General features: G+C 37.9%; 4 protein-coding genes across 9 annotated transcripts; 3 read left to right on the top strand and 1 right to left on the bottom strand.

Moving 5' to 3' along the window:
• Positions 1-2,450: 2,450 nt before the first annotated feature.
• Positions 2,451-40,332, top strand: LOC118802613 (NACHT, LRR and PYD domains-containing protein 3-like). Of its 5 annotated transcripts, XM_036563086.1 has the most exons (25): positions 2,451-2,587; positions 3,918-4,028; positions 4,390-4,500; positions 4,970-5,080; positions 5,400-5,481; positions 7,648-7,840; positions 8,049-9,819; positions 12,675-12,848; positions 13,131-13,307; positions 16,660-16,833; positions 17,017-17,190; positions 17,353-17,529; positions 19,435-19,608; positions 20,250-20,423; positions 22,733-22,906; positions 23,063-23,230; positions 23,488-23,661; positions 28,102-28,167; positions 28,252-28,428; positions 30,908-31,078; positions 32,975-33,145; positions 33,617-33,787; positions 35,531-35,692; positions 37,476-37,572; positions 40,311-40,332. In XM_036563086.1, exons 2-24 carry the CDS (start codon positions 3,982-3,984, stop codon positions 37,567-37,569), a joined length of 5,067 nt encoding a protein of 1,688 aa, XP_036418979.1. In that variant the 5' UTR covers positions 2,451-2,587; positions 3,918-3,981; the 3' UTR covers positions 37,570-37,572; positions 40,311-40,332. The 5 variants fall into 5 exon arrangements, with proteins under 5 accessions (XP_036418979.1, XP_036418980.1, XP_036418978.1 ...); XM_036563087.1 differs by lacking the exon at positions 40,311-40,332 and having other exon boundaries at positions 28,282-28,428; positions 37,476-38,237; XM_036563085.1 differs by lacking the exon at positions 40,311-40,332 and having other exon boundaries at positions 37,476-38,237.
• Positions 40,333-41,367: 1,035 nt separating this feature from the next.
• LOC118802617 (proteinase-activated receptor 2-like) lies at positions 41,368-41,814 on the top strand (the record flags this gene model as incomplete). Its single annotated transcript, XM_036563095.1, has 1 exon — positions 41,368-41,814. A coding segment is annotated over one exon (447 nt), but the record flags the coding sequence as incomplete, so codon positions are not given.
• A 2,708-nt stretch (positions 41,815-44,522) lies between these two features.
• LOC118802614 (protein NLRC5-like) lies at positions 44,523-81,314 on the top strand. The gene is given in 31 exon segments (XM_036563090.1): positions 44,523-44,828; positions 47,459-47,594; positions 48,724-48,801; positions 55,243-55,344; positions 56,731-56,832; positions 57,770-57,871; positions 58,878-58,979; positions 59,840-59,941; positions 62,290-62,391; positions 63,240-63,330; positions 63,832-64,027; positions 65,531-65,739; positions 65,741-67,287; positions 69,228-69,401; positions 70,383-70,556; positions 70,870-71,046; positions 71,649-71,813; positions 71,997-72,170; positions 73,309-73,482; positions 73,831-74,004; positions 74,847-75,023; positions 75,185-75,358; positions 75,616-75,792; positions 76,465-76,638; positions 77,741-77,914; positions 78,379-78,549; positions 78,806-78,979; positions 79,189-79,365; positions 79,825-79,998; positions 80,130-80,291; positions 80,747-81,314. Coding segments are annotated over 30 exon segments (6,315 nt in total). The 5' UTR covers positions 44,523-44,828; positions 47,459-47,526.
• A 21,502-nt stretch (positions 81,315-102,816) lies between these two features.
• Positions 102,817-122,811, bottom strand: LOC118802619 (olfactomedin-like protein 2A). Of its 2 annotated transcripts, none has more exons than XM_036563098.1 (8): positions 122,510-122,811; positions 112,893-113,153; positions 112,554-112,661; positions 110,762-110,941; positions 110,148-110,391; positions 107,442-107,678; positions 105,145-105,330; positions 102,817-104,585 (listed from the first exon to the last, which is right to left on the bottom strand). In XM_036563098.1, the coding sequence occupies exons 1-8, from the start codon at positions 122,594-122,596 to the stop codon at positions 103,972-103,974; spliced, it is 1,917 nt and encodes a 638-aa protein (XP_036418991.1). In that variant the 5' UTR covers positions 122,597-122,811; the 3' UTR covers positions 102,817-103,971. The 2 variants fall into 2 exon arrangements, with proteins under 2 accessions (XP_036418991.1, XP_036418992.1); XM_036563099.1 differs by having other exon boundaries at positions 103,972-104,585; positions 110,768-110,941.
• Positions 122,812-123,132: the final 321 nt, after the last annotated feature.

Here is a 123,132-nt window from a genome sequence, read left to right as displayed (position 1 = left end):
AGAGAATCGGAAGTAGACAGAAAAATTACTGCTCTGTGATTATGAAGGGAAGGCAGACTCTCATGTTTCTCCTGGCTCTTGCTCTTAAGTGGAGCCAAACACCTTTATATGGCATGGCAAACCATATGTAGATCAACGGCCTTTTTGTGCCGTTTTTAAGTAGTTTTGCGGCAGTTACTTCTTTGTGGTTTTGTGTTCCATGCCCGCTTTTCTTTTGTGTTGTTCTCTTTTCTTTTTTCTTGTTAACTGACCTCACACTGGCTGCGTACCATACTGGGGTCACAACCCTAGAAAGAGATGTAACTAGAAGGGCGTGCTGTTGGCACAGCCTTAAGTAGAGGCGTCCACAGGTGTGTCAGGGTTGGCCTAATCAGCCCGAGGGCTTCTGGGATTTGGAGTTCCCTGAACTTATGGCACCTTGCAGGCTGGGCACCTTGCCGCCGTTGCACACTTTGCTGGTGGCCTTCGGCAGGTGGCCCTTACATTAAACTTATAACAGCTAGTGCAATGTGGCTGCTGGCAGTTTTACATTACGTTAATATGTACAAGCAAATATGTACCAGTAATTCACTTTACTACATATTTTGAGTACCATATGTTAAATGTACTACCAAGTGCTACCAAAAAGTTGTTAGCTTAAATTCAGGATGGCTGGAGTAGTTCACAGACTCTTAACATGTTCAATGATACATTTGTTTTCATTTCAGTTGATTTTGCAGTGCTAACTTTGACACTTCTAAACATTAGGCTGTAAATGCTGTTGGTGCACATTCATATACTGTCCCCTGAACACTTCCTGACAACATAACACTATAGATAAACACTACATGCACTGTAACTATAAAGTAATTTTATTGTTTTTCAAAAATATATATGCCCATTTTGAATTTCATATAAGTAACACATTCCAATAAAGTTGGGACGGGGGCAGTTTTACTACTGTGTTTCAACTCTTCGTTTAACAATGTGAAAATGAAATGTTTTCCCATTCTTGCCTAATACAGGTTTCAGCTGCTGCACTGTTCGGGGTCTCCTTGTCATATTTTCATTTCATAGTGGGCACATGTTTTTCAATGGGTGACAGGTCTGGACTGCAGGCAGGTCAGTTTAGCACCCAGACTATTTTAACACAGAACCGTACTGCTGTAATACATGCAGAATGTGGTTTTACATTGTCTTGCTGAAATAATCAAGGCCTTCCCTGAAAAAGACGTCGTCTGGATGGCAGCATATGTTGCCGAAACATGTATATATCATTCAGCATTAATGGTGCCTTCACAGATGTGCACGTCACCCATGCCATGTGCACTAACACTGATTTCAAATTTAATTCATTGGACCATGGGACACTTTTCCACTTTACTTCAGTTAATCTTAAACAAGCTCAGGCCCAGAGAAGGCAGCAGCATTTCTGGATCCTGTTTTTATTTGGTTTCTTCTTTGTGTTTTAGACTTGCATTTGTGGATGCAGTGATGAATTGTGTTCACAGACAGTGGTTTTAGAAGTGTTTCTGAGCCCATGCAGTGATTTCTTCTACATAATCATGTCTGTTTTTAATGCAGTGCTGCCTGAGGGCCCAGAGATCACGACCAGCAAATACTGTTTTTTGGCCTTGTCCCTTACACACAGAGATTTCTCCATATTCTCTGAATCTTTTAATGATATTATGTACTGTAGATGATGAAAAACAAAAGGTCTTCATACATTAAAAAACGTTGTTCTTGAATTGTTGCACTATTTGATCATGCAGTCTTTCACAGAGTGGTGAACCCCTCCTCATCTTTACTCCTGAGAGACTTAGACTCTCCGAGATGCTCTTTTAAACCCAATGTTACTGTTTACCAGTTAATCTAATTAGATGTGAGATGTTCCACCAGGTGTTTTTTTAGTTTTACACAACTTCACCAGTCTTCTGTTGCCCCCGTCCAAACTTTTTTGAAATGCGTTGCTGGCTTCAAATTCAATATGGGCATATATTTTTCCAAAAACAATAAAATGTCTTAGTTTCGACACTTGATATGTTGTCTTTGTAGTTTTAATTAAATATAGGGTTTACATGATTTGCACATCATTGCATGCTTTTATTCATAATTTTACACAGTGTCCAATATTTTTGGAAATAGGCTTGTACTTGTTGATTATACATATATTGTGTGTGTGTGTGTGTGTGTGTGTGTGTAAATGTACACCCTTACAACCATATTTTTTTTATATTGACATCAGTGATTTTATTATTAGTTTTGAGTTTAGAATTTTGTCCTTGTTCTGAATACTACTACTAGCCCACTAAACTGCAGAAACTAATATAATAACTGTTAGGTAATATAAAAACTATATTAGTTTAAAAGAGCTGATATTTAGAAATGCATAATGCTCAATTACACCACTGGACCGTCCTCATAATAATCTGGACCATTTCATGTTTTTCTGTTATTTTTCCACTAGATGGAGCTGAATGGCTGTATGTAGGCAGTGGAGTTTGTGCTGTTCACTGAGGTCCTGCATATGTTTACCTTTGTGAAATAATGGCGAGGGAATCATAACCTCTGAAATAAGTCTCCCAGAGGAGCGCTGTGAGATCAAAAGGTAATCATATACAACACCGAGGCCCTTATTCTGACTTATCTCCTCTTACTGACCCATTTTCATTCTGTGGATCTGTGGTTGGTATAACATATTACTCCAGTAGTCAGACACCATAAGGCTTAATTTTAGCATGGTCATCTTATTATCTGCAAGCATTGCATTGCATTGTGCCAGCTAGCATAATAACACACTAAAAACCTGTCAGGTTCAACAAGACTTCAAATAACGAACCTTTTATTATGGAAAAACCATATTACTGCCTGATGGAAAGAATTGAAGAGCTGCATGCAGTAAATGTGATGTTCAAAGGGAAGAGGCGAAACAGCTTAAAATGCCTGGATAATAATGCTACGTTTACACAGCAGGTAAAAGTGGCCCAAATCCAATCTTTTTCCTCATATGTGACACAGATGTGTCTGTGATCTGTGTGTCTGTGTAAGCAGCAAAAAACGCTTTGAGATGCTTCGTCATATTTTCGCGCTTCTGAGACTCATTAACATTTAGGCTGATGTTTCCGTACCAAAAAATAGAAGAAACTCATCGCAGCCGCTCTGTGTTCAAATAGGTTTCGAACTAAACGGGCGAACGCGGCTGGAGGAGACCGAGGATGCAGCGTTTAAAAGAATCTGAGGTCACGATCCAAAGAAGTGTCCGTGACCGAATAACGCGCCCTTTTTACCGCGAACTCGAGCACACTGTGGGTGATGAGTCCAGCTGTCAACCACTGGAACTTCATAATCGCTCCTGTGATGCTGGCGAAGACGAAACTGAAGCTCTGGGAGCGACAGGCGTTCACTGACCGTCATGATTGTTTACCTCTGGACGAGCCGCGTGAAGCTCTGTTGTTTTGCGCATGCGGGTCAGTTTAGGAGCTGATCTGTTCAGACTGATGTCGCATACAGATCACATTTAAAAGATAAGGTGAACAGCCAAACAAAAAAATCGGATTTGGTGAGAATGTCAGATTCGGGCCACTTTTACCTGCTGTGTAAAACTAAGTTTTAGTAATTTTTAAAGAATGTGATCTGTACCTTACTAAACTTCAGCCAGGTTAGTTAGTGCACTGGCCAGTATACTTGATATTTAAACAAAAGTGCCGTTTCAAGTTGCCTCTTGACTTCACACTTTACTGTTTATGCATACCAGGATAATCTTACTACATTTTTAATGTATGATGTGATTTGGAAATAGAAGAAACTGGCATGAAACGACATAACTGATTTGAAATATTTAAAATTCTATCAGGTTTAGAAAGTATGTGAATCATTACAATGTGAATCAGTGTATTTTATTAATTAAAATACTAACGAAGCTTCCTTTCTGATATTAGTGGAACTAAAAATAGGTCAAACTCCCCTGTGTCCAGCTGTGTGTCCTTGAAGAGTGACCAGTCAATGATAGATCCTCTGAACTTTAAAGGAGCATCAGTCTCTCTGGAAAGGTATTCCTTTATCTTTTTCTTACTCATTCTAACAACATGCATATTAGATTCTACATGCAGTAGAGAGTCTGTTACTGTACAAATACAATTCAACTGAAACTTAGTCTTTAAAAACAGCTGTTGACCAAGTTCATAATTAAAACAGCAAAACAAACACAAATATGTAACGAAGTCATTATTCTTTCCATTCTGTATGATTTTTATTTTAGCTTTAGTTGTTTTCTTTTTTTTTTATAATGAATTTGAGCTCTTGCTTTGAAGTCCAGTGTAATGGTTTCAAAAGATGTCTTAAGCATGCAAAATGCATCACTGCATTTTTATTAAATAGAATTTGCTAAAACATTTTCTTTCTGATTGTCAGTGGTACGGCAGAAAGATCAGACTCTCCTGTGTCCGGCTGTGCGTCTTTGAAGAGTGACCAGTCAATGATAGATCCTCTCAATTTCAAAGGAGGATCAGTTTCTCAGGAAAGGTGTTCTTTTATTTTCCTCTTGGTCATTCTGATCAGTAAATATATATCCTTTTTGATGTCTACAACAACAAACTAGAAAACTGTCAAGCAATAAAAAAATGCATAATATTGTTTCATAAACGATGCAGTTGGTCTGTAATGTCACAGTAATGTAAGTAAAGATGGTGAGCAGTAGCACTGCGGAAAACAAGGAATGAGTTTATCGAAGAAGATGAATATTGAAGATGAGGAGCAGCACTGTTGAGGAAGATAAAGAACAGGAGTGCTGTGTAAGAAGAGAAGCCGGAGTGCTGAGGAAGATGAGGCTGCGCTGCTGAGGAAGATTAAATCTATAAAGCAACTTAAAATTGGACCAATACGAGCAATAAATTAAATATGGAAATAACTGAATGGGTTCAAAGAAGTTGCATTGAAAATCAGCATGTTTTATGAAATAAATTTGCTAACACAGTTTTTTTTCTGATTTTAGTGGAACTAAAGAAAGATCAGACTTTCCTGTGTCCAGCTGTGTGTCTTTGAAGAGTGACCAGTCAATGATAGACCCTCTCAACTTCAAAGGAGCATCAGTCCTTCAGGAAAGGTATTCCTTTATCTGCTTCTTGTTCATTTTAATCAGTAAATACCTAAATATCTAACAAACTGGAAATAAAAACTGTTAAGCAAAAATAAGAAAAAAATTGCATAATATTGTTTTATAAATGAAGCAGTTAGTCTGTAGTACAAAGAAAAAAGCATTATAATATTGATTCGTACATGACGTAGTTAGTCTATAATGCCAAGAACAAAAGCATAGTAATATTGCTTCATAAATGATGCAGATTAATCTTTGATGTCAAATGTTTTTTTCTCTTTATATGTGTTTTTTAAATGTTTTAATTTCTTGTATATTTTGACTGCAGTGATGATACGGGGTCAGAGTCTGCTGTGACAACGGACAAGCTTCAAAAGAAGAGTAAAGAACATCTGAAGAACATCTTTAATGTAAGACTCAAAGTATATTTAGTAATTTCCTATGAATGGTTTTCATAAGTCATCCATCTTCATGAGCACTGCATGAAATCTAACCTAAGCACTTGTGAATGTTTGTTCTTGTTGGCTTCAAGTAACAGCTGAAAAAAGTTTCGTTTTCATTTTAACAGCTAGTGCATTGCTATATATTTGTTATTAAGTTTACAAGTACACAAACTTATAAATAAAAATAAAAGAATGAGATCGAAGCAAATGTTGTGGATCAAGAAAAAGGAAAGTAGCAAATAAAATAATAGGAGGAGAGAGTTGATTTTCACGGTCTGTGTACCTTAGTAAAACACACAAATATTTATTTCCAAGTTAAAGGTGGAAGAAACTAAGACTCTAAAGTCTAGGAATTTGCCCACCAACAACTTTTGATATTCAATTATCTGTAAAGGTTGATGAGTGGATAATTGGATGACCACACAGGGAAGGAAAAACATACATCTGGATTAGGGATTCAGGCTTACCTTTTTCAGAGCACTGGTGTTGCACACCACATTGCTTCACATAAATACACATGCACTTGGATGGTATTTGATGAACAATAAAAATGTAGTCAGTACTATTTAAATACATAATGTAACCCTTAAACATTAATAAAATATTAATTTGATAAGTTAAAAGCTAGAAGAAAACACATAAAAATGCATAAAAAGTACAAAATCCAAGAAATATTCTAGTCCCAGTCTTGCACAGTCCAAACCTTTTGCCATTTCAGTAACAGTAGTCATAAACTGAAGCATCCATGTAGCTCAGCTTGGTCCTTCAGTTTATGACTGCTGTCGCATTGCTTCATCCAAGTGGCTTAAAAGCGAGTATCTATTTGTTCAATTCATTTAGCATTTTTTAATTAAAATATCCAACAGAGGGTAAAGTCTAACAAAATGTGTTTGGTCAAACCTGATCTAAAGTATTTAATGTCCTGGATCTCAGTTGCATACTGCCTAGGCATTACCATCTCACATGTTTTTAGTTGAATATGCTCTCCTTCACCCAGCATCGGTAATTGTAGGCTGACAGGGACCCGAAGTAGATGGAACTACAAATTTATGTACTTGCAGAAATAGGTTCCATTCCCTAATTACCTCCTGGGTCAGTTTGCTCACTTGGCGACTTATGTTCTCCAGAATCTCCAGGTTCAATTCTGTTCTACAGTTAATCTCTAATGGATGATTAGATTCATTATGCTCTTTCACTGCAACACAAGATGTTTCAAACTTTGTATGCACATATTCTGTTTTCATCCTCCTTTAGCAGGGATTTAACTCATTGAACATTCTTGCTGGAGTTCAATAAGCTAAGTGTGTGAAATCCTACAAGATGGCCCACTTTAGCCCCCAGAGTAACTGTTACTTTAACTGGGCTTTGTCTAGCACAGCTCCCTCAATCGTGACAAGACTCACTTAGCATTGGCTAATTCCTTAACCTCTAATAATCTCTGTACTTATTCTTTCCAGTTAATGTCTTTAAACATACAGTAGGCAGCCATGGTGCACTAGGAAATATTGGTATCATCATGATTCAAATTTTAATTTTTCTTTGAACACTGAACACTGTTCCAACCCCCAACACTGCTTGCTCTGCCATAGTTCATAATAGGATATGGGCAGTGTGAGAGATATGGTCAGGATGGTTTATGTTTGAAAGAATAAAATGGATTTGATTATTTTCATCTAAAAGTGAAACAGTACCAAACAGCCAGACACAGGGGCTGGCTCAATCATTTCTCACAAAACTAAAAGAACCCACATGAAAAAAATATGAAAAGAATGTCACCCAAGAAATACACAGTCCCAGGTATACAGTTATATGGTGAGTGGCTTATTTTTCACAGGAAAAAAGGAAGTCATTGACTGTAAATATATAGAAGAAATGTCATAAAGAAAAAAAAAATATCTGAAGAGGACCCACTGTGTCTGACTCCACCAGAAAGCTGTCCCTGACTGGTTGAATCCCAGCTTGGTAAAAAGTGATCCTCTGTCTTGAGACAGCAAATCTAGTGTTACATGTTAGTGTTTTAAGCAAGTTGGCCAAACAGAAAATTGTGCTTTTAAAATAAAAATGCTTTTAAAACAATGTGAAATTATTTGAATGATGTGTATCATTTTGAGTATCTCTATATTTTGTCCTCAGGAGCTTGAGAAAAAAATCTTTAAGTTCATAAAGGATGAGCTGGAAATCTATAAAAAACATCTAACAAAAAAAGACATAAAATATTGTGGAGATGTGAAGGAAGACAAGTGGAATTTAAGACAAGGAGTTCTTAATATGACACAGTACTTCTTGAAGAAGATGGAACAGAAGGAACTCGCTGATGCACTGCAAAGTAAGAGCTGACAATATGTGGCATTACCTAAATTTATATGTAATTGTTGGAAAAAAATGTAAATGAAAGTGGTAGCTTTGATTTTTTTACTACACAATTGTTATTATTCACAAGCTACAGATACATTTATTTTACACATTCTTTATATCATCAGACAAAGTGGTTCATTCTCTAATTATCTCTGTTGTCTTTTTAACTATTTAATTAGATGAACTGATTGGAATTCAACAGTATGCACTCAAAGCTAAACTGCGCAAAAAGTGTCATCATGTACATGAAGGAATTGCAAAGCAAGGAGAGTCCACTGTTCTAAATAAGATCTACACTGAGTTGTACATCACTGAAGGTGGTGCTGGACAGGTCAACAAAGAACATGAAATGAGACTCATTGAAAAAAACAATGTAACAAGAGACACTAATCAAATGGAGCAAGAAGTGCAAATCAAATGCAAGGACATGTTTGAACCTTCAACTGAAGAAGACAAGCGCATCAGAACTGTTCTGACTCAGGGAGTTGCAGGTATTGGAAAATCAATCTGTGCGCAGAAGTTTATTTTGGACTGGGCTGAAGGTAAAGAATATCAGGACATCCAGTTCATCTTTCCACTTCCCTTCCGAGAACTGAACCTGAAGAAAGGAAGTCAGAGTTTGATGGACATCATCTATTTCTTCTTCCCTGAAACACAAGGATTGACATTATCGAATGAGCACAAAGTCATGTTCATCTTTGATGGACTGGATGAATGTCAACTTCCTTTGAGATTCCAGACAAATGAGACCCTGAACAACATCTCAGAAGAAGCCCCACTGGACTCTGTGATGACGAGCCTCATCAAGGGAAATCTGCTTCCCTCTGCTCTGATCTGGATAACCACTAGACCAGCAGCTGCTGCAAAGGTCCCTGCAGAGTTTATTCACCGAATGACAGAGTTACGTGGCTTCAATGACTCACAGAAGGAGCAGTACTTCAGAAAGAGAATCAGTGATCAGGACCTGGCAGAGAAAATAATTGATCATATTAAACAATCAAGAAGCTTGTTCATCATGTGCCACATCCCTGTCTTCTGTTGGATTTCTGCAAATGTACTTCAGGAAATTTTGCAAAAAAGAAAGAATAAAGAAACACCAAAGACACTGACAGAAATGTACACCTGCTTTCTGATCTTTCAGACCATACAGGGGAACCTGAAGTACACTGGAAATAATGATTCGGATGTACCCTGGGACAAAGAAGGCATTATGTCAATGGGAAAGTTGGCTTTTCATCACCTGGAAGAGAGCAATCTGATCTTCTATAGAGAGGATTTAGATACATGTGGCATTGACCCCAGTAAGATGTCAGTGTACTCAGGACTGTGTACTCAGGAGACAGTCAGATTTCTTGGCACAGTTTACAGCTTTGTACATCTCAGCATTCAAGAGTTCCTTGCTGCATTATTTGCATACATTTCTCACAGAAATGACAACAAGAATGTTTTAGACCATCAGTCCACACCACAGGAGAGCAAGAAAACACAAGTCATTGATTTTCTCAAGGCTGCAGTAGACCAGGCTTTGAAGAGTGACCATGGACACCTGGACCTTTTCCTTCGCTTTCTTCTGGGTCTCTCTCTGGAGTCTAATGAGCAGCTCATTCGAGGTCTGCTGACCCAGAAAGGAAGCAGGTCTGACTGCCAGAAGGACATAGTTGAGTACATAAAGTCAAAGTTTAAGGAAAATCCATCTCCAGAGAGATCAGTCAATCTCTTCTACTGTCTGAATGAGTTAAATGATGATTCTCTAGTGAAAGAGATCCAGAGTTACATGAGCTCAGGACGTCTCTCTGAAGCTGAACTCTCACCTGCACAGTGGTCAGCTCTGGTCTTTGTGCTGCTGACATCCAAAGAAAAGCTGGATGAGTTTGACTTAAATAAGTTCATCGGATCAGAGGAGTGTCTTATTAGACTGCTGCCGGTGGTCAAGGAAGCCACATCAGCTCTGTAAGTAGTTTCTCCACACAGCTTAATAAAACATTAAAACAAAACACATCTAGTAAAAAAATAAAAATCAAGGTGCCATCAAGTCACCTCCAGCTCTGGGCAACCAGATGCATAGTTTTCCTCCAGCAAATTTTGTCTTCTTTTTAGGATTTTAGACTTCTTAATGGCTGCTTTAGCTTTCCTCTGATTGTCTCTGTTCATCTCATTACTGGCCTTTTTTCATCTTTTCTTGTACCTCCAAATGATACAAGCATAATTGTCTTTTACAGTAAATTTGTTATTTGAATATTTCCATAACAAGAGCATTAGTTTGTTAATCTGGGTTTCAAATGAGAGGTAAGGCTTAATTTGGTCAGGGATCTATTTGTACTGAGGTACTGTCAAAAGTCTTTGCCAACATCAAAGTTCAAAAGTATCAGTATTTTTCCTGCAATAGTATCAATAGTTTTTCCTGTACTGATTTGGTATTGTCCAGCTTTCCCAACCATAAAGTATCACAGGAAAGACAATTTTAAGAGACACATCACTACATCTTTAAGAGACATATCATTATATCTGAAGATTTGTTCTGCCATATGCTAATATGTGTCATATTTGCTGACTGAATTGGCTAATTTGAATACTGGAGGTGCCAAAATACAGATCCACACAGAATGCTTTTACAACCAGACAGAGGAAAATTGAGAGAAAGAAGAAAATCTCTCTAAAGGAGCTGGAATTTCTGAAAGAGGAGGCAAATGTCAGCTCCTAAAAGATAAAAAGTTTGGGAAATCCCCAAAAAGAAAATAAATACAATTAAAACAACCAAAAGTCTGAGAATTAACAAAAAGCGTGACACCCAGCATGTCAACGATCATGAGAGAATCATGAGAGAGAACAAATATTGTTATTGTATGTAGCTTATATAGTCCTTTAACTCACATCCACTCACTTTCTTTAATAAAGTTCATCATTGAGTAAACATTATTTGTTGGAGGGTGATATAAGAAGAAATAAATATGTGAGCATCATTTCAATTCTGAGGGAGCCAGAGGTTTGTTGTAAAAATAAAAATAAATTAAAATAAAACTACAAAGTATTCAAATTAGCCAATTTTCCTGTCACCTCCTAAACAACAGGACGTAGTAAATTATGCGCAAACTACAACCAGCAGCACACACTTTACTTTAGCATGAGCAACAGGTTTTTTTTAGCTCCTTAGTAAAGCTGGCCTTTGGGTCTTATAACTATAATAACTATAATAACAAATTTATCAGTATTTAATGTGTACACTCTTTACTTTTGTGCACCTATTGATGCTTTAACTCTTCATCCATCCAATACTAAAACCAGAAAAATACAACATTGTCCTCCCAAAAAAACCTGTTCACAAAGAATTCATTCTTCAAACAGATTCCCACAAACACCTACCCAAACTCACCTTAGCTGCCTCACACATTTCTCCCTCATAAGCATGTAAAATGACTACAAGAGATATTTATGAGAAGATTAGATATAAGATAAACCACATGCATTGTGAAGAAGTGAGTCAAAGCAATATCAATTAAAAACCAGGAGTTTCCTTGAGATACAGAGAAAATGGAACTTCTAACAACCACCTTCAAGACCTGGTAGACAAAACAGCCCCATCAGACAAAACAGTACTTAAAGCTTTCATCTTTCAGAGAAAGGAGAAAGTAAATGTCCACTCTTGCTTCAGATATTAAAAATCCACAGGTGTTTCTGTCTATTCTGTGGTACGATGGGGCAGTAATCATTCAATTGGATCATAGTTGATGTCTTCTGCACTTTGAAGCATTCAGGGATGACAGTCTGACTCAGAGATGTTGAGGATGTCTGAGGATAACTGCCAATTGGCCTGTACATTCCCTGATTACACGTTCTGGTGTGTTTTCAGGTCAAGCAGTCTTGCATAGGTTGATTATAGACCCTGTCTAGGAAGGAGGTGCCACTAATACAAGCATGTGGTTGAGATTTGTAGGTGGTGATTGTGTGAATGCTTTTCCACGTGCACTGTATGTGCCTGGTATTTTGTAACATTACCAGATGCAAATTTCACTACCAGCTTTGTTATTATCAGTTTCATCTTTAGCATTTTGATTTATTCAGAGTTAGATCTGCTAGAAATGTTTAGAAGTTTGATTTTAACATCTTAGCAACTGGATTCTGAGCTGAACTCTTGAACTCTTGTTCTGTACATACTATGTGTTGGGGTATGACAATACATTGATTCTGATCAACTAATAGATTCTAAGGCTTTACTGTAATTGCGAGTCCAATGTAATTATGTTCTCACTGAGCAAAGCCAAAGCTACTGTGAAGGGTTGCTCAGTGCTGCCTGTTCCCAGCAGAGGGCAGCAGCAGAGGCGCTCATCTAGGGCACCCTACACCAGGGACTCCACCTCCCAGAATGCTGCAGGCTGACTGCCTTAACTCAGCTGAAGGAGTGCCTACATAAGCTCCAGAGTTACACACAGAAAACGCTCCACTTTGTACAGGGGTAGCCTGTAAACAGTACAAAACAAACAGAATAAGAAAAAAAAGATAAACCAAAAAAAAAGGAACAAAAAGAAAAGAGAAACTTTTTGCAAAGTAAAGATTAAAGGAGAGTTATGAGTGAAAAAATACAAACAGCTCTACAGCAAAGAGAAAAGGAGAAATGGAACTGTCAAAAGAAAAAAGAGTCTTTGTTCCTTCCAACCCTGTTTGTAGTCAGTGCACACCCTGCACTTGGGTCCTACACTGTACTAACACAGCTCCAAGTGATATAATATCAACTACAACTGATACTATGACTTGTATTTTGAGTTGTTCTATAAATGATCTTTCATAAAAACTCTCTATTCTACTTCTAGGCTGAGTAACTGTAACCTTACAGAGAAAAGTTGTTCAGCTCTGTGCAAAGTTCTCAGCTCAGAATCCTCTAACTTGATTAAACTGGACCTCAGTAGTAATAACCTACAGAACACAGGAGTGAAGCTGCTTTCTGCTGCACTAAAGAGTCCACACTGTAAACTGGAGGAACTGAGGTGAGTTCATCAAATTGTCTTGAAGGGGTGTCAACAGGTTTCCTTAATCTGTTTAAGCTTGTGTTTGAATTGGGTGGGACTATGTTGGAAGAAGCTGTGGTCACTGTAGTTTGATGTCTTTATCAAATCAAAGAGCATGGTTGTAAAAGTGAGTGGGCCCAATTATGTTTTGAGTGTGACACCAACAGAGGGTGAATGGTAGACATATGACACACAGATTTTACCTACGGAAGAAAATTGCTGTATTCTCTTGAGAATGAGAGACTTTTGTTCTTTCTTTAGACTTTCATACTGCAGTATAACAGAGGAAGGATATGCTGCTCTTGCTTCAGCTCTGAAATCAAACTCCTCATCAAACCTGATAGAGCTGGATCTCAGAGGGAATGATCCTGGAGATACAGGAGTGAAGCTGCTCACTGATCTGCTAGAGGATTCAAATTGTAAACTGAAAACACTGAGGTAGGTACAGTGCTGTGAAAAAGTATTTGCCCCTTCCCAATTACTTCTATTTTTTCATATTTGTCACACTTCAAAGTTTAACCCAAGTAAACACAAAATGCTGTTTTAAAGGAGCATTTAATTTACTGAAGGTAAAATGCTGTTCAGCTCTACCTGGCCCTATGTGAAAAAGCAGGTCAATGTACATAATAAGAAAGACAATGGGGCAAAAATAGCATCCATGGGAGAGCTGCATGACACAAACTACTGCTAACCAAAAAGAACACAAAGGCTCATCTTGCATTTGCCATCTTGATGACACTCAAGACTTTTGGGATAATTTTCTGTGGACTGATTAACCTTTTGGAAGATATTGGTCCCATTTCAACTGGCATAAAGCTAATACCAACAGTGAAACATGGCAGTGGTAGTGTGATGGGCTAGAGCTGCTTTGTTTCTCCAGGATCTGGACAACTTTTCATAATAGATGGAACCATGAATTTTGCTCTCAGAAAATTCTGAAAGTGAATGTCTGCCAGTCAGCTTGTTAGCTGAAGCTTAAGCACAGTTGGGTTATGCAGCAGGGCAATGATCCAAAGCACACAAGAAAGTCCACCCCTGAATGGCTCAAAAGAAACAAAATCAAGGTTTTGGAGTGGCGGAGTCAAAGTCCTGACTTGAATCCCTTTGAAAAGCTAGATCTTAAATGGACAGTTGATGCTTGAAAACCCTTGAATGTAGCCAAATTTAAAATTCTATAATGGGCCAAATACACATCAATGTAAGAGACTCGCCGTAAGTTTGATTGCTGTTGTTCCCGCCAAGGGTGTCACAACTGCTTATTAAGTTTAGAGGGGCAATTACTTTTTTACCTGGGTGATCATAGGTTTTGAATAAATCTTCAATAAATGGAATAATTATTTAAAAGTTGCATTTTGTCTTTACCCTTGTTGTCTTTATCTTATGTTAAAATTAGTTGGGTTGTCTAAATTGTTTAAATGTGACCATTTAGCAAAAATAGAAGAAATTAGGTGAGGGGCAAATACTTTTTCACTGCACTGTAATTAAGACTTCTGAGGATTGTGACCTTGTAAATGTCAAACTCACAATCACACTTTATTTAAAATATGTATTTATTTCTGTTTTTATGAACAGACATTTCTACCCACACTATTAGAGATTCTGATCCAGTGCTTAGAGACAGTTCAGATTTTATTGCATAAAAAGTAAATTACTGGTTTTGGAAAAGGGTGCCTAGGTCCAGTCCTGGTGATTTACTGCCATGGAATTTTTTGTTACAACACCTTGCTGTAATATTCTGATGCTCCTAAAAGCCTTGATTTACTGAATCAGGTGTGTTAGATTAGGACTGGAACTAATGCTCCTGGAAAGAAGATGACCAAGACCAGAGGTGGGCCCAGATAGTTAATCTTACCCATTACAAATTCATTGATTCTTTAATATTTTTTCCAATAGGAATGAATGGCAGAAGTTTATCCACCCCACTTATATTTCAATCATGCAAGTACACTAGAAACACCCTAGCAACCACCTGGGATACCACAGCAACCATGTAGCAACACCCTAGCAACCATGTGAATTACCATAGCAACAACCTAGCAACACCCTAGCAACCATCTGGGATGCCACTGCAATCACATAGCAACATCCGTATAGCTATGTGGAATACCATATCAACCACTAGCAACATCCTAGCAAGCTCCTGGGATACCACAGCATCCCCCCTGCAGCCCCCTAGCAAACACATGGAATACCATCTCAGCCACATATCAGCAAATTAACAATGATATGGAATACTGTAGCAACTACTTAGCAACACCTTTTCAACCATCTGGGCTACCATAGCAACTGCTTAGCAACTGATTAGCAAACCCAAGTAACTGCCTAAAAATCCTCAGTGCACAAATCCAAGTCTATGACAAAGCTTTTCCAGTAATTTAGAAATACCTTCCTTTAAAACAAAACTAATTACAACAGAACAGGAGGAGCTTACATTCTATAAATATACATATAAACAAACATATATTACACATTACACCTTCAGACATTCTTCGGTTTAAAAAATTAGGCCTTTTGGGTTTAACATAATCCATTTTGCCCAAATCTGGTTTTACATGTTGAGGGATGTGGAGAGCTTTTCCATTATGTAGATATTGTGTATTATATCCATCCATTTATTCACTGTACGTTACTCAAGATTTAACCATTTCCTGGTAATTGCCCTTTATTTCGCTACTAAAAGTATGAGAGTCAATTTCCTATCCTTGTTCTTTCACATTGTGAAAGGAATGTTACCCAGATATAAACAAACAACTTTAAATGGAATGTCCTTTTCAAAAATAGCTTCCAAATTTCTGTGTATCCTCTTTCAGAAGGGAGCAAGAGCCCCACATCCCCTAAAAAACATGAAAATGGTCAGCATCATTTTTTCCACAGTGTCTCCAGAATCCTGTACCAGTACCCAGATGTTTTTGCAAGGGTGTGATAGGAAAGCTCATAGTATTTTCCCAAGAACAATTTCTTCACATGCTTGAATGAGTTGATTCCCATTGTATTTGGTATACTGTATTTCATTCATCTCCTGTAATTAGCGTGGTACCCACCTTTTCCCATTTCTGTTGAACGTAAATCATACATTTCACATTTAACATTTCATCATTAACAAATAATTTTCTGCACACCTCCAATTTACACGTTGACAAAAATAGTCATAATTTCTACTTCAATTGTTTTTAAAGCTTTTTGATTAAAGTAGTGCCAGACTTGTAGATGTAAAAGTCATTTGATCCCAAACCATATTTTCTCTGCAAAGAATTAAAACTCATAAAGGTTTCATTGTCAAGTGTGTAATAATTTGAAAGCTGTTTTTTGACTCAGGCCTGAAATCTATCTTCAAATTTATTTGGGTTAAAATCTGTGTCATATGCACAACATTTTAATAGCAAAGATGAGTTTTGTAAACTACTTAACTCACAAATTCTCATGGCGGTGTTAATCCATGGATTATTCTTATCTATCGTTTGATTTTTTAGTTTGCTATCAATGATCATAGCTGCTGTTGGACACCCCTCTATTTCAGTCCATCTTGCTGAATATGTTGGGTTACACAAACCTTAACTGAGCTGCATAACAGTAGTCTTGTGGACAAGGAAGTTTCAGTCCTTCCTTTTCCTTTGTTACTGCAACATTTTATACTTAATCCTAGGCCTTTTCAACCACCATAGTGTCAAAAGCTTTTTTTCACATCTAAGCTTGTGAAAGCTGCTCTAATCAATGCTGGGTAATGTGTCTGATAATATGTAGTGTCTGCCATTTTTAAATGCTAATGAATGTGTTTTCCCCCTTTTTACAGACTGTTGAGCAGTTCTGCTGCAGAGGAAGCCTGTGATTCTCTGACTAAAGCTCTAGGAATAAACCCCTTACTGCGGAGCAAGCTGGATCTGAGTGGGAAAATACAAGGAGATTCAGAATTGAGGAAGATCTCTGATCTACTGGCAGATTTACACTGCAGACCTAATAATCTCAAGTGTGTAGTTTAATGTAATATATATATTTTACTGAAAAGTAAAGAACATTTTTGCCTTCTCATGTAAAGTTACTGTTTTGGAGAAACATGTTTTTCTTTGGACAGTTACAATGCGACTGTATATATACATATTTGTGTTTGTGTGTTTAATATAAAATTTGCATACATTTTCTCATTCTGCAGGCTGAATAAGTGCAGTATTACAGGGGAAGGCTGTGCTGCTCTATCATCAGCTCTTTGTTCAAATCCTTCACACCTGATAGAGCTGGATCTGAATGAGAATAAACTAGGAAACTCTGGAGTGAAGCAGATCTGTACTCTACTGAAAAATCAGTGCTGTAAACTGCAGAAACTGAAGTGAGTTCCAGTTCTTTCACAAAGACCACTAAATGCTTGAAGGCATTTGTATTGATGGAATTAAAATGCAATCAGAAGCATATTTTATAGGATATAGTCTATTTAAAAGCACAAATTTCCATCATGCTGTTTCAGTACAGTTAACATATGTTTTCTTTCCAGTCTTTCATTCTGCAGTATCACAGAGGAAGGATATGCAGTTCTGGTTTCAGCTCTGAAATCAAACCCCTCATCATACCTGATAGAGCTGGATTTCAGAGGGAACAATCCTGGAGCTACAGGAGTGAAGGAGCTCACTGATCTACTAGAGGATCCAAACTGTAAATTGAAGACACTGAGGTAGATAGTTTAGGGTATATATTTTAGTTTCTTTTTGAATATGAGGGAAAAAGCTTGTAAATGTAAAACTCTCAATGCTCAAAGTTTTCTACAGCTCATAGTGTGTTTATTTGATTATTAATGAGTTTACTTTTTCAGGAGATGTTTTTTCTATGTACCGCATTCTGTCCAAAATACATTTACAAACTTTTTGTTATTTGCTGATAAAATAAATGAATGATTTAGAGTTCTAAATGAATAAGCTGACTGATAATGGTTTTGCACTGTCAGTACTATTATTGATTATTAGTGATTAATGGGACTGATACCCAATATTTGAAGTTTAGTACTGTAAAAATGAAGAACTCTTACTCACAACTTGCATTAAATTAACATAATACTATAACATCACAAAACAGGGTTTGAGCTTTAGACAGTATAAATGTTAGAAAAATATTAGCCCAATAAATTTTAAATCGATATTGTTTTTATAATTTTACAATTTCATTTTTAAATTTTACCATAACAGCAACAAGAAATGTCATAACATGAATAACAATAACTTTATAAACAACTCCTCAATACTAATGTTGAGGAAAACTGAAACCTTTTTGTCTCATTTCCTCAGCAGTGTCTATTGAGTCATGTTCTCCAGTACAAACGGTCCTGTTCTTGCCATATGTTGCTGTGACTTCATTGAAAACATGTCCACTTGGTGCACAGGAGGGTGGACAACAGAGAATATCTGACTTGAAAAAAAAGCATATTTCATTGTCTTTTCCACTTTGCATTGGGTCACAGCAATTCTACCCTTTGACCCTGATCTCTTTGGCAGCAGCAAATTCTTTTTGACTGGTCTTTTGTGGAACAACTTCCTGTTATATGCCCTCTTTCAGTCATTCTTTGGTCTTGGTCAGTGTATGAATCTTGTAATGGGATCCCAGTTACATGCTGGCACTTTTTTCATTTCTTCATGCTTTTGGAGACATTTGATCAAGCTGCTCTCATGATCCATAATCCTCTTGAAGTGTCTTCAGAATGATAAATAACAAGGATGTCAGAAAAATTCACTTTGAGTGACACTTTCTCAGTTGGCAGGAGGAGCAAAATAGGCACAACTTCCCACTTATCACCAGTAGCATGTCCTCCATGTTTAGTTGAATAGATGCTAAAATCATGTTTCTGTTCCTACATTTGTTGCAATTTATCAAATACCAGGTTCAACCTTCCTGGGACGGCCTGAATTAAGTTGAGTTTGACCAGCAAAAGTCCACCTGAATGTTCATCCAGTGCCACTGGACAAGAACAGAATGACTTCCTTAGCATTATTATAATGTCTACAACTGCTCTTGGTCTTGAACAGACTATTGTTCAGCATCAGTTACTATGAATGTGCTGTCCAGTCTAGGTATGGTAATTCAGCAAAGACTCATTCCTTACACCACATTTACTCTACAGTCTCATCGCAGGAGAATCATCACATGGCCTTTGCTTATGCTCCTATCACCAAGCATGTCTAAGATGATAGATTTACCAGTGTGGGTCCACACGACATATCCAAGTATATCCTTTCTTGTGTATCCATTACCAATAAAGAGGCTCAGCAGTTCTACTGTTCTGTTCATCATGAAATCATGTAAAGTCTACTGTGTCATTGAAGTCATTAAGTTTGTCATAGACTTGCTTCTGACAATGACTATCAGTTTAGAAGTCATAAATGATATTTAACATTCATAATAATAATAATAATAATAATAATAACAGCCAGGCCTTATTAAGAAATTAGCATCTTTTAAACGCTTTCACAGTAGCTTATAAATTAGTTCTATATTTAAGCACATCACTGGAAATAAACAGGTAAAAGAGTGATTTTAAAGAACTGTGTCTGTAAAATTGTCATTAATGTGAGCTTTTATCTCTTGACAGGCTGTTAAAAAGTTCTACTGCAGAGGAAGTCTGTGATTCACTGACTAAAGTTCTAGGAAAGAACCCCTTATTGCTGAGAGAGCTGGATCTGAGTGGGAAAATCCAAGGAGATTCAGAACTGAAGAAGATCTCTGATCTACTGGAGGATTCACACTGCAGAACTCAGAAACTGAAGTATGTAGTTTAATGAATTTGGATTTTAAGTTGTCATTTTCTAAAATAAAAATACAGTATTGGTATTTGTCTGTTATGGGTTGCACAATACATTTTGCACTGTTGTAAGAACATTCAAAACACACACACACACACACACACACACACACACACACACACACCATCTAAACCGCTTATCCTTCTGGGTCGCGGTGGGGTGCTGGAGCCTATCCCAGCTGTCATTGGGTGGAAGGCAGGATACACCCTGGACAGGTCGCCAGTCCATCGCAGGGCAGACAGACACTCACACCTAGGGGCAATTTAGCAAGTCCAACTGGCCTGACTGCATGTTTTTGGACTGTGGGAGGAAACCGGAGTACCCGGAGGAAACCCACGTAGACACAGGGAGAACAGGCAAACTCCACACAGAAAGGACCCTGGTCGCCCAGCCGGGAATCGAACCCAGACCATTCTTGCTGTGAGGCGACAGCGATACCCACTGCACCACCGTGCCGCCCACATTCATAACAATTTTTTAATGTTCAAAAAAACATTTGCAGGGCATAAGTAAATATACAGAATGGCACAAACTTTAACATAAATTAAAATGTAGTGCTTTTGGATATTTCCTGAAATTAACTTTCTCCACTATCTCTTTTCAGGCTGAATAAGAGCAGTATTACAGAGGAAGGCTGTGCTGCTCTATCATCAGCTCTTTGTTCGAATCCCTCCCACCTGATAGAGCTGGATCTGAGTGAGAATAAACTAGGAGACTCTGGATTGAAGACAATCTGTGACGTGTTGAAGAATCCTGACTGTAAACTACAGAAACTGAAGTGAGATCATTTAAAATAACATAATTAAACATCAGAATAGGCTGGAGTTTATTTTGATGTACACCATTACACTAGATTACCTGATATATATTTTATGTTTGTAACATGACAGAACGAGTCAGATGTGTGCAGATACTAGTACTACGGAGGCTTTAGTAGTTGAATCACTTTCCAGAGTTGTCTTAAAAAAAAAGGTCAGATCAAATAGGTGCAAAATATACAACTACAGAAACATAACACAAAACAAACCAGGCAGACAAAATCTAAAAAGGGAAAAGACAAAAGGCAAAGTTACAAATAAAGACGAAAATTCACGACCAGAATAAACCCTTTTAGACCCGAATGTTCAAGTGATGGAAAAAATATAAGATTATCTGTCTGTAATGGACTTAAAATCAAGATATACACACACACACACACACACACACACCTTAACCGCTTATCCTTCTGGGTCACGGGGGGAGCTGGAGCCTATCCCAGCTGTCATTGGGTGGAAGGCAGGAAACACCCTGGACAGGTCAGCAGTCCATCGCAGGGCAGACAGACAGACATATACATTCACACACACTCACACCTAGGGGCAATTTAGCATCTCCAATTGGCCTGACTGTATGAGGAAACCCACGCAGACATGGGGAGAACATGCAAACTCCAGAAAGGACCCTGGTCACCTGGGAATCAAACCTGGGGCATAAACTAAAAGTTCTATACATAATGTCCAAGTTTTGTTAATGTGATTATTTTTCAAATAAATATACGTTTAACAGTTAACCAAGGAGAAAAACGTGCCCCTAACTGATCACTAACTTAGTGGTCGTATTTGAAAAAGCTTTTTGAAGAACTCTTGAAAAACATGCATTTTGAACAGTAGTTTCAGTGCTTTGCTTATTTTTACTCCTTAACTGTGTCCTGTAACTGGACACTACTGAGGAGTGCCAGTCCATATCTCAGAGTCACTGTCTGTGGGCTGCTCTGAAGCAGTTTTGTTGTGGAATGAAGCAGTAGTGGACCTTGCACTTGTCACAGTATACATGTGTTTTCCCAGTGCACTGTGGGAATGTACATCTGGTTGCTTCTTTACGATCATCGTAATTTGGCATATGGTCCATCAAGTCTCAACAACAATCTTGATGCCCTATCAGTGGTACCTCCTCATCACTGACATCTCCTGGAATCAACAACAAAAAATAGCTATATATCTATACATGTTTTTTATGGATGTTTTTAAGAACAATCTTTACTATACAGTGATAAACTTTCACTCACCTACTGTAGAGGGTCTTGCACTGTCTACAACTTCATTATCATCACCACTAGCCAAGCTTTTGATTTCTGAGATGCTTTCACTGTCAGTTAACTAACGCACCTGAAGTGTTGTGTCATCTGTAGAATATTTTGCATCTTAATATACACTTAATTTAATGCAGTATATGTCTGTATACACTGTGATTGCAAAGTAAAATTTTAGCAGCACTAAAAACTAGCCTGACCAATATACATCAAGACCCACTGCCCACTGTAATGGACAACAAGATTTAAAAAATCCTGTGTTTAACATTGTTATTTTATAATTGATATTTTACTTTTTATTCCACAATCTATCCCTAAACAGTGAAATAAACTCACAGCATGATGGAAAAAAGTTTTCTAAATCAGATAAAATTTGTACAATGAGCCCTTACTCTGCCTCCTTGGCTGGAGTGCTGCCATGCCTTACTTCAGTGTGCTGATGATTTTTTTCCCCAGTGCAGTGGGTGGGGCTAAGCTGCTGTTTGATTGGCTGATAAACATCTATTCTGGTGGACAGCAGGTCTCAATTGGTGTCATGTGCAAAAGACATAAAAAAAGAAGAAAACACATGATGTCCATTGCCATGGATGCAGGGTCTGAAAGGGTTAAACAACCAAAACACAGGAAAGAACGTTCAGGTGCTCTGAATCAAAGCAATACCTCGCAGTGGGCTAACCTAAAGCCCTGGCTTATATACTAAACTGAACTAATCACATGACATAAAAACAGGTGAAACTAATCAATAATCAGGCAAGGCAGATGTCTGATACGTGGATTGTTGTGAGGTCACAGTCACGTCTTCACCCAGAAGGTTCCAGGAAATGGACTCTACCATAGAGTTAGGGCTGGATGGCTGGATGGTTGTGTAACAATGATGTTTATTGTTTTACCTATTTGAACTGTTTTTTATCTTTTTGAGGGAGACTTTTGTATGAGAACATACGTATATATATTATATTTATATATTTAAATTTTAAATATACAAAGTTATTTAGATCTTTTGTTTTCTCCTTCTACAGGCTGAATAAGAGCTGTATTACAGAGGAAGGCTGTGCTGCTCTGTCATCAGCTCTTTGTTTAAATCCTTCAAACCTGATAGAGCTGGATCTGAGTGAGAATAAACTAGGAAGCTCTGGAGTGAAGAAGATCTGTTCTCTACTGAACAATCAGTGCTGTAAACTGCAGAGACTGAAGTGAGTTCCAGTTCTTTCACAGAAAACATTAAATACATGAAGGCTTTTGTAATGATGGGGTGGAAGTTCAAACAAAAGCATGAATTTTAAATAACTGAACTGAACAGCACAAATTTTCATCATGACGTTTTGGCAATGCCTATGTTCTCTTTTTAGTCTTTCATTCTGCAGTGTAACAGAGAAAGGATATGCTGCTCTGGCTTCAGCTCTGAAATCAAACCCATCAACACACCTGACAGAGCTGGATCTCAGAGGGAATGATCCTGGTGATACAGGAGTGAAGGAGCTCACAGACATATTTGGGAATTCGAGTAAAACACTGAGGTGAGATATTATAAACAATTGTCACTTGGATATTTCAAATATTTAATGAGTGATAACGTACTGTATAAGTAACCTAATTGGGAACTATACTAGATAGAAACTATATGGCAAAAAATAGAATGACAGAATGAGGTATAACAGTTGCAACCTGTAATTACATATTAATTACACTAAATTATATTACACTGGTATAGCCGATTCCTAGTATCTCCCTTTATACACTTATTAATGTGGCTGTGTTTTTCTTCTATTTACAGACTGTTGAAAAGCAGTGATGCAGAGGAAGCCTGTACATTCCTTAATAAGATTCTGGGTAAAAACCCCTTACTGCAGAGAGAGTTAGATCTGAGCAGGACTGAACCGAACCACATCAAAGTGCAGCAGCTGTGTGCTCTACTGGAGGATCCACACTTCAGACTGGAGAAACTTAAGTAAGCAGTTAATGAAATACATGTAGACTGATTTTCTAGCTGCACACTGGCCTTAGACTGCAATCAAGGCCCAATGTAACTTTTCCATATCCACTGACAATACATGACCTTAAAAATGTTATGATCAGTCTTACTGTATTGTCGATCTGTGCAGCTGATTGTGATTTTTAGTGGTCAAAGGCTTATTTAACTTCAGAGATCGTGTAACTTAGATTTTTGGCCAAACCATTCCTTTTATCTGTAGTCAGCAAAAATCCTTTAACTGCGGGGCATCACACTCAACTGTGAGAGATTTAAAATCATTTCAGTATGTGGCAGAGCTACCTGGAACGGCAATAACAGCATTCAGTCAGCGTGCAGAGCAGCTTTGTAGATAAATAAGGCAAAGCAGAGCAGCTTTATAGCAGCATTATAGATAAATAAGGCCTTGCAGAGCAGCTTTATAGATAAATAAGGCCTTATAGAGCAGCGTTATAGATAGGTAAGGCCATATAGAGCAGCAATATAGAAAAATCAAGCCTTACAGAGCAACTTTATAGATAAATAAGGCCTTTGCAGAGCAGCTTTGTAGATAAACAAGGCCTTGCACAGCAGCTTTGTAAATAAATAAGGCCCTGCAGAGCAGCGTTATAGATAAATAAGGCCTTGGAGAGCAGCGTTATAGAGAAATAAGGTCTTGCAGAGCAGCGTTATAGATAAATAAGGCCTTGCAGAGCAGCTTTGTAGATAAATATGGCCTTGCACAGCAGCTTTGTAGAGAAATAAGGCCTTGCAGAGCAGCATTATAGATAAATAAGGCCTTTCAGAGCAGCATTATGGATAAATAAGGCCTTGCAGAGCAGCGTTATAGATAAATAAGGCCTTGCAGAGCAGCTTTATAGATATATAAGGCCTTGCAGAGCAGCTTTATAGATAAATAAGGCCTTGTAGAGCAGCATTGTGGATAAATAAAGCCTTGCAGAGCAGTTTTGTTGATAAATAAGGCCTTTCAGAGCAGCTTTGTAGAGAAATAAGGCCTTGCAGAGCAGCTTTATAGAGAAATAAGGCCTTTCAGAGCAGCATTTTGGATAAATAAGGCCTTTCAGAGCAGCTTTGTAGAGAAAGAAGGCCTTACACAGCAGCTTTATAGATAAATAAGGCCTTGCAGAGCAGCTTTATAGATATATAAGGCCTTGCAGAGCAGCATTTTGGATAAATAAGGCCTTTCAGAGCAGCTTTATAGATAAATAAGGCCTTGCAGAGCAGCGTTATAGAGAAATAAGGCCTTGCAGAGCAGCTTTGTAGATAAATAAGGCCCTGCAGAGCAGCTTTATAGACAAATAAGGCCTTGCAGAGCAGCTTTGTAGAGAAATAAGGCCTTGCAGAGCAGCATTATAGATAAATAAGGCCTTGCAGAGCAGCATTATAGATAAATAAGGCCTTGTAGAGCAGCTTTATAGATAAATAAGGCCTTGCAGAGCAGCATTATAGATAAATAAGGCCTTGTAGAGCAGCTTTATAGATAAATAAGGCCTTGCAGAGCAGCTTTATAGATAAATAAGGCCCTGCAGAGCAGCGTTATAGAGAAATAAGGCCTTGCAGAGCAGCATTATAGATAAATAAGGCCTTGCAGAGCAGCTTTATAGATAAATAAGGCCTTGCAGAGCAGCATTATAGATAAATAAGGTCTTGTAGAGCAGCTTTATAGATAAATAAGGCCTTGCAGAGCAGCTTTATAGATAAATAAGGCCCTGCAGAGCAGCGTTATAGAGAAATAAGGCCTTGCAGAGCAGCATTATAGATAAATAAGGCCTTGCAGAGCAGCATTATAGATAAATAAGGCCTTGCAGAGCAGCATTATAGATAAATAAGGCCTTGTAGAGCAGCTTTATAGATAAATAAGGCCTTGCAGAGCAGCTTTATAGATAAATAAGGCCCTGCAGAGCAGCGTTATAGATAAATAAGGCCTTGCAGAGCAGCGTTATAGATAAATAAGGCCTTGCAGAGCAGCATTATAGATAAATAAGGCCTTGTAGAGCAGCTTTATAGATAAATAAGGCCTTGCAGAGCAGCGCTATGGATAAATAAGGCCTTGCAGAGCAGCTTTGTAGATAAATAAGGCCTTGCAGAGCAGCTTTGTAGATAAGGCCTTGCAGAGCAGCATTATAGATGAATAAGGCCTTTCAGAGCAGCATTATGGATAAATAAGGCCTTGTAGAGCAGCTTTATAGAGAAATAAGGCCTTGCAGAGCAGTGTTATAGAGGAATAAGGCCTTGCAGAACAGCAATGTAGATAAATAAGGTCTTGCAGAGCAGCTTTATAGATAAATAAGGCCTTGCAGAGCAGCTTTGTAGACAAATAAGGCAGAGCAGAGCAGCGTTATAGAGAAATAAGGTCTTGCAGAGCAGCTTTGTAGATAAATAAGGCCTTGCAGAGCAGCTTTGTTGATAAATAAGGCCTTGCAGAGCAGCTTTATAGAGAAATAAGGCCTTGCAGAGCAGCGTTATAGAGAAATAAGGTCTTGCAGAGCAGCTTTGTAGATAAATAAGGCCTTGCAGAGCAGCTTTGTTGATAAATAAGGCCTTGCAGAGCAGCTTTATAGAGAAATAAGGCCTTGCAGAGCAGCGTTATAGAGAAATAAGGTCTTGCAGAGCAGCTTTGTAGATACATAAGGCCTTGGAGAGCAGCTTTGTAGAGAAATAAGGCCTTACAGAGCAGCTTTATAGAGAAATAAGGCCTTGCAGAGCAGCGTTATAGAGAAATAAGGTCTTGCAGAGCAGCTTTGTAGATAAATAAGGCCTTGGAGAGCAGCTTTGTAGAGAAATAAGGCCTTGGAGAGCAGCGTTATAGAGAAATAAGGTCTTGCAGAGCAGCTTTATAGAGAAATAAGGCCTTGCAGAGCAGCGTTATAGAGAAATAAGGTCTTGCAGAGCAGCTTTGTAGATAAATAAGGCCTTGGAGAGCAGCTTTGTAGATAAATAAGGCCTTGGAGAGCAGCTTTGTAGATAAATAAGGCCTTGGAGAGCAGCTTTGTAGAGAAATAAGGCCTTACAGAGCAGCTTTATAGAGAAATAAGGCCTTACAGAGCAGCGTTATAGATAAATAAGGTCTTGCAGAGCAGCTTTGTAGATAAATAAGGCCTTGCAGAGCAGAGTTATAGATAAGTAAGGTCTTGCAGAGCAGCTTTGTAGAGAAATAAGGCCTTGGAGAGCAGCTTTATAGAGAAATAAGGCCTTGCAGAGCAGCGTTATAGAGAAATAAGGTCTTGCAGAGCAGCTTTGTAGATAAATAAGGCCTTGGAGAGCAGCTTTGTAGAGAAATAAGGCCTTACAGAGCAGTGTTATAGATAAATAAGGTCTTGCAGAGCAGCTTTGAAGATGAATAAGGCCTTTTAGAGCAGCTTTATAGATAAATAAGGCCTTGTAGAGCAGCTTTGTTGATAAATAAGGCCTTGCAGAGCAGCGTTATAGATAAATAAGGCCTTGCAGAGCAGCGTTATAGAGAAATAAGGCCTTGCAGAGCAGCGTTATAGAGAAATAAGGTCTTGCAGAGCAGCTTTGTAGATAAATAAGGCCTGGCAGAGCAGCTTTGTAGATAAATAAGGCCTTTCAGAGCAGCGTTATGGATAAATAAGGCCTTGCAGAGCAGAGTTATAGAGAAATAAGGCCTTGCAGAGCAGCGTTATAGAGAAATAAGGCCTTGCAGAGCAGCGTTATAGAGAAATAAGGCCTTGCAGAGCAGCGTTATAGAGAAATAAGGCCTTGCAGAGCAGCATTATAGAGAAATAAGGCCTTGCAGAGCAGCATTATAGAGAAATAAGGCCTTGCAGAGCAGCATTATAAATAAATAAGGTCTTGCAGAGCAGCTTTGAAGATAAATAAGGCCTTTCTGAGCAGCTTTGTAGATAAATAAGGCCTTGCAGAGCAGCTTTATAGAGAAATAAGGCCTTGCAGAGCAGCGTTATAGATAAATAAGGCCTTGTAGAGCAGCTTTGACTGTCTGCACATTCTGTTTCTTATGCAATGTCAGAAATAGCTGGTAATGCATCTAAATAATACTCAGTTTGTGTTTCGTCATCTCGCAGCTCAGCACAACAGTGTGAAAATCACCAAAATGATGACAGGGGTCCTCAGGATTATGCACTCAGCTCCAGATATTGACCCCTTTATGCAGTGCAGAGCACATTTTTCACATGGTAGAAGATTATGTGTTAACCATTATAGATTAAGGAGTTAAATAGAGAAGCTAAACAGAAGTCTGCAGCCATTGAGTTAGAGTGGGGAATCGTTTATTTGTTGTGGTAACCTAAACTCTTGCCTGAAGAGATTATTGCTACTTTTACACACAAAGGTGAAAAAACTTATTTTAATTTTTACATTTGTCTCCTCCTGACTTCCTCTCTCTCTCTCTCTTTCTCCCACTCTCTCTTTCTCTCTCTCTCTCTTTTTCTCTCTCTGCAGGCTGAATAAGTCAGGTCATGTCAGAGTAAGAAGCTATGCTAACAATCATCCAATTTACAAAGAAAGGTGAACAAAAAAAAAAAAAGATTTAAATTTTTACCTATGCGTACTCCTGACTTCATCTCTTTCTCTCTCTCTCTCCCTCTATAGGCTGTATAAATCAGACATTATTACAAAGAGAGACTGTGCTGATCTGATTTCTGCTCTGACTGTAAACCCCTCACACCTGAGAGAGCTGGATCTGAACAAGAATAAACTAAACAAGTCAGGAGTGGAGAAGCTCTGCAATCTACTGATGAATCCTGACTGTACACTGGAGAAACTGAAGTGAGTAATACTTTAGTAAAGGGTTAATTACATGTGTTTAAGAGCTGTAGGCCTGAAACACATCAGCTAAATGTTTTATGGGACTGAAAGTACTTTAGCAGGAAAACACCTTTATATTTCCATTAATTAATTACACATGACCTCTGTAAGTACATGTAAGTACTGTATGTGTAATTTATAGAACACTTTTCATACTGGTAGCAGCTCCAAGTGCTTTACAGACAGGTGACAAAGTTTAACAGTAATAGAGATTTTCTTCTGTTGTAGTTACTATTTTGTAGCAACAATATAAGGGAAAAAATGACAAATTTGAATTTAACAGTATTAATTTAATGAAGTTAAAATGAAAAGCTAAATGAAACAGAGATGTTTCCAATTGTTTATTAAAAGTGTGCAGTGAGTTTGACTAATAAAAGATGGAATTGAGTTCCACAGCAGAATAACTGAAAGAGTCTCTCCACATTTCTTGTTTTTTACTGAAGGTGTTTGAAGGTCAGAATCTGCAGATCTGAGATCATAAAGAGACACACATTCAGGAGCTTTAAGGTCATTTAGAGCTTTAAAAACCAGCAGCAGAGCTTTAAACTCTCTCTAACTGATCCAGGCGGTCAGTGCAGTGTGTAACAGGGAGATATGAGATCTCTGTGTTGGTGCTGTGAGGATCCATGCTGCTGTGTTCTGCATGGGTTCTAGAGGATGGACTGTTTTCTCCAGTAAGAAGATCATTACAGTGATCAACTCTGATGAACAAATGCAACTACAAGTTTCTCCATGTTGCTCTGAGAGAGAAAAGGCAGAATTTTAATGATATTTCTCAATTGATAAAATGCTACTTTAGTGACTGTGCAGATAAACCAGAGCTCAGAGTCTAAGACCACAGCCAGGTTGGTGTATGAAAATAAAGAGCCAAGCTTTTCATAAAGCAATTTCTCTGAGTTTTAGGACCAAGGATCAATATTTAAGTTGTTCCCTGATTTAGTTGCAACATCCACTGAGAAATATCTGACACACAGCTGGTTAGTCTGTTTACAGAGTCTTGATCATCAAAAGGAATAGAAATGTGGGTGTCATCAGTATAGTTATGAAAATTCATGTAATGTTTCCTAATAACATCGCCTAATGGTAACATGGACAAAGAGAAAATCAAAGGCCCTAAAACTGAACCTTGTGGGACTTCACACAAAATGGTACATTTTTTTGTGGAATGATTTTTCTCAGTGAAACCAAGAACCATCTGTTAACTAAATGATTTGAACCATTCTAAATTTGTACCTATGAGGCCTACACAGTATTTAATATGGTGGATTACAATATTGTGATCAATGGTATCAAAAGCTGCTCTATGATCCAATAAGACCAGAACAGAAAAATTCTGTGCATCAGCGCTGAACCTGAGATCATGAACCAGTGCTATCTCAGTACTACGGTTAGCACGAAACTTGATTGAAATTTCTTTGAGGATTTGTTTGATATCACATATGCATTATTTGTTTGAAAAAAAATCTAAATGTTTGTTTAAAAAATGTTTGAAATTGGTCTAAAAATATTTAGTACTGAAGGATCCATGCTGCTCTTTATTAGTAGAAGCTTCACTAAGCTATTCGAATATCTCAGATGTAGGTAAATATAAATATGTTTAAGAAATGGCAAAATTCAACTAATTAGACTAAACCTCTATTCTACTCTTTTTTTTGCAACAGTTTAACAAACAAATACTGAGGCTATTCCACTGGGTGGTCATTGGATTTTTCATCACCTTACATAGTAATTTGTTGTTATGGCAATTAAAGAATTAGATCTATAACATCTGTAAAATATTTGTATGTTGCTGTAGTGGGATTGTGTACTCTAATTGTCAGGGAAGGAGTCAATGCTGTATTTGATACACTAATATAAGCATTTTTAAACTTATCAACTGTTTTTGGGTTAATGTAATTTTTTAAATAACTTTCAGACACTTTCGTCCTAGCTTGTATATTGATACAGAAATGTATGTAAAAATACATCAGAGATTCATTAATGCATGTGTACAGCATATATATATATATATATATATATATATATATATATATATGTATACACACATACACACACACACACACACACACACACACACATCATTATTAATCAATGATTAATAAATAGTTCAGCTAGTGAACATGTAAAAGTAGTACAAAATATACTCGTTTTTATTCCCTCCCACTGTGTGCTGAGATTAACCATAGTTCCACAGTATTTAGTACATTTTATTAATTAATTGTTGATTTTCTTGAAAACTGCAAAAAAAATTAGTGTATATATTTTCAGTGATTTATTTAATACTCATGGTATTTTTTTCTATGTTAGTTGTGTTTAATTTACTCTTGCTTCTCCCTCTCGATCTATGTTGTAGCATTTGTTTTACAGTAATTTATGTATTACACTTTTTTTATTTTGTGCTAAATGTACCCTTCTCTCTCTTCCCCCTCTCGCTCTACAGACTTGCTAACACTATTACAGAGGAATCGTGTGTAGCTCTGGTTTCAGCTCTTTGTGTAAAGCCCTCATATATCAGAGAGCTGAACCTGAGTGAGAATAAACTGGGAGATTCAGGAGTGAAGAAGCTCTGTGATCTACTGAAGAATCAGGACTGTAAACTACAGAAACTACTGTGAGTAACTTCATCATTACGGCATTAAACTAATAAAACAGCTTTATACCGACTGCAGGTCATTGAGATTATTGTGTTAGAGTTTTTTCCTGTGAAGTTCCGATTATTACTGTTACATAATAATAAAATAGACAAGAATTTCATGATTATAGTCATTGAACAGCTTTGCTAATGTGACATGAACTGTACTTTCAGTTGAATTCAAATGATATTCAAATGAATAGTTAACTGAAAGGACCAACTTTACCCAGCTACACCCTCTTACCCTCTTGAAGTTTGTTTATTTAGTTTTGTACTGGAACTAATATAATAGAAATCACCAAAGATTTTGTGTCACATAGATTTCTATTAGTAGTTAACTATATTAGCCTCATAGCTCCAGTACAGAACTGAATCACAGTCTGTAAGCTTGATTATCCTTTAAAGTACTTTTTTTTTAATTATACATTTGTGGCATTATAGCAGACACTCACATCCACTGTGACCTACAAAAGGGCTTTGCTGTCCACAGTGTATTTACCCTGAGAGTCCAAACTACCCTTGAGCTAAGATACTGAAACAAAAGTCAGTGCTGATACCTAGAAAAGACAAATAGAAGAGACAAGACATTTCAGTAAGTGCTGGATTAGTGTTTATTTAAAGGCTCCACAAGGAGATGGACTCCAGGTGGTGTTTGAAGACAATGAGTGACTCCCTTGGAAGTTCATTCCCCCTTGAGTGCCCCTCAATACATGACTCAGACCACTTTAGGGCAGAGCCAATGATTCCAAGATTGGTGAGGATGGACAGAAGGTTATTGTGGTTGACTGTGTCAAAGGCTGTAAAAGCTCATGAAGAATCAGTTTCTGTAAAGTGAGCTGGTTTAAACCCAGATTGTTTGGGATCCTGGAAAGACAGACAATTGGCTGTATAGACTGCATATTCAAGAATCCTTCAGAGGAAAGAAAGGAGTGATACTGGTTGGTAGCTGCAAGTCAGAGCTGTGTAGTGTGGGCTTTAGGTCCTGGAAGACGGTCTGAAGCAGTGTGGATGGGATGAGTGGGCAGGTGGTTGGACTGCTGGATGTCAGTAGCTGTAGGATGTCATTTGTGGAAACAGGATAAAAACAGTTTGATAACTAAGAGCTTAGGAATGAGGACTGATGGGGTGGACACAAGCTAAAAGAACTGGTTCTGTTCTGTAGATGGATGTCAGAACATACTAACTGTGACTTCTGACAAAATCGATGGATTTTATTATGGAATTCATAATTATTATGTTTAAGTAGTTTTAACACAACTTTTATTTTTTCTGTTATTCTGTGCTAAACTAAAACATCTTTTTAATTTCAAAGTTATTGTTTATAATTATGTTTGTCTAATTGTTGTGAATCCTTGTTGTTCTTCTTCATCTTCTTCTCATTATTATTATTATTATTATTATTATTATTATTATTACTATCATTCCTTAAAAATGTGTGACTAAAATATGGTTGATAGTGTTCTGGAGTAAAGAAAAAAGGAATGTTTCATTTTCTGCTGGATTAATAATTGCAGTATAGATAATAAAGGCTGTGCTGCTCGGCTGATTTCTTTAGTTGAATAAAGCATACATATTCTCCATAATGTACCACATACTTAATAATAATAGGATACTTAGTAAAGCATGTATACATTATACAAATATTTTTATAAAACCTATTACCAATGATTAATAAATAGTTCAGCCAGTGGATGTGTGCTGAGATCAACCAGAGTTCTATAGTATTTAATACATTTTATTATTTAATCGCTGATATTTTTAAATACTGCAAAAATGTTTTTGTATATATTTTCAGTGATTTATTTAATACTCATGGTATTTTTTCCTTTGTTAGTTGTGTGTAATTTACTCTTCCTTCTCCCTCTTGATCTACAGACTTGTTCAGAGTTTACCAGAGAAATCCTGTGCAGATCTGGCTTCAGCTCTTTGTGTAAATCCATCATTTATCAGAGATCTGAACCTGAACTGGAATAAACTAGATGAGTCAGGAGTGAAAGAGCTCTGCAATCTACTGAAGAATCCTCACTGTAAACTGAAGAAACTGAAGTGAGTAATATTCAATAAAGGAGATAATTATATCTGTAAGAGCAGCATATCCAAGTTTAATCAGTTAACAGTGTTATGAAACCACATGTTTATTCAGCAGAACAGGACATTCATAATACGCATAATTTAACCCTTATTCAATAATAGCAAAATATTTACTAAGGTATATATGCTTGATATTAATGTATATATTTTCATAAAATGAATTATTGATCTGACACATCTGAAAAAAATCTCATCTGAATTAGATTAATATCTGATCTGAATTAGATTAGTCAATGAATGTGTAAAACTACTACAGAATAGACTACTTTATTCCACACAACCCATAGCATTTATAACATTTTATGATTTAATCACTGATACTGATGTAATGTTGTAGCATTTATTGTAGCATTTGTTTTACAGTAATTTATATATTACAATTTTGTGCTAAATGTACACTTCTCTCTTCTCCCTCTCGCTCTACAGACTAGTCAACACTATCACAGAGCAATCCTGTGTTGCTCTGGTTTCAGCTCTTTGTGTAAATCCCTCACATATCAGAGATCTGGATCTGAGTGAGAATAGACTGGAAGATTCAGGAATGGAGAAGCTCTGTGATCTACTGAAGAATCAGGACTGTAAACTACAGAAACTGCTGTAAGTAACTTCATCATTACGACATTAAACTAATAAAACAGCTTCATACCGACTGCAGGTCATTGAGATTGTTATTTTGTGAAGCTCAGATTATTAATGTAATAATAAAATAGACAAGAAGTTCATGATTATAGTCATTACAGCTTTGCTAATGTGACATGGACTGTACTTTCTATGGGAGGCAAATCCAGACAAAAAAGAAATTAAAATTAAGACAATAAAATGTAAATGCAAACCTCTTTTTGCCATTTCTTTTTCCAGAAATGGCAAAAAATTTAAAAATGAAAGAAACAGGGGTTGATGAGGGTCCTTTCAGTCTGCCTCCATCAAAGTGGACGAACAACCCAACCCAGTGGTGCGAGATGTCATGTTTACGATTCTATTCCCTAAAGTTTTTTTTATCATAGCATTGTTGCAGCATTTAAACACACTTTGAATTTGGATTATTATGACGATGATCATGACAATAATTTTAGGGAACAGACAGGTGAAGCAGTCAGTGCTAGTGAGTCTGCTGTTAGTTAACTTAGCCTTTTTGTTACAGGCTCACATTAAATGGGGGATTCCTGGCTCTTCACTGTGTTCTATGTGCTGCCCTTTCAATGCAGCATCAACATTCACTACTTTAACTTTTAACATTAGAACTGTTGACTTTAACATCATAAACCTACCTATGTTGAAGTGTTTGCCACAGACGTGCATGTATTGACCGGGTGGGTCCCACTGTTTGCCATTTTCCTCCTCTCTGTGGACGGCCTGAATCCACATATATCTCCTTTTGGTGTCTGTCGCTCTTTGACGAAAAAAGGAAAATCATAAACTGGATATTTTTTTTTATTGGTAACTTTTAGGCATGGTGTCACTAGTATTCCCAGTTTGCCACCAGTACTCTGAGCAGGTTTGTTTTTGCCGAAAAGGGGGCGTGGTCATATGGACAACAGGGAAGTGACATATGCTTGCTCTGATCTATGGACTGCATGAGGAGATGATGTAGAGGAGGTGATGGGATTGAGATTCCTGCTATGGTGATGGTGTCTTATTGAGTTCTGTGGAATATTAGAGAAAAGTATTGAAAAAAACGTGATGGAAGTGAAAAAAATACAATAAAGTAGAGATACAAATGTAGAATAAATGATATTTAGCTGACATTGAAAAGTGCAGCCTCTATGTAATGATAAATGGAAAAGACAAGATTGAGCCGTCTACCTAACAGCTACAGCTTCTTATACGGGTCTTATACAGATCACAGTGGTTTTACTTTTCATATTGACTATAGAGTCATCTAAGGGCTCCATAATCAATATTAATGATTGATCAGAATACACAGTCTGAGTGCTTTCTTTAACTGAGGCAGGGTTATTGTTGATTCCTCAGATCACTTGCAGGTCATTCGTGAGGAGATGTCAGAACATAGTAACTGTAATATGACAAAATCAATGCAGTTTATCATGGAGTTTATTACGTTTTCATTAATGGTTTTAGCAAATTTTTACCATTTATTTTCTCTGCTATTCTGTGTTAAATTAAAATCTTATGTTTTGATTTCAAAGTTCTAGTTATTGTTATTTTCAGATTTACTGTTTATATTAATTATCTGTCGGTTTTATTAATTGTCTCAATGTTATTAATTTTTTCTTGTTTTTATTCTTCTTTTTATTATTATAATTGAAAATGTGTGTCTAAACTTGGTTCATGTATGTGTTCTGGACTAAAGCATTAAGGAACCTGTTTTACTGTTTGCAGGATTAAGTATTGCAGTATAGATGATAAAGGCTGTGCTGCTCTGACTTCAGCTGTGAGTTCACATCCCTTACAACTGAAACATCTGGATCTACGTTGGAATAAACTAGGAAAGTCAGTGAAGCAGCTTTCTGAGATAATGAAGGAATCAGAATGCAGGATACGGTAAGAGAATGAACCAAGTACACTTAAATGTAAAACTGCCAGCTGCATCCAGTGGCATACAGTTTTGCCGCTCCACCTACGGACACACACACACACACACACACACACACGTGTGTTACGCATTCAACATCTCTCTACACAAGAAGAACAAAATAAGACAGAATTAAACAGCAAAGTTGTAGCAGCAGCAGCTGATTTACCAACCAATGCGAATGAGTGGCCTGCTTAGGCTAGAAATCATCTGACCCAAGAAACTCAATCAAAAGTTGCTCTTTACATGGACGGATGCTACATCCATTATAATAACATAAATTATGGCACACAAATTAAGCTATTCTCAAAACAAGGGGGGATTTTACCCTGTGCACCCATAAGAAACAATTTAACAATTTAGACATCTAACTCACAAAGTTCAATTTTACATGCTAACAAAAACTTAAAATCACACGTTCATCAGAAAAGAAAATCTACAGAATAACATCTGTCCTTCTTATCAGTTCTTAAGATAATATTTAAAGCAGGATTTAAAATATTTTTATTATTAAAATATTTAAATATTTATCTTCAGGTCCTCACTGGATCGCCTCAAACAGCAGTGAGGTAGCCAATTTGGATTTTTCCCCCCAAACATAAAATCTATCAAAGTAATATCATTTTGTTCACCTTCTAACTTTCCAATAGTCCAGTGTTACTGAATCGTTAAATTTCAAATCAACTACTAACAGGGGAGGAGAATATTAACTGAGGACCTCGCTAGCAACCTGTTCTGAGAATGTGCAGATGGACCTGTAAACGCATTGTAATCTACCAGAGGAGTTAAAGCACATGTTCACGTTGGCTCCATGTAGATGTTGATCAGAGTTTTTTCTGTACTACCATGTTTCCTATAACTGTGTAAAAGAAGCACTGAGCTGCTTTATTGTTGGATGGACTGTGATGTTGTTCTGAGTAAGCATGACAAACTCACTCAGATCACAGTTTACATCAGCAAGAGCTTAGTATTGATTTTTTTACTTAAAGATCTACGAATCTACAGATTTCAGCTAGTTAAAGGGCTAAACACATTAAATAAGGTTGAGATAGCAACTACAAAACAAAGCAGTTAATGAAAACAGCAGCAAAAAACTGCAACCTACAGTAGAGTCTAGGTCTTATTGATTTTTTAAACCCTCTACAAAGAACACATGTATTTAATGCACAATTACTGTTTATTTGCTGAATTTAATATTTTGGGAATACAAAAATAAAAAAATGTGGCCTGTGCTGAAGTTATGGCAAATATTTTATATATATATATGTATATATATATATATATATATATAATATATATATATATAATTCGAAAACTCCACAAATTAATAGAAATTGAAGAAAGTAGAAAAATGTCATATTGAAGTGTGTTCTCTATAGAGGAATGTGTACATGAAACTTGTTTTCACATAGAAAATCAACAAAAATGTGTTTACACTTTTGCATATGTTAAATACACATTACGCTATTGTATATTTTTAGATGTTATCTGGCAAAAATATATTGAAAAAAATAACAGTTAAGTCATTTTTCTATCCAAATTTCTGTGCTATTTTGATCGTGTCCAGTTCCACCCCTTGGCCAGGTCTCCTCCATCACCATAGTGTCAAATCCTCATTCTGATGTGCTGCACTGACCACAGATACAACACTGATGCTTCTTTTGCAGCAGTTGAACATGCACATACATAAATAATAATACATACTATAATATTTTATAATAAATAACTTTTTTATTCTAATTGTAATTACAGATTAAATACTTCTATGAGTTGGATAGGTTTTCCTTTCCTTTCCTGGGAAGTGGTAACAGAAGAATCATCAGAAGATGAAGACAGAACGGGATGAACTGTAAGAGTCAGGATAAAAAAGGACCTCTTTTTTTTGGAATGTCTGAATAGTGGTGAATGGTGGATTATGAGGTTTAAGGTTTTGAGTTAATTCAGTTTTAATTGTATTGGCGTATAACAAATGTCTCAGAATGTCTTAAACCTCGAAATGCGCGTCTACCCCTCAAAAGAGTGACACCAAGGGAGATGAGGGAGCACAAGGAAGAACTACTGAGCAAAACTAAGACCCTGACTTTGACCGGTTTTCTCACCATTAGAGGTGAAATCTGATCACTCAGTCTAAAAATTTGACTCCCTGCAGTGTGAACAATGCCTAAAATGCTCCACACCACCCCGCACTGCTTACTAATTACCCAGTTGATCCTTATTCATTTGTTATTCATTATTTAGTAAGTATATAGTATACTTGTACATAGTATATTCTCTCTGGTTTGTTTGTGAAAGCTTCCTAATACATCCCTGGAATTCTAAGCCAGGTGTTTTGTTTCAGTGATAACTTTTGGACATAATTCTTAGTTATGGATTTTGATTGTGAATTTGCCTAGCAGAGCTTTCCTGCTTGTGCTGACTGTTTAATGAAAAAGCCAAAATAAGGCTGCTGCCTCTCACTCTTCTATGTTACACATTCTCATTGAGTATTTAAATAAAACTGGTATTTTTGTAATATTATTGCTGTCCTAATTATTATGAACCACAAATGTGTAGAAGGTTCAAGTTATAAATACATGCATTTAAAGTTTGGAATTCTTACAGTTTCTAGGGAACTTCAAGACATTACTGAGATGCACATGTAGCAGATGATTCCCACTTTATTCACTTATTTCACATTTATGCCATAAACATTACTTACTTTGAGCTTCACTCAGGTTAGGGTGTTCCTGTGACCAGAATGTGATAATTACATACACAACCAAACACAGCATAGCTTTAATCTTTAATAAAGGGTCATTTATTAATAAATTAATATTAACAGCAAGGTGAATAGGTATTAAAGGTAGATTAATAGGTATGCAGAGAGAAACTAGAGATATGAGGTTCACTGTATGAACATACTGTGCTGAGACTCGTAAATAGCTATTTGGTGGGAGTTTAGTAGTACTAATGGAATAGGGTAATGACTGATCTGGGTTTAACTGAAAAAGGGGACAGAATAACACAGTACTGGGTCTGAATCATATGGAGAAGTTGGTTGCCTTACTGTGGGCCTGCAGGCTGGTTAGAGGATGGTCCTTGGGTCACAGTGAAGCCCCCCGGGCCCCCAGAAGCAACACAAAAACCAGCCTGGACGAATGAGCACGGTGAACCAATTCATAAAAAAGGCTCACAAGATTTCACAATGAGCTATCGTTGGCCAATCAAAACCTGCAAAATGATTACTGTGCGAGTGAAGAATAAATGAAATAAAGAACTCAGTAAATACATAATAAACATAATAAAATAAATAATTCAGATTTAGGGTACAAAATATGAGCTCTTCTTTTAAATCGTTCTCTGTTTCTGTGTATATCAGGCCCTCCCCCGGGTGGAGCTAAGGTGGGGCAAAACAGGTTTCACGCTTAAATTCCTAATGAATATGCAATTTCTTTGTTTGAGTTTCTGCTCAAATTCACCATAAAATGACTTCATATACATTGATTTTATGATTTTATAATAACATTATAAGCATTGTTACTGTTTTTTTGTCTAAATACCTACCTGGGCTAAGTACCATACCGGTCACCCCTCTACAAAGGTGTGACAAAGCGCTGCTGTTTGCCACGGCCTTAAGTAGAGGAGTCCACAGGTGTGCCAGGTTGGGCCTAATTAGCCCGAGGGCTTCTGGGAATTGGAATTCCCTGAACTTGTGGCACATCGCCACCATCGCTCTCTGCTGGTGGCACAGGCTGGACCATTACAGAAATGTCAGGTTTATTGTAAACAACATCCAGGTGTCTTTCATGTGCTTGAATTATATCTGTGGTAAGAAAACTCTTTATCCTCCACTTCCACTAAACATGACCTGGTCACCAGGTAGAAACGATTGTATGATTTCTCTATTTTTGGAAGGACTCTGAAACGTGTTCAGAATCTAATTCTGAATGATACTGATGCTGTGTCCCACCACCCAAGAGCTGCTGAGGAGTGTCGTTACTGTGCCCACCTTGAAGAGAAAGTGGAGAAGAGCACGGCTGCAGCTGCCACCACTGCCACCGGTCTTGATGTGGTGAGCCCCGAGGAGTTCCTTCAGGCCCGAGAGGAAGATGCCTAACTCTTCCAGTTGCCAGGTGGGGCGAAAACCGGACTGGACAGATGTGATGTCATACAGTCCCACCACTAAGGCACGTGTGCCAGCTTGGACAGCCTTCAGATGCATGGCAAACTGCTGTAGTGTATGTGAGAAGAACCGGTGCCCAGGAAGTGTGTGGCTGTTGCTGGTGCCGTACAGTTTGTGGAAGACGGTGCTAAGTGCGGTACATGGCACAGCTGGCTTGGGTTTTGTGTATGTTGTGTTTTTCAGGACAACAACATTGAAAAACACAGAGAAGTTGCTATGTATTGCATGGTCAGTATATCTCAGAGAATAAGAACAAGACCGTTTCAAAGAATATTTGGTAGGAAAACTAAATCACAATGACTTTGCATCTTTTTTATGTTGAGCTCAAAGTGCACTTTATTTGTTGTGTTTACTTTTCTTTAAAATGCATGACAAATATGATGATATTGAAACTGAAATCTTGAGTCTGAAATTTTCTCTATCAGCATGAAAAAAGTGGAGAAAAAAGTGGAGGTCTTAGAGGGGAGGTTATGAAGATCACAGTCAACAAAGTGCCAGAGCATCTGTGCATGTGTCCTCAGTCTGAGCTAACAAAGGTAACTGAGGCATACCTTTGAGGTTTTTCCTTAAGGTTGCACCTTAACTTGAGTGGACTGAAAGCTAAAAGTAACATCTACAAGTAAGACTTTAATGTACAGATTTACTGTGAAATGTCGGAATTTCACAGTGAAATTGTCACTGGTTTTATTATGTACCTTCACCCAGGCTTTTTTCTAACGAAAGGTAAACACTGCTTTTTCCAGCATGTCCAGGGTACTGCTGGGGGCAAAAGGCCTTTACAAGACTGAGAAGTGACAGTGAGATAGTTAAGATTACTGAGCTAATTAAAACTAGCAGTGTTCAGGAAAAAAAAGTTGCCGAGTGTAGCCTGTATTTTTGTGTAAACATACATATATACAAACAACCTAACTTAACTGAGATGCCATTATTACTAAAAAAGGGTAAGGTAACAATTTGCATGGACATTTTTGAGTGCAACACAAACAAAAAATGATGTTATACCAAATTAATTCATTAGAACCTAATTGAGTTTTATAATATTCACCAAAATCAAGTTGGTGGAAAATTAATTTATTTGTGTCAGTGAAACTAAACAATTAAATTGACATTCAGCAGGTTCAAATTATTTTAGCTTTCTAATTTTTAAGATTTTCATATTGATAGTATGTAATTTTATGTAATAGTAAGTATTAATAGCATATGATCTAGTGAAGTTAGTTTAGTTAATTCTAGCTGATACAACTTTAAAAGAATGCATGCAAATTGTTACCTTCATTTTTTTAAGTATATATTATAATATTTTTTAGATTCAGCATGTCTTTTTGTAGTTTTTGTTTTTTTTCTTCTTTTTTTTCATGTTTATTCTTGACGCTTATTTTGTTCTATATAAAACCAAATTTTTTCTCTCTGCTGCCCCAAACAATCAAGGGTCCTGGATCTATTATGGGTTCCAGGTATTGGAGAAGAATGAAGAGGGTGTGAACGAGACCAGCACTTCCACATGTGCTCTCAAGGGCGATCTCACCACAGTCTTCCTTCATCGTCTTTATTGTGGGGTTGACCACAAACGCCATGGCCATCTGGGTGTTCCTCTTCGGGATGAAGAAGAAGCATCCAGCATCCATCCTAATGGCCAATCTAGCACTGGCTGACCTGCTCTTCATCGTGTGGCTCCCACTGAAGATCACCTACCACTTCAACGGCAATGACTGGACCTTCGGGGAGCCACTGTGTAAAGTCCTAGTGGGGTTTTTCTATGGGAATATGTACTGCTCCACTATCTTCATAGCATGCATCAGTGTCCAGCGCTACTGGACTGTAGTGCATCAACTGAGTAACCATGTAACAGTGTGTGTATGTGTTTGTGTGCCCACACTCAGAGTAGAAACTGCAGCTCTGACTCCGCCCACACAGAGCGCTACTTGCTAATCCAGCGTCAAGCAAATAATGACCTTGCACAGCTCTAACCAACTTGTACTACTTGATCATTTATGACGAGCTTGCTAGCTGGGTAGCTATGCTATCTGGAAGAAAGAAATGTCTGGGAATCTTAATAGCAGAATTTCCAATAAGCACAGAGTGTGTTATTATAATTATTGTATATATGGTACATCTACATAATGTTGAACTGAGTTGTTGTTGTACACGTAGTATATTTACATTATGATGCACTGAGCTGTTGTCAGTATTTCTATATTGCTCTGAACAGAACTGTGTCAGACTGAGAGACTGTGGCTGAAATGGACGCCTACACCCTCATTAGTGTTGTGCTATGTAGGGTGGAGGTGCTGGTAGAATGCAAAATGTATTGCTGTTGGCATCTTAAACTACTTTATTTTAATTATCATTTAATGAATCAATCATCTCAATTGAAGAGTCTTTACGTAAGCCAAAAATCATCCTAATCTTCTTAGAGTCTAGGAGAACTATTTACTTTACTTAATAGCAGTAAAAACTCATAAATCAATAAATGAATTTGGACATGTTCTCATCATCAGTCTGGGTCAGTATTCTATCAGTGGCCTAAACAAACAAACGCAAGTTGCTTGCAAGGCTGACGTTGACTTTTTTCATAGCCGTGGACATGGATGTAAAGTTTTGAAGAGTGCAGAGGATGAGGAAAAAGTAAAAACTTGAATAGAGTAAATGTTTGATTCTTGGTCCATGACTGCAGTGGGCTGTAGTTACCCATCAGTATTGTATGATGAGTGTTAGGCTCTTTGTTTTTAATTGTAGTCGGCTGTTTTGTAGTGTTTTTCCAGAGAATTGAGAAAGTCTGAAAAGTTTTCGGCTCAGTGGCCTCCATTAACATAACATACCTCTCACTGTTATTTAATTAAAAGCGATTCACAATGCACTCTGGTGCTCATCCAGCTGATGTAGTGACCCACAGTGTTCACTAGAAATTACCAGTGCATTGTGCGAGATTTAGTGCCCTCAAAATCACTCTGGAATTCCATTTTATGATTTAAACACTAAGAGATAATGGCAGACGTACTTAATAGTGCTCTAAAGCACAGAGATCCATTTCAGTCACAGCCATCATGTCATTCTGAAAGTATTTTTTCCCCCTTTCTCTTCCTCATTGTGTAAGTTTGTTTGTTGTTTGTTTAAATGTTCAGTTTACTTTACCTAGTCATTAAAAAACATAGCAAAGACGGACATATTACAATTAAACTTTACCATATCAATTAAGTAAAAAAAGTCTAACTAGTTGTAATCATTATGTATCCAGTTCCTTAAACATTTGTTCTTATTGTCAAGCCCACAAACGCACAGTAGGTAGCAGTGATGTCAATACAGTGCAGTGTCAGCCTTCATTGAAACTGCACTCTATTTGGGTCCAAGTTATATTGTTCTTGTTCATACTCTTAGTACGAGATGTCATGGATCTGCATACAGAACCCGCTCTCATTTCACCACGCTGTCCAGGTGTTTTTAAGAGAAAGAGAAAAGGAGAAGTGAAAGGTAGTCTGGATTAGAACTGAACTATTTTACTCTGATGTTTCTCTCTAAAACCTGTGAAAGTGACACATTCTGTGTTACATTAACTCCAGGCTGAAGGGAAAGAGGTGATTTAGAAGGTGCAGCAGTTTTTATTAATGTCTCAGTTTGACAGGCAGGTTTATTCATTTCCCCATAAACTCTCAGCTCAGGAGTGCTGGACTTTAGTCAGTTTGTTTAGGTGAGGTGAGAAAGTGTGTGGCTACTTTATATACATCTCGATGGAGGTTTGTATAAAGTAGTAGAATTATATTTTGTCATATATAACACAGGCCTAAATCATGCATCCTTAAACTGCTCCACACAAAAATAAATATTAAAATGTATATTACAATTGGACTGAACTAGCAAAGTTTTCATAAACTTCTATATAAATGTGTGTAATATATAGGAAAGTCAGTTCTCTTTGGAGTTGTTTTTCTGTCTTTAATATACAATTTCCCAATATAAAGCGTTATTTTCCAGTAATTCCTATTGACTTTTGTACATGCGCAGTGTGTCTACTGACGGGTATGTAAAGAGCACAAAGATCATGTGTAGTATAATGAAGAGGAAACAGAGATAACAACATTAACCTCTGTTGAAATCGTAGTATATTGGGTCCAGAGTTCAGTGTTAAAGATCTGTAAATCATTTAAAGATAGACACTGACAGTCTCTATAGTTTTCTCTGTTGTTTACACTGTAGTGAGAAATAAAATATATTTCATTTTAAAAGTATTTCATTTAGTCAGATTTGATCTGTTCTGATATGTATAGTTAATGATGAAGTATTTATTTACTTGATGTGACAAATGGAAGTGTGATGAAAATTAACAGCATCAGGCCTGTTTTATGTCTTATTGTTGTGCCAAGGTCAGTAAACAAACAGTAACAGTAGTAAATGGATTAAATTGTGTAGAAGTGTGTTCAGAGGATGTTTTAACCTATTTACACTTACATAGACTTACATTTACACAACATAGAATTTATTGGGTTACCCAAACTTTTGGCTGCATGAGTGCAGTGTGGAGACACTGAAGACTGCAATCTGATCTCTGTGTTAATGGCACACTGCATAAGAACAAACAAGCATTGAGAGCAGGATCATTACAGGACAGACGGAACTCTGTGGGGAATTTACTAGGCCTGAGATGATGCTTTCAGCTCAGAAAGGGAGAGAGAGAGAGAGAGAGTGAGAAAGAGAGAGAGAGAGAGAGAGAGAGAGAGAGAGAGCGAGCTTCAAAGCAGTAAACATCTGTGATGTGGCGTAAGGCATGCTTGAAGAGAAAATGAAAGTAAAAGAGTGAAGAAAAGCTGTGCAGATATTCGCCTTCATCGCATGGTCATTATAATCTTATCTGGTACAGGAACCCAAAAACAGAAACATTATTCTACACTGATTTTATCAACATCCACAGAACCTTCAGACAGGAGTGATGCTGAGGCAAAAAAGAAAAGGTAAGAACTGCAAAATATCCACAGCTACAATCAGAGTGTCTAAATATTACTAACAAAACAAATAACTGGACTAAGCACATCGTAGCCATAGTTGTGGTTATGTTGTAGCTTTATGCACTCAGTTTCAGCCACTTACATAAACCTGCTAAAACTGATAAGGAAGTTCAATTGCGGTGAGATCAAATACAATTTATTCTAAAACACAGACCATTTCTGGGAAACACCGTGGCGTGTTCAACTGATATCTCAGTGGTCTGTTTCTGTTTGTAGACCACCTGGGAGAAAACAGCCAAAGCCTTTCATTTCTAGAGTGCATGAAGATTTAGAGAGCTTTATGAAATTAATTTATTTAGTTATTAACTCAGGTCATTTCTTTCAGAATGGAAAAAGCACCACACCAACGATTCTGGGCCGTTAGGGTGGGGACACCAGATCTGAAACAACGAAAAACAAATTTATGCAGAGAGCTCCTCCCAGCTAAGATAAAAATAATTGTTGGATATAATATGAATGTGCATTTTAAAAACATGAAAATTACTTCTCACTTGCTGTTGACTAGACCTTTACTTGCAAAGATGGATAATTAAGTTTAAAGTTAGGAAAAATAAGTTGAATTTAATGGATATTTAATTAAATGTAAATTAAAGGTAAGTATCTACAAATCTTCTGAAGTGTTCTATCCAAAAACTGAACTTTGTCACAGTTTATGATATTGTCAGGGTATTATATTAAGAAAAAAAGAAATAAAACACTACACATGTAAGATAATACATGTACATACATGTAGCGTTCTGAATGTCATTTTTTAATAGCAGCAACGTGTTTGGTTTTATGTTTTGGCTCTTTGTATAATGTATAATTTACATATAAAATAAAAAAAAAAATCAAGATTCCAGTCTAATTTCTGAAATCTTTGTTTTCTGTGTGTGTCTTATTGGGCATATATTTGGTTTCCCTTAATTTAATTTCAGCCTCACTTGAACATCCTTGGTAATTTAGATAGTAAATGTAATAAGAATGTATAGCATTATATTCTGTATCTTGAGCTCTGATAAAGCTCAGACCAATAATACACTAAAACAGCTGCTCAAACAATAAATAAAGCAAATATAGCTGCAAGTGTCAATCATAGGGGTCCAAGCACAGAGCAGTTAAATTAGGTTAAAATGTCGGACAGGGGCCTTTTCACAGACAAAGGATAAATGATAATATATTATTATTATTGACTCACAAAGATGATGCCAGACAAACATTTCTATTTCTGATATAATTTGTAATTGCAAAATTGTTCAGGTTAAAAAAACAATCACGTTAGACCTGTTATTTATCTGAAGGAAGAAGAAAATAATGCTATGTGCACTTTAGCACCTCAGAATCTTTTGACAAACAAGCAGTAGAGTTGGACCCCCTAAAACTTGAGCTGCTCAAAAAAATCTCTGGTAAAAATGCACCTTGTTTGACCATGTGTCCACAATTACACTATTGCGCATGTTGAATATACCTTATTACTGAATATCAGCACGTCTAATTAAAGTTGTTAAAGTTTGATGTATTGCATCCTATAGAACGAGGATCACTTTGTCAGTTAGCATGGAAATGGCATATTCCCACTTCTCTAGTGCAGGAACAGCTCAGACTCTTACTATAAACAATAGATTATTATGTGCATGGTATATGGCTGCTGCATAATTATTCAGCCACCCTTTACCCTATCCATCAGTGGAAAGAGACCACAACAGGTCCACTGCTGACCAGATATTATTTGGGAGGTGGACAATTCTCTGGTCTCAGTAGTGACTATGATTAGGTAGTGAGATGGTAGTGTATGTGGCGCTGGTGTAAGTGTGATGTAAGTACACTAGCAACATCCTAGTATCCATGCATGATACCATAACAAATACCTAGCAACATCCTAGCAACCACCTGGGATATGATTCCACGATCTACCAACACCCTAGCAACCACCAGAGATACCATAGGAAAAACATAGCAACATCCTAGAAACTACTTTGGATACCACAGAATTCACCTACTGAATCTAGGAACCACCAGCGATGGCATAACAACTGGTTAGCAATCACCTAGGTTACCTTAGCAACAATGTAACACCATAGCATCCCCATTGCAATTACCTGGAATAGCATAGCAACACCCTGGCAACCATTGGAACCATTGTACTTCCACTAACTGGTCACTTTATTGGATCCCTCTAGCGTGTGCTTCCACTCACTGGCCACTTTATTAGAAACACCCACCTTTTATTTCCACTCACTTGTCACTTTATTAGAAACACCTTCTATGCTGGTACATCTTGCTGGTTGACAATGAGTCCAGAGCTCATTTTTTTCCTTGTCACTATATGTTATGCAGCTGGAATTTAAAGACATGCAGTTATTTTGGTACGCACTGTGCCCATGTCCTTTCTTCCCAACACTACAACACTTTCTCCACTAAATATACTGTGGTTCAAGAACTGCAATATACCATATTGTGACTTGAACTTAGGCAGCCTGTCACTGACTGCAGTTATCACATGTTCAGACCCACCATTTCGAGGCTATGTTTATTTTTTTGTCTTCTCAAAAATTGAACCATGTTAAACAATGACTATCTATTGTTCTTCCCCACAGATTGATTCCCACCACCGCATACCTGTGCTGATCACTGACCAACAGCAGGCAATCAAATTTCTGAAACAATGTCAACAAAGCCTGAGAAGAATAATGCCTCTACGATGAGTGACACAGAGGATGCTGACATTCAAAGGTCTGGCTGAGTGACCTTTAGGAATCCATAGCCATATAGATGTGTCTCAGTCTTGCTGTGTGCATATTCATATGTTCAATGAAAATAAGTATCCAAGTAATTGAGACTGATCAAGAATCAAGGGGTGTACCTGCGTACAACTGTGCATAGTTATTGCAGAATATTCATATAACATTACCAATCTATAATCAGCTGATATCAGAGTTTATTCAAAGCTTGAAGACAGAGATAAAAGCCTTGAAAATCTCAACTATGGTCCCTGGCATTTTTGGCAGATGCACTCACACAAAGTATAGCTACTGTATGTAGCCTTAGCCTGCATTCCAACTTGTCAATAGATATGGCAAAACAGTAGCCTATATAGTTCAAAATTATTTTGACTAATACTTTGTAAGTACAGGTAATGAAATTAACACAAAATACTGTCTGAGGCCTAAATGTGAATGGGAAGGTGTTTGCTGTAGCGAACAGGTCTTTCAAATTAGAAATTAGGCTGTGCTGCATCACAGACTTTGCAAGTGCTCATGCACAGTACATTTATTGACTATGATATTTTAATGTTAAGATCTTACATGACCAAGCACTTCCAAATTGTTGCTGCAAATGGGACATTTTGTGAATGTATAAGAGTGTATTGTGGTGTTCCACAAGGTTCTGTTTTAGGCCCTTGACTGTTATTTACAGACCTAAATTATTATTATTATTATTGTTGTTGTTGTTGTTGTTGTTAATAACAACAACAACAACAAAACAACAACAATAATAATAATAATAATAATAATAATTATTATTATTATTATTATTATTATTATTATTATCATCATCTCCAAAACCAAGAACAGGTTAAAAGGCTGAAACTGACTCAGCTATTGTTAGGTTATAGAAGAGTGTAATAAAACATATATTCATTTTTCACGGTGACTCAAGCAGATGCCAGTGATCGCTTGATTTTGCAAAGACACCTGCAAACTTTCAGGACAGTGTTAATGATTTTGATGTGAGCAGAAACTATTGAGGGTTCTATTGGTGAATGAAAACAAAAAGCATTCTACTCTGGACTGTCAAGATAGGACTGTTCAATCATTTCACAATTAGGTTCATCACCTAAAACCTTTTTTTCTCTTCTCAGCTGTGTGTCCATGAAGAGTGACCAATCAAAAGACCCTCCCCACAATTTCATAGAGGAAAAAATACCCAAAGATGAAAGGTATATAAATGGTTTTCACCAATCTCACCCTGAGGTGCATGACTTCAGCTCATGATTTACATACTCCAGTTCTCATGGGCCAAAGCAATGCCACATTCAGTGTTCTGCCCTTTTAAACACTCCTTACAAAAGACTGATCTTTTATATTTATCATGTACTAATAAAAGACTGGTCTGACATTTAGTAAGTAAGTAAGTAAGTAAGTAAGTTTATTTATATAGCGCTTTTTACAACAGGTGTTGTCACAAAGCAGCTTTACAAAGAAATCAGCATTACAGAAAGAAATCTGGGTCCAAGCCCCCATGAGCGTCGCCAGTGGCGACAGTGGCAAGGAAAAACTCCCTAAGAGAAACAGGAAGAAACCTTGAGAGGAACCAGGGCTCAGAAGGGGAACCCATCCTCCTCTGGTCGACACCGGATAGTAAACATTGTTAGTATAAAGTATTATAGTACAAAAACAGGGTAAAAGGTGGAGCAAACAATTCATTTGAATAGTTTAGTTCATGCAGCGGCAGCAGCAGCAGCAGCATCAGTGGGGTCAGGTTGTGGGGGTGAGGTTTGCACGGTTAGCAGTGGCACCCGATCAAGGCAGCAGAGGCAGCATCAGCATCAGGATGGACAGCTGTTCAACTCGGCAAAGGAAAGAGAGGAAAAACACAGTCAGTTCTGCAATGGGTGATTGATTAATTTGAATTATTTTGAATGATTGATTGGTTCAAGTGAATAATTTTGATTAGTTCATGTAGCAACAGCAGTAGTATCAGTGGGGTCAGGTTGTGAGGGTGAGGTTGGCACGGCGTTGTACAGCAGGAGGCTCAATGTTGGTAAGCCGGTCCAGAGGGCTGGCAAGCAGTGGCACCCGATCGAGGCAGAAAAGGCAGCAGCATCAGAACGCACAGGATGGGCAGCTGTTCAACTCAGCGAAGAAAAGAAAGGAAAACACACAGAGTCAGTTCTGTAATGGGTGACCGAGCACAAATGACAGTGTTAGCAGAGACTCTGGCAGGTATAGAACTGACAGGGAAAACTAATTACCAAAGGCTTGACTATACAAGTAAGTTTTTAGCTTAGACTTAAACACTGAGGCTGTGTCTGAGTCCCGAACATTAACAGGAAGACTATTCCAAAGCTGGGGGGCTTTGTATGAGAAAGCTCTCCCCCCTGACGTAACTTTATTAATTCTGGGTACTAATAGTGAGCAGCACCTTGTGATCTAAGTAGGCGTGATGGTTCATAGTGGGAGAGAAGTTCACTCAGGTACTGAGGGGCGAGTCTGTTTAGTGCTTTATAGGTCAGTAAGAGAATTTTATAATCAATGTGAAATTTTACTGGCAACCAGTGTAAGGCTGATAAAACTGGGCTGATATGGTCGAACTTTCTGGTTCTTGTAAGGACTCTGGCTGCAGCGTTCTGGACTAGCTGAAGCTTGTTAAGGCTTTTGCTGGGACATCCAGCCAGCAGGGCATTACAGTAGTCTAGCCTTGAAGTAATAAATGCATGAACTAACTTTTCTCCATCCTGTAGAGAGAATGCATTTCTCAATTTAGCAATATTGCGGAGATGCAGGAAGGCTGTTCTAATAATATTAGTTATATGTGCGTCGAAGGACAGATCAGGGTCTATAATGACACCAAGGCTTTTTACAGATGAGCTTGATGCAACTGAGAAATTGTTAAGTTTAAGTGTTAAATTAGACAGTTTGTTTCTAGCTGCTTTTGGACCAAGAAGCAGAACCTCTGTTTTATCTGAGTTTAGAAGGAGAAAGTTACTCAACATCCAGTCTTTTATGTCTTTTATACAGTCTTCAATCTTGCTAAGTTTAATTCTATCATCTGGGTCGCTTGCTAAATATAGTGTCATCGGCATAGCAGTGGAAGTTTATGCCGTGTTTACTGATAATGGTGCCTAGTGGTAGCATATATAATGTGAATAATACAGGTCCTAAAACAGAGCCTTGTGGAACACCATACTTTACTTTTGCTAGGACAGATGATTCATCGTTTATATTAACAAACTGATACCGATCAGTGAGGTAGGACCGGAACCAGGAAAGAGCTGTTCCTGTTACCCCTACAAGGTTTTCTAGTCTGTCAAGTAAGATAGCGTGGTCTATTGTGTCAAATGCTGCACTAAGATCGAGGAGGACTAACAGGGACACATGATCTTGGTCAGAAAATAATAATAGATCATTTACAATTTTTACTAGTGCTGTTTCTGTACTATGATGTGGCCTAAAACCAGATTGAAATTTCTCGTATATTTGATTCCTATGCAAATAGGAGCTTAATTGTTCTGCTACAACTTTTTCCAGGATCTTAGATATAAAGGGGAGATTTGAGATGGGTCTATAATTTGATAGTTCGCAGGGATCAAGGCTAGCTTTCTTAATTAGTGGTCTAATTACTGCTAGTTTAAGAGATTTTGGGATGTACCCAAGGCTAAGAGAAGAGTTTATTATTGACAGAATAGGCTTGGTTATTTCTGGCAGAATTTCCTTGAGTAAACCTGTAGGAATCGGATCTAGCATACAGGTAGATGATTTTGCGGAGGAGACTATTTTAAATAGTTCATTTTCTTGGAGTAAGGTAAACGATTCCAGCCTCTCTGCAGGAATTATAATATTTTCAAGGTTGAGGCTGGCATTATAAGGCAGCAGGTTTCTAGAGTTTAATTGCGTATTCTGTATTTTCTGCCTATTTTTTTCAATTTTGTCACTAAAGAAGTTCATAAAATCGTTGCTGCTATAGGCTAATGGCATCTGGGGTTCACTAACTGTTTTGTTCTCTGTTAATTTAGAGATTGTGCTGAAAAGTAATCTAGGATTATTCTTATTGTTTTCTATGAGAGAGGAGAGATAGGCTGAGCGTGCTGTAGCAAGTGCTCGTCTATAGTCTATAAGGCTTTCCTTCCAGGCGGACTGGAACACTTCTAGCTTAGTGAGGCGCCATTTTCACTCTAGTTGTTTGACAGTCTGTTTTAAAGCCCAAGTGTGGTCATTATACCAAGGGGCGTGTTTTTTCTGCCTTACTATTTTACTTTTTAGTGGGGCCACACTATCTAGAGTAGATCGAAAACTATCCTCTAAGAGCTTGGTCATAGCATCTAGCTCAGTAGGATTAGATGGACAGCTGAGAGAGGCTGATAATTTAGGAAGGTTTCTAATAAAGCTACCAGCTGTGGAGGGAGTTATTGTCCGCTTGACACAATAACATGGTGATGAAAGCACATTACCACTAAAGTGAATTTCGTATGAGATTAAGTAATGGTCAGAGACTGCTGTGCTCTGGGGGAGAATGGCTAAGTTATCTATGTCTACACCAAAAGTCAGTATTAAGTCTAGAGTGTGGTTGTGGTAGTGTGTGGACCCCTTTATGATTTGGGTGAAACCTATGGAGTCTATGATAGATATAAATGCCTTACTTAGTGCATCCTGAGGATTGTCAAAGTGGATATTAAAATCTCCGACAACTATTATTTTATTTGAAAGTGTTATTAGACTTGATAGAAACTCAGAGAATTCCTATAAGAACTGAGAATTCGGCCCTGGCGGCCTGTAGACTGTAATTAGTGTAAAGGAATTTTTATGTGTTCCTTGATTACTTATATTAAGAAAAAGAACGAGAATTTATAGTCTACTTTCTGGCTCACGCCTAAAGCTTTAGTATGGATGGTTGCTATACCTCCACCTTGGCCGCTTAAACGAGGGCTGGGGGGTATGGCTTAATTTAGACTAAAGTAGTCATCGGGTCTAATCCACGTTTCTGTGAGGCACAGAGCATCAAAACTGTGATCGGTAATAATTTCGTTTACAACGACGGCTTTAGGAGTAAGGGATCTTATATTAAGCAGTCCTAGTTTTAGACCAAAGGTGCTGTCACTGCACTCTGGTATAACTGGTTTGATATTAATCAAGTTACTGAAGCAAACTTTTCGAGGCTTTTTGATGTTTTGTTTTATTCGGGGAACAGACACAGTCTCTATCGGGAGGAACCTATGAGCATTTAAATTTATAGAATGAGTATGAGTTACCCTATTTACAGTATAAACCCTATTTACAGTATAATTTAAGAACTCAAAACAAAGTTTTACAGTGTGGATGAGCTGAACATTTACAGTGAAACATCATTTTTGTACTTTGAAGCTATAAAATAACTTTGCAGTTGAGGACAATACTTTTCTCTCCATCATGTGATTCCTGGTAAAACAATGACTGAGGAACAAAGTCTTGACGTACAGCAACAGGTGACATTCTCAATAAAAGCAGTGTTGCTGTTAGAATAGGACTGCTATCAACAGCCTGTATCTACAGCCTACTACCAGTAGTTATAGTGACATGCATAACACTTTAAGCAAGACTATATAAGTAATATAATGCCATAATGCATTAGAATATCTGTTCATAAGAATATTGTAAATATGAAATGTTGTAATGCACTATAACACACTATAACAAGGTTTTGGCATATTTCCTGCATCACAACAGACCCAGGCATACAGTCAGATTTTATTAAGTGTTATGTACGTACCTGCAGGCAATTATACAAGCTTATGCCAGGTATTATGTATGCTATATAACGGTTGTTATTTATGACACATTGTGAATGGTGAAGTGTTAACGAATGGTTCACTAAATCTAATATACCATGTTTTCCCACTTATTCCAGATGTATTGTTACGAAAGACTATTTAATGAAAATTTTTTCAGCTGTCAGACTTCAATTATATTAGACCACTGTCCTTGTTTAAGAGGTACATTCTATACACCATACTCTATAATTGGGATATAGGGGAAAGGGGTCAAATTGAATTTTTAAGTGAATAATTAAGATTTCAAAAAACCTAGTAATTCTTTTTATTTTTATATTTTAAAGTATGTGCCTCTAATGAGTGAATCTGTAATTGAACGCATCTATATATATATTTTATACTTTTATATATCATTTGATACAACCCTGTTTCCAAAAAAGTTGAGAAGCTGTGCAAAATGCAAATAAAAACAGAATGCAATGATGTGTGAATCATATATACCCAATATTTAATTAAACAAAGACAACATAACACATTTTGAGAGTGAGAACTTTTTTTGTTTTTTGAAAAACATATGCCCATTCAAAAAAAGTTGGGACAGGGGCAACAAAAGACTAGTAAAATTGTGCAATTCTAAAAAAAAACACCTGGTGGAACATTTCACAACCAATTAAGTTAACATGATTGGGTATAAAAGGAGCACCTCAGAGAGAGTCTTTCAGAGGTAAAGATGGGGAGGGGTTCACCACTCTGTGATTGTGCAGGCAAATCCAAAAATAAATCTTTTCTCAATTTAAAATATTTCATCATCTACGGTACATATTAGCATTACAGGATTCAGAGAATCTGGAGAAATCTCTGTATGTAAGGTACAAGGCCAAAAACAATATTGTCTAACTGTGATCTTCAGGCCCTCAGGCAGCACTGCATTAAAAACAGACATAATTCTGTAGTGGAAATCACTGCATGGGCTCAGGAACACTTCTGAAAACCACTGTCTGTGAAAACAGTTCATCACTGCATCCACAAATGCAAGTTAAAACACTAAAACACAAAGAAGAAACCAAATATAAACAGAATCCAGAAACGCTGCCACCTTCTCTGGGCCTGAGCTCATTTAAAATGTACTGAGGTGAAGTGGGAAAGTGTCCTGTGGTCCGACAAATCAAAATGTAAAATTCTTTTTGGAAATCATGGATGGAGTGCTGAACGATATATGCAGGTTTTGGAGCAACATATGCTGCCATTGAGACAATGTCTTTTTCAGGGAAGGCCTTAATTATTTGAGCAAGACGATGTCAAACCACATTCTGCATATATTACAGCAACATGGCTCTGTACTAAAAGAGTTTAGGTGCTAAACTGACCTGTCTGCAGTCCAGACCTGTCACCACTGAAAACATTTGGCACATTATGAAATGAAAAATATGACAAAGGAGACCCTGAACTGATGAGCAGCTGAAATCTTATCTCAAGCAAAAATAGGGAAACATTTCAACTGCAGCAGTGTCTCCTCAGTTCTCAAATGCTTACAGAGTGCTGTTAAAAGAAGAGGTGATGCAGCACAGTGGTGAACATGTCCCTGTCACAACTTTTTTTTAATGTGTTCCTGGCATCAAATTTTTAAAAATGGGCATATATTAAAATAATAATAATAATAATAATAATAATAATAATAATAATAATAAATAAATAAAATTGATCAGTTTCTACATTTGATATGTTGTTGTTCTACTATTTTCAACTAAATATAGGCTTTAAATCATTTGCACATTGTTGCATTCTGTTTTTATTTTCATTTTGCACAGCATCCCAACTTTTTTGTAAACAGGTTTGAATATTCAGATACGGATAGTGCTCATGAACTATGGTATCATTTACAGCGCTCCTATCTCTGCTCTGTAATTTTAACAGGAGACCAAGCTCACCTTCATCCAGCTGTGTGTCCTTGAAGAGTGACCAATCCAAAGACCCCCCTCACAACTTCAGAAATGAAGAATCACGTACTCAAGAAAGGTATTTCAGTTTTTGATGTATATAAGTTAACAGATTCATATCTTCTTATGCTGGATTTTAGCAGTGCAACTTAGTGTATTCAAAGGTACTGGAGCGCTGAAGGTGAATGGTTTATACTTGCTGTATTCATTCGTTCATATATTCATTCATTCATTCATTCATTATTACCTTAGAAGAAGAAAACTGGTTTGTGGCCAAATCCACATACTGAAAAACAATTGAGATCATATACAGAACGTACCAGAACAGGTTGAATTTTCACTTGTCCCTTACTTGTAATAACATTATTGCACTTTGCATTAAAGAGTTTAAATCTACTCCACCTTAGGAAGTCTGCAGCAAGAGCCCGAATGAAAATAGTTGACATTTTGTAAAGACGTCAGAGAGCCTGAGGCCCACAGACAAAACACAGAGGGAAGTGAGGAATCTATGAGGTTAGAGATGGTCATACTAAAACATTCAAAACCTGAAAACAAAATAAAACAATCCCTCTAATTTTATTTTAGGTTTCAAAACATGGTTTTTACGTGTACCTTCATGTAGGCTAATGCTATCAAAAATGTTTCTATATGTGGTTCAAATTAGGGCTGTAGTCAAGACCACCATTGTTGAATCCAACACAAGTCCAAGACCATGACTAGTCAAGATTGAATCAAGACCGAATGTAAGGGGGGCTGAGACCAAAACACAAAATGAGTTCTCTTCAAATCCAAGTCTTAATTAGTTGCCCTTCAGGTGCAAATTACTGGAAAATATAAAGGAGGGACTTTCACTCCACAAAGCAAAAAATGTATGTACAAATGTAGGGCTGTAGTACTTGAGTCCAACACACATCTGAGACAATTAAAAAACGTCTCAAGACTGGACTCGAGTACTACAGACCTATTTTTGTACATACGTTTTTGTTTTGTGGACAGGAAAGGTTAGTGAAATCAGATGGGTGGTGTTAGAAGAAGTTATTAATTGTTAAGACTTTTTTTAAATGATAGTTGGACTCTGTTTAGACCAGAAAATAAACATGATATGACCGAGACAAGCCCTGAGTCCAAGTCCAGGCACGAGTACTACGGCCCTAATCCAAACTGGCGACTCGATGGAAAGTGCAATGAATTCTATTTGACTTGTTGATCATTAAATACTCAGATTAATTAATCTTTTTTTTTAGTCTGATGAACGCAAATGACTTCCAAAAAAAGGCCAAGTTTTGAGCAGAACCGAAACTTGCTGAATTTCCTGAAGGAAAACAAATCACAGGAAAAACATTATTAGGAGTCAGGCTAACATGGTGTAGAAGTGTTAACAAATTTGAGTGACTCAAGTCAATATTCAGCTACAATATACTGCATCATGTATAGTGCTCTTATCTGTGCCCTGTATTGTGAACAGGAGATCAAGCTCACCGTTATCCAGCTCTGTGTCCATGAAGAGTGACCAGTCTAAGGACCCCCCTCACAACTTCAGAAATGAAGAAGCACCAGCTCAGGAGAGGTATTTCAAACCTTTATCTCATGTTCAAAAGGATGTTTTATATTAATACCTGTAAAATTTTATTGGTCAAACAATCACAAACAACTAACAACTGTAACATAATGTTCTTATTTTTTATCTCTTATGTATGATAGGTATATCATAGGAGTGCATGCTGTTCTCAGAAATGAATCGGTTGTACACAGAAATCAGACACATGTAATCAGTATTATTTTCTCCAGAGGCTGTATGTACATGACTTTAGTGAATAATTGCTTTGTCTGTCTGTAGAAACCATAAGGTTTGTTTTTTGTTGTTGCTGGCTGTGGAGCCTTAGCATGCCTGCAGAGTAGCTGTCATGTACAGTGGTATGCAAAAGTTTCCACACCCCTGGTCAAATTAAGTTTTATTGATTTTGTGAAAAATCATTTTGTGAAGTGAAAATAAGTTAACACATCCCTTACATATAGAAAATGGAATTGCAAACTTTATTGAACAACTTCTGATTAACATATTGGAAAAAATCTAAACTTAACATGTTAAATATATCATAACCTTTTGTACATACCTATTTTTTTTTCCCCAATATGTTAAATTCAGTAAATATACAGTAATTAATGACTCATTTAACAAGCTTTACTTGAGCAAATATATTGATGGAATGGCCTTAAGGGCATATAAAAAAAGTGTTGAAACGAGGGGTGGGGCACAGAGAGAGGAGACAGTTTGATAATCATTAATTCATTAATTATTCAAGATGCACAATTTAAATCATTCTAATCAAGCCACTTGCTGGCTTCCTAGAAGCTGGAGGCTGGTTTTAGCAGTGCTGTTAAGGAGTGTCTTATTCTTAAAACCAAGTGTTGAATGAAAATGTCAAGCTGTGAATCTGTTTTTGAATGTTTCTATACTGTATGGTGTTTACAGCGCTCCTATCTCTAATCTGTAATTGTGACAGGAGACCAAACTCCCCTTTATCCAGCTGTGTGTCCATGAAGAGTGACCAGTCCAAAGACCCCCCTCACAACTTCAGTGGTGAAGAATCATCTACTCAAGAAAGGTAATTCTGACTTTTCCATTGATCTCAAGTTCAGATGCAGGATTATATCTGATTTAATTAGTCAGATAAGTAGAATTCAGTTTTGATGTTAAAATATAATGTTAAAAGTTAAAATATTCCTATGTTAGATTTTTACAGTGCATCCAAAACCGCTCAAGCAGAGAAGCCAAATTATTTATGTTTGCTGTATTCATTCATTATTACTTTACAAGGAGCAGGCCTGGATCATCCAGTGGGTTTTATAAGGGCATCTAGGGGGGGTTATAGGGGCATCTAGGGGACCTCCTGTAATCAATTAGAACATCTAAACAGCTGTTTTGACTTGCAGTGAGAACTTCACTAGCGGCAAAGCAAAAAAACTGAAGATAATTTGATTTTGTGTTGTGGCCTGATGCTCTCCACATCTTTTCTAAACATCCATTTTATTTAATTTTTTTCCTTTAATCACCATTTAGCAACTGTTACATTAGGTGCCATTACTTCTGTCAAGCTTTCAGGTTTCTCAGCATTGAGCCAGCTTTCCTGTGAATGTACTTTGGATTTAAAGCTTCAGATATTCAAAATACGCCACTGTAAAGTGGGACCTGACAATTCAGCAGAATAAAGGACACCCATTTCATTGCCGTCGGGACAATTTAGCATTCAGAGTACAGATGTTAGAGTACAGATGATCACGTGCATCCCTGACCACCTCTGAAGGTGACCCGAGTTATTAGAACACAACACATCATCAACACGCATCAGACTCCTTTCACACCTGGTCTCAATGCTGTCCATTTATGATCAGATAACCCAGGACAGATATTAATGATAGGTGTGAATGGACTGTCTGGCTGAAGTGCATCAGTATCAGAAACTGACCAGATTGATAAATCAATATTAAGCAATCCAAGTTGGGGTTCATCCCTCACATCCTGCAAATCTGTCATATTATTTTTGGAATTACAGAATGTGGTTCTCGTCGTTGACTAAATGCATCTATGAATTTGATGGTGTTATATTTCAGGAGACCAGGCTCACCTAGAACCAGCTGTGTGTCCATGAAAAGTGACCAGTCAAAAGATCCACCTCACAACTTCAGAAATGAAGAATTACCTGCACAGGAAAGGTATTTCAAGCTTCATAACGAGCAGTTACTCTTAATATATAAAACTTTATTATATATATATATATATATATATATATATATATATATATATATATAGAATTTCACTTGCTAGTAGCATCTCCGAACACCAGTAAGCTATTCCAAGCTTTTCCAAGAAACAGGCCTAGTTACTGAACCAGAGAACATTCAAGCTATGGCATTTTAAACCATAGGTAGCAAGTAAATAAGATATCCTTGTATACGATAACATCCTCAGGGACATGTGCTTGCTATATAGGATGCACCTAGTCCCCCTTAAAATCCCAGGCTTATTACTAATACTAAGGCTTATTTTTCAGAATAAGTGAATCCTATGGCTCAATGAGACAACTGTCCATAACTTTATAGACCCATAATAATCAACTGGTGACAGACATTGTGGTTTGATGGCATACTTTAGCTTTCTTTAAATATAAACATGTCTGAATGCAGGAAAAATGACAAAAGCTGACTCAGAGTTTATTGCTCTGGGATTCACATTTTTCACTTGGTTTCCAACTTTTTGCACATTTTGCAAGTAATAAAAAGAAAGATTACATTACATGTCTTGCAGATTTTGCTGCTATCGACTCCTTTACATCAAATTAACTTAGTGATAAAAATGCTTTACATAATTTTAATAATTTATCAAATGAAAATGTTGACACTTTTCCACTGATATGTCATGTATCATGTATGTATCATGTACATCGCAAAACAGAAGTAGTCACCTCATTTTTTTAGAGTTGCAGAATGTGTTTCTAGTGGTTGAATGTGTTTTTAACTGAATACATCCATGAATCTGTCATTGACTAAATGCATCTATGCATATTATATTTCAGGAGACCAAGCTCACCTAGACCCAGTGGTGTGTCCATGAAGAGTGACCAGTCAAAAGACCCTCCTCACAACTTCAGAAATAAAGACTCACCAGCTAAAGAAAGGTATTTCATGCTTTTCCTCTGATTTCATTTACAGATCTCAGAGATCTATACACACTGCACTGTTTCATGCTTTACATGCACTTGAGTCTTATCATTTGTATCTGCTGAATCAGGTGAGTTACAGCAAGGAAAACATGAAACTTGCAGTGCAGATGGGAATAATGGACTGGAGTTGGGAAATAGATGGGTTTCCTGTTTACAAACATAACTGCGTCCATGCAGCCCATGCAGGGGGCAAAACTGCTTGGTAACTTAGCCGGTCACAAGATTTTAGTCAAATCAACTGTTGTAATCAATGTAAATTTTGCATTGTTAATAACATCTCATTGACTTAACAATCAAAATGCTGTTTCAGAGTTGGATCTGTTTGTCTTCTATTTGCATATTAATATAACAACATCATATAAACACAGCTAACAATAGTTCGCTATTCCTATCGGCTAGTCATCAGGTCTCTATGAACGCCCCACTAAGTTTGCTATTCGCTAAATGTTTAGTTAATAGAAGCTTTCCAAAATCACAAAAAACAAAAATATCTTAACATGTCATAGAAATTCCACCTAGCTTACCTGGTTTAGTTGTTTATTCAGCCTGTCTATCCACTCCTTATTTGACAATACCAGGAGCATGATGGTACCGTTGGTGTCGCTAAGCTAAGTAAACAGACAATTTAGTTGGCCAGTTAGTTAGGCTGTGACTTGCTGAACAAAAGCAATATTATTTAATTTAGCTATCATTGAAATGAATTATACGCAGTGCTAACTCATTACCTCACTAGTTAATGTTAGCAAACAGAAATGTACTCGTGTTCTGATGAAATGTGCTGTATATTTATAAGTAGAGCTCTACATAAAACTGTAGGTAGGATATTTTGATAGCCTTAGCCAAGTCGGCTTCTTATGAACCAGCTTCTTATTCAAATTTTCCCATTCCACCTTAAATCGCGCAGCAGTTACATTCTGGAGCCTCAAGCAGCTGCCCACCCTGGTACCATTTAAGGTGGAATGGGAAATATTGAACAAAAAGCTGGTGAATAGGAAGCTAACTTTATCCTCACCTCGTCTAAATCACATTGTTAGAAAATACTACCAGTATTACAACTACAGTTCAGATGTGTTGATGGCCAATCACCCTGACAAAAAAACACTACAATTGGATATGAAGTGGGCGCTGCATAGACTTTTGCTGCCTTTGAGACCATCAAAACCCCAGTCTGCCCTTTTGATGACCTGGACCCATAATCTTCCATGGAGTTTTGCAAAGGGATGCGATTGCCTTTGGCATATTAAATATTTTCCAACCATCTTCTTTGCAAGTTGTGTGATTTACTGAACAATGACTCCTTGTAATTGTCGCTTTCTGCCATAAAGAGTGCTGCTTTCTGTTGCTTCCTGCTCCCTAATTGCAAACACATCTCGCATTGCACTAAAACCCATCTATCCTGCCAGAGATCGTAAGAATGTAAGATTCTTCTTGGTGACTAAGAATTTCTGGATGTACATGCAAATAACTGTAGACCTAAATGTTGACTTGTAAAATTCGAGTTGACAATCTGGACGTAGCCCTTTGAGTGTCGTATATAGCAATAGAACTTGTGGCGAAACAAACCTGAGCTGGATAATGAGACCTAAACCTGCAGCCTTACTACTTGTTAGTGTAGATATAGGGTGTGTCCCAAAATCTAGTGAGCTCTCTAAGTAGCCGCTGTCTACATAGGCAGCTGTCTAAGTAGGCAGCGTTCCAACCGTCATCTATCCTTATAAGACAGATAAATGAGACGCTTTAGTTAGACAGCAGTGATGTCGCCGCTTGTTCCCACCCACTGCACAAGACCAGCATTTACTGACCTCAGCCGTCAGAATCACATTTAGCCAACATGGATCTGCTCTGGCTCTGGCGGGTCATACAGCGATTTTAATTGTATTTGCTTTGAATGAAACAGCAAAATAGACAATGGTTGTGGTCAAACGTGGAAATTAAAAGAATTCGAGCACTACTTGCTGGCTATTTGTTCACCTTTACGACTAGAAAACAGATAAAATAGCACAGAAAATCAGAATAACTTACATTTGAAGATGACGTCACTGCTTGGCGAAGCACTTCTGCCCGCCATTTTCAAACAAAAGTTGCGCCGCGTTGCATCGCGGGATTGCCGATGGTCCTGAACTTCCGTACTTCCAAGTTCCGCCTTTTGCGTTCCGTCAACATCACATTATAAATGAAAATTTAAAAAATTGATTTTTTACATTTTTACATCGATTCAGAATCGTACACATCCGCATCACAATGTATCTAAGAATCGATCTTTTTCTCTATGAAAAGTTATTTATGTAATAAATGCTCTACAGGAAGAGACGAGGCTCATCCAGACCCAGTTGTGCGTTCATGAAGAGTGACAAGTCTAAAGACCCCCCTCACAACTTCAGAGAAGAATTACCCACAGAGGAACAGTATGTCACACTTTTCATCTCTTTTTTTGATTAGCATTTCTTAACATAATGGAAAAAAAAATCCTGTAGTGTCTAAATAACAGACCAACAGAAGACTGACAATTATATAAATACATTTTACTGCGTTTACATTTAGTTAATTCAGGTTTCTTGAAGATTAATTACAGTAGTTTTGAAAATGTGTGCATAATTGAGTGTGTGAGATGTAAACAGAGAGATTCAGCCACAAAATGCAGCCACAGAGGAAAATTCATAGGGTTCTTTCTGTCGGGCTACTTTCAAAATTTACCCCAGCTGTCAAAATTTAGAGGTCACCTCATTAAGTCCACTTCCTTGTTTCTACACTCACTGTCCATCTTATCAGCTCCATTGACCATATAGTTTCACTTTGTAGTTCTACAATTACAGACTGTAGTCCATCTGTTTCTCTGCATACTTTGTTAGCCCCTGTTAGCCCTCCTTCCAGCAACACTGCTGTGTCTCATCTACTTATACCAGCACAACACACTAAAACAACAACAACACTATGTCAGTGTTACTGCGGTGCTGAGAACGATCCACTATCCAAATAATACCTGCTCTGTGGGGGTTCTGAACACTGAAGAACGGGGGAACAAAGTATGCAGAGAAACAGATGAACTACAGAACAAATAAGATGATTAAAAAAAATACTTGGTGCCATTTTGACATTGAAATCTTTAACTTGTTACATGTAAAGGCGAAAAAGCTTTGTACTACAGTGGATGCATGTTGAGGCTCTAATTGAGTTTCTAATTCCTAATTGAGTTACTTGTCTTAAACAGACAGTATTGTTAACTGTTTTTAAATGTAATTATTTCTGACTGCAGGGGTTTGCATGAAAAATTGGAGCCTAATTTACAGACTTTCGGTGACCAGGAAAGTTTTAAGAAGACCCCGGATCTTTGTCGCATCTTCTCTGTGAGACTTCTTTTGTATTTCATATTGGCATAACAAAGTAACAGATTTGCTTACTCACACTTATCACAGTGCTTTGTGTAGACAAGACTAAGCATGTTTAATGTAGACAAAACAAAATCCATACCAAAGTTACAAATTTAGATGTTTTGCTAAAGCCCATTACAAAACACATGGGAATTGTCTAGCTTGAAAATGGCAGGAACATACTAAACCTGACAAGGACGGAAGGATGGAAGAAATAATATCAGGACTAGTATGAAATGCAGTTCTATGGTTTTAATCAACAGTTAAATCCTAATGGAAAATTTAATAAAGATTTAGGAAGTACAGTCGTATGTATGACACCCATTGTTGATTTTCTATGTAAAAATTAAGTTAAAATATTTTCTAAAGATAACACACTTAAATATGGTACATATTTCTGCAATATGTAGTACACACATTTTGTTTAATTAAAAAATAGACCATACATTTATCCTCATTCTCATAATTTATTTCAAGGACCTGGAGAACAAAATAATTGTTTTCATCAAGCATGAGCTGGAGCGGTTCAGGAAGATTCTGACAAAAGAAAACACAAAATACTATGAAAAGCTGACAGATGACTGGTGCAGCGCTAAAGAGGGAGCTCTTAACCTTGCTTTGCACTTTTTGAAGAAGATGAAGCACGATAACATTGCTGATGCACTGGAGACAAGTAAGAGTTCTTTGATAGTAGTTTATGTGTATAGATGCAGTACAGTTTGTAAGTATTTGAACTGCCACCAAATGTTTTGTTTTGGCTCTGTACTCAGCACTCTGGTTTTGAAAATTAAAACTAATAGTAATATCTGGTGGGCCACAGACTTTAAGCGCTTGTTTCAAAGAAATTAAAACTACTTATAAAATTAAAAAGGAAAATCTATGATTATGTAAGTTGTGAATATTTACATACTTGTACAATATAGATGTAAAAATATTTAAAACAGTACTAATAGTAATGGCAATTTAATAATAGTAAATCTTAATTATGTAGCACATTTCATTTTAGCTACAAAATCTAAAAGTGCTTCACAGTAAAATTACAGACAGGAGAAAATAAGCCACAATACTTCTAAACTAGACAACTATGTTTGTAATCTAGATTTTCAAACATCTATTGAGCTTGCATTCCTTATATTCTCTGGAATGGTGTTTTTAAGTGGTTTAAATGTTATAAACAAGAACTTGTAGTCAATGTAGAACGTAACCGGAGTTATATGCTCAAACGTTTTCCTAGAAAGCACATGGGCTGCCGCATTCTGAGCTCGCTAGAGACAATTGAGAGTATAATGGAGTTATGACTGAAGTTAGCTGAAGTTTGAGAAAAGACCACGCCTAAAACTCCTCCTTCTCAATTCCAGCTTCCTATAAATACCAGTCCTTCACTCCTCCTTCTCGTGAAAAACTTTCACACCCCACCTCCTCCCCCTTCTCCTCCACCTTGTCCAAGCCTGCCTTTGATCTTTAATATAGGGGAGCTGGTCTTCTCATGACCCACTGAACTCCAACCCAAAAATCCCTCAGAGTTCCCCTCCTCTCATTATCTCATGTACCAAGGCGTGGTCTGCATTCGCAAATTGCAGTTTAACAGGAATCCATGCTTTTGTGTCTTTTAAAACAAGCTTTTGTTATATATAATTGTCACTGTATCTGGTAGTGCCTTAATGCAATATTAACTATTAATACCATAAAACTGAAAACTGAAAATTGTGTCCTAGGGGATGTAAATAAAGGAAAATCAGAAGGGGCCCAAAACAGAGCCTTGTGGGACACCGCACTACACACTTTTGTGTCCAGAAAATTACCCTTTTATGCTGACAAATTGGTAGCGCTCTATCCAGTATAACCAGGCAAGGCCTCTGTCTACACCAACAGGGTTTTCAAGCTTTTCTATAAAAATATCATTAGCAAATATATCAAAAGCTGCACTCAAATCCAGCAGTACCCGAAGAGAGACCTTTTTGCAATCTGAGGCAACCATTAAAACACTGCTCACCCAAGCAAGCCCTGCTTCTGTACTAAGATGTTTATTACCCAATGTGTTGGAGTACAGAACCTAAACAACAAGAACTCTCACTATTTATGAAATACACCGTACATACTTACATATTTCCAAAATGTAATGGATCTTTGACTTTTTTGCTCATCATTCTTAATGTTCTTGCTTTTTGTTGCTTAGATGAGCTGGTTGTCATTCGTCAGTGTGAACTCAAGTCCAATATGAAAAACAAGTATACACGTATATTTGAAGGAATAGCACAGAGAGGTGGTTCTAGTCTCCTAAACAAAATCTACACAGATCTCTACATCACAGAGGGTGTTAAGGCCAAAGATGAACCTGAGCTGAAAAAGATTGAGGCGGCATCCAAGAATCAGGAAACAACAGAGAATCCAAATTCAGTGCAATGACATGTTCAAACCGTTAAGTGAAGAAGACAAACCCATCAGAACTGTGATGACACAGGGCATTGCTGGTATTGGAAAATCAGTCTCTGTGCAGAAGTTCATTCTAGAATGGGCAGAAGGAACTGAAAATCAGAGAATTAAGTTCATCTTCCCACTTCCATTCAGAGAGCTGAATTTGAAGGAGGGAAAACACAGTCTGATGGATATTCTTAACCAGTTTTTCCCAGAGACGAAAGGACTGAGATTTCGGGAAAAGTACAAAGTCATGTTTGTCTTTGATGGTCTAGATGAATGCCGGCTCCCTCTAAATTTCAAGAAAAACGAGCTTTGCACTAATGAAACACAGAAAGCATCGTTAGATGTTCTGCTGACAAACCTCATCAAGGGAAATCTGCTGCCCTCTGCTCTGATCTGGATAACCACTAGACCAGCAGCTGCTGCTAAAATCCCTGCTGAGTTTATCGACCGGGTGACAGAGGTGCGCGGCTTCAATGATGAGCAGAAAGATGAATACTTCAGAAAGAGAATCAGTGATCAGGACCTGGCCAACAAAATAATTGATCACATCAGAGAATCAAGAAGTCTCCACATCATGTGCCACATCCCTGTCTTCTGTTGGATCTCAGCCACTGTACTCGAGCGACTTTTGGAAGGAACACAGAATGAAGACACTCCAAAAACACTGACACAAATGTACACACGATTTCTGATCTTCCAGACCATACAGAAAAATCAGAAGTATGATGAGCACACTGCTTCGGATGTACCCTGGGATAAAGATGGCATATTGGCCCTAGGAAAACTGGCTTTTCAGCACTTGGAGAAGAACAACCTGATCTTCTACAGCGAGGACCTGAGAGTGTGCGGTATTGAGATCAGTGAAACTTCAGTATACTCTGGAGTGTGCACACAAGAGACTGGGATGTTTCTGGGCACAGTGTACAGCTTTGTTCATCTGAGCATTCAGGAGTTTATTGCTGCTTTGTATGCATACATTTGTCTCAACAATGACAAGAAGAATGTCTTTTCCCACCAGAACACATCACAGGAAAATGGAAATGAGACCAGTGTTAGTTTGCTGAAGACTGCAGTCGACAAGGCTTTAGAGAGTGACAAAGGCCACCTGGACCTCTTCCTTCGCTTCCTTCTAGGTCTCTCACTGGAGACCAATCAGGTGCTCATACGAGGTTTGTTGACCCACACAGGAAGCAGCTCTGACAGCAACAAGGAAATAGTCCAGTACATTAAAGATAAGTTTGGGGAAAATCCATCTCCAGAGAGATCAATCAATCTCTTCTACTGTCTGAATGAACTGAATGACCGTTCTCTAGTGCAGGAAATGCAGAAGCAAATAAAAGATGGAACACTTTCTATGAGTGAACTCTCACCTGCACAGTGGTCAGCTCTGGTCTTTGTGTTGCTGACCAGATCAGAGGAGAAGCTGGAAGTTTTTGACCTGAAGAAGTTCATCGGATCAGATGAATGTCTTAAGAAACTGCTTCCAGTGGTCGAAACTTTTAAAACAGCTCTGTAAGTAAAACATAGTTTCCTGCTAATGAAAACATTTTAATAATACCGTGGTTGTACCATTATATGTCTTTTACAAATTACTATGTGTGTAGTAATAATAATAATAATAACAATAATAATAATAATAATAGTAATAATAAAAATAATAATAATAATAAATAAATAATAATAATAAAACTTTATTAACATAACAGTTTACACTTGCATGCTTTACACAGAAAAGTAAAAAAAAAACACTGGAAAGAAAAAAACACTACAATCTAAAGGAAAAGAATGCAAATAGCATGATTATAATACATTTCTATTATTCTCTGAGAGCTATTCTAGTCTTTATGAGCTCTATAAGAAAATGATCTTCCTCTAACTAAGCTGTAAGAGATCCTAGGAGTTTGGAGTGAGGCTGCCTCAGCTAAGTCAAGCGAACTGGACATGCTATAACAATTCACATCACTTCAAAACTTCACTTCAAATCAGTCAGTGTGGAACTGAACAGGAAGCCAGTGCAAACTTTTCCTGGTGAGAACATGGTTTGCTGCCCTTGTCATCCAGGCTTTAATGTCTTTAACACAATCTTCCACTATGTGGAATTGTGTGTTGCTGAAACTGGCTAAGCTGACATGTATGAGTGACTATCAACAGCACATAAGTGAAGTGCAACATTGTGTTTACATAATATGTATTCTAGGAAGAATAAAGGGAGAATAGTAAAGGCCCTAAAACAGAGTCTTGTGGGACATGATACTGTTCAGAAAACTCCCCAGTTTCATTGACACATTTGTAAACGCAGCAGTAAAAGGCTGCCAGTAAATAACTGACCACCAAAGTCAGCGATGACTCTGTGCTGTGATGTTTTTGAAAGCTTGACTTTAATAAATCATGTTTGTCATGAACATGGCTGTTGGCCAACAACTTTCTCCCAAATCTTAGATAGAAAGGAGTGTTGGACACTGTTAATGATTTAATGTTAAACTATATGAACATAATTATGGTATTTATGAACCAGTACCATCACTCTAAAAAATCTTGTTGCATTAACGTTTGGAAAAAAAAAAAACATTAAGAATTTTTTTTCTCTAGAACAGTAACCATTTTGGAGATATAAGATTTCTTTCTGACAGCAACAGTATGATGTGTACTACGTTAAGGCAAGTTCTGTGGTCAGGCCGTGAGAGTGGGCTTTTTCCCTAGACCTGATGCCAGACCAAACACTGCAAAACAGTTTAACAGTAAACCAGCTTAGGTTTATTTATGAGGTCTCAATGACAAAAGTATTACAAGTATTTACCAAAATAATGAACAAATAAAACAACCAAGAGTTTAAAGAACAGCTAAACCTGAAAACAAACTGCCTACTTATAACTACAAGAAAATGGAAAGCAAAAGAAATGGTGCTCATTCCCTACTTTCCCAAAATTCAGTTTCACAAAGTCTAAACAAAGCTTCCATACTCAATTGCATACTCATTGAGGGGTACTCAAGTCAGAGGGGAAAGAGCCCTGAATGTTTACCCAGATGTTGCCTTGCTGGGCTTTTACATATTGGTGAGTGCCCCAATATGGCCAATCACAGACCTGCACATAATGCAAAATAGACACAAAAAGAGAAACACACATAAAACGGCTGCACCAAGCATACAGAAGAAATATTACAACCAGTGCCATGAGAAATATAATAAAGTAAAATAAGTATAGATTTAGAATAACATTTTTGCAACCAGTGTTAACAGCAAAATAAATGAGAAAACCCATGAATCAATGTGGTTAATATTCTTTTTTGTTTTATGTGCCTCAGCAAAACCATTTTTCATGACTTTAGATGAAGTTTCTTGTGAAAGAAAGTGCCTTTAAGGTCAAATTATCATTTTATAGAACAATGAACACATAAATTGGTTTAAACTTTAGGACAAAAATAAGTCCCCTGACATATTATTTTTCTTCTAGGCTCAATGACTGTGTATTGACAGAGACCAGCTGCTCAGCTTTAGTTAAACCTCTAAGCTCAGAATCGTCAAAGCTGACTGAGCTGGACCTTAGTGACAATGCTCTACAGGACTCAGGACTAAACCTGCTCTCTGCTGGACTAAATAGCAAAAACTGTAAACTGGAGGAACTGAGGTGAGTTAGTATTTAACATAAAGTACAGAAACTAGTGACAACATCTTTTTAGGATTGTATCATAATTTACTTGTTGAATTTTTGTGCTGGCAACTTGACTTGAATGATACGGATCACAATATGTGAGGTTTATTTTAATCGGGCTGTGTTCAGTCAGCTGATTCTTCACTTCAGTTGGATTAATATGACTAGACATTACTTTTTACGTGGGTCCAATTAGTATTAATAAACTTTATGTTCACGACTGGCCAAGCACATGGGTTTTGATTATTTTGAGTACTTCAGAGAGTCAACTTTTTCAAAAAGAGATGGAGAACATAGTCGTCACATAATGCACCCATTTGAGGCAAATATTACATACATTTTTATACCCTATAACACCACCCTCAGGCTCCCTGCCTCCTCCTGAAATGCCTCATTCTATACTGTTTTCACCAGTCAAATTCAGCCAGCTGCTTCTGACATCAGCATCTTAAAATGGGCCTCGCGGCCCTTCTGTAAAAAACAACTGGGCCCTTCTGTCTGTTACCACATATAACACAATGTTTACATTTGAGGAGGCCTTCAGAAAGACTTTTTGGTGCTCTACCCATAAAAATTCACAGCTCACAAAGTTCACATGCAAGAGAGCCCACAATGTCCTCCCCACATGGTGCCATGAGGCAGAGTAGATACATACACCACATCAAACATGTGGTCCAGCATTCAGCTCACATATAGAGTGAACTGCCTGGAAATAACAGTGGCTAACTAATATGTAATTGACAGAAAAATTAGCCTGTTTCCCTTGAGCTCACTTTGGAGACTGGACATTCCATGTTGCCCACTTTACCCTTTACCTGAGCTAATAAACAATAAAAAATGTTATATGGCAACCTAACTAAACTACTAACTGAAGTGCTTGGAGCAGTCTGTTCAAACATTATATACATAAATGTGTAAACAGAAGTGTGAAATTATACTTGTCATGTTATTTTGTAGGCTTAATAACTGTAGCCTAACAAAGGAAAGCTGTCCAGTTATGGCTTCAATTTTCAGCTTAGAGCATTCCAAGTTGAAAAGCCTGGAACTGAGTAAAAACAATCTGCTGGATTCAGGAGTGCGGCATCTTACTGCTGGATTGGAGAAACCACAGGTTAAGCTCAAAACATTGAGGTGAGGAATCATTTGATACAAAGTTTAAATCCTCAAACATTTGTCACTGACCTCTGGTAAAGTGCCACAGTAGTAAGCAGGGATGAGTCATGAATTCCCAGTCAGTGAGGTCAACATGACTTTTTTGGTTTCTTATTTATTGACTGTGAAGTATCTTCCATTTTGAGTCAAAAAAGACAAGATAAGATTCCATTTTTTTTCAGGGAACATTTATTCAGCAAGTGAATGAATAATGTATATTACAATAGAACACACATTTTTGTCTTGAAATGATGCAGTTATTCATTTTTCTTTTTATTTTTGCTTTCTGCAGGCTGTGTGACTGCGGTATAACAGAGCAAGGCTGTGCTGCTTTGGTTTCAGCTCTAAAATTAAATTCCTCATCACACTTGATAGAGGTGGATCTGAGTGAGAATAAAGTTGGAGATGCAGGAGTGGAGAAGCTCTCTGAAATACTGAATAATTATAGTTGCAAACTGGAAAAACTGAAGTAAGCAATTTAATTAATATACATTGTACTATATATATATATATATATATATATATATATATATATATATATATATATATATATATAGTAAAAGTTAGTTAAAGGGGAATTTCATAGATTATCTACATTTAATGGCTGAGATGTACACAGAGTCATTCAGAGTGGTTTGGTGTAAAAAGGTTAATTGTAGAGACTCAGATTTCTTTAAAGTGCTGATGATAGAAATCAGGGGTCACCATAACTACAACTTGTGTAAAGCCATTTTATTTATTACCCAAAACTTCTGTGTTTTTATATGGAATGTTGATGGTGGTATAATAGTGGAAAATCTGAAAAAAAAAGTTCTCTTTGGGGACTATTTTGCCTCGGAACACCCTGCATGTAGCTCTCCACCATGAAAGGATTTTAAGGTCAAAATCTTCTATCTCAGAGCTCTTGTAAAACAAACCCTGAGGCATCAGTATTCATATTAGCATTCATAACCATTTCATGTACTGGCTTTCTGTGATGTAGCTTTTAGGGGCAATAACCCTGCTGGGTATCTATAGTTTCTAAAAACAACTGGAAAACTCATGACAGTGAGATTTTTGTTTTGTTGCCAGACTCAGCAAATGTTGCATCACAGAAAAAGGATATGCTGCTCTGGCTTCAGCTCTGAAATCAAACCGCTATTCATGCCTGATGGATTTGGATCTCAGAGAGAACGATCCTGGAGATACAGGAGTGAAGATGATCACTGATCCAAAATGTAAATTGAAGACACTGAGGTGAGCATGTAAGCATGTGTGTCATTTAGCCTGCTCACCTTTAGTAAATTGCAAACAGCCACTACTTGATAGCAAAACTGTGTTTGTGCAGCAGAAAAGCTAATAGGCACTCTTCTGTTTAAATGCCTGGAAATAGAAATATGGTTTAAAAGTGTTAATATCTAAAATTTTGTCTTTCTACAGGCTGTTGAAAAGTTCTGATGCAGAGGAAGCCTGTAAGTTTCTAACTGAAAGTGTACATACAAATCCCATACTGCAGAGAGAGCTGGATCTGAGTTGGAAAACACTAGAAGACTCAAGAGTGAAGCAGCTCTCTGCTCTACTGGCAGATTCACACTGCAGACTTCTGGAACTTAGGTTAATAGTTTTTTAGTTTGCATCATTTTTTAAAATATCTTTTGTGAGCTTTGTTTATCTTTTATAGTAGTTAGTATTTTTTATTTTTTATAGTAGCTGCATAATTTAGTGTATAAAAAATAAATTAATAATAATAATAATAATAATAATAATCATCATCATCATCATCATAATCATCGTCATCATAATTATTGTCATCTTTATTTTTAGATGTGTAGATGATTAGTTATGTAGCTCATTCTAGTGACAGAAAATTTCAGAAAAGCTAAAACATTATAGTTTATATGAAAAGTATAACTAATGAATTAACAATACAATTACAAAATCTGCCCTTTAATGTAACATACAGTTTTGCCCAGTACACTACACAATTTGTAATCTAAAACAATTCCACTCTCCATCTATGATTAATCTAAAGACTCCTTGGGGGTTGCAATGTGGTCCCAGAGGGGCCATGAGAGCGGTGCTACAAGACATATATTTTATCAAACACAGAGTAAGTAAATTTGCATATAAGCTCTGCTGAATGGATACACCTACAGGCTATGGAAGATAGCCAATTATGAATTTCGACTGGGTGAGCCCATTAGTGAGGGAGAGTCTTTATTGACTGCTGAACTTGAAGCATTTTTTCAGCGCCAGTGAAATGCAGGCCAAATAAGAGAGTAGACTTACTATTTCTTGTTAAATTTCTTGTTGTAATTTCTTAAATGTGTATAGTCGTGTAAGGGGGTCAGTAGGGCTTTAGGGGGGTGAGTTGGCAAAAAGGGGGCCGCAAAATATTTTAACCGCAAAAATGTTATAAACCCCTGATCAAAAGTAACCCTAGAGTAGAGCTTGAAATATGTTCAAAAACGTAATCTTATTAAGCAATGTTCTTTTACAAGATAGCAATATTCTTTTAAATCTAGCACTCTTTTTTTGCCTGGCATTCATTCTATACTTGGATATTTACTACATACATTGGCCTAAGAGAAGAACAATGTGGACCTTACTCAACATACCAATGAAATAAAAATAGCACAGCTGTGATACAAAGAAGTGTTTTGTTTGTTTTGTTTTTTACCTTCACAGTAATTATATTCTGTACAGTTGGAGAGCATTTCTTATGTTTATCTCTTTTTTTTCATCTTTTCAGACTGAATAAGAGTGGAGTTAATGAGGAAGGCTGTGCTGCTCTTGTGTCAGCTCTTTGTTTAAATCCTTCACACCTGAGAACACTGGATCTGAGTGGGAATAAAGTTGGTAAATCTGGAGCGGAGAAGATTGGCACTCTATTGGAGAATGCTAAATGTGAACTGCTGAAACTAGGGTGAGATAATAATGCAAATTACTAAGGAAATATGTTATAATTTTTCCTGGTCTTTACATCAAACAAAGTCTGATAATTTGGGCTTTGGAAAAAGTTGGAAATTAAACTGTAATGCAGAGCATTCACTGGTTTTGCTGGTAGTCACAACCAGATTTTGGATATATCATTAAATTTCCTTTGTTAAAATGATATTATTAGATTATATTATTAGATGGGTATCACATGGCTAATATTCTATTTATTGAATATTAGCCATGTAATACCCATAAATGTAGTATTGCTCTTTCTTTTATTCATTTCCATTTGAAAATTTGATTGCATGGGACAAAATTTCTGTTCTCATGACAGACTCAGTAACTGCAGTATAACAGAGGAAGGCTGTGCTGCTGTGGCATCGGCTGTGGAGAAAAATCCTACACATCTGAAAGAACTGGATCTGAGTGGGAATAAAATAGGAGGTTCTGGACTTGATCAACTCTCTGCTTTACTGAACAATCCAAACTGCATCCTAGACACACTGAGGTAAGTTATGTCCCTACTTGAACTCTCCTCCTAAAAGCTTGTTTATGGCCCACTCTTCTGCAATTAGTACAAATTTAATTCAATTTCAAAATGATCACATGATGACAGTGTTCACATGCACCTTAAAAAATGAAGAAACCACTTGGAATTACTTGTGGCCCAGAATATCTGATATATACAGTACTGTACAAAAGTTTTAGACACCTGAGCACATTAGATTGAAAACGTTTATCTGGATAGTAAGTGTTTATTTGCTTTAAAAAAACACTCATATGGCAATAAATACAAATAATTACTACAATAGCTAATGGTTTAATGTATATTAAATACATAAAAGAATTTAGCAATTTTATGTATGACTGAGGGCATCGAGGAGAAATCTGGAACTAACTGTTGTTCTACTTTTGTGGAAAAAAATCTTGTTACTTTTTGCTGTACATTTTTAATGTACACTCATATGCAATCATTTGAATAACACTGGTAAAATTACTTGCTTTGTTAATTTTTACATGAAAATAAGTTAACACATCCTCTACAGGGAACAAAATTATGCACAAATTTTATTTGTTAAATTTATCATATTGTGGACAAAAATCAAGTATAAAATATAAAGTATGCCATAACTTACATATCTAAGACTATTGCACAATACTTTGTGCCATTTCCCCACTACTTTCATTGCTGTTCCTTCTGTATATCTAGACACTGCAGATACCCTGAAATTAAGCCTTGTCATAAACAGCTATATGTATACATACTTTTGCAAAACATCATCATGCTATCAGTATATTCACATTATTAAGGAAATTCTGAATGTTCTCCATTTTCCTTTTTACTCCTAGGCTCAGTTACTGTCATATTGCAGGGGAAGGATATGCTGCTCTGGCTTCAGGTCTGAAATCAAACCCCTCATCACACCTCCAAGAGCTGGATCTCAGAGGGAACGATCCTGGAGATACAGGAGTGGAGCTGCTCACTAATCTACTAGAGGATCCAAACTGTAAACTGAAGACACTGAGGTGAGCATGTGATGATTTACTGGACCAATAAGAAAGTACACTGAATGGAGGTGAACACTTTTTCCATGACTAAGAAACAATAAACAGAGAAATAAAAATACATATTTATTTTTTTCACTCTGCTTGTAAGTGTTTCTAATGTGATATTACCATCTTTGTAGGTTGTTGAAACGTTCTGAAGCCGAAGACGCCTGTTCTTCTCTGACTCAAGTTCTAAATCTAAACCCCTTACTGCAAACAGAGCTGGATCTGAAAGGGAAAATACAAGGAGACACAAAAGTCAGGCAACTTTCTCTTCTGCTCGAAGATTCACACTGCAGACTGCAAAAACTTGGGTTAGTCGTTTGACTAGGTTTAACTAACATTTTTTTTTGCTTACAGGCAAAAGGTTAGCATATAGATTTTGTTAGACATATTGTCAATTAAATGTTGTCAACTAAAACTAAGCCATGTGCAAAATCTGATGACTATCATGGCTATTACAAGAAACTTGCAAACTAGTTATTCTATAAGCAAGACAGACATGTCATGAACCTAAATAAGAGTCACAAGAATAAAAAATGTAATAACTATATTTCTCTTCCTTTTCAAGGATTTCAGACTGCAGTATAACAGGGAATGGATATGCTGCTCTGGCTTTAGCTCTGAAATCCAACCCTTCATCACACCTGACAGAGCTGGATCTCAGAGGGAACGATCCTGGAGATACAGGCGTGAAGTTGCTCACTGATTTACAAAAAGATCCAAAATATAAACTGGAGACACTTAGGTGAGCAGTTCGTTAAGCAGGAAAAAACATCTTGAGTTTATTACATGAATATTAGTCTGAAGTAATACTGTTTGTCTTAGTTTTTAGGTATGTTTAATTTCTTAATAAAACATGATATATAATATATGAGGTGATGTGTAAAATATACATGCTTTAACAAAACAACAAAAGTTGTTTTGTTCTAAACCATACTGCAGCACAACATCAAATATTATTGATTTTAATAACTTACTCAACATGTAGCTCCTCAGCTGAAAGAAAAAGTATCAGAACTCATTATTCCTTATGGCTGACAAAAATAGGAAAATAAACACATTTCTTAGACCTTTAATGGGGAATTCCACCCAATATTTAGAGTGGGGAATAAAAAGGAAGTGAGACTGACTAGGAGATCCAAATATGATTTCACTAAAAAGCCTTTGCTTTAAGGCACACTATATGAAGATAGTAACACTGGGGTATTGCTTAGTTCCATATTCCATTTCTTAATTTATCCATATAACATTACCATCCCTATATGTGTATCCTTTAACCTAGACATATCTGCCAGCATTTTGGCTTGTTTTACGTTCAGAATAATATTTACAGTTTAATGCTACTTTAAATGCTTACAAAGCTACTCTTACTGTGGAATACAATTTGTTATCAATAAACACTTATTTGTCTGTACAGACTATTGACAAGTGATGATGCAGTAGAAGCCCATGCTTTCCTCTCTGAATCTTTAAAAAGAGAGCCCTTGCTTCTAACAGAGCTGAATCTGAGCTCAAAAAAACTAGGACCTACAGAACTGAAGCAACTCTCTGCTCTACTGATGGACTCTCACTGCAAATTAAAGACACTTAAGTAAGTTTTTTCATGATTATTTTTTAAAATTAGAATCTTAAAGTACGGTGATGATTTCTTACATTCTAATTTTGCAATGATGTAGGATAAATCCTGTAGCAATTTTCCTTCAGACCCTACATTCATTTAATGCATGAATTCATTTAATCATGGAGATATATGCTGTCTTAATTTGTCAAGAGCAGGGGTCTCAAACTTCATACATCCTGTCAAATATGTATAATTTGTCCTTAAAGCCGATCTGCAAATCATACTTTGCATTTTCTGCTGCTAAATATTTCCATCTGATGGGTACATCTGCCCAGCAGACACTGTGTATGGTTCCCCAACATAAGCTCTATAAAATCAGCTCAGACTGATGATTACAATGTTAAAAGCAGAAACAGACTGCAAGAAGAACCATTTAAACCCGAACCTGACGCATAATGAATGCTACAACTAATTCAGCGAGTATTCTATTTCAGAGCAGTAGTTAGTAAAATCTACCTTCATGGATTCATTCAGGACACAGCAGGAGATACAGTGCAGCATAGTTAAGAAATGAATTGAATTATCTACTCTATTATCTAATCCATGCGAACACAAAATTAACCACTTTACTAACACTCCACTCATAATAACTTCAATGATATCGCAATAAAAGTCCCATATAATTCTAATCTTTCAGGTAAATTAACTTAAGACTTTATTAAACACTATGTATTTATATTACTATTAATACTACTAATGATTTTTATAATTAGTAGTGGTAGGAGTAGTAGTATAAATACATAGTGTTTTGAAAAAAAAATAGCATTCAATTAAACTGAGATATAGACAATTATATTTTGCATGGCTTAATCTAGAGTGCCACATTGTTACATGTTCCATTTCAATTTCAATCACAATTTTAATTCTATGGAGAAAAATATTTATTATTTCTACAACTGTGTTTGCTGCATAACAAGTTAGTTAAACTGAAGTGACAGCAAAGATTGATGTTCCCAGAACCAAAGATTATGAGCATTTTCACATCACCGTAAAATATCCATCACATACAGTGAAACAGCCAAGCACATGTCTCTTGTTACAGCCATATATGGATATGTTATTTTACTTTCAGGCTCAACAAATGTGACCTAACAGAGAAAAGCTGTGAATATCTGGCCAAAGTTCTCAGTTCAAAAGATTCCAAACTGACTGAGTTGAACCTCAGTAACAATAACCTAGGGGATTCAGGAGTGAAGAAACTCTCAACTGCGCTGAAAAATATACACTGTAAACTGGAAACCCTGAGGTAATATCTTAATGTCTTCTGTCACAATAAAATGTTGTGTTTTGATTGCAAAACAATAAGAACAGTATGTCAATGAAATGTCAAAAAAATACTTAAAAGCTGTTCTTAGTAATGTTAATGATGTCATCCCCCTTATGCTTACTGGAAAATCATCAGCTGGGAATGTTTGCTATACAACTGATGTTTGGAAGATGTTTAATTATAAATCAAAAGGACAACTAAAATGGCTCCATATTGTTAATAGTTATAAAAGACCATTTGCCTGTCTAACATAACATAATGAGCCAGGATAAGGCTTAATCTAGAAAATGGTTTAGGCACATTATGTTTTGATTTCACATTATGATTTCAGTGAATTAAATGGATTGAAAATGAATGCTTTTTATTCTTAATACCTTTATGTTAACTGTGTATTAAGTAAATGATAATGCCAAACACTAAATGGATGTGTGTACTCTGTCCAGGCTTTCAGACTGTAGTGTAGGCGAGGAAGGATATGCTGCTCTGGCTTCAACTCTAAAATCAAATTACTTATCACTCCTGAAAGAGCTGGATCTCAGTGGGAATGATCCTGGAGATAAAGGAGTGGAGCTGATCAGTAACACATCTTCAGGAAATAAACCAAGGAAAATAAGGTAAAGATTAACTTCAGGCTTAAGGCTAAAATAGATTTTAGATTTAGTAAAATTACATACAATCATTTAAATAAAAATAAACACAATAATTTAAATAAAAATGAACTAAATGCATTCAGGTGAATGACTTATCAAGCTTTGTTACATAAAAACCATACAACAAATGATAGCATTCTACATTTTATCTAGAATTCATACATTCATACATGTTCTACATTATCTGAATGTCATGAGAAAAATTTCTCTCCCTCTGCAGGTTGTTGAAAAATCCTGCTGCAGATGCAGCCCATGACTCTCTTACTAAAGCTCTCAGAAAAGATCCCTTATTGCAGACTGACCTGGATCTGAGGAAGTACCAACCAAAGGATGTAGGAGTAAAGCAGATATGTGGAGTACTGGAGGATTCACACTGCAGACTGAAGACCCTTAAGTAAGTGTTTTAATGAGTAAATTCATAGTTTTAAAATACTGTTTTAAGTGTTAAAGTGCTTGACCTGTGTTATGCTTGTTTTTCAAGTGAAATAAGAGGTTAACCACTATATAAATTAAAACATTTGGAGGATTTATAGTCATATAATTTCCATTTTGTTTTACATCTTAAATGTGACTGATATTCTCTCTTCTTTACTCTCTCTACAGGCTGTATAAATCAGGCAGTATTACAGAGAGAGACTGTGCTGATCTGATTTCTGCTCTGATTGTAAACCCCTCACACCTGAGAGAGCTGGATCTGAATGAGAATAAACTAAATGAATCAGGAGTGCAAAAGCTCTGCATTCTACTGAAGAATGCTTGCTGTAAACTGGAGAAACTGAAGTGAGTAAAAACAATCAGCAAGTTGTCAAATTGCATTTGGAAATGTAATTGTAACTACATAATTGCATTTTCACAATTCCATTTGAATGTGAATAAAGTCTGGAATATGCTGCAATACATTATATTAAGTTTCTTCAATATATTGTTGCTGTCCAATGAAAAACAGGTATCTCCCCTTTTTGCGATTTTCACTTTTCTGCATCATTTGAGCTCAGCAGCTGTCCTTTACATTGTGTGAAGATTTGAAGATGATTGGACCAATACAAATGCTCCAAAGTTGCTTAGAATTAAATCTCTTTCCATTAACTTACATTGAAAGTAAAGATGTTTTTGCCGTCTCCTGTGAAGTTACTATTTTGGAGATACTTGTTTTTCTTTGGACAGTGACGATGTATTAAGTGTGCAATATTACTTTTTTAGTTGAACTGAAGTAACTTAATTTGAATTCTCTTTCTGTAGGCTAAATAAGAACAGTATTAAGGGCAAGGGCTGTGCTGATCTGGCATCAGCTCTTTCTTCAAACCTTTCACACCTAAGAGAGCTGGATCTGAGTGAGAATGAAATTCAGGATTCAGGAATGAAGGATTTTTGTGCTGTACTGAAGACTCAAAACTGTAAACTAGAAAAACTACTGTAAGTAACTTAACCATTGTGTAACGCAAAGAAAATTGAGCTTTAAATTGTCAAAGCATGTAAGGAAAACCTTAGTCTTCACTGAAACTACTGTCTAAATGTTGTCATGAATATCTTTTTTTTGTCCGTAGGCTAAAGAACTGCGGTATAAAAGAGGAAGGCTGTGCTGCTCTGGCTGCAGCTCTGAAATCAAACTCCTCACACCTGAAAGTGCTTGATCTGTGTGGAAACAAACCAGGGACATCAGTGAATGACCTTGCTGAAGTGCTGAAGGATTCAGGATGCAAGATACTGTAAGCATACGCAGACAGACAGAAAAAGGCTGTTTTTTTTCTATTTTTGACAGGGGGGTTAACTCAGGATTTAACCAACTTAATCATATTAACTTACTTGTGTAACATGCTCTGGGGTTTATGTTGTGGTTTAAATCAGCTGAAAATGTCAAGTGAGTTTTACCTACAAAGCATAATAAATGTATGTACTGTAGCCTAATTAGTCTATTTATTTGAACTCTATCCTTCAGCTAGTAGCCTAAAAGCAAAACTATTTTTTTTTTTGCATAAGACGTACTTCTCTGAATAATTCTAGTGTTATGTATGTAAATGTTATAAAATAAAATAACTAAACTGACTATGGGTGTTTACATCAGTTCAACCGTAAAGCTGTGTAGGTGCCACAAAAAAAAACACAGTGAGATGGTTGGTAAGTAATGCATATAATAATTGTTTTGTTCCTTTTTTCCTTTCAGATTGGATGCCTCTTTTAAGAACATGATTACAGAAGGTGTAAACACAGTATTTTCTTGGTTCGGCTTTGGTTCTGAAAATTCAGAAACAGCAAATGAAACCTTGACTGCAAACACTGGGAAGGAAACAAAAAGAGAAGGTGCAGGTGGCAAGCGATCAACCCCAAGTAAAATGGATGAGGCAAAACAACCACCATCATGGAGTGGAGGGGATGAGGCAAGACCGCCTTTAGTGTGGAGTGGAGGGGATGAGGCAAGACGGCCACCAGCGTGGAGTGGAGGAGATGAGGCAAGACGGCCACCAGTGTCGAGTGGCATGTATGAGTCAAGAGAGCCACCAGTGTCGAGTGGCAAGTATGAGTCAAGACAGCCACCAGTGTCAAGTGGAGCAGGTCTCGACTATCTAGCTGAAGTGCCTAAAGGAGCAGAGACTAAACCTAGACAAGCAGAGCAGACTTCAAAGAAGTGGGGTGACTATGGCAGAGGGGAGCAGGGCACTAAGAAAAGTTCAGAAACAGATCACACACAAGATCCACTCAAATCTACTCTGAAAAAATATAGGAAAAAGTAAATTGATATGTCAAATGAATAAACAACTTTACAGTATCAGAAATAAATCACAAATCATCATCACTTTCTTGTTATTACAGATTCCACACCAGCCCCCCAGGCAGGTGGTACAGTAGAATTTCCTGTGTTGCAACTTGGTGCACTAAGCTCCTCTTTATAAAATGTTTTTAAGGTTAAGGTTATTATACAGTAGTACTTGATCTCCTTTGAAGGGCACTCAGATAAACCTTTAAACTTACTGACATATTTTATTTGTTGCTGTGTTATATGATTGTTTTGAGGCATATTGTTGTTGTCAGAAATGGTAACTTTATTGGAGAAGCAGAAAGGTTTTAATTTCAGTTAAAGTTAGCATAGAGTAATTTTTGACCATTCCTATTGGTTCATTACTCAAGAAATGTTACACATTGTAGAGGGCAGTTTTAAAAATAGTGTGAAAAAGAGAGTAACTAAGTTTTGATATGGCAGCAAATTTATGTACCTTACTTTATTTGTCATTTTCCAGTAACACAGACTCTTCTATTTGGGCTTAAATAAAATATCTGTTTTAACTTCTCTTTGTCTGGAAGCATTTTTTTTCCACCAGTCTTGCTGAAAGTCTTGTTGAGTTAGTACAAATAAGCTGCTATGTAATACGTGAGCTTTAACATTCTGTCATCATTGGACTATAACATATTTCTCATTTACTTTAGCCTGTTCATGTACAAACTAAAGCATCTGAGAGTTTGATTACTGTAGCTTTAGCCATAGCAAAGAATCTTCAGTTATCACAGGACATTGTTAGGCAGTAACATTATTACAGACTAACATTAACACAGTTTCTCATTAGGCTGAATGAATAACTGACTCTAAATGTAGGTATTGTGATATAAACTGAGTCTGTTCTACAGTTTCTCATTAGGCTGAATGAATAACTGACTCTAAATGTAGGTATTGTGATATAAACTGAGTCTGTTCTACAGTTTCTCATTAGGCTGAATGAATAACTGACTCTAAATGTATGTATTGTGATATAAACTGAGTCTGTTTTTCAGTTTCTCATTAGGCTGAATGAATAACTGACTCTAAATGTAGGTATTGTGATATAAACTCAGTCTGCTCTACAGTTTCTCATTAGGTTGAAGGAATAGGTTGGCTCTAAATGCAGATCTGGTCACCAGGTAGAAACAGTTATATGCTGTTTCTGTTAGGTTTCTGGAACATGTTCAGAATCTGATGCTTGAAAAATGTAATAGCTCTGAAGCTACACTAGAGGGCACTACATGACACTTCAGGATTAAGAGAGCAGGTGGAGTGACGGAGGTATGCATGTTCCTGGCTAGAGGTCTTTTGTGTGTGTGTGTAGTGTAAGCAGTGCTGCAGTATTTGATGGTAATCTCTGAAGGGATTTATGAACTCATTCATTAAATCTGGTGTTTTAATAATGAGCATTTGACTTTCCATAACCTTCAGAAAAAAAAAAAAAACAGTGAACTGAACGTGACATTAGAAGATTTTCCATCCCACACACCTGTAATTCAATCAGAGACTGTTTCCATAATAATAACTCCTGAACACACTCCGCCACTGCATCGATTGTGCTTGTCAAGTATTCATAGATCATATCCAAAACAAAAGATTTTGACAGCAGAAATTACCCAAACAATAAAAGGATTTAAAGATACTGTTTTAAATAAAATGCAAAAGAGACAGTGAAGGGAAACAAATAGCCAGACATTTTCGTTTTGGGTATCCACTTAAAATGCACACAATGTCTTTCCTTTGACTTTGTGCTTATAAATATGGGAAAAATTAACACATAGCTGTAATACCATATACATGTTGTATGTTTATATATATATTCAATTATTGTTATTTCAAGCTGACCAAACGTTTGGGGTCCCAGTTCTGGACACAGAGATCCAGCGGATGGCTCAGTTTAGTGATGTTCATTTGTTGTGAATGAGGTGTGAGTGTAGAACCTTCGTTAGGCCTTTAAAAGGTTGTTCACACTCACTCTTTTTCAAACTTGGGGAACCAAATGTGGTTCTTCCTTGGTGTCATTCAAAAAGAACCCTTTATAACACCTTTTTTTTAAGAGTGTATATCGCTGGCTCACAACACCTGCATGACTTTTGATTCAAACAAGTCATATATGAGAGTAATTGGGGGGCGTGTCATTTGTAAATATGTAAATAAAAGGTTAGTGCACAGGTTTCTTGCACAGTGATATTCAGTTACACTGTCTGGTTGCTTACTGGTCCTCCTTCTCCACACACACACACACACACACACACAAAATCAATTCCGACTAATGATCTGGTCCTGATGGTGAGTGTAGATGCTATAACTGATCTTAATGAATAAAAGCCTGATGGCTCAGTAAATGTAAGCTGTTAATTATAGTTTTTGTGACATTAATCTGAAAACTTGAACTAAATCAGCTCATTTTTTAGTCTGTGTTCTGTTAGTGGTACTGATTGCTATAAAACATGGCCTGTGTGTGTGTGGGTGTGTGTGTGTGTGTGTATGTGTGTGTGTGTGTGTGTGTGGGTGGGTGTGTGTATGTGTGTATGTGTGTGTGTGTGTATCTGTTCTCTCTGCCACTTTCTGATTTATTGTTTCTGTATTTTATGCCATTAACAGCTGAAACCTGTTATTTCTCTGGCTTTGTAGCATCTACACACAGCCAAAAATGTGTGTGTGTGTGTGTGTGTGTGTGTGTGTGTGTATGTATTTTCATACACTTACAGGACAAAAAAATCTCCTGATTTTTGTCTGATGAACATACATAAACCTAGAAAAACAAACATGAAAAACAAGAAAAACAAGCCTTACCTACAAGATTCTAAAAAGTGCTGAGGTTAAGTTTAGGGAGGGATAGATGATACAAAGTCTTGTTACTTAGAGATAATTACACATATATAATGCATATGATACATATTATTATTATTATTATTATTATTATTATTGACTGCAGATACTTACACACACCATACACAATATATACGGGAACCTTACATTTTCATTTTTGTATTACAGAATTTGAAAATGGCAGTTGCCCTTTACGGTGTGTTGCAATGTTAGGATAAATGGACCAATAGAATGGTCTCAAACTTGCTTGACTTCCATTCAAAGTAAAATGTTTGTTTTTTTGTTTTTCTGCTGTAAAATTGCCATTTTGGACATACAATTTGGAAATATGAGGTTTTGTTCCCATAATACACACACACACAGACACACACGCACGCACACACACACACACACACACACACGCATACACACACACACACGCACACACACACACAAACACACATATATGTATATGTAACACCATTTCATAATCAATTTCCATACTGATATCTCCACAATGATGGGACATTCCAGCAGGATAATGAACTATGCCATCAGGCCCAAGTTGTCCAGAATTGGTTTGAGGAGCATTCTGGAGAGTTCTGACAAATGGTGTGGCCTGCAAATTTGCCCCAATCAAGTGTTTATGGGATGTGGTGGAGAGGATCATTCACACCAGAGATCCTGTACCCACAAGAAAGTAGTCATTGCAGGGTGAGGCTGCTTCCACTAAAGCAATAACAATAGCAACAATGATGAGCAGAGCGTGTCCAGCTCACTCAAGTATTAGAGCTTCAAGCAAAAACAGTCTCATCTCAGTTTCAGTGGTTTGTCAGCTGACGATGATCAGAGGAAAAACAAGTTTGTGTCATTAATAAAGGAACAAACTTTGTCATACAGAGGAAAAGAACCTCTGTGTCTGCATTTCAGCGCTGCTGTCTAACGTTACACTGAATGCAGTTTGTGCTTGAAAGTTGCTGCTGCAGCCGCTTTCAGAGGAACAGTTTTCATTTTCTCCCTCAAAAACGATCAGCTGAGAGAGCGAGAGCTCAGCGGGGAGCAGATGTTCGTTCACTGGAGCCGGTGGTTCCACCTTTAATAGTGCCTGAGCCGCCAGAATGTAACTGCTGCACCATTTAAGGTGGAACAGGAAAATTCGAACAAGGAGCTGACTTCAGCCTCGCGACTTTTTAGTGTTTGACAGTTTCTTGTTGCAGATTAAACGTGTCAGGAAACCAGCTGAGTGATTATAAATGCAAATAAGAAACCATCTACAGTGGCGCTGCAGACCCTGATGACCCACCATGCCCCCCTGCAGGGATGTTTAGCTTTTTGCTGCTTTAACTAGTTTATTGTTAGTGAGCTGTTTCAGCATCTCCAGCTAACATGGCTTTCACCTCCACATTGATTTATCACTCTGTAGTCATTAGCAGACGTTACTGTGCTCTGACAGCTGTGAAGAAAATTTTCCACAAATCATTCATCATATCCTTTATTTCGTCTGGACTCCCACATTATTGTGTGTCTGGTTCTTCAACAGTCTGGATTCATCCTCGAATTTAAGTCTATGACAAAGATGTGACTCACCTTTCTGTGGTGCTGAAGTGATATGAACACCTGTATTTCTGAGGTTAGTAGCTGTCCGTAAGGCAACAGTGGAACTTGTTTTACCCAGTGCTTCTGACACACTTCTGTTTCTTGTGAAAGGGGCCTATTAAAATGGAGTGTTACTGTACTGTTTATGAATATGTTATGAATGCTTTGTGTACATGTTGTTCCTGTAGAACATCACTAATTATTCTAGAATAATTTCCTAAAAAAGTAACTGTTGTTCTGAATATTCTTTTGAAATAAGTGTTGTTATTGTATTAGAGGACACTGGAGTCAGTGTAACACTGTAAAAGTGGGTCTGTGTGTGTAACAGAACATGACTGTCAGCTGAATGTTTCCGCTTGATTGGCTGATTTCGGTGCTCATATTCTCCCAGCATGTGGGGCATCAGGTCAGTGACCTTTGACCTTAGAATCAGCAGGTATATGAGCTAATGAACATCATCACCTGATTTGTCTCTCTCTCTCGCACACCCGCTCTAGAGAGCCGCTGGCCGGGTTTAATGAAGTGTGTGATGAGCTTATGATCCCACAGTGATTTGCTGAGGATTTTCCTGCACAGTGATACAGTGTAATTGCTCGAGAAATTATATTATTAGACATATTCTTACTGTTTCAGGGCACAAACACTATCACTGCTGTGGAACCCTCAAGGATACATCTTCAGCACCTTTAGTTAGAGAATATATGGCCAAAGGTATGTGGACAGGCCTCCTGATTACTGAGTTCAGGGGTTTCTGTCACACGCATCGCTTAGCAGGTGTATAAACTCAAGCACACAGCCTTGCAGTCTCTTCGAACAAACAGTGGCATTAGAACGGGTCATACTGAAGAGCTCAGTGGCTTTGCATGGCACTGTCATAAGATGCCTCCTCTGCCACAAGTCAGTTCATGAAATTTCTGCCCTGCTAGATCTGTTGTTAGTAGATCTACCAACAACAGCTCAGCCACAAAACCCTAGACCACACAAACTCACAGAGCAGGCCGACAAGTGCTGAAGTGTAGCGCATGAAAATGACCTATCCTCTGCTGCATCATTCACTACAGAGTTCAAAACTACCTCTGGAAGCAACATCAGCATGAGAACTGAGCATCAGGAGCTTCATGAAATGGGTTTCCATGGCCGAGCAACTGCACACAAGCCTAAGATGCCAAGCGTCAGCTAGAGTGGTGTAAAGCACACCGCCACTGGACTGAGCAGTGAAAACATTCTCTGGAGTGATCTGGGATCGGCGGATGTCAGGAGAACACTACCTAATGGAATGCAGAGTGCCAACAGTAGAGTTTGGTGGAGCAGGGATGATGGGCTGGGCAGTTTTTCAGGGTTTGGGCTCTCAGTTCCAGTGAAGGGTGATGTTGATGCTGCAGCACAAAGACATTTTACACAGTTATAAACTTCCGACTTTGTAGGATCAGTTTGGGGAAGAGCCTTTCCTGTTCCAGCATGACTGAGTCCCTGAGCACAAAGCAGCTCCATAAAGACATGGAGTGACCAATCTGGTGTGGAGGAACTCCAGTGGCCCTCACAGAGCCCTGACCTCAACCCCACTGAACACCTTTGGGATGAACTATAACGGCGATTGTAAGCCAGGCCCTCTTGTCCAACATCAGTGTCTGACCTCACAAATGACTGAATGGTCACAAATTCACACAGATACACTCCAAAATCTTGTAGAAAGCTTCCCAGAAGAGTGAAGCTGCAAAGGTGGTCAACTCCATATTAATGCCCATGGTTTTGGAATGTGATGTCCAACAAGGTCCTCTCTGTGTGGAGTTTGTATGTTCTCCCCATGTCTGCATGGGTTTCCTCCCACAGTCCAAAGACATGCAGTCAGGCCAACTGGATAAGCAGTTCAGAAAATGTGTGTATGTATTATTAACTTATTATTACTATATGAACAATTAAGTTAATTACTAATGTAAACATTTTCAAAAATACTTTTGTATAGATTTACTGTTTTTTACTGTAAATATCACAAGATATCCCCCATTTTGTGTGCAGAATACTTCTAATAGTATTAGTAGTACTACTAGTATTAGTATTAATTAATATTAATTAATATTAATATTGGTATTGGTATTGGGATATTAGCCTTTGTGTTACTGGGTAGTGTGTTATAGATGCGTTTTGGATCAGAAGAAAGATCAGTGGCGTTATACATCCCTAAAAGGAGTCATCTGCTGTGGAAATACCTCTGACCTCATCTTCCTCTCAGCCTCTGCTCCTCTCATCCTGCTCTTTCTTACTCTCTCTCTCTCTCTCTCTCTCTCTCTCTCTCTCATAGCCACAGCAGTACAGTTGCCTCTGCAGTGAAGAGCCCACCGGTCTGATGCAGGAAAGAAGAGATAAACTGATGAAATGATGGAATGATCTGCTGCATTTGGGCAGCACATGTTGGAGGATCTGTGCGATGGTTTGGGTTTGAAAGGCTCCAGATCTGTCAGACAGTTTGACGACCTCAGCGCAGTGATGATGAGGAAGAGGAAGTCTGTCCCCTCCACTCTTCACCACCTCCTCATTCACTGTGATCTGTGCAGCACAGACTCTCTGCACGTGTACGAGTGCATGTGGGTGCTATGCCAGTTTATCAAAAACACTTACCTTGAACCTATACTCACTGGCCATTTTATCAGAAACACCTACCATGTACATGTTGTGCAAATTTATTTAATTTCCAGTAGCAACCGCCATTAGATACAAATTATTCATTTTTTAGTTTCAGGAAAAAAAGAAAACACTGATTTAACAGAAAAATCACTTCAACCACTCCAGAGTTCAGTCTTAGAAGCTGGTTGATGATTTTCTGAAGTAATCAAACACATTCAGTGGTGTTGAGGTCTGGACTCTGGGGTGGTCAGTCCATTGTTCAGCTTCTTTGTTTGATGTGTCCGTCTCCTTTTCTCAGTGAGGTTCTTCTTGAACAGCTACACATCCTTTCAGACCCACAGCGCTGAGTCGTCTTCTCACAGTGGAAGGATGGACAGAAACACCTGTGGATGTTTTCAGATCTGAAGCAGCTTGATTTTCTCCTCTCTCTCAGAGATGAAAGCTTTAAGTGCTGTTTATCTGATGGGGGCAGTTTTGGGGTCTACCAGCTCTTCCAGGTGGTTGTTAGGAGCCCCATTTTCTCTGGAGCTTTTACTCAGTTTTTGAACTTCAGTTTTGGAAACTCACTTAATTTCCCTTTGACTTTTTTCTGGTGGTGATGAAGATGGTTGTCATGATGCTTATGAAGAGTATATTGGTGTTGATGTGGACAACAACAATGATGATGGTGGTGGTGGTAAAAACTCTTCAGTATCATATTCATATGCTCTTGCTTGGTGAGTAATATGTTGTAAGCATGCTGTTGCTCAGTAATGCTGCAGCTGCTGGGTGTTGAGGCATGTTTACAGAGACTGCCGGCACACACACACACACACACACTCGCTGATAATAAATGAATTGTACAACATCAGTTTACTTATAAAATCACTGCAGTAAAATACTGAATGCAGAACTTTCTAATAGTGACATAAGCTTTATACATTTATTACTTTATTTATATGCTTTACATACATCTGTTAACAGTAGTTATTACTTCACACATTAGACATTACATTCATACATACATAATGTCACTATTAGAAAGTTATACATTTCAATAATTTGCTGAGATGATTTGTATACATGAACTGACGTACAACTATTACAACTACTAATATACATTTCTGAATTTTCAAATTTCTTATTAGGCCACATTTTGTAGTTCTTTTCAGTGAGTTGGATCAGTCGGCTCAGATCACTAACAAGTGCCGGCTTACAAATAGCTCTTCATTCTATAGTACTGTCAGTTTTTGTTCCCAAAATTAGCCCAGTTAGCAATATAATCCACCATTTATCTGTCAAAAAACCTCAGTTCACCTATTAATTAATCAATTAACAAATACTGCATTGTTTGTTATTCAAAAAAAGAACGTCAGATGTTGATGAGCAGTTTCACAGGATAAATTCCAAGGGGCACCAATCACAAGATAGTCAGGCACAGGCAAGTCTATCAAGCTGTCAACAGACAAAGACAAAAGTCAGAAGATCTAACAAGGCACACTTGGAAACACAGCTAAGAACCACATAAACAAAACCAGAGACAAACTAACACAACAAGGAACAGGCGTTGGGGATATTGGATGGTGGTAGTCTCATAGTAGGAGAGGTAAGCCAGCAGCCAGAAGGTTATAGGGTTAAATCCCAGGACTGCGTGGGTGTTCCTGGTTGTGTCCACGGACGAGGCACTTAACCCCCCCACTGCCCCAGGTAATGCTGCTTTGCTTGCAATGCTATGTTGCTCCCAGACTGGGCATAGTTAGGAAGCAAAATGACAAATTTCCCTCAGGGGATCAATAAAGTACATAACATAATAAAAGGGGTGGAGCCAGAATGTTCCAAGGAAATCCAGAAGAGGTTTTTGTGATTTTCAGCTACACAGTCATAAGATCTACCCATTTGTTTGTTTTCACTTACACACAAAAAATGTTGCTTCAATGTCAATGATGTTCACAAACAACACATCACTACAGCTTCGGTCCAACGTCCTGACCACACTTTGGTCAGGCCTTAATGTAGTACAACATGTAATGATAGAGGCAAACATGATCAATCTAGCTGGCATTCATGCTTGCTGTTATACTTACACTTACTCCAGTCATCAAGACTATAAAGACAGGAGTAACCTAATATCTTTCAATCAACATAAACCCCTTAAAATCCCAGGCTTATTATTCAGTAACTACAGAGACTTCAGTACAAGCAGGCTGAGCTATTCTTAGGTTGTAGAAGTGTGTAATAACACTTTGCGCCCACCGGCGGGCCCTGGCCATTCAAGGGGTTAAATGCCTATACCAGCTAATTCCTGTTAAATCCAAGAATCCTTTATCTCTACCTGTATCTCCAAAAATGCACCATTTTCCACAAAAATCTGCTTTATTTAAGGATACAGTAAACTAATCAGTGAGCATCAGTGAAAGCTAAAAAAAGGGGAAATAATGTGTTGAAGTATGTTCTGTTCCTCAGAGAGGCGCTCCATTAGGTGATGGAGATGACTGTGACAGGATGAGTAGAAAGATGGGGGGAGTTTTAATATTGTTAATGCAGATTTATGGCTGCAGACAGGCTGGTAGAGGTACTGCATTAGAGTAGGTGTGATTAAGCTAATGCGCTGCTGTATAAATCAGTGAGTTTGACTGATTGATTTTATGTTGAGAGTAATAAGCTTAATGAAGGCCCAATTCCCTCAGGACCCTCAGTATGTGATTGGTTATTGAATAAGAGGTGTGGTTATTACTCATTTATTGTTCACCACAGTGGAATTTTGTCTTTGGCTTCTCCTACAAAACATCCACCCTCAAAAACTCTACCAAAGACGAAATACTCTGTAAGACAAAAGACTTTATAGGGTAAGTATAATATAGATTGTAAAGCTGCATTTAGCTGATTTTTTAAACCCTTTAAGACTCCAAGAGGAGAATACAGTGTGTCTATTTTATAAGAAACACATACACTTATCTACATCCATTGGCCATTTTATCAGAAACACCTACCATACAGGTTTAGAGTTACAGACTGTAGCTCATCTGTTCCTGCACAGTTTATCAGCCCCCTCTACACCATCCGTCAATGAAAAGAGATGCCTATAGGACCACCCTTGAGTACATACTGTTTGGGTGGTGGACCATTCCTGCCCTGTCCACTTGATTAGAAACCACAGAGCTGCTCTAGGCTGGATATTTAGGTTGGCTATTCAGCCCAGCAGTGACAGAGCGACACTAAGAAGTGTCTATTTCAGCGGTTAACCTGCTCCTCTGCATTAATCATGTGATTATGTGCAGTTGTTGTGTTTGATATGTTAAGAGTGTGATCTAACAAAGTGGAGAAATTGTAGATTTTTATTTATTTTCATTCATAACTACCATTTTGAATAAAAAAACCCCCACATCAACAGGTATATTAACCATACATCAGTTGTGTTTTATCTTTATTCTGATTAAACAAACCAATAAAAAACCCTTAACTGACTTAATGAGCTGAAAAATGACAGTACATTCAGCACTAAAGGGGCCGTGTGCATCTTTTATATAGTGATAAGAAACGTGGCTGATATGTTTCACTGTGACAAACGTGGACATGCAGCCAGTGTGCGAAATACCCCTTGGTATTTGGGGGGTCCCATGTTGGCTAATGATTGATGCTTCAATGGCAACAAAATATTTGGTTTAACAGTTCTTCTTTAGGAAGTACTCTTTTCTAGTTTGCTAGTGCAGTCTTCCAAAAAAAGGGTTCTGCTTTTGTTACGATGTCAAGCTTGGAACAATGGAAGAACCCTTTTTGGTGCTATAGAGCCCTTTTTTAAAAAATGCTCTATAGAACCATACAGTATGTTCTCTATCAAGCTGAAGAATCCATTCACCATGCAAAGAACAACTTAAGCATGCAAATGCTTCTTTGAGTGTTCGTGGTTCTGCACAGAACAATTTATTTCCTGAGTTTTTATATGGAATGTTGATTATGCTAAAATAGTTGTGTATTTGAAAAGAATTAATAAGATGTTTAAGGCCAAAACCTTGTTAATAACTTTCTGCGAGGGAGCTTTTAGAGGTGGACGTCTATCACCACCACTGTGAACAATTCTGACTTGGTGAGTTTCTCTAGAGCAGAGCAATTCACACCAAACCGGTGGAATTCCCCTTTATTTATGCTACACATTTGTATTCAATCAAACACATCAACACATACAGTCATTGTTACCCCAACATATCATTTTTCAGTTTGTAAGTCAAACATGCTCCTTGTTTTATTTTTTTCTCCATGATTGTTCTTCTTCATATTTTTTGAGATTTCTTCTGTGCATCTACAAGAAAAAGTCCAAACATGCGTCTTCAGATCACATAAAGCATTGATGAATAAAGTCTCATGAGCCAAAGTCAGAATTTTTTTTTCAGCAGGAAAAACAGTCGATTGCAGACATTTAGGTTTGTCAGTGCTCTCTCTCTCTCTCTCTCTCTCTCTCTCTCTCTCTCTCTCTCTCTCTCTCTCTCTCTCTCTCTCTCTCTCTCACTCTCTCTCTCTCTCTCTCCCTCTCTCTCTCTGTCTCTCTCTCTCCCTCTCTCTCTCTCTCTCTGTCTCTCTCTCTCCCTCTCTCTCTCTCTCACTCTCTCTCTCTCTCTCTCTCTCTGTCTCTCTCTCTCCCTCTCTCTCCCTCTCTCTCTCTCTCTCACTCTCTCTCCCTCTCTCTCCCTCTCTCTCTTTCTCTCTCTCTCTCCATCTCTCTCTGTCTCTCTCTCTCCCTCTCTCTCTCTCTGTCTCTCTCTCTGTCATTCTCTCTCTCTCCCTCTCTCTCTGTCTCTCTCTCTCTCTCTCTCCCTCTCTCTCTCTGTCTCTCTCTCTCTCCCTCTGTCTCTCTCTCTCTCTTTTTTTTACCTCACAGAAGAGTATTTTCTGTCATCAGGAAAAACAAGACTATTGCCATACTCATAAATCATTCACTCCCCCCACCATAAACTGTGTTCATGTTGTGCTGAAGCTGTAATGCTGACGGAGCCTCACTGGATCATAAACAGTGTTTTTATCATAGACATGTTTTATCAATACTCCTTTATTAGTGAACTGAAGAGGGGAGAAGTCCAAACATGCAGCTGCTCTGCTCTAAAATGACTTTACTCTCGCACTCTTGGCCTTTACTGTTAACTGTATGTCACAATTCCAGAATTCTGTTAGTTGATACTGATACCAGTGATTCCTCATGTATTTTGCCTCATGTAATTGCATAAGTGTATCTTAATAGCTGTAACAGCCTATTTTCTCTCACATAAACACACAAGGGTAATAACACAAATGTAATTACATTTATTATATTATATTTACTTCTCTATCTATCTATCTATCTATCTATCTATCTAAGTTGTGGGTTTTTTTCTTCTCCTGTAAAGTTACCATTTTGGAGATATGAAGTTTAGATCTGACAGCAGTGATATGTTGTGCTTTAGATGCTGGTATGCTGGTCAACCACCACAACCATGCTGGGTGACCAGTTAAATCAGCATGAACCAGCTTAGACTAGTATAGAATTCATTTCTGTCTTTTTGCAGCAGGGTGGTGGCATAAAATGACCAAATAAGTAAGCTAAACAGTAAAAAGGACTTGGCTAACAGTAGCAGCTATTACCTGCTGCTGTTCTTCTCCAAAACCAATTTTTACTCCATACTACCAGTAAAATAGAAAAATAGGCACTGTTACCATCACCGTTAGCATTGACTTGGCACCAAAGTTTCAGTTCATTTGTATTTCTGGATAAGAACTCGTTGTTTATTAGTCATCAGGCTGAATTTGATGAATTACCTCCTTCACTTTCAGATTAGATTCTATAATCTAAGAATAGCTGAGCTAGTTTGCATTGTAGTCTGTGTATTTACTGAATAATAAGCATCAGTAGGTCATAAGCCTGGGATTTTAAGGGGTTAAACGATGACATCACACACAGTTTGTGATGATGTTGTCTTCATATTCTGTCTCAAAGCACAGCTCGATTTGTGAGGTCTGCTGCTTTTCCTCTTCATTAGTGTTACTTGGTGGTTCTGTCGCTGCAGCTGCACGTTTGGATGTAGTTATTATGTTGTTTTGCTCTCATGTCAGTGGGCGTTTCCCAGTTCCCTTCAGCCTGCAGTTAGAGAAGAATTTGGTTCTGTGAATCTGTTTTGTACTGTTACCTTTTTTTACTGACCTGCCACTGAAGTTTCAGTTCTCTACTGCCAGCTGATATTTCAAGATACTTCAACAGCGCAGTTCATAATTAGAAACCAGTTGCAATACATTTTACATCAAATACTTGGTCCCACTTCATATGAAGTGTCTGTAGTAACTGTGTAGTTACACATGAATAACATACGCAACAACACTGTAACTACTAATGATTTAGTCAATGTTACAGATGGATTACAGAAGTACATCTTATGTAATTACACATGTGTATCAACTTCAGTTTTGCCTCATATAATTACACAAGTGTATCTTCTACACGGGAACTTTCCTGTAGTGCAGTGTTAAACTTACACTTTAACGTAAGTGGGCAGTAACTGTGATGTTGTTATGTAGGTACTGTGTAATAATGGAGTGGTAATATAGAAATTGCTTTGGGGCTAATGCAACACATAAAAGTTACATTTTAAGATAAGGGGGCATCTGCTGTATTCCCCATCTTTCAACTGTAACTGGTTAGTTTTCCACAAAAAAACTGCTGTTCCAGTCAGATTACAAATGTTTTTACATTAATGTTATTACCCTTGTGTAATTACATGAGAGAGAATAGGCTGTTACATCTATTAAGATACCCTTGTGTAATTACATGAGGCAAAACTGAAGTCGATACACGTGTAATTACATAAGGTGTACTTCTGCAATCCATCTGTAACACTGACTAAATCATTAGTAGTTACATTGTTGTTGTATATGTTGTTCACATGTAACTATACAGTTATTAGAGACACAATATAACGTGGGACCAAATACTCTTAAGAACAATGGTTACTGGCTGGATGTACAGCCAGTACTTTTCATTATGTGGAGGTTCTTTAAAATGGTTCTTCACTCTCAAACACCTCATTTAACTCATCTCAATTTGTTCAGTTTGTTTAACCCCTTAAAATCTCAAGCTTAATACATACTAAGGCTTATTATTCAGTAACTACAGGGACTTTAATGCAAGCTGGTTGAGCTATTCTTAGGTTATAGAAGTGTGTAATAAAACTGACCCTAACCCTGGGCATATAAGGGTTATTAAACTCTGAGAAGTCACCGTTTTCACCTGTGATAACAGTATCATGGTGTTATTTGATATTATTTCTCACTTGTAGTTCAATGAAATGAGAGGAAAATTCTGTTGACAGTCCAACTCCTACATTTTCAGTCAACACATTTGTGTTTGTAAGTAGAAAAGAAGATAGAATTTGAAAATTAACTAAATGTAACTAAATGTAAATGTAATTTATTGAGTAATTAGCTGTGTAATTAATTATAGTAGTTATGCAACTACATGTGGGGTAAATTCAACGTAACACTCATGACTTACATTGACTTCTAAGGGTTAACAGTAACATCAAAGCCAAGCTTAAGAACAAGCCTGGTGGCTTGTGCTGGACATCCAGGCCAGGAATGACCCAGAGCTGACCATCAGAAGGCATTACAAAGGCCCAATATGGGGGATTAACACTAGGCACCTTTGGAATGGCCTCTAGGCTCAAAACAACTACAGAAGATAAAAGAGTGTAATAATAACAGCCGATGCGTCGCTGCCTGATTGACTGAGTGACTTCAGTGGCAGGTTTGACTCTAACAATGCAGGTCATTCAGCCAGTGAACGTGGGGAATTTGTCCTGCAGCTGTGCGGAGGAGTGAAGCACAGCTGGCCTCTTACTCAACATGTGACCATCCTCAGCGCCTTTATACATCAGTGACTAAGTTCCTGAGGTGTCAGTAGAACCAAATTGCAGTTATTGTTCAAGTAAGATATCACTTATAAGGTATATGTTGCTCACATTACGACAGACATAGTAAGATATCGCTTGGAAGAAAACCTCGTATCTCCAAAATGGTAACTTTACAGGAGAAGGAAAAAACCTACTTTACTTCTAATGTAAGTCAATGGAACCAGATTTTTTTCAGAGTCAATTTGGGCTGTTTCTTTTGGTCCATTCATCATGGACAACAGGCATTTTCAGATTATGTCAAAAACTGAAAAATGACAAAAATGGAGATAAGGTTTTTTTTTTTCCAACAACATCTTTGTAATGCATTAAATGGAGTCAACTGAGGGCAGGTGAAAAAATGGCATTAAAAAATATAATAAAAGATGAAATAAAATTAAAACAATCCACATATCCACTGATTTTTGTTGTGAATACAGCAACCATAGAGTACTGACAGTCCAACAGTGTGTAATGTGCCAACAAAAGTCAGACACTTAGGGTTTGAAAACACAACAGAGGTTTTACTATCAGAATCAAAGTCCAGAATCGTAGTCAAAAAACAGGCATGGGTCAAATCCAAAAAGCACAGCAGAATGACAATGGTAAGCATAACACGATGCTAGCAAACACAATGGGGTAGGCAAAAGATGTAGTCAGAGAAACAAGCAAAAAGGGCCAAAAACACGAATCAGAAAAGTCCAGCAAACAGTCCAAAGGGCAGAGCGCAAGGCAGAGTCGAAATAACAAAGCAATGGTCAAAAAATAGGATACAAATGATAGAATAAATGCTCAGTAGTTTACAATGGAAACAATACCTCACAACTAGCCTATGCTAAAGCCCGGGCTTATAAACCTTACTAAGGTCATATGACATTACACAGGTGCATAGAATCAGCAGAGTGAGAGCGCTGATAGGAGTGTGAAGGGAGATCAGGAGTCATGTGATCTCCCAAAGGATTCTGGGAGATGGAATCCATATGTTGTTCATAGCCTGATGGGTTGGTGACACAGTGGGTAACCCCTCCATGCTCTGCCCATAAATGCATTCTTCCTTTAACCAGCTGTTGTGTGGTTGGTTTTACGGAGCACTGACCAAAATCTCACTCAACCTAATGAGAAACTGTAGCACACAATTCGATGTTTAAGGGGAAATCTGGTTATAAATTTCAAATGATTTATAAATTTCAAGTGTTCTATATGTGTGGAAGGTCAAACTGTCACAGTCTGAACACTACAAGTCCCAGAATCCTCTCCTCCCCTCCACTCACCTGGAGCCAGATTCTCAAAGCACTTAGGATGGTTAGAACCCACTAGGACCACTGCACCTCCAGAGCCTCAGTCAGAACTGGCTGCTCCAGCCATTCTTAAAACATTTCAGCTGCTTTTGTCACATCATCACTGGTCCTATCTGTGGGGGTGATGTCAGTAAAATTTAGGACCACCTCAGATTCCAGGCAGATAAAAGCAGGATGTATTTAAGATCTTTTAACAAGTTGGGACGTGTCAATAATGAAGCGACAGTAGCTGCTGATGTTTGTAAACCGGTTGTGTTTCAGTTAATAAGAATGTTTTTATGGAATAAACTTCCTACAGAACCAAAGTGTCCATCGGAAAGAAGATTCAAACTAGGTTTGAAAAGATGTATGTTTGGCAACAGAACAGAAATCTGAGCTTATTTTTTTCATCTTGCAATGGACAGAAGGTCCACTCTGCCGTCCACCTGCTGTGTGCAGTATTATTGCTGTTTATTCTGTATGTGATCACAGACCACAATAGAAGCGAGTAGGACGCCCTGAGAGGCCATGAGGTGGTTATAATGTTTTGCACTGTTAACTTAAGATAATGACTTAAATGTCTTGTGATCTCAAGATAACAAAAGAGATCACAACTTATTTGTCCTGTGATCTCAAGATAACCTGTGTATCCTGAGAAAACAACTTTTGATATCTTGAGATCGCAAGAAAATAAGTTGTGATCTCAAGAAAACAACTTTTGATATATTCGAAATCACAAGAAAAATAAGTTGTGATCTTGAGAAAACATCTTTTGTCATCTTGACATCCCAAGTCATGATCTCAAGATACCAGTGCAAAAATGCTGACTACCTCATGGCCTCTCTGGACGTCTGTAAATCAGCTTTAAAGACTTTATCGTGCGTTAAACGTCTGACGTGTTGATGTGTGTAATGTATATGTATTTATTCATCAAATAATATCAGTCAGTCTTGTTTGTTGGTGCAGCTTCCTGGTTTGTTTATTTTGCCTTGGTTACATTAACAGTTTGGTTTGTCATAACATTAGATATCTCTAATCAAACTGCAGGACTGTTTCTGATTATGTTTACACTGAGCTCCTGCAGCCTCAGCATCTGCATCTGCATCTGCATCAGGACCCTCAGCTTCCTGACTGTAACCACATTCTTGGCTGATGATGCACTGATTTCATAAAACAGAAACATGTGTCTCACTAAGCAGTAATGCAGGTCATCAACAGAGTTTTTATCATAGATTTATTTATTTTATGCTATTTCACAGTAGTAATAGGGGTCTATAATACTGCTTTACATCATAATGTTTTGGATTTGAGTAAATAACCAAAAATGTCTTGCTTTGTTATTATATGTGTTGGTCTGCTCATGTTTTTGTGGATTTAAAATCGAGGCTACATTTTAAACCTTTGGAAATCTTTTAATACTATGAAACCACTGGGCCTCATTCACTAACTGTTCTTAAGAAGAAATTTCCGCAGTTTTCCCAAAGATTCCGACATTCCCCAGTGTTCTCTTGTGTGGGGTTTGTTCTTAGGTAAGAACAGAATCTACATACACTCAAGAGCACAAAGGTGAGAACGGTTCTGCGCTTTAAGAACACGTCATGAATCTGACGGAGACGTTTTCTCAGGGTCTTTCTCAAGAATGAATTTAGAAAGATATCGGTGAATGTTGTTGCAGGTACATGTGTTAAAAGATGCTAATATTCTCGGTTTCAAACAAATTAAGAAATTTGTGATGAATGAAGCTACAGATGATTCCATTACAATTAATAAATCTGTATAACACTGAGAATAAACTTACAATAACATTCATATCTAGAGTGCCTCATATTTGAAAAGCCATGACCAAACCGCACTAATCAAACAGCTATTCATAGATATTATGTCAAAAATAAATATCTACTACTTTAAATTGTGCCTTCTGTGCAGTATTGTGTGTCGTCTGATAAGCAGACAAGGAAGTAAGTGCTTTACAGCTTTAAAAGCTTGTTAAATGAGGTCATACAGTTTTGAACCAAATGCCTCATTTAACCTGATGCTGCTGAAGTTTCTGAGAGACTGTTGATGAAGTGCATTCCAGAAATTTCTGGAAATCTGTGTACTGCTGGTGCTATGAAACTGCAGGTGGCTGAGCTGAAGCTTACAATACAAATGGAGCAGTCACGCAACGCCAGGGCACCGGCCGAAACCACACACTGCTGTTGAGCCAGCTCACGCTCCAGTCTTCAATACTGATCCTCTACAGTGAGAGCACTTAAAGCCAGTTCTACTCAGTCTCACTCTGCCATCTGGACAACGTCCAACAAGCAGACTCTCCGTTCCTCCTCACGAGTCACAGATGGGGACAAAACATCTCACTTGGCCTTTAAAAGAGTTAAAAGTGAGAAGAGCTGATTGATCAGAGCACCAAACCAAAGTCCTTCTCACTGTCAGAACACACTACGTTACTGACATACACCACCATTAACATTTAGGCTTTGCCTCCTTCACACTCACATTTGCCATGAAGGTCCTTTTAAATAGGATGTGAAGGCAGGCCCAGTGACAGGGGGTCATTGAGGGGGGCAATGCCCCACCAATCAATCACTTTATAAATGCTTCTATCACACCGTATAAAAGACTCCACTGATGAACACTGGAAGGTTTGAAGGCGTTACTCTGTACTGGCTGTATTTGTGTTGGATGTTGTGGGAAGACAACCAGACAGATTTTCTTAAATGAGCAGATCTTTGGTCATCTCCTGTAAGTGTGGATCTCCTGTTGATTCTCTACTGAATGTGCAGCACCTTTTTAGGCTGCATGGATACCCTAAATGTTGATCTCAGCACATAAATTGAAGCTGTGACCTAAAATAGTGTAGAAACGTCATAGTCGAGTGTGTTCCCTGTAGAAGATGTGTTGACTTATTTAAAATTGGAAGATCAACACAAACATGGAATTTTAACAGGTGTTTATGTAATTCAACGTACATGGAAAAAAGATGATGTCATATCTAACACTTGTACAGTTGAAACACTCAATCTGAAGCTCATAAGTTTTACAAGGCAGTGTGGGAATGAATTTCGCCCCATAGTGACTGCAGAGTAACGTCCTCATTGCCTTCCCCTCCCCTCTTCCTGTTTTTGGTTTATTTAACCTTTATTTTGCATTAATGAGCACAGTGTCTTTTTGTATACTGTATTATGTATGTATACAGTTAAAATATGTGTATAATAATAATTTTAATAATAATACTTTAGCTACCACTACTATCATTATCGTGATAAATGACGTCACAATATAATACAGTGCGCATTTCTGATCATATGGTGTTTGTCGTCAATGTTTGTAGAAACCAACTGTATATTTCATTATAAAGAGAGCAAAATTAGAAGCAACACAGTGTTTACAGTGTTTGGTAGTATGTTTTAAAATGTAGCAGTACTAGTTATTTTTTCTCAGTTCCAACTGATCAGATGTCAGAAAAAATAAATATCATGACATAATGTGGATTGTGAAAATTTCCTGAAGTACTGCAATATTATACTTTTGCCATATTGACCTTCACTATCTACTACCACGACTACTATTACTACTACTACTACTACTAATAATAATAATAATAAAAAATACACATAAACTCTCACAACAATGTTAAAATCACTTCTTAAGTCTGTATTCCATCAGACACGTCTTTATTCTCAGTGTACAAACACACAAAATAAAAATTTAAATATTAAACCTGACAAAACTGGTTCAGATTTCCTTAATAACACATACAAAGTAGAAAAAAAACACTCAAATATAAGTCATTTGTCAGACTGGGAAGATGTACTGTCTAAAAACATCCACCTGTTTAATGCAGTCCAGCTTATTTACAGTGAATACAATTCATTTAAAAAGCCCCCCAAGATTGAGTTCAGAGTTGCAGAAGACTACAGAAAATGTACCATTAGCTTTTCATTACTGGGAGCTGTTATAGAATATATTACACTGTTTACATATTAGTTATGTAGTATTTATCTCTGAGCTGGTCTTCTTTATATACGTGTTCTTAACAGATTATTAAATTGTGAGACTTCTTAATGAATCATTCCCTCCTCTTGACCGGCATTCCTGTCATAATCAATCACTGAGAAAAGTTGAATTAAATACTGAGACGTCCATATTTGCCATTTTGTGAATCTGACCTTTGACCCAGTCAGTCAGACAATGGCTCAACCTGTGCTCACAAAAGTGGTCCAGTTAGTATTTCACATATGATGGCAGGAAGAACGTACATTAAAATAGGTAAATAAATGTTGCATCTATTCTGTTTTTAGTTATTCTTTATGCAGATGTCATTAAATGTTGTAAAATATAGCCTCAAGCTATTTAAGTCATTGTAAATGTACAAGTTATAACGACGTTTTAATCCAGACACAAAGAAATTCTTTGTATGAGCTTTGTTTGGATGAAAATGTAAACATGGTGTGATACAGTCATTTCATTCAGGTACACTTAAAAAATCTTCAAACTCTATTTTCTACAGCTTAATAACTTGCTTTGGCTTAAACCTGTTACTATCTGTTATTCTAGCTCCTATTCTATTCTATGAAGCTGTATCAGAAGAGTTGCTGACTCAGCTACTCTACTGTACAAACAGGGTAAAAAAAGAGTGTAAAAGTAAAAGTTCCCCTTCATTTATTTGATTTCGAGTCAAAACATCCATGAAGTCCAAGTCATTTTTAGGAGACACTTAAAGGCAAATAAGTGGAAAAAACAAGAATTTCCAAAACTGGAGTTTAAAAACTGATTAAAAGCTCCAGAGAAAATGTGTCTCCTAACAACCACCTGGAAGAGCTGGTTGACCCCAAAACTGCCCCCATCAGATAAACAGCACTTAAAGCTTTCATCTTTTAGAGAGAGGAGAAAATCAAGCTGCTTCAGATCTGAAAACATCCACAGGTGTTTCTGTCCATCCTTCCACTGTGAGAAGACGACTCAGCGCTGTGGGTCTGAAAGGATGTGTAGCTGATCAAGAAGAACCTCACTGAGAAAAGGAGACAGACATCAAACAAAGAAGCTGGACAATGGACTGACCACCCCAGAGTCCAGACCTCAACACCACTGAACTTTGGAGGTGTGTCTGCATATTCTTTGAGGAACTGAAAGTGAGTCTCCTGAAAAGAATGGAAGCTGGAATAAAGGGAAAGAGAGACTCACTGACTGAACACAGCTGAGAGGAGAGTTAGCTGCTGAGGCTTTGGTACATTTTTTTTTTTTAGTGGTCATGCTGATAGGAAATTAAATAAATGAAGGGGGTCTCTGTCTTTTGCACTTCACTGTATATAGATTTGTTTTTTAATGAACGTTTTACATTAAACCCAGTTGTTATACAACTGACAGTGAGACAGACGGTTATCAACATAAACACTGGCCAGTCAGGAATATGAAACCATAAAGCAGCAGGGTGTAAACATCAACCTGAAAGTGGTAATTCAACTGCATTACGTTTGTCAATTGTAATCAATAATAATAATAATCTGCTCTCATTAATTTTATTTGGTTGTAAAGAAATATGGTACATTTTGAATGCAAATGTGCTGAAAATGTACTTCTTGGTGTCTTGTTGTTACTGTCTATATTGCAATACTGCATGATTATAATACCACATTTCTGTATAATAATTTTTAATAATAACACTGAATTACAGTGAGGAACCTTAATGGCCTTCTAGATCAGAGAAAGCCTTTCTATGAACTAAAAATACATGATTCATTTTTAATAAATAGAATCATGATGATTGTTGTATTCAAACTCCAAGTATTGTAGTGTTTCACTGTTTAGTTTTGGTAGTTAAAATCTTGCCCAGTGGAAAATTCTCGGTGGTATGTAGGTAGATACAGCCGAGTAAGCCCTCCTTTGGTTAGGACTTCGGGAGCTGGACTGAAGGCCTTACACATTAGATTAACTACCGAGGAATCAACCAATGGCACTTTGCTTTTACAATGGGGTGGGACTAATTTACTCAGTAAAAACATCACTCTAGTCCTTCTGGAGGTTCTAGATACGTCACTGACTGTGAACTCATGTGAACATGAGTCGTAGTCTAAGACAGCGACGGCAGCTCAATACCAGGACCTTTACTGAAAGAGTCAGTGTAAAACTGATACACACAAGCTCAAATATAAGTTAATGTCTTTACAAGCTTCAAACATCTGTGTTTAATTTAGGATGACCAAAATCAGAACTAATGTAGTATTAGAATCCCATAGGGGCGCTGGTAGAAATTAGCATTATCGTATTTACGTTTTTGGTCATTTGTGGCCCAAACTGAAGGTCTACTTCTAACCAATTCTCCACTCCCGAACTGTACCAAAAACACTGAGCTGAACTATCGTGAAACCAGAGAGTTCATGATGCACTGAATCGTTAAATAAAGAAATGTAAGTGTATTTACACCCACACGTAACTGGCAGATTTGATGAGGTCATTTCTGATCGCGCTCTAAGAATGTGATGTTGTAGGTGAGCTGGTGTCCGTTGTCCCAGGCAAACAGAACCTTCTCCTTCGGGTTGTAGTCGATCTGCGTGGTGAAGGAGTATTCGTTAACAAACGGTAACCCTGGCGACCTCTCGGCACCTGTGTGTGTGTCGTACGCGTATGAAACTTGGGCATCTCTCCGGTCATAAGCATCAACAGCATACAGCACGCCGCAGGCGATGAAGCAGTTCCCGTAAGAGTTCCGTTTCAGCCCTGTCCGCCATGTGGTCTCTTTGCGAACAGACAGGTCATTAGGATCCAGTCTGGCCACCACAATCACCTCAGCCTGGGCATAGTCATAGTCCGCAGATGGATAGATGATCCACAATCCACTCTCATCCACGGCAAAGTCGATGTCTGAGTGACCCCTCCATTTCCAGGGCGTGGCGTCCTCATAAACGGCATCATGGAGCTGCGTCCAGGCCGCGACGTAGCGCTGCCGCAGCTCGTACTTGATGATGTTCTTGGTGAAGGCGCGGTTGTAGTAAAACGCCCCCCTGTATACGACATGGCCTGTTCCGATCCAGTTATAGGGCAGTTTGTACAGGTTACTCCACCGACCTGCACAGATGGGAAAATCATTAACATAGAAGCTTAAACTGAAACTGGGTGAGCTCTGTATTAAGATCTTTTACACAATTACAAAAATCTAAAATCATATATTTTGATATGAATAATGTGTAACTGAGACATTTTTAATGAAGTGATTATGCTGTTCCTCAGTCTGGCATTAGCATCAAAGGCTTAAACTTCATTTGCTAATTCAGTACACTAGGTGACAATGTAGCGCTCACTTACTAGATGGAGAAGAAGTCTAGCCATTCACTTGTAACAGCACAAACCAATGTGACAGGACTGTAAGCTAGCTAAACAGCTATCTTCAGTGCTTAAAATATGGGGAGTGCAGGTTCTAAATGTTTTTAAAATATTATACTTATTATAAATTTTTTATACATTTTATAATATTTTAAAATATTGTTTTAAAAACATTAGAAAATTGCATATAATAAATACTCATAATTATCGAATGATATACAATAATGTAGTGTGTTAAAATTTGTGTCTGTTTTGCCAGTAAAACCTCACACAGGCCCAAACATGCAGAGCGTAACTCTCTTACCTTGTTTGAAGTTTTCCAAGTTTCTGAACTCCACCAGACTGTTGCCATAATAATAGTTGGTGATGTAGATTTTGGAGTCCTTTGCCGCGGGATCCTTCATCCATGCGCCCTCGTTCCTCCCGTAGCTGTGCTGTTTCACAGGTTCAGCCACTGACGCTATCGTCCCCTCACACAGGACCTCTTTACCTACACAACAAACACGTATTTCAACGTTTACGACATTTTTGTGGTTGTGCTAAAGACCAGCCACTCAGATTAGAATTCTTCCCTTGTTCACACAATGCATGTCAGAGCATGGTGCAAAAGTAGCTAATGACACTGAGCCTTTTATGGTTCCATATACATTCACTGATTCACACTGGAATATTGTTGTAACCATAACTCCTATGGTTACAACAATATTCCAGTGTGAATCAGTGAATCCAGTGTTAGCAGGGCAGTTGTACCTCTGTCAGGATGCATGGTACAGTGTCTCTACATTTACTGACCACTTTATTGGACACTTTATCAGTCACTTTCTTACTCCTTAGTTATTGATACTACATTCAGCAAACCTTTATATTTAACCCCTTAAAATCTCAGGCTTTTTACATACTAAGGCTTATTATTCAGTTACTACAGGGACTTCAATGCAAACTAATGGAGCTAATCTTAGGTTATAGAAGTGTGTTATAATTTTGGGACGTGGCCATTTAAGGGTTTAAGAATACCTGGTAGCATCTGTAACACTCGCACTAAGAGACCAAAATTTTTAGTACAACTGAACACTTCGAAGCTCACAGAACAGAACTGTGGAGAAAGAGTTGTGGCCAAGCGTCGAATGCGGGACGGAGAAGTCGGTCTGGCTGAACCAGCAGGCTAAGTAGCTGATTATGTTCACCTGTGCCTTGTTTCTGCCAGCCTACTTATAGTCATCTCTTCCCTCAGTAGGGGGCAGAGCCCAGAGAGAGAAGGAGACCTGTGAAGGCGTGAGAGCTGAGCTGAGCTAAGCTAAGCTGAGCTGAGCTGAGCTGAACTGAACTGAACTGAGCTGAGCTGAGCTGAGCTGAGCTGAACTGAACTGAGCTGAGCTGAGCTGAGCAAAAAAGAAAAAGAAAAGAAAGGACTGAAAAGTCCCAGCGAGCGTCTTGTCTTACTTTGTGGGCTGGAAAGCCGAGTGGTTTTTGTGTTGTGTATAAATAATAATAAAAAGCTCTCCGTCTTCACCCCTGCCCCCCGGTATTGTTCCTCCACCCATCATTAAAGCTGTTACAAGAACATTCAAAATACTTTATTATTCAAAAGGATGTTCACTGGAGACATACATGACTGACAAAGTTTCATTGTCAGTTAATTTAAAGCTAATGAACAAAGCATTTTGTAAACTATGTTTACATTAGTTCTATTACACACTTCGATAACCTAAGAATAGCTCAGCCAGTTTGCACTGAAGTCCCTGTAGTTACTGAATAATAAGCCTTAGTGTGTAGTAAGCCTAGGATTTTAAGGAGTTAATAAACGGAAGGACAAGGTTCAGTCAATTAACTTTAAAGTGGCAGGTGTCGTGTCTAATAAGGAGCAAGGTACAGTGACCGAAGCTGCCCCTTCAGATGAGCTAATGCGAAAGATAACACTAGAGCTAATCAGAGCAGCTGAAGAGATGCTGAGGAGGATTCGTCATCATTTACACAAGATCTTATAAACTTTACTGAAACAAGAATGGCAATGATATTGATCTCTAAACAGAATGTTAATGTGAGCGCCTGACTGATTTATCAACAAAGCTGTAGATAAATAAAGGATAATCTTAACATTGTTGTGTAACATAATTTATAGTTATATACCACATCAAAATGATATTGAGTAATTACAGCAACCCAGATGATGTTTATCCTACCTTAGAGTCTGATAATAGTTTAGTCATTGAGCTGTGAGTTTGGTCTTTAATCCAAAATGGGGGTTAAATAATATAAAATAAAAACAGCTCCGCCCTCAAGATGATCAGGATAGTGTGAATCAGCTATTAAACCCTTCTGTCTAACACCTCTCAACGTTTCTTACTCTAATAACTATGATTTACTACCACCACCGTTCTCACTGCGGGTTTGTTGTTTTGAAGACGACAAAGTGTTACATGGTAGGTGTTTCTAATAAAACGGCAGTCAGTGTAGATCCAAGATACCTAATAAACTGCCTATTCAGTGTATATGTATGATACCTGTAGGAGTTGAAGTGCCTCTTGTTCTGTTGAATGTTATCAGAATGGTAGCAGTGCATGAGGTTTATGGCGTTATTTAGTGCTAGAAGTTTGGCTGTACCTGCAGCAGTGTGCGTGAGGTTGATGGTGTTGTCCAGCGTTAGCAGGATGGTCGGAACTGGACGCTCTTCTCTGGCCACTGCTCTGCTGGTTGTTGTGCTTTGGGTTGTCATTGTGGTGGTGGTGGTTGTTTTTATGGATGTGGCTGTGTTGGTATATGTTGCCGCAGTAATAGGCATTGAGGCAGCTTCCTCCACTTCCAGTACCATGTCCACCTCATCGGGCTCCGCCTCCTGATCTGAGAGCCACGGACAAAATGTCAATCAACAGGCTGTAAGCATGGAAACTGCTAGGCTAATCAAATAGATATAACCAAAAAGACTGTCAAAATCTACTGTTACCATGGAAACGGCAAGACAAGAAGTAAACTTAAAGCAATAGTTCAGAAAAAAGAATAAAATGTAGACGGTTGTCTTTTTCTGATACATGCTTAGTTCATATATCCCTAATTAGCACTGTGTGAACCACAAGCCTAAATCATCAGGCACTCACTCAAGCCTGCTTACGTGTTTTTTTTACAGTGGCTTGGTCATGCTGGTTAACCAGTTTGGTAATGGTGGTCATGTTAGTCAGTGAGCTTGGTCATGGTGTTCATTCTGGTCAAACATCTTCGTCAAGCTGGTTGACCATCTTGGTCATGCTGGTCAACCAGTTTGGTAATGGTGGTCATGTTAGTCAGTGAGCTTGGTCATTGTGGTCATTCTGGTCAAACATCGTTTTTAAGCTGGTTGACCATCTTGGTCATGCTGGTCAACCTGCTTGGTCAAGGTTGCCATCAGCTTGGTCATGGTGGTCGATCATCTTGGTCAAGCGGGTTGACTGGTCATACTGGTTGACCTGCTTGGTCATGGTGGCCAACTTGATCAAGCACAACAGACATGCTGTCTGCCAGCATATTTTCACTCTCTTCACTTTTTTGTTGTGTAAATGTTTGTAACTTTGTTCATCTTCTGCCAGTTGATCTTCAAACCATTCTGATTTAGTGCTAGTTCTGGTTTGGAGCATGTATAGTTTGGGTTTTGCCCTGCATGCAGCACTACCAGAGACCTAATCAGGGTCATTACCATTAGAGCCTGACCGCTACAGGATATTTAAGACTGATACCGATTTCAATATTTGAGAATGTAAAAATGTGGTATATTCTAGATATTTTCATTGTAATCTATTTCACAAGACAATTTTCATCCTACCATGAATACAGATGATCTCCGTCAGGGGGTAATGTTACTTTGCTCGACTCTTTTAGGGTCAGCTGATTGTGACTTGTGGCATTACAAATACATATCTTGCCAACAGGGAAGTTGTACAGCGCCCTCTTATGGACAAATTACGCAACAACAACACTCATAACCTGGTTGAAGGATCTGCCCTTCACGTCTCCATTTCCTTTTCAAGTGACATCGGTCATAATGAACATCGATACCAATTATCTGCAAGCAGGTCATATCAGCCGATAATCATCATGGCAATTTATCGGTCGGGCTCTAGTTTGAGCACGTATTTGAGATTTTGGAGGTGTGCATGTTGTGGCCACTTACCCATGAATCTTTTTCATCTTGGCCAAGCTGTTGTGTTCTTTTCAGCACGGTTGCATCATTTTTGTCTTTGAAAAGTTAACCACACATATTGTCGATGCTGGAACCAAACCCTGAATCTCATTTTTGCATTTAAAAATGCCAGTTATTCTTTACAATGTGTTAAAACTTCATGATAAATGAAGCAATGAAAAACTGTATCCAAATCACTTGGAAAAAATGCTTGTTCCACTGACTTTCATTCAAAGTTATCAATGTTTTTCATTCTCCAGTACAAGTTGCCACTTAGGAGACACGAGATTTTGTCACTACTTCCAGACCACGACAGTATACTAACTTACACTACTTACAGTAAAACGAGAGGGGTCAAGAGTCTGTTTGTTGTGAGTCGTTGCTTTGTTGGGGTTTGATTTTGGGTTGAATGAACAGGGCACTGTGGAAGAGCGACTGAGAGGGTGAGATGATCAGAATTAGAGATGGTTATCATCTGTTCAGTGTATTCTTGGCCTGTATGTGAGACAGGAGTTTGGCTCAAGCTCCAGTTTATGTGCATGCAGGAGTCTATGTGCTGGCATCCACCCCACAGAAGATCTGGCTGGATGGATTTGTCGCTACGGGCACAGCAGATCTGTTTACAGTTGCTAGTGTGAGCTTGCTGAGTGAGCGCATGTGTGTGAATTATAGCTCATCATGTGGCAGATTTATTGTCACAGAGAGGGAACAGTGCATTCCTCTCTGGCTCTCATCTCTCTCTCTGATAAAGATCACAATTATCCACAGATGATTCATATCAGCCTTCAAGCCGCACAACACGCTCCACTGAAATATGGACGGGGACGCATATGTGTGTGTTAGAAATGTACTTTTTAACCCTTTTTGCTATTCAAATATTTACATGTTCAAAATTAATAATACATAAACACTACAATAAGAAAATATCTTGTATAATTACAAACCAAACACAAGATCAGAAGCTTTAGCATTAGTTTATTAGTTTTAGTGTCTAGAGCTATTATAGCAGTGACCTGTACCTGATCATGTGGTTGATTTACCTTTGTAATGAAATGATATGAGTTTGGATCTGCATATTTAAATAACTAGACTCATCCCTAATGTGTGTATACAACTGCTAACCTGACTGCAGCTGACAAAATTCAGTCTCTCTCTCTCACCCGTACTCTGTGGCCGTTCTGGTTTGTCTGCTTTGTAGTAGGTGATGCCGCGGACGTGTCCTGGCTGCTGCTGGCTGGGATGGGTTTTCCCTGCCGGATCTGCCCTCTCATGTTTAGCTTCATTGGACGCCTCCTGCTTGGACTTGACAGGCTTCTCTTTGGCGGCTTTGGCTGGCACTTTTACTTTCTCTGTTTTCTTTGTGACGAGCCTGCTGGAATCTTTTAATTTCCCACTGAGCGTGTCCTGCAAATACAGCATATCCAGCAGTCACAACAAACACACTGTCTCAACTGCCAATGTTGTAAAAAGACTGACTAGAAATACATGTGTATCCAAATCTGGGCTCAGTCTTTTTTCATTCCAGACTGAACCCCCAACCTAGAAACCTAGACAAAATGAAAACCTGATTATTTTTAGCCCTATATATATATATGCTGTATAAACACATAATATAGAAACGTTAAAACAAACTGCAAAACGTTTAGACCCGACAGCCTTTCTTTTTGTGATGGTCAACTACAAAGTTGAGTCCAAGAAAACTTTCCCATCAGGACAATAAAGTGTTGCGTGAGTGAGTGAAAAATTGATTTCAGAAGAATCAGGACTAAAGTACCTGTACCTTGGTGCTGGGGGTGGAGTCTCTCTGCGTCAGCTGAAGGCCCAGATTGGACAGCTCCTTCTTTATGCTCATCATGAGATTAGACTGATTCTCGTATTGCCGTAGCTGGTTGGTCAGAGCCGCCATGCTGTCTCGTACAAAGTCGTTCTCGCGGGTCAGGTTGGTCTTGATCACCTGAAGAAGTGAAAGATTGTGTCTCAAACAGGCCTTTAGTTCTGAACGTAGTAAATTACTCTCTAAAGAACAAAAGTAACCTGATTTCAGCAATAGAACACAAGAGGGGGTCTTTTATGAGAACAACATCATGGTTCCCTCTCAGGCAGTACCTGAAATGCGATGTTATTCATGATAATGCATAACCTGAAGAGTTCTACCAGTTTTATATTAACAACGTTTAGATTTGAAACATTAAAAGAAAGAATTAAAGCAAACAATCCCTGCACATTGTTTCAAATGTCCTTTTTCAATGTTGCCAATTTCTCTTACTAAACATCCAGTTCCTCCACAAACTTAACACAACTCCACCCAATTTATCCTAACCCAACATTTTAACCTAACACTACATTCAACATGTTACAAGACAACACAGTAACCCAGCACTCCAGCACTCTGCCTAACCCAGCACTCCATTTAATACAATATAACCCAACACTGCAACCCAGCACGATAGCCAAACACATCATAACCCAACACTTTAACTCAGCTTGCCTTTCAATCCCTTCAACACAATATAACCCAACACCAACCCAATGCTCCATTTAACACAATATAACCCAACACTGTAACGCAGCACTAAAACCAGCACAATATAACCCAACACTGCAACCCAGTACTAAAGCCAAACTTCATAACACAACTCTATATCTCAGCATTTAATCAATTCACTCAACACAATATAACCCAGCACTCTATACGACACAATATAACCCAACACTGTAACCCAACATTTCACCCAGCACAATTTACCCCAAAAATGTAACCCAGTACTATAACAAAACACATCATAACCCAACACTTTAACTCAGCATTCCATTCAATCCCTTCAACTCAATATAACCCAACACCAACCCAACACTCCATTTAACACAATATAACCCAACACTTTAACCCAACCCAGTACTATAACCAAACACATCATAGTCCAGCATAATAACACAGCACTCCATCCCTCAATTCAACACCATATGACCCAACACTGTAACCCAGCATTCCACCCAGTATAATATAACCCAACACTGTAACCCAGCACTATAACCAAGCATAGCATAACCCAACTCTATAACTCAGCACTCCAACACTCTGTCTAACACAATATAACCCAGCATTCCATTCAACAGAGTATAACCCAACACTGTAACCCAACACTCCACCTAGCACAATGTAACCCAACACTATAACCCAGTACTATAACCAAACATAGCATATCCCAACACTATAACTCAGCACTCTAACACTCTAACACAATATAACCAAGCACTCCATATAACACAAAACAACCCAACAACAAACTTAAACACTACATACTACACAATAAAACCCAACACTGTAACCCAGTACTATGACCAAACACATCATAATCCAAAACTATAACTCAGCCCAACTCTGCCCAACACAACATAACCCAACACCCCACGCATCACAATATAACCCAACACTGTAACCCAGCAGTACACTTAGCACAATATAACCCAACACTTTAACCCAGTACTATAACCAAACACAGCTTAACCCAACACTATAACTCAACACTCCACTCAACTCATTATAACCACACACACAGCCTCACCTCCTCCAGATTGTTCATCTGAGAAACCACTTTGTTGATGTAGGAGTGGATCTTCATGAGGTCCATACTGAACAGAGTTCCTTCCAGGAGATCTACCATGGACTGCAGCTGCAACAGTGGAGAGAATGAATGAGAGGATGACAGCAAGAAACGGAAAGAGAGAGAGAAAGAGAAAGACAAACAGAGAAAGAGAGAGAGAGAGATTAGTGTCAGACACAAATAACGCAGGTGTAAAAGTGCATTGTGTAGAAAACAACACTGTCCCGCAGCGCAGTAAAACAAACATGTCAGAAGTCTTTAATGGTTCTGACCTGGTGTGTGAGTGCGTAAGTGAGGTACCTTCAGCAGTTCTGGTGCTTGTTTCTTCAGTTTCTCCATCTTCCACTCGTTTTCACAGGGGTTGAGCGATGAGGGCGGGGCTGTACAGGAGCACTTGCAGTCTGCACCTGAACTCACCGTCTCCACGGTGTAGAAGTCCTCCACCCTCGCGCTCCCGGTGCGCAGCCGAGCACACGCATCCCGCGGCAATGGACGCATCACACACTTGCAGCGGCAGTCCGACCCCTCCGACGTCATCCGCACCTGATCTTCTCCAAAGATCTGAGAGAGAGTTGGGGACAGGAATTTACAGGTGTTCTTTGGGTGGTGGATCGTTCTCAGTACAGCGGTGACATTGACATGGCAGTGTGTGTTGCACTGGTACAAATGCAGCATTTGGAGTATTTTGGAGTTCACTGACTGTGCACTTTTATTAGACACTCCTTGAAGCTCCACCTTGTTGGTGTAGTTCATTGTTTTCTGCATAATATCAATCATTCTCTAGCCCTTCATCAGTGGTTATTTTCTGACCACAGGACCACTACAGGCTGGATAATTTGGACGGTGGACTGCTCTCAAATATGCTACCATTGCAATATTGTGTCAGTTTCACTAAGTATGGTCCACCACTCAAATATACCTGCGCAGTGGTGGTCCTTTGCAGTCCCTTTCCTTTGATGGATGGTGTAGATGGGGCTGATAAACCGCAGTAATGGATGAACTATAGTCTGTAACCGCACACCTACAAAGTGCCTCTATAGGCTAAATATTTCTGATAGATATAAATATTTCCCCACAACCAAAAACCAACAACTCCCTGTTTAAGGTTTGAGGACACTTTGCTTTCTTTTGAAATTATACAAGTAATATTTGATGTCCACTCATTCTTTCACTGCTGAGTAAGAAAAATGCCTTTTATTTGCACCTGTTACTACTGGGTATATTTAGCTTCAACACCCAGCTACATGCATTTGGATGCAAAAGTTTGTGCACTTTCAATTTCCAAGTTATTGTTGATTTTCTAAGTGAAAATAAGTTACATATCTTCTACAGAGAACACACCTCTGCACATTGTAATACATGATCACTGTTTATTTTGTTTTCCTAAAATAAAAAAAATAAAACATAAAATATGGCTTGTGCAAAAGATTATTTTATGTTTTATCTTTTAGAAACATGCGATTTGACCTCATAGAGCTGCACTGAAACACTTTTGAAAAGCGTACAAACTTTTGACAGGTGCTTTCCCAGTTAGCAAAATTTGTCTGGCCCACTTGTGGGTCACATTCCTGGTTTGTTCTGGCTCAGTATACAGCTGGGTCCTCAGCCCAGATCTGACCCACACACTGTAAAGTGAGTAGAACTAAAGGATATGGCCCAAATCTGGCGCAACTACATTGTTGGCCTACAACACTCAAAACAGAATTGTCCCACAAATGTAGCTATGAGGCAAAACAGTATGAAGCTGTCCATATGGATCTGGCCCTATTCTGGCCCACGTGCCAAATATCTACCCGGTATCAAACAACCCTCATGTAGGAAGGCCAGAATCGGCCCAAAACTGTCTGCTATCTGGGTCGTACCCTCTCTATGAATCCAGAGACCCTCTCAAAGCTCCCACACACACACATTCACCCACAGCAGAGTTCCTGCCAGTCTCACATATTTAAACCTCCTATTGTCCCTCTGCAGGTCAGAAACGTGTGTGTCCACTGTTGCCATGGTGACTGATTGACTGCAGGATCAGAAGCTAATCCCAGAACAACAGCTGCACACAAACACACAATCTGATACATAAAGAGTTGGGCAATTTTGACAGCAACACTAACTCTGCAGAAATCATCATGAAAGTGTTATTTTCATATCTGATAATGGACAGCAGTGTTTTTAACATAGAACAAACAGGTTTAAGTACATTTCTGATGAAATAGTTTACAAATAAGTGATTGTTTAATGACATCAAGGTTCCTATAGATCTTTAAAGAGTCTTAAAATAGATCTGACTTGACTCTTCACTCTTTTTTTGACTTGACTTCATTGTCTTAAGGCAAGAGACTTGATTAAACAGATATTTTTAGAGAGTAAAAGAGTTTTTAAAGAATAAATATTGAATCGGCATCAGCATCGGGCCGATACTTAACGTTTAAATATCATTATTGGGATGTGATCATGACATTTCTGTTGATGAGTTGAGCACCTGCTGGTTTACCCCTGATCAAATTAGATTTACCTGATTTTCCCATTCAGAAGCTGCTGAAGGCTTGAATAACGCAATCAGGTATTTTTCATTAATTGTAAAGAATTAAAAACTGATCAGTGTAAGGAACTTATCAACAAAGAGCCTGGAGTCTTTCTCCAGAATACAGAGTGCAGCACTGCAAACCAATGGAACATTCTGGATCAATTAATTTAACTCTGCTTAAATCTGATTGAAAGACCTCTGGCCAAATTAGACTAGGGCTACCATATTCAATTACATAACTAATCAAGTAACTAGTTGTTGGTTTAATGATTCGTTAGGAAATCATATACATGCAATTCACAGCAGGAAAGATTACATTTCTTGCACATTATTGAGATCCTGCTGGTGTTGGTTTCCTCTCTGTCAATGAGTGCTAACAGAGCCCCCTTGTGGAGAATGTTCAGAGTGCTAAACACGGCTTTATAATGACCTGCAAATTCCCTTTTTATCATTCAAATCGCTATCTAACTGCTTAGCCAATTCATCATGCATGTTTACAGTTCATACACTTCAATCAGCCATTTTTAAAATCGAGTAATTGATTTTAAGAAAGTAATCAGCCCTGAAACATTAACAAAAATGTTGTGTTGCTATGGTTGTTGGCAAATTCACTGTGAAACTGTGAAATAATGTATTCTTGGTCTGCCAATAGACACTAATAGGAAACGTCTCTGGGAAACTCTGGGAAGGTTTCACTCCCTCCTTAAACTCAAATGATTAGCAATTAATTAGCAATCAGCTTCATATCATTCTGCAGATCTGAACTGCTGCCCAGAATGGATTACATTCCCGGATCTTGAGAACCTACAAATTCTTGTGTTCTTGAGACCTTTTAATTGGTCTGCTCTCTCTCTCTGTCTCTCTCAAGGGTCCTAAAGCCCCTCCTGAAGATAAACAACACTGAAGCGCTACAGAATCTGTGCCTACAGTGGCTGAATGGAGGAGTTTCACGTCTTTCTCCATTTAAATACTGAACATTACAACACTGTTTTTGTGCTTTGTGTTTCTGTGATAGACACATTGTTAAGAGCTGCAATAATAGATCAAATTACCATAAACACAATGTAATGAGACTGACAGGAACTTAGTTTAATGAGTGCTTTCCTGTACGGGCTTGAACCCAGTCTGGGCCAGATGTGATCTTGTAACGAGAACTAAGAGAGATTTTGTGCTGAATGTGGGAGCAGCATAATTAAGGTAGAAACAAACTGAGAGTGAAGTTTCTAAACCATTCCAACACCTTATGAAGGCAGAGCTGACAGTAGGGGGCACTGGTGCACTTGTCTCCTAGAAAGGTTAGAAAACATGGTTGGAATCACAGGGACAGCCCTATCGTGGTTCAAATCTTACTTAACGGAACGTTATCAGTTCATAAAGGTAAATGACTTATCTTCCAATTATTCACAAGTAAGATCTGGAATTCCGCAAGGCTCTATTTTAGGACCATTATTATTTACATTATACATGTTACCGTTAGGCACAGTTATAAGTAGCCATGGCATTAACTTTCATTGTTACGCAGACGATACGCAATTATACATATCAGCCAAGCCTGATGACAAATACAGGTTAAAGAAAATAGAGGACTGTGTAAAAGATGTGAAAGGTTGGATGTTGCGTAACTTCCTCCTCCTAAACAGTAACAAAACAGAGGTTCTCCTTCTGGGTCCAAAAGTGGCAAGAAATAAATTATCAGATTTAACTTTAAATCTCACTGACTTTCCAGTTATACCAGGTTCAGCAGCAAAAAATCTTGGTGTAATACTCGATCCAGATTTATCATTCGATCAACACATAGGCAGCATCACTAGGACAGCTTTTTGTACATCTTCGCAACATCGCCAGAATAAGAAATGCCTCATCGCTGCACGATGCAGAAACATTAGTACATGCCTTTATTACTTCAAGGCTAGATTACTGTAACGCCCTACTGTCAGGATGCACCAGCAGGAATTTAAGTAAACTTCAACTAGTTCAAAATGCTGCAGCCAGGGTTCTCACTAAAACTAGAAAATTTAATCATATCAGTCCAGTTCTATCATCACTCCATTGGCTGCCTGTTAAATTCCGTATTGATTACAAAATTCTTTTATTGATGTACAAAGCCCTACATGGGCTCGCTCCTGAGTACCTGCAAGACCTTATTTCCCATTATGAGCCACCACGATTACTCAGATCACAGAGTGCTGGCTTTTTAATAGTTCCCAGAATTCAGAAGGTTTCATCTGGGGGAAGAGCCTTTTCTTATAAAGCCCCCAAACTCTGGAATGATCTTCCAGAAAATGTTCGGGACTCAGACTCAGTCGCAATATTCAAATCTAGGCTGAAAACTCATTTGTTTAGTTTAGCTTTTGGTAGCTAATGTTTCCCCTTGGATAAAGGCAGCAGATCCAGGGGTCCATGGACACAGGGAATTATAGTAAACTGAGACTGGTGCTGTCGTCCCGACCGCTCACACGCGAACACTCAGGTTTGTGGAAGGTGGAGCGGAGGGATGCCAGATTGTTTCAGGGTGCTCCCGTGTCTGTGTGCCCTTTTGGTTCGCTCCTTTTAGTTAAGCTGTTATAGTCAGATCTGCCGGAGTCGTTAGCCACACTCTGGAAATGTTTTACATACTACTATACATACACCTATACAGAACTAAACTAACTCCATTTCCCTACCTTTCTTCCGAGAAAACGACTGCCCACCTGTCCGGCCGGACACTGCTGGATGATTGTTTGTAGAGCTCTCCGGCTACCCGCTTCAGACCATTTACCCACAACCCAGTCACCGCCACCTGCCTTGGACTGGCTGCCCACTCTACACTGAAGTCTCCTAACTATTACTACCTCCTAACTATTACTACTACTACTATTAATATTAGTAGAATAATAATTTTGTAGGTAGTTTGACCAGAGGAGGGTGGGTCCCCCCATGTGAGCCTTGGTTCCTCCCAAGGTTTCTTCCTCAGTTCTGAGGGAGTTTTTCCTGGCTTGCTCACCTGGAGGATTTACATTTCATGTTGAAACTTTGTTCTAAACGGATTTGTGTGAAGCTGCTTTGTGACAACATCAGTTGTAAAAAGCGCTATACAAATAAATTTGATTTGATTTGATTTGATTTGTCAACACTGTCCAATGAACAAAAATCCGTCATTACAACATGAATGTAATGCAAGTTAGTACTGATGAAAAAGCCCTCAAAACTCTGTCTGCACTTGCGGCTCATCCAGCCAGACACACTATTTCAACCACAATTCATCAATTCTTACATCATAATCATAATATCTAACACCTTTATTAAACAGCACATTTTTATGTCTATGTCTTGCAGCCATATTTCACAAAGTATTCCCCATTCTACAGTTTGCAGCATGTTTATCTGTTGCTCTATAAAATATAAAACTAGTGATGACATGTCAGTATTGATGAGCATTGGGATGAAATTGGCAGAAAATGCTGGATGGGATATTTGAGTGAATAATAAAATGAATTCCCGGCAGAAGTAAAGTCATTCACTACACTCTCAGAAATAAAGGTAGTAAACTGTCACTGGGTCAGTTCCCCTCTTGTCACTGGAGTGGGACCCTCAAGGCTCCATCTCAGGACCTTTAGTCAGGGAACATAACTGAACCATAATCCACTGAAATGATATGTTCTAAGCTGTACTGACTCCACACACCCCGTCTCGCCTCCAGGCTTTTATTTTACTGTTCTGTTTTAAAACATTCGGTTATGAAAAGGTACAAATACGAACTTTTCACCTGGAAACACTTATTTAAGGTTCACAGTCAGACCTTAAAACCACTGTTGGAGCTTTGAGGGAAAGTTTACATTGTTTGTACCTTGATGAAGGAAAAATGTACCTGAACAGAACCTTTATTTCTAACAGTGTACTTTGAGCATGATAGTAGGGCTGCTTGATCATTTTGGTCAGTATTGAGGTCACAATTATTTAACATGATTATTCATTGATTTTGGAAACTTGCATTTATTGAACTAACACCTTTTTAATAGTGGATTTTCTTGAACTTTAAATATAAAACTTAAAAGCAAATAAAAATAACAGAAAAGCACTGGAATTGTAACACAAAACAATATGAGAGAAATATAAACAGATAAAAAAAATGTTTTTGAAATGCATGAACAATGTGCACTGCATTAGCACTGCAAAAAATGAGGTTTTAACTTAATTCTATTTTTAACATTCTTTTTAATAAAAAAATTTGAGTTTGAGTTGAGTGAACTTCTAATAATTCTATAATAACTTCTATAATATTTCATTAATTGCGCAAATGTAAGGCCAGAAGCGGGACTGTTTTTTTCCTCAATACCCCACAATCACCACAGTTTCACTCCTGGACGCCGCATCCCACAGTAGGCACCTCTTACTAATGAACCAACTCGACCACCCTGCATTTCCCCAAGAAAGCTGAGGCCTCTGCGTCCACTCAGAGGGACGTTAAGCCCTGATGGGTCCTGACGGCTTTTTTGTGTCGTCTCATTCATGGCAAACCGACCGTTTTAGCCGAAGTGACTTTCGCCGTGAACATGATCGGCTCTCCGGGCTTTTCATCCATCACGTGACCAGCTTGGAGGTCAGAAAAAAGCTCTGGAGAGCTGCAGTAAACAGAGCGGCCGGCGAAGAGCTTCACCTCTCTGAGGATAACTGCAGCAGTGTCAGCTGAAATTCAGAGAGATTTAATTAAACTGTCCTTTGAGCAGAGGTCACTGCACACCCAAATGGGATTAATTTAATCCACCTGATCAAACTGCTGCTGCTGGACTCCAGCGCAGTGACCTCTGCCAGAGAAACCAGCGGTCAGTGACCGTTAGGACTAATGAATGAGTTAATTAAAGTGTGGTCATGTGAAGTCCTTCCTGAGTCAGGGAGGCAGCCTCAGCAGTGTAAAGAATCCATAAGGCTGCATTTGTCTCTCAGACTAATTGCTATGGAATGCTGTCTCTTTGCATTTTTTTGGCCATCATTTGTCACGCATGTTTCACCACCCGCTGACCGCTCACCTCACGAGTATCAGTGATTGAAGCAGCCATAATATAGTATTTCAGATGAAAGTAGCACACGGTCTGTATTCAAATACCACCACAGAGGTACTAACCTCATTTCTAAAAAAGTTGGACAGTGCATGCAATGCTAATAAAACACAGTTATTTGTAAATAGGGCTGAGCAATATGACAATATATATTGTGACCGTGACAAATTATGTCACGATACAGTACAATATGCTTATCTGAACATATCATGTATATCATCCGCACTTGTAAACACTGATCAACTGTACATTTCATTATAAAGACAGTAAAATCTGTATTGAGAGCAACACAGGATGCCAAATATTGGATAAGTAATTTTTTTGCTAGTACTTTTTAAATGTAGATTCTTTTTTCTCAGTTTCAACAGATCAGATGTCTGAAAAAATAAATATCGTAACATATCATGTCATGCACCTCTATTTGTAAATCCACTTTGACCTCTATTAATACAAAAACAGTGCAAATCAGAATCAGAACCTTTAATTGTCAAGTGTACATTGAATCACTTTTCATAAAACGAACACAATAAAATAAATAAATTAATGTAAACAAATGTAGAAAAAGATATTTCATATATATATATATATATATATATATATATATATGTATATGTGTGTGTGTATATATATATATATATATATATATATGTATTTGTGATTCTCCGTACTGAGTGGTGGGTCTCCCCTGCTGTTTAATAAAAGAGCATTTGCTTAAAGAGCTATGTTTCCTGCATCTTCTTCTATGTCAACGCCACACTGGTGTCAGAAGTGGGATTGTCCCCTAGCGGACTAAAGGGGAACTGTGAACCTATAAAACCACCCATTCTGCCTACAGCAGTTTAGCTCCACCCTTTCAGCTTACAGCAGTTTAGCCCCACCCTTTCAGCCTACAGAGGTTTAGCCCCACCCATTCAGCCTACAGCAGTTTAGCTCCACCCATTCAGCCTACAGCAGTTTAGCTCCACACATTCAGCCTACAGCAGTTTAGCCCCGCCCATTAAGACTGATGTTACAGCAAGTGTTGCAGTCTGGACTGCTTTATAAAAACCATTTGTGTTTTTTTTTCTAGAGCAAGTCAGTTGTACAGTAGTTTACTTTTTACTTATGAAAAATATTTACACAATTTTTCATATATCAACAAATAACACTTCAGAGTAATTCACCTCCTTGGGTGTATAATTGATATTATTGAATATTGTGATAATTTAAATAAGTGCTGATATTTTGCAAATGATAATTGTCCCCTTCTCTCATGAGCCACATGACTTTTTTTGTATTGCTCTGCCCCTTTATCTGTCCATTCTCATTAGGTTGATCTTCTAAGTGTAAATAAGTAAACACATCCTCTACAGCAGGGTGTCCAGTTGGTGTGGCTGCAAGTTTTCACTCCAACACAGCAGGAGCTCACCTGATCAGCTGTTTAAAGACTGAGACTGACTGATTAAACAAGTGGACTCAGGTGAGCTCTTCTGGTTCGGAATGAAAACCTGCCACGCCGATCCACGTCTGTTTTACCCCAAAGTGTTAAAATCAGCAAATAAACAGAAATCATGCAGCACAATTTATAGAAAAAAAAATTATTCATTTAGAAAAACAACAAAAACGTGATTTGGGGTGTTCAGACTTGCATACTGTACTATTAGTGAAAATGCTCTGTAACTCACACATGTGGTACTTTGTAACTGAATCTAAATCACAGTTATATTATTTATCATGATAAATCCACATTATTGTCCAAGTTTCAGACCAAAACTGAAGATACTTCATCACTGTAAACATATCGGTCAGCCAAAACTCTAACAGACATCAGCTCAAACTAACAGAATATGATTTGGTCATTTGACATAAGCAACCCAAAAAAAATCCAGAAGTCAGTTCAGAGCTGTGATGGAGCTTTTTAGAGTAACTGGCAGCCAAAGTTATCAGATCAGTTTAACTGGACCAGAAGTCTCTGACCACAACTTCTCCAAACCGCCTGTGCACGAGATTCACTGAGCAGAAAGTAGCTGAACTGAACGGCTACTGATGAACCCCATTAACCACTTTAACCTGGCTGTCAGTCAGGAGGAGTGAAAATAATCAGTTTCCCAATAAACTGAGTGGACCGAGCAGTAAACAAACTCAGCCTGAACAATGAACTACCAGTGACCAATAAACTGACCATAAACGAGCCTTAATTCTACCTTCATCTTCTCCAGGTGTCCACACTCCCCCGTGTTTCTCTAAACCACATTAAGGATGGACTGTCTCAGAGGTCACAGAGCTCAGAACCCCTCACTGTAGATCACTGACCCTCACTAAACCCGCAGTTCCTGACCAACACACACACACATCAACGATCAGATAAGCAGTTTCAGTACCTTACTTTCAGAAGCCGCCTGTGTGCACAGCATGACTGAACACAGCAGGACACTGGCCAGGCTGCTCAGGTTCCTTGTGGTCCTCATGGTCACTCCCGGTAAACAATCCAATAAATCGTTTAATAAACAGTCCAGTGACTTCAGAGATTCTACGGAGACTTCGTTTCATCAGACACGCTGAATATACGGGGTACAAACCTTACAGCGCAGCGCTCGCTCCCTCTCTCTCTCTCCTCTGTTTCTCCCCCCTCTGCCCTCTCTCTCTCTCTCTCTCTGCCTTCTCTTTCTCCTCTCTCTCTGTCCTCTCTTTCTCCCCCCTCTCCCTCTACCCCTCTCTCTCTCTCTCTCTCTCTGCCCCCACCCCCCTGCCCTCTCTTTCTCCTCTCTTTATCTCTCTCTTTCTCTCTCTCTCTGGGTGTGTTTGTATTTAATCAGTACAAACATGTTCTGTATGACAAGCATAACAAGACACCAAATAGTCAGCTATATTATTTTGGGAATAAATGCCCTGTAATGGGTTCTGACCTCTCCTCTGTCCTCTTATAACTCCACAGTCAAGAACAGCGTTTTCTCATCCACCTATTTTAAACCTGTAATGGTCAGAATCACCACAGGAGGACAGC

The sequence above is a fragment of the Colossoma macropomum genome, unplaced genomic scaffold (assembly GCF_904425465.1).
Source record: "Colossoma macropomum unplaced genomic scaffold, Colossoma_macropomum, whole genome shotgun sequence".
In the NCBI taxonomy this organism is placed as follows: Eukaryota; Metazoa; Chordata; class Actinopteri; order Characiformes; family Serrasalmidae; genus Colossoma; species Colossoma macropomum.
This window is presented reverse-complemented; position numbering and strand designations above follow the sequence as displayed.

Coding starts and splice junctions, on each gene's coding strand:
- LOC118802613 (XM_036563086.1), top strand. CDS start 3,982: ATGATAGATCCTCTGAACTTTAAAGGAGCATCAGTCTCTCTGGAAAG. Junction 4,029..4,389: donor GCATCAGTCTCTCTGGAAAG/GTATTCCTTTAT, acceptor TCTGATTGTCAG/TGGTACGGCAGAAAGATCAG. Junction 22,907..23,062: donor TGTAAACTGCAGAGACTGAA/GTGAGTTCCAGT, acceptor TTCTCTTTTTAG/TCTTTCATTCTGCAGTGTAA.
- LOC118802619 (XM_036563098.1), bottom strand. CDS start 122,596: ATGAGGACCACAAGGAACCTGAGCAGCCTGGCCAGTGTCCTGCTGTGT. Junction 107,679..110,147: donor AGAACGGCCACAGAGTACGG/GTGAGAGAGAGA, acceptor CGTGGCTCTCAG/ATCAGGAGGCGGAGCCCGAT. Junction 105,331..107,441: donor CCTCACGCACACTGCTGCAG/GTACAGCCAAAC, acceptor TTTGTTGTGTAG/GTAAAGAGGTCCTGTGTGAG.